We start from the raw sequence: 136,725 nt of genomic DNA, 5'->3' as shown, positions 1-136,725 counted from the left end.
TCATACAAAACACTGTCACAAACACAACCTGGTCTGCAGCGATTTGACCAGAAGCTTTAAACTCATTCAAGGTAACTAAGTTTTGAAGTTGAAGATCAGATTGTACATTATTACAGGCTGCAGGTGCCAAAAACCTAAAAGCTTTCTTTCCTAATTCAGTCCGTACTTTGGGAACAACAAATTGCAAAATGTCCATAGAACGAAGATTATGACTTCCAGTTTTCCTTTTTAAAAGAGAAGACGAGTAAGAAGGAACTAAACCCAGAATGCTTTTATAGATACATTTTTAACTTAGCTTTTAGCTTAATGTGACTTGTGTTCATTAAAAGCTCCTTTTCACATGGTGTTTCTCTTATTTTGTCCACGTCCTGCTGGTTATAAGTTGGGTTGAACACACGTTTATAGAATATATTCATGAGGTAAAAATACTAGTAAAGTACAAGTTGTTTATTTTGATGTGAGTGACGTTGAGAGGAGGGTCTCTGATTGGTTGCGTAACGCTGTGGGTGGAGCCTGGTTTTGCTTTGGGGGTGGGGGGGGGTCATTACAGCAGGATTTTTATTTTTTCCGATGGAGGGGTGGTAGACTACGACATGAAGCAGGTAAACAGACTTTGAGTTACATAAACACACACAGATCCCTGTGTTTCCTATCGTATGTAAGTGTGTGTGTGTGTGTGTGTGTGAGTTTGACCATATTTGGACGCTCTCAGAATAGACGAGACTATAACAGGTGTGGTCTGGAGTGTGTGTTCATGTGTGTGTGTGTGTGTGTGACAGAGTGGGGGGGCTGGATGGCTCAGACGGCTAATTATAACTCAGCAGATGCAATAACGGTGGCAGCCGTCATGTTGTGATAGAAATGTGAGGACAAACACACACTGGACACACACACACACACACACACAGAGACACACACTGGACACACACACAGAGAGAGACACACACTGGACACACACACACAGAGAGAGACACACTGGACACACACACACACACAGAGAGAGACACACACTGGACACACACACACACACAGAGAGAGAGAGACACACTGGGAACACACACACACAGAGAGAGACACACACGTGAAAAACAAGATTAAATGTCTAAACCTCTCTGAGCTTCAGATGTTGTTTTGTATAATGTGGCCAATTGGAAGCATGTAAATGATAAACAGATAAATTGAACATTAGTCAAACACTCTTAGAGATAAAGGTGCTAACCTTTGATAAAGGTTCCCCCTTTCAGAGGGTTCTACCTCAAACCAAACACAAAGGGTTAAACATAGAACCATTTGTGAAAGGTTCCACCTGGAACCCCCTACTGTGAATATAATAATATATCAATCAATCAATCAACATTTGTTTGTATAGCTCTTTACAACAACAAACGGTACCCAAAGTGCTTCACATTAACATCAAGACATAACAGGAATAAAAACACATCATAAAGTCATAAAAAGGTACATAAAAAGCAAAATGTCACAGCGCTACTAGATATTAAAAGCCAATCTAAATAAAAAAGTCTTGAGCTTGGATTTAAAAAGTGCCAGGTCAGTGATGGTGCGTATATCAGGGGGAACTTGTTCCAGAGTTTAGGAGCAGCGATCACCAAACAGCTTATAACTCGACCTTCGGACTTCTAAAAAAAGTTGAACAGATGACGACAAAGCCCCGTTATGCTCACAGAGAGTTAATATCTCGGACAAATAAGGCGGGGCGAGGCCGTTAACGGCTTTAAAAACAAACATCAAGAGCGTCAAATCGATTCTAAAGCCAACTGGAAGCCAATGTAGTGAGTAAAGTACGGTGGTAATGTGTTCACGTCTGGAAGTGTTGGTTAAAAAGCGAGCAGCAGCATTTTGCACAAGTTGCACAAGTATTACCTTTTATTAGGGATGTTAACCAAATCAATTCTTAGTGGACTAACACCTTTGTCGTCTAATTGATTAGTTTAAATCAATTAGTTGATTTAATCGACAGATCTGTGAAACTGAGTTTCTCCGAAAAGAATCACAACGTAAAAGCCCGTTCTCATTCCCACTGCGTCAAATACCGACGCTGTCACGGCCGTCTGCGTTCGATACCAACGCTTAAGGCATCCTTTAGGTATGAAACGCACCATTAATGGGGGGAATCAGGGCTAAAGTGGTGTAGTGTGAACTAACGCATTCGTCAACTAATCCACTAAGAAGGGGCCGCACTACATTTTATATCTCATAGATCATGCTCCACCCTAACCCTGATTGGAGTTGAATAGGTTAGCCTGGGGCCATGGGAACCACATACAGTACAGCAGCCTTGAGACTCAAGAGATTCATCGGGTCCGGGTCTGATGTGGTGCAGTAAAACCCACAATAATCAGGGTTCACAGTCACAGTGTTTGGGGGTGTGGCTGGGAGGATCTTTTAACACCCAAGCTTTCAACAATCCCCATTTTCCTCCTCTTTCTTCCAGAAAGGAAAGTCTTACAAAGAACGCTTGAAAAAAAAAACTTTCTTCAAAAACCTTTCTTCAGAAGCAAATGGTTCTGGGTAGAACCCTGTTGGAACCCATCTTCCTAAGAGTGAAGCTTCCCTCACAGTAGCTGGTGAATCCCAACATCAGATTAGTTTGAACATGTCGGAGCAGAAGCTGGGTGCTTTAAATCAGAGCAGCTGTTGGGAGGCGAGCGGCGAGCGGCGCCGCCGGAGGTTCAGCGGCTTATTATCTTCCTCCGTTTACGATCCGTGTTCCATTAATAACCTGACAGACTGCTGACAGACCGCAGAGATCTGTCACATCAAAACCCACCGGTTTATCACACTGAATCAAACCATTCATCGGAGGATTTATCCGACTGATATTTAGTTAAATACAGACGTTGACCACTGGAAAGTATGTGGCTGGGATTCAGTAGCATCGCATCTGTTTCAGTCAGTACAACCAACACAAGACTGACTAAAGTAAAGACCATATTTAATAACGTTTGACCTGAAATGGTGCCAGTTTACATCCATTTGGAGGAATGACTCTCTATAAATATCCCCTCTGTGTCCATTGACCCTATAGCACTCTGAGGATGGAGACGTCGGTGAAAGCAGCCAAGGTGTTGGCGCCCCCCCAGCCTGATGGAGGCGCTGAGAGCACTACAGGTGAGGTGGCAGCTCCTCCTGCAGCTTCCCCCTCCTCCTCCGACCCCATGGAGGTGTTCAGGAGACGTCTGGAGGACATCATCAGCACCCACGGCTCTGCAGCCGATCTGCTGGACAACCAGGTGAGTCAGGTGACGTCAAACTGACATAAAACACATAAAGACAAATTAATTTCTACAGTAGCTTCTGCTGATAAATGTTAATGTCTGATTGTAAACAAAGTTCCATATTGTTTTGAATATACCAGAGTGTGATGGATGCAGAGATGGAGAAGATGAAGAAGGAGCCTAAAGATGACATCCCGGTTGCCATGGAGACAGGTGAGGCAGGAGTGATGCTGATGTTGTTTGTCCAAAACATTTACAAAAACAATGAATATGACTGTTTGATCTGCTGTCATTATGGTTAAAGGGACATTCATTTGATTCAGTTGTGCATTTCCATAAAGTTGGAGGACATGGGACAAATGTTAAAAAAAAATATATCAAGATATCCTGACTTTTACTCCCTAATCAACCTGTTCTCACTCCCAACTCGTCAATTACAGCGCCCTTCGGCATCAGAAACCAAAGCACTGAGGCACCCTTTAGCAACAGTATGTGACGAACCGGGGCTCTAACTCCAATGTAAACCCACTCGCAGCGTTATTCAACAGTCGGAGCAAGTGATGTAGCATTAATAGAGTGAGAGTCCATTCAGGGTTTGAGGGACGGGAGGCGGACGGGTCAAACAAACACAAGACTTTCAACCAGGAGACCCCTGTTCATGTCCCGTGTGAAACTAAAAGTAACGTTGACTTATTTTGTCACGTGAATCATTAGTCAGTGAAGTTAACGTCAACCATGACCGTTTCCTAACCCTAAGTGGTTCCTTTGAAAACAGAAGTTTATTTTGAAAGGACACTATGCATGTAACGAGCATATTTTGACACGCCGTCCCCGGTCCGCTAGAGGGGTACCCCGTGCGTCGGTCTCCTATGCCGAGGGGCGCTGACCAAGTGGCGGTATTTGACGAGTTGGGAATGGCAATGTGTCCTAATACATCTACATCTTACTTTCCCCATCATGCTACTGGATGTAGTCTTTCATTAATGGTGTTGTGTTATACTAAGAGGTATATCTAATAATGTATCTACCCTCTGTGATACAAAAAGAGGTGGCCATGATAATAATAATAAATAATACATTTCAACTGAGCATGTAGGTATTTTTAGTTATTTGACTTTGAACAAATGAAAATAGTCTCAAAAAAGTTAATAATACACAAACAGATATTTACTAATAAAATAAGAAACACGGGATTCAGAAAAAGTAAAATCTTAAATAGATAAACAGGTAAATAAAGTTAAAAAGATGAACACGAGAATATGTGTCTCTCTACGGTAATTCTGCAGCGTGAACCGTCCGTTAGTCGTCTCATGGACAGACAGCAGAGTTTGAAGAAATTTCGGGGGCAAAATTAGTGAAATTTGTATTTCTGATGTTTGATTTCTCTGTCTATAAGAAAATAAACTTACGACTTCAAAGCATTACTAAAAAGATTATTTCCAAAGTGGTCATCGATGTCCTTCTTGTGTTTGTCTTTGTCTCTCTGCAGAGGTCTGTCTCATCATGAAGAGTCTGAACAAGCTCTCTACTCCAGAGAAGAAACTGGAGGATGTGGTCCGGAAATATGCTGAGCTGGTGAGAAGTGTTTTATATTCGTCTAAAGCTACTCAGACAGAAACCTGCGTCATCTTTCATTCAATTCATATATTAGTTGCCTTTTATAATAATCACATCCCTAACAACACGCTTCTCCCCTTGTGTGTGTTTTCATGCAGGCGACCCAGCGGCGTGGCGACGAGAGGAAGCTGTGTGTGCTGCAGCAGAGGTTGACCGTCCTGCTGGACGAGCGGCAGCAGCTGCAAGAGGAGAGACGCAGCAGCGCCGCCGCTCGCAGCAAACTGGAGACTCTGTGCAGAGAGCTGCAGGGACACTACGACGAACTCAGGGTGTGTAGGGGCAGCCGGCAGCTGCTAACTCTATGTGTTAAGAGTCTTGAAATACTGATACTGGAACAGTAAGGTCAATCCTCAACCCTCTCTGTCCCCCCCTGCAGGAGGAAACGCTGAAGCGCTGCAGGGAGGACGAGGAGAAGAGGACGGAGATCACCAGCCACTTCCAGATGATGCTGACGGAAATCCAGACCCAGATCGAGCAGCACAGCACCCGAAACGACAAGCTGTGCCACGAAAACAGCAACCTGACCGACAGACTGGAGAGTCTCATGAACCAGTGTGAGATGAGGGAGGAGGTGAGGGGTCAAAGGTCAACATGCTTTAGGGTTTCCACTTGCCTTCAGCTGCAGAGAATCCATTTATAAACATTTAGAGGTAGAAGAGATGCTCATTAATGACTTAATAACATTTATAACAGAAGCTCTAATGGGTTTAACACGTTTTAATGAGCCATCAAAATGAAACTAAGAAGATAAAGAAAGTCTCGTTTAGGGCTGTCAAAGTTAACGAGATAATAACATATTAGTGCAAATTTGTTTCTTCAACAAATTAACGCAACTCGTGATTTCTGAGGTTGGCAGTAACATTAGCATACCAAAACGAATGTCTCTTCATGAATCGATATTGATCCCAGTGTCAACTTTTCCTGCTTCAGCCTCCCGACCGCGGTCAGAAGACACAGTGGAGACTCCGTAGTTCTGGTCTCCAGGGCCGGAGTCGATAATGTTACTCTCTCCGGAGTTGACCGCCGTCACTCCACTCAGCTGCAGCATTTATTTCTGCACAAAATGCAACTTCTAATAAACATTCGCTGATATTCTCAGAGCTAAACTAACTCTCTTCTGCTCCACTGCTCTCTCGTTTCGCTGCCGCTCGCTCTCTCTTGCTTCACTACTCACTTCCCACGTGCACACACACTTCCACAACACTAGTTTTCCTCCTCAACGTCGGTCCCATTCCTGTTTTCCAGACGGGCTTCACTAAATATAACATTGTTTTTTTTATGCTTCTGTGGAGTTTGTGTTGGAGTGCTGAGTTGTGGTGGAGGCTGGTCGTTTGTTGGCGTTAGCGGACTCCATTGCTAACCGAACGTTAGCACTGTTAGCCCTGTAAGCGGAGCTGAAAATAAAGACTCTCACAAGTGTGCATGACGTCTGACATCTGTTGGATTTTCCCATAAGAAGCGGCCCACATTCTTCAAATTAAAAGCCGTCTACAGGCTCACAGAGGAAACCCACAACCTGTTCACACATTGGCAATAAAAAATGATTTATACGTGTAAAAAAACTCTTCCTCTCTTCCACTCTTCTTCTCTCTGCAGGGTTTGGAGAAGATCAACAAGCATCGCGACCTGCAGCACAAACTGACTGAAGCCAAACTGCAGCAGAGCAACGCTCAGCTGGCTGAAGCCGAGGAGAAACACAAGAGGGAGAAGGAATATGTGAGTGGATGTTATACCCAGAGATTCATTTTGTGAATAATAAAGATGCACTGGGTCATAAATCTTGACCTTAATGACCTAATAAATTCTAAACTTAAAAAAAGCATACAAATATAATTTTATATATAATCTTCAAATTAAATCCTCCACATTTTACAGATTTTTTACACTTTTATTTAAGTTTTCTTCATTATATTTCATAAATGTGTCTTGTGCTTTATTGTGAGTCTTGTAAGAATTAGCGTTTATTAACATCCATGATTATTTCATCATTGTTAAATGCTATTCTCAGATTGACTGTGTATTGTCTCTGTCGCCGTAGTTGCTTAGGGAGGCTATTGACAAAACAAAGAAATGCTTCGCTATGAAGGAGCAGGAGCTGACCATGAAGAAGAAGGTAAATGAAACGTCATGTTAACGTGTTAATGTTTGTCTCCGTCTGTTCTCTTCTAACCAGTTACTGGTTACGGCTGCTGAGTGGAAACTGCAGACTAAAGCACTCAGAGAACAGGGGACTATGATGCAGTCACAGGTGAATATTTCACTGACAAGACTAACATGCTGACAGCGAGGACAGGTAGCACACACCTGAGACTTACCTGATAGACTGAGGGCTGGAGCCAGAAATTGGGGGTCATGAGGCTCAACGAAGACCCGCTGATCTTTTACAAATGTTTGGAAAGTTCGGGGATTTTTTTGTTACATATTTCATGAATTCATTTAACTGATATTTTCTGTAAATTTTCCAACATGAAGCTCTAAACAAAGTTTCAAAGTTCAATCTAAAGATATACATTTAAAACAACACTGGAATTAACCTTTAAAAAAACTAAAATGTGTACATGTTCAACAGCAAAATGCTGCTTCTGAAGTTGGTAAAAGTTGGTCTAACATCTCTGCAAGTTCATTTACAAACTTTTTACACCCAGAAAGATTGTTTATTTATTGATACCAATTCATGTTTTAGTGATAACTTTGACAGTTAAGTTTTAAAAGCCAGACACATCTCACGTTTTCCTCCTTATACCCCCATATTTAAAGGTTTGAAGGTTGAATTAGTTGATTCTTTCTCTCTTACTTCTCTCTTCTTCTTATTCTCCCAGCCAGATAAAGAAAATTAACTTGAAAGTGTTCTGAATGAGCGGAGAGACGTTGGAGCTGCGGCACAGTTTAACAAACATGTCAGCAGGATGAACTCTATCTCGTATCAGAACTTAATGATGATTAACAAACGATCAAGCTGCATCTTTCCTCTATTTCTTCCTGTGAAGTTTGAAGTGAATATTATGTTGGACTCCCTAATATGTAAATGCTGAAAGCAAAATCGTGAAAGTGTGAATGATTGATGGCCTCCAGCAGAGTGTAAGGCTCATAATTAATGACTGATGCGATTAGTAATCCATCACTTAGAGGCGCAGTCATTATCCAATAACTCATGTTTCCCCCAAGATTCAGAGCAAAAATCATGTTTTGGTTCTTTAAACATACATTTATGTTCCTTTACTGTCTGTTATAAATAATGTTTTTGTCTCTTTGACAGGTCGTTGGTTTTTAACAATGCGATGCAGTGCTGCATCTTATAATTTCATAACAGTAACGTTATAATGAGCCGATGTACGTCTATAGAAAGATCACAGTGAGCTGCATTGATTGTGGTCTTGTTAACTGTCAGTTCAAGTTAAACAGAACTTGAGTAAACAAGATTGATTAACTTGAAGCAGCAAATGTTTAGATACAGACATACGAGGGGTTGATGTTTCGCCAGATTGTGCTTCAGTCTGACTCCCTTTGTGTTTCCGTCTGTCCACAGCTGACCCTCTACGCTCAGAAGTTCGACGAGTTTCAGGAGACGCTCGCCAAAAGCAACGAAATCTACGTCCGTTTCAAGAAGGAGATGGATAATGTAGGTGGTGACCTCTGTGTGATGTAGAGAGCTAAGTGGTGGTTATCAATGAGACCAGTTTGTCCATGTTTCTAGTTCCTGGGGCTCACATTCGTCTGTGATTTTAAAACTCTTCCTTCTTTTCAGATGTCAGAGAAGATGAAGCAAATGGAGAAAGAGTCAGGTCTGTGGAAGACGAGGTTCGAGAGCTGCAACAAGGCTCTGACTGACATGATTGAGGAGGTATGTCGATGCAACCCGATATCATGCCAAAGCGTGTAATAGACCCGCCTGTCCACTAGAGCATAGCGTGTCAGTGTCACGTTTTGTCTTGCCTAGTAGTGAATATTACACGCATGTATGAAGGTGCAGTACCAGCATAATTAGGTTTAAGAAAAGCATCATGGTTGGCCTTAAAATAAGTACGTAAACTAAGTAAAATACGTACGGAAACAACGTAACATAAGTATGGAAAATTGTGACAAACGTCACTAACATAACTTCAAAACAAAACACCTCTCACTTTTTATTCTACGTCACTAGCTCTTAGCGTAGCATAGGTTTTGTTGAGTCTTAATAAAATCCCAGCCAAGTATCCTAAGGAATGATCATAATCTGATTACTCTTTAACATGTTTTTCTATAGTTTTATTCTCATTATATCTCACTTTCTTTGCGCCTCATTTTCTCCAGAGATGCGATAAAAACAAAGAATACGACGTGTTCGTCTTGAAGATCACGAAGCTGGAGAGGTTGTGTAATGCCCTACAGAGAGAGAGGGCAATCCTCTATGTCAAGATCAAGGAAGTCCGCAATGCTAACTCCGACATTGCAACAAAGATCTTCGGGAACGCTCTCCTCGATGATGAAACCCCCCTCCCTGAGAGTGAGGACAAATCTGCCACACTGACCCCTGTGGAGCTCCAGGAGCTCCAGAAGGAGGACCCGGTCTTAACGAAGGACATGTCCCGTCTGAGGGAGGAGCAGGCCAAGCTGCAGGAGATTGCCGCCTCCCTGTTGGCCACAACCGGCGACAATGACGAAGAGGGCAAAGACGATGCGGACCCCGAAGAAGACTTGATGGAAGCTGCGTTTGTCCAGTTCAAAACCAAAACTCAGGTCAAAGAGGAGGCAATTTCTGTCCATGTAGAAGTCAAATCAGAGTCAGCAGAATCAGTTCTCCCTCAGCCAGATAAAGTTGAGGAGGTTCAAACGCCAGCTACACCGGTGGAGAACGCTTCTGAAATGATCCCAACAGACACAAAACCAGAAGTAGTAAAAGTTCAAACTCAAGTCAAGGTGCAATCAGTCAAACCAGATGAGGAGATCCAGCAGCAACCTTCTGAACCGGTGCCGACATCTGAGTCTGAGAAAATCAAGATCAATCCACCAACAGAGCCAAAACCAGAAGCAGCAGAGGCTGAGATCTTGGTCAAGGCCGGTAAGGTCAAACCAGTGGTCCCAGTGGAAGACCTGAAGGTCCCGGCTGAACCAGTGCAGGCACCAGAAGAAGCAGCAACCAAGTCTGAGTCAGCTACACCCTCCAAAAATACACCTAAAACAACCGCCTCCTCCAACGCAGAGTCCTCCAAGAAGCAAACACCGAAGAAAAAGAAGAAGAAGAACGGCAAGAATGCTAGCTAAAGTTTAGGATGAGCAGAAGGTGTCTGTGTGTGTGGTGTTATTCAGGGTATAGTGTGTGAGTGTGTAACTGAAATCATCCTGTGCCTTTGTGCCTTTTGTAAAAGTTTAAGTCTTTAGTTTGTCCCAACTGGTGAAACCGAAGTGTTGTCACTGTCACTTTTCTCAAGATTCAATGTTACCAGATGAGGAAGGACAAATAAACTGACTGTATTTTACAGTTTGAATGTCTAAATGTAACATTTAGTTTGGTCTGGTTCGAGGGAAGGAAACGCTTTACTGAAGTCTAAAATATTAAGTGTTAACAAAAAGGGCCTTAAAGAGTGAATGTTTTTGCCTTATAAAGCAAAATGCCAAAACAAAACCATTGGTTGGTATCTAAGCCAGTAAAATTGCAGTGTGTCTCTTTTAAACTAGAAATCACAGCGACTCTAATAAAGTCATTTTTCGACAATTTTACATTTGTCTTGGTGTCTGGTTTTTATTTTTTTAAACTAGTTGGAAATTTCACATATAACAATAAAATCCAAGATTTTGACGCTTGAACATTGATAATCTTTCTTTTGTGTACAAACAATTTTTACTGCTATACTTGTGAGGAATCTCATTAACTCAATATGATCCTTGGCCTATGTCGTAAGCATGATTTATGCTTCCGCAAGGGTCACGAGTGTCTGCATGGCCCTTTACAGCGGTTCCATGTGGCAATTTTTCTAACTATGCAGACTCGGATGGGCGGCGAAAATAGAGAACCTTTTCAGAGTTTTGAGAATGATGGTTTGCCACGAGGAGACGGTGTATAAAAGATCCGAACATTTCCTCGTCACAATTCCATATCAGCTCATGTATGTGCGCCCATCCTTGCAAAAAGCATGATCGAAATTTTAAGGTGAGCGGCAAACTCTGGACAAAGAAGCACAACAATGTCCGCAACCACCTGCATATGTATTATGTTTTGTGCTGCTCCACAGCGCCGTGCTTGCCACAATAATTGGCATTGCTTGGAGGTCGCTAACCTTTTACAGGTCGACATGGAAACCTGCAAATTGCAACAGGTCCAAGACTGATATGTATATTATCAATTTCTTCCCAACAGTTTCCCAAGCAGTTTCTTAAATTCACTTTAAGGTACAATGCATGAAAATTACAATACAGCACAATAAAAAAGATTAATAAACTATTGCAGCTTCTAAGCTAAATGGCTCACAGACGCCATAAAACATGATCAATGCGCTGCAAGGTTAGTAAGTTTGTTAATCACTGTTTGATGATCCATGATGGTTTTGGGTGGTCCAACAGTTGTTTGAATTGTGTATTTGAGTTGGTGGGTTCGGCTAAACTGCTTTGGCTGATTGTAGCATCATAAACAAAATCAAAACCTCAAACACAAACATTCAGCAAAATAAACAGGCCTTAACAAAAAGTCCAAATCAGTGGAGAAAATAAACAAATTCATCAAATCAAACCAAGATTAAACCAGCCAAAATAACCAAAACATGCACCGTTTGAAGACTGTATCCTCGTGGTGTCTTCCACAGTCCACCAAGCTTCAGCACACCTGCCTTCAATAAGAGCTTCCTGAGATGCGAGGTCAGGTGACGCTGTGCACTGGTTTAGCACCAAAAAACTACCACTAGGTGCTGCCATACTATTTCCATGAGGTAATTGAAAATAAATTATAAACGCTTGCTGGAAATGGCAATAACAAAGACATAAAAAGAGGAGTCAGAAGAGCACACAATCCTACTGAACATGTGAGGAAACACCAGCCTGAACCGACCTCTGACCTGAACCATAAAACCCTGAGTATCAACCCTGAAACAGTCCTCGTGAGGACAGAAAGACATGTCCTCACTTTTCAAGAATGTCCTCGCTTCTGAGGTCTAAGACACGGGTCGGTCATCACATAATAGGTGTACGAGAACACACACACACACACACACAGATTACAGTGTGTGTTAAACCAGAAGGTCGCAAGTTTAATAATCTACTAAGACTCCATTTGGAAATCAAGCGTAATATCAATTCCCTGTTTTGTCAAGATTATACTTCTGATGATGCAGTATAGCAAATCTCCACTAGATAGCGATGTTCTCCTCCACAGGTGAAGGGTTTCACACCTGTCTGTTATTACATTCAGAACGCAGTACAATCTCACAGCCACTAGATGGAAACAGTGTTCCTTATATCACATCTGTATTACATGACAGGAGGTCTCCCACTGATTTTCAAGGCATTTCTGGGTGATTTCAAGGTTTTGGACACACATTTTACAGTCACATTTAATGCTGTCATGCTGCTCCAGAACCATTTCCCTCTTTATCGTTGAGCTCTCACTAACCACAGCACTGTTTGTGCTTCGGATATGAATATTATGTGGTTTCCAAACACACCTACAGCCTCCATATCGTTGGTTTATTACTTGATGTTGTGTTACTTTGTAGATATTGATATTAAGTTTTATTTTTTTTATGAAATCTTGACCGTAGTTGTGACATCTTAAAGTGAAAACAGTCAAAATGTAGAAGTTTATTCATAACCTACTGTAGCTGTTCTAGTGCTTTTGATCGTATCGCATGATCTTCATCAGCGGACGACGACATCTACTGAGTTGTTACGAAAATGCAGATGCTCAAATTTAAATTATTTTCGTCTCGGGGACGACGATCTCCATCTGAAGATCATAATGTATGATATCATCAAAAGCTCCAGAACAGCTACTAAATGGACCTTGAGGTGAGATTGTTTTATCAAAACTGCTGTTTCAGAAGTCAAGAATTAACTCTGAACTTTAACTTTTAAGCCAACGTGGTCCTCGTAATTCTCAGACAAATGAAATAATCAAATAGTCCATATTCTGACATTTAATGCAATATTTTCTATTTAACGCATATTTGATTTAACGCCACTAACTTCTTCAACGCATTAACGCCATCGATCTTTAAGTTTTAAAGCTAAAGTAAAGATACTGGCATCATATAAAACTATAAAACTTAAGGAATCCATCGGTACCAACCATGTCATACTAACTTATCGCAAATGAGGCTAATTAACGCTCCAAAAATATGCAAAATTTTGGCGAGGAAAAACTGGTTTCTGGACAAGTCATTGATTTGTGTTGTTAATTGATTTCCAATAATAAATATGTACATACATTTGCATAAAGCAGCATATTTTTCCACTCCCATGTTGATAAGAGTATTAAATACTTGACAAATCTCCCTTTAAGGTATATTTTGAACAGATAAAAAAATGTGTGATTACTCAAGATTAACTATGGACAATCATGCGATTAATTGTGATTAAATATTTGTATCGATTGACAGCCTTAAATCTGACATTTAATGACAAGTTTTAGTGTCAATAAATGTTCTTTTCAACAGTGATCGTAGGGACATTTTGGGCTAAACACTGATGAATTGCAATGTTTAACATGAAAATGATTATATTAAATAATGAATGAGTTAATGGGTTGTCAAAAAACTAATATAGTAGCAGCATAATTTAGCTTTCCCAGCATCAATCATATATATAAACTTATTATTGCATTTCTAGATGTATCAAATGTTCATTTAGAGCCTCTGGTATGTTTTTATTTCAGACACAAAGCTGCTGATCTGATCCAAAGTGACTTAAAATGAGTTTAATAGTGTGAAAATATTTAATTTTTAACAATAAATGAGTGAAGAGGTCAAAGGTGATTCTAACAAAATATACAGAGATAAGAAGAAAGCATTTCTCTCTCACAGGAGAAAAGGTGTTTTTCAATTCAATATTTTGGGCAAGAAAATGAAAGAGGACTATTACAGCATTCAGGGGAAAAAAGGAGGAAACAGTTGAGAAGAGAAGTACAAAGGGTTTTTTAAATTTCAGATAAGAGCCTGATGGAGAAGGAGGAGAAGGGGACAGAGATATGGGAGAGGGGGATTTGATTCGAGGCAGAAGTGAAGTTTTCTTTTTTTTATTTGAAGAGTTTCGACCTTGTGACAGAAGATAAGAGTTGACTTAATGAGTCTGAGGATCTATGAGCACAGAGACATTATGATTAATATGTTAGAGGTTAGTTAAGTAATAATCTTGTCCTGAAATAAAGTTAATAATCTTGAGATTCTTCTAAATATATATATATATATATGAAGCTGCCGCTGGTGAGTGAAAGGTTTCTACTTAAAGGACATTTGGCACAAAACAAACAAAGTGTTTTTGGCATGAATACTGCCACCATGTGGCCAGTTATAAAGCACTTTTTTCTTTGGTACAAGATTAATCAGTTATATACGCCACAGTCATCTCCACCTGAAGAGATTCCGTCAATTTGAATTTGTTGAGGAAGATATTTTCAACCAAATTTGGTTAAAATACCCCCCAAAAACATCTCTTTTTTGTACGTCATACAAGCAGACAGGATTTTAGAAATACTGAGCTCATCGTTGACAAAACAATCTCACCTCAAGGGTCCAATTAGTAGCTGTTTGACCGCTTTCTATCATATCACATGACAGCCCGTTTGCATGAAAAGGTGATTTGAATGAAATAATAATGCGCAAGTCATTTCGCGTGCAACAAGAACATCTTTCTTCAGCTTGGCGTGTCATTTGTACGGCTTGTAGTCTGTGCTGACTGCAGTGTAAACACATCCACGTATATATGCTACGCTCAGAGCTAGCAACGGAGAATAAAAGACAAGAAAGACTGCTGATGGAGGGAGGGGGAAGTGGATGGGTCCAACAAACACAGGACTTTCAACCAAGGTACGTTAGTGATGTTTGTGACGTGTTTTCCGTACTTTTGTTACGTTGTTTCCATCCGTATTTTACTTAGTTTAAGTACTTATTTACATTAGCCCAACCATGATGTTTTTCCTAAACCTAACTAAGTGGTTTTATTGCCTAAATATAACTGCGGATGTTACCGTAGTTTTGTGGTGTGGTGTACAAATAACACGTGAAAAGCGGCGTAGCCTAAAAAAGTACTTGTGACACGCGAAATGTCTGTGTAATGTCGTGCTATTTAGACGCCTTCCTGTGAGATCAGGTTGCACATGAGCTTCATCAGCAGATGGAGTTTGCCCAGTTGAAGTTGTAGATGATCAAATTGAATTTGTTCTGAACTTTAAATACTTCTTGTCCATGTTTGGTTTAAGTCCTTTACACACTGGGGAGCGTGACGAATAAATGACACGAAAATGCAAAAATACTCGTGAATATTATACATCTAGGGCTTTTGTTGTGAAAGGTAAGAGCGGAAGGAGTGGATCTGGTCTGCGCTGCCTTTGTCAAGATTGAAAGGAGGAATAAAGTTTGCAGTCTTGGTTCAGACTACAGAGCCTCCATGTAGTTGTTTCATATATTTAGGAACAACTCAACCTGTTCCAACGTGATTGGTTTATGTCTTTATTCACCGTGCAAAGCGCAGAAAAAAATCAACCTTGTTACGGAAAAAAGTCGCTTTTTCGCCGCATTTGAATTATTGACGTTTGAATTAATTGCACACAAAAAAATGCTACAAGTGAGTAAAGTCCTAAACAAAAAGATGCATTTTTAAGATTGAACATTAATATGTGTATTTTCTCTATTCATTCGGATGTTATATATTACTTTTTGGTCACTTTTAACAACAACAAAAATGTAATGAATACCGCTAGCCTTATTTTTTTAAATTGTTAAATGTAAACTGAATGTCAGATCCCCAAATTTCCAGTAACAACTACAGAAGACATGAGGTCTGTGCGTTTTATAATAACTCTCTTTTCTTGTCTCCTATTTCACATAAACTGCCAATTTATATCGCACTCATGTAAACTAAAGGTCAACTTTTGCAGCAGAAACAGCTCATTTGAAGAAATAATATTCAGATATGTAGCGGGGGTTTTAGCTTCAAAATCCTGAAGTGTTCAATGAGAAAGTGCAGGTGGTAAAAATTCCTGCCTATCTGCAGGAAACATGCCCGACGCCTGCCAACATGCAGGAGGCTTCAGGAGTTTCTCGCGTGCGGGCGATTAACACTAAGCCGAGCTCCATTTTCACCGTCGTGAGCCTGAAACATGTGTGATGTGAAGAAATTACGCTGACAGACAGAAAAGAGAAGAGAGGGATGTTAATGTTCTAATATGCTGACCTGTCTTTAATCCACTCAGACATCAAAGTCCCCTTCATTAACAAACCCATCCTCCATCCCTGGAAATAAACCAGCTTTACTTAGAGAACATGTGGAACAAAGTATGTGGACAGTTGGACGTGTGAATGTGACATGAATTTGTCCATAAATAAAAGGTGCTGTATGAGCTCCACAATGTCACAAATAATTGAGTTAAACAACAAGAAACAGTTCATTTCTGTGATTATTTACCTTTCAAACGTGTCTGTTTCTGTGCTGAAGAGATTAGATCTAAAGGGAGGCTCTGAACGAGACTACAGTAGTGAATCATGAGTGTAACCGAAGTTCACACGTAAACAGACTTGAGGGTATTTTTCTCTCCGACTGCTCCTTTTGTTCATTAAAATCACTGTATGTGCTGCTGTCTGATGAAATCATCTCCGGGTCGCCCCCCAAACAGCCTTTTAAAGACGTGGAAAATAACCCAAAATATCCTCACTTTACCAAACTGTCCACAACCCAGCGAGCACACGACATATAACCACGTGAATTCATGCGTTTCATCCTTTCATTCTGCTTCATGTATTAGTGGAAGAGAAGAAGCCGTTTCATGTGCTTTACATGAATCGTTCTTACAGCCTCTCTCTCTCAGAGCAGCGCGGCGTGAGAGAGAGAGATTAGCTCATATTCACCTCTGTCAGATTCACGTTTCTGTCTGACAGCTTCTACACTTCAGAGGAAATCTATATCACACCGGGGGAGATGTGTGTGAGAGTCATTTCCTGTTCTTCTATCTTTGTGAGGACCAGAATGAGTGTGAGGACATCATTGGGAGTCCTGTCTCCTGGAAAGTACATTTGTTTTTTATAGAAACATAACTAGAGGCAGGATAATGTTCAGTGGTATATCCGGTGATGAAAACGTGCAACGTTCAGGGTGATTTCAGAAAGCAACACAATCTCACTCCCAACTCGTCAAATACCGACGCTTGGTCAGTGGCCCTACGCTTCAAACTATGGCGCTCTAGGCTCCCGTCTAGCGTCAGTTTTGGACGAGTCAGGGACGGTATATCAGTTTCCGCTCGTTACATGCATAGTGTCTTTTCAAAATAAACTTCCTAAGTAGGTTTACTTCCACAACAAAACTACTTGGTTTAGGAAAAGATCGTGGTTTGGGTTAAAATATCTACGTTTGATAAGTAACTACGTAAGTTACGTAATACAAGTAGGTAAAATAACTCAATGTTGTTTCACACACGCAACCCGGTCTCAAAGGAAGGCGTATAAATACCACGATATTACACGGACATTCTGCGTGTCATGAGTATGCATTTTAGTAGGGCTGACCCAAATGCTTTGAAGCTTCAACCATTGTCATGGTATTCGACCTCCAAATGACTATTCGAATGCTTTGTTTTTTGTTTTACAAGTATGTAATAATAAAGCAGAAATCAGGCAGATAGACAGAAGAACATGTCATCCTGCTGCACCGTGAAGCTTCCAATACCATTGAATATTTCACACTGAAGCTTCGAAGCCCAAAAAATGGTATTCGGGACAACCCTACATTTTATCCTTTTAGCGTGTCATTTGTAAACCGCTTTTTGTATCATTTGTACGCTACGCAACTAAACTCCAGAAAACGTCCGCAGTTCAGGCAACAAAACCACTTAGGGTAAAGGAAAACGTAACGATTGGGTTTAAAATAAGTACGTAAACTAAGTAAAATATGTACGGAAACAACGTAACACAACTACGGAAAACACATCACACACGTCAATAAAAAACGTGTAACAATTGTCACGTGACAAACTAACGTAACTTACAAAACAAAACACCGGTCAACAACGGTCTCCTGGTTAAAAGTTCGGTGTTGCAGTCATTAGAGGATATATGGCGTACAAATGACACACGGAAATCAAAAAAGGTGTACTTATTGCACGCTAAATGCCTTGCGCATTATCGTGGCATTTATACGCCTTTTCATGTGAGCGGGCTGCACATGGGAAACAAGATGGGTTGAATAATAAACATGTCGTGTCAGACTCTTTAAGTGACTTTTGACTTTTTCTGTATCAGTTTCTCCTTAACCTTAACTGAGTGTTGTTATTTCCTAAACAGATTTCCATAATAAACTTTAACCATGCTTTATTTACTGTGAGTTGATATAGTAGGAAAACAAACAGTATACGTTAAAGTTTGTGTTCTGTGTGAACATTTTGCGACTTGCCAGATCTGCAGTTTCGTCAAAGCATAGATCAGACAGCATTACATTTTCATGCTGTTGCAAATGTGTGTCTTATAAACATTATTTGCAGGAAACAGCGTTGGTACAAATGTGTGCTGTTCTGGCTCCTTCATCAAAGTTATGAGGATTCATCCTGAGGGGAACACGAATGTCTGAACTACATTTAATCACAATCTATCCGATGGATGTTGAGATATTTCACTAACATATGTCGTCCTGCTGGTGGCGCTAGAGGAAAAGTCAGAGGATCACCAAAATGATTAGGATTCATCCTCTGGGGAACACGAACGTCTGCACAAAATATCATGATAATCCATCAGAGAGTTGTTGAGATATTGTAATCTGAAGCCAAAGTGGTTTCCATCTGTGGTCCAGGTCCTGGGTCTGTGTGGTCCCCCCTCTATAGTTCAGGTTTATCTGGGTTCTGGTCTACGTTCTCTTCCTGTGTTAGTGAATCGCCCTATCTGCTGTTCTATCATTATTGATGCAGTGTGTAATGGTGTTGGCTCTATTGAGCTCCTCACAGCTCAGTGCACAGTCAATGATGTGTGTCAGGAGGACTGATGGAGACACTTATCTGCTGGATGCTGCTGCCTGTAATGACTCACATACTGTACCTGTATACATGCACAGTGTACAGATGGAGCTTTACTACACAAGCAAATATATGAGCAGCATGCGGGTCATGTAGTCCAGAATCTGTGACTTCGGTATCAGTTTGAAATGATGATGATTTGATCGGACAGCTGGCGGTGGTTGTAATTTCTTCCTGTCAGACCTCCAGTATACAATCTGACGTGCTGCTCAAGTCGTGATCTCTCCCACTCGGCCATTTTCCCACTTTAGCCGTGTCCTATTTCAGGAACCGCCTCCGTCAGAGTCCACGTTTACAGACCGAACGTGTCATTATGAGTTGACGAAGCTGTCAGAAGTGGCTGATTTTAGAGCTATATAGGACATGCATTCGATATATCACTGAATACGTTTACAGTTTTTGTCCTTAATCCGTAAAAGACAAATATTCCTACTAAGCTGTTAACATGGCTAATGAAAATTAATACTCCACTAATATTCTCGTTTGCATGCAGCCGTGCACGCTCTGATTAACCAGCTCGTTCGCTCAAAAAGGTGTATAAATACCACGATAATGCACGAGGCGTTTAGCGTGCAATAAGTACGCCATTCTTGAGTTACGCGTGTTTTGTACACCATGTATCCTGTTCTGACTGCAATGAAAACACAAACTCCAAACCTTCAATCAAACTATAAATCTATTTGTCCCACAAATCATTCTCTAAATCTTGTTCAGTGTTTCCTCCAGACTCCTGAATGTTTGACTTGTACAATCTGAGGCGAGAGTCGAGTCAGCTAAATGACTTCATCTTCACGTTGGAGCTGCTAAACCGTGTGGAATCACCGGCTGTGAAAAGTGCTGCTGCAGCTCGCTGACTGGCTGGGAAACATCACCTGCTGATGCATCTTAACTTTGACTTTAAACGCTCTGCGACAAATCAATACTTCACTACGCTGCACCTACTCATGTAGACATCATTGCACCTGCTAATCCTCACACTAACACTTTCTCAATCAGCCAATGAAGTCATTACTCGCACCAGGGGCTTTTGCTTCATCTGGTTTTCTTTTATTCTCACTGTGGACGGGACGGAGGCTGAATGAAGGAACGAGGAAGGCAAAAGCACAAAAGCATATTGCACCCTGGATGGTCAAACAGAGCAGGCGGAGATGAGCTGGTATAAATACTGTGGAGGTGATTAGGGAACGAGGAACAGGTGAGCAGGTGGATGGAGTCAGGTGACCGATGGGAAAGACTGAGAGCATCTAGTGGAAGGAGGGAAGTCTGAAGGAAGTGAGGAGTGGCACCGATGTTTGAACTTTAAGAGGAGACACCACATGGGAAAAGGGTAAAACATAAAATAACTAATAGATATCACCATGAAACTTCCCTGGTTTCTTACTGACATTAAGACAATTATTTTTTGCATTACAAGTTTTCTTAAAATGTTCTGTTTAAATACGTGAATGGGGCATTATTTAATGGTAACTTTTGGTGAATTTATGAGAAATCTACAGACGCAAACACATCAGTCCAGTCGCACAGCAGTTTGTGAAGTAGTCAAATTTGAATGTATTGATTTCTGTACATAGACCTTCTGTACATCACCTTAAAATATGAATGGTTGTGTTTTCGACAAACCAAACACTGCACCTTTAACTCTTTTTTTTTGGTTTGTTTATTCATCCGTTTTTCGCTGCCGATCCGCTCGTGGCTCTTTTTGTCATCTCGATGCTGTTTCACAGTTTGTGTTCATTTCCTCTTCAGTCTGTCGTTGTCTCAAAGTATTTATGTGCAACTAAACTCTAAACTCCAACGAGCCACTCTGCATTTATTTCACCATTATTCTTCTTCTTTAAGCAACCACAACAAACCGTGCTTCAGGTCCTTTCCTTGTTGCGGCGGGACGTTTGAAGTGAGATATTTCGCTGCTTTACGTCGAGACATTTTCAGCTTCCAGCACTTTTATTCTCTAAAGAAACACGCCGCGTCTCTCAACATCGAATTGTTTCCTTTGAAATGTTACATGAAAAGCCCCAAATTAAAAAAAGAAATCTTTCTGGGATACAACTATCTCACACAAAACACGTTTCTGTGTTTTTTTTTTTTTTTTGTCCTGCCAGTAAATATGTTTGCTCTTATTATAAATGAAATTTGATTGGAATCCAGTTTTTATGAACGCGTAGCAGCCAAAAAAAACTAATCCCAAAAATGAGTTTGGAAGCCTCTGCGGGGAATGAAATCACTGCCTGCTCTGCTGATGTCCTGAATAAAGGCTGTTTCTGTCTGAATCGCAGCCAAATTCAATTCAATTTCACTGAAAAGATAAAAAGCAGGGTGTAAAACATGTCCTCCCTCTCTTCTATTTTACTTCACTACACCTGGCTCTACTCCTCCTCCTCCTCTTCAACCCAACACACCAGTTTCAGTCACGATTTCTCTGCAAACGGCTCCTGATGAGCCGTCAGACATCCCGCAAATTGTGCTATTATCTGCAGGTGTGTGTGTGTGTGTGTGTGTGTGCGTGTGTGCGTGCGTGCGTGCGTGCGTGCGTGCGTGCGTGCGTGCGTGCATGTGTGTGCGTGCTGCAGGCCTACTGAAGGACAGTTTTCAGATGGATTTTCCAGCAACAAAGTGCTGACTGGGCCTCTTAGAGGGACAATTTTCTCTTTAGTCCTCACTCGTCTTCCTCCTCCTCCTCTTCCTCCTCCTCCTCCAGCAGCACCAGACCTCCTTTAAACACCTCCCTGAGGCAGTAGTGCCCCTGAGCAAGGAATAACTCAGGGGTCAGCAACCTTTACTATTAAAAGAGCAATTTTAGGCACAAATAAAAAAAAAAAAAATCTGTCTGGAGCCGCAAAACATTTGATCATTGTGATGAAGGTAACACAGTTTATAGTCTAAGTATATAGTATATCAGTCTAATGCAGTGAGGGCCAAAGAGACAATGTACTACGGAGTATTAGGGCCACATTGAGGGAAAAAACATCTGAGATTTACACAATAAAGTCATAACTTTACGAGAATAAAGTCACAACTTTACGAGAAAAAAGTCAGAATATTACGAGAATAAAGTCATAACTTTACGGGAAAAAAAGTTCTTTTTGTGACAAAAAAGGTCCATTGAGTAGCTGTCCTGGAGCTTTCAATCATATTTTCTCACTCATGTTTCAGAGCATTTCTAGGGACTTCTCGTCCATGTCGGCTTTACTGAAAGTTGGCTGTTTACCAAGAAGTTTAATGACTCAACTTTTTGAGCCAGCATGAACAAGAAGTCCTTATTAAAGGATTATAGGAATTCTTGGCTAGAAAGAGAAAAAGCAAGTTTTCCCAAAATGATGAAAAATTCCTTTAAAAGCTCAGAACAACACAACAAAGTGTAGACGTGTGAATCTTTCACATCTCTACCATCTGCAGTCTGAGGAGAGCAGCACAGCTGTGGGAGTCTGCAGAAACACCTGAACTAAGTTCACACGTCAGACTGCTCGTTAGACAAATCAGGTGGATATCTTCCAAGATGACCACAAAGAAACGCAAAACGACTAAAATAGATGCAAAACCATCGCAAAAAGATGCAAAACAACTACAAGGAGAAGCAAAATGGCTAAAAGAGATGCAAATCCATCATAAAAAAGATGCAGAACAATCACAAAGTGACCACAAGGAGGTGCAAAACGACCTAAAATAGATGTAAAATGACTAAAACCAGATGCAAAGCCAACACAAAGAGATGCAAAACTACTGAAAACAAATGGAAAACAATCACAAAATGACTAACAAGGAGTTGCAAAACAACTTAAGATCAACGCATAACGACCACAAAGAAACGTAAAATGTCTAGAAATAGATGCAAAATGATGACAAAGGGACACCAAATAGTTAAAAGAATGTAACATAACTGAGTTTAGGTATGTTGCTCCTATGTGGCTCTTAATCTGTCCATTTATATCTGACAGATATGTAATAGATTCTGTCAAAAGTTACTTTAGTTTTAGTTTAGTCTTTAGGGGTTAAAAGTTCGTCCATTAATATTTATCATCGTAGTTTTTGTTGATGAACTTAACGGAGCTTTAGAGTGAAAGTTAACCTGCAAAACACTCCAGAAATAAACGCACAATTATAATCTATGTCATCAAAATCTGGTTTTAAGTCAAGACGTTGATAATAATCGGTCGATTCGTCGGCTCGTCCATTTTTTTCTTCTTTTTCTTCTTCTTCATTTTCTTCATCGTCATCCTCGTCGTCCTCATTGTCCTCTTTTTCTTTGTCTTTTTCTTTTACTTCTTCTTCATCTTCTTCGTCTTCTTTTTCGTCTTCTTCTTCGTTCGTCCTTGTCTTCCTAATCGTCCTCGTCGTCCTCTTTTTCTTTGTCTTCTTCTTCATCCTCTTTTTCTCTGTGTTCTTTTTTGTCTTCTCTTCATCTTCTTGACACCTCTGCTAGCACACACACACACGTGTGCGCGCGCGCACGCACACATACACACACATACACACACACACACACACACACATGCTCATACACACAGACATAATGACCCGTATCATAAATATAAGTGAATCCACATGCCTGTATCTGTGCATTGAACCTCGTCACATCATCATCATCATCATCATCATCATCATCATCATCATCATCACCATCACCACCATCATCATCATCATCATCATCGCCATGGAAACGCCTCAGTAAACAGGGCTCCCCCCCCCCACAAACAACACAACAGTAACTATCCCACTGAGAGATTTCTTTATATAAAAAACAAACTGACTTTGCATTGATCATGCAAACTGAAGAGCAGATGGTCCTTTTTCAGTTTCACTTCACCAGACAGACGCTTCTCATCTCCTCAGGAACAATACGGACTCACAACAACAACTTCACGTGCAAATAAAGAATAAAAAACAACCTGGGAATTATTGTTTCTCAGCTGGTAGTCCTCCTCCTCCTCGTTTCACCAAACACCCCGGAGAGAATCATTTAATATCCACCATGCTGCCTCTGTGTGTGTGTGTGTGTGTGTGTGTGTGTGTGTGTTGTTGTACTCACTTCTTCAAAAAGCTGTTTTAAGACTTTGCAGTAAAGTTCAGGTTAGAATTAGGTACATTTGAGCATAAGAACCAATAATAAAGTAAGAAAGTAATTATGAACCTCCTTCTATTCTTGTTTGAAAGCAAAGACATCGACTTAATCTGCCGGCTGATTTAATTAAAAGAGATATTTGGGTTAATTACGGTCAGCAGTCGCCCCTCCGACGGCTGAAGGTAAATCTGTGTGAATGTTGAGCTCATTCAGAGTATCAAAGTGGTTCTGACTCAGGAAAAAATAACTTTAACCAACCAGGACTCACTCCCACCTCGTTAAATAGGCCGATCATTGATTGGTCCAGTGCCCCTCGATGTCGTAAACCGACGTGCTGAGGCACCCTTTAACAACACAAACCGGGCTTTCAATTAACTCCACTGTAAACCCACCCGCGGTGTTACTGGACAGTCGGAGCAAGTGGCGTAGTGTTAATAGCGTGGAGGGAGGGGAGTGGACGGGTCAAACAAACACAAGACTTTCAACCAGTAGACCGATGTTCATGTGCCGCATGAAACAACGTTGATTTATTTGTCACGTAACTTCCGTACTTAAGTCACAGCACTTCCAGTGTTATTTTAACCCAAACCAACATCTTTTCCTAAACTTAACTAAGTAGTTTTTGTCACAGAACGTGGAAAATTGACCCTGGACATTCGTAGGAACACGAAAAATGAGAAATAACTTTTTGTAAGATATCATACGAACCGTCAGTCTTTAGTCACGTGACTCGTCGGTATCGTCAGTGCCTCATTTTGAATGTTTAACTTTTCTCTATATTACTTTGGATGTTTTTATTCTGGGTTAAAATAAGGATTGTTGTTTGGCATTATGTCAACGATGGTCCTCACAACTACAGTACAAATGTGTGTCGACCTCGTTAGCATGATTGCACGGTGAACTCTGAGCTCTGACCTCGTGGTGTCAATACGACCGACTGACCAACAGAAAGCATTTAACCTTTAACCTGTCTGGTGCACATTAGCATGTTAGCATGTTAGCATCCCTGCAGGGTTCACTGTCGCTCCAACGGGACTTTAGATGTGACGAGCATAAACACAACTTGAACTTTATTTTGTAAAACATCTTCATTAAACACATATTTATCATAGTTTTCCTTTTTTCTTAATTTTGCCAAATTATCACAAGATTTAACTCTGAAAAGGCCAAATGTCTTTTAGTTGATGTTACCAGACGTATCTTTAGCGTTAGGAAAGAAAAACAGGAGTTTGGGAAAAATAAGGGCTACATAAAGTTTTGAAATTTTATCGATGACGAGCCACTACATGTTGAATACAAGTTTCTTTGTGAGTGACAGGATAAAACGAAGCCAGACTGAAGCTCAACATGTTTAGAGATACGTCACTGACGGAGATTTCACCATGTTTGTGCATGATATAATATGCTACACTAAAAACTTTACTGAAAACTGCCATCATTCAGAAATAATGCACTTTTTTCTGCACAGCCTGGTAACATTCTGTGAAATGAACATTTACAGAGCTAATTTTGTGAATCAAGTTGCAAATTGAGTGTTTAGAACGAGTGGCAACGTGTCTTTGATTAACTCGGTTTCACAGACTGCGCACTTTAGCGTTTGCACGTGTCATTTGTACGCCATGCAAACATGAACAGTTAGGTTCAGGCAAGAAATCCACTAAGTTAAGATAAGGGGAAACGTCACGGTTGGGCTTAAAATACGTACGGAAACAACTACGGAAAACACGTCACTAACATAATTTAAGAAACAAAACACCGGTCTCCTGGTTAAAAGGCCGGCGTTTGTTTGACTTTCTCTCTTTTCATACTACGTCACTAACTCTTACTGTAGCATTTATACGTGGATGCGTTTACATTGCAGTCAGTAGAGGATACATGCCGTACAAATGACACGCGGAAATCAAGAAAGGCGTACTTATTGCATTTATACGCCTCTTCGTGCGAACGGGCTGCCTTGATATATTCATGTCTTATTCTAAGATTAGCTTTATTTTGGTCAACAATAACATTAAAACTTCTTGCAGAAAGAGAGAAAATGAGTCAAACTTTAGACACATTCTACGTTCAGCTAAAAGAAAAACCAGCAAATTATTGGAATTAATTAATTGGAAGTTTACCAATTGAACAATCCATTTTCTCTACAATTGGTTGTTTCCAGGAAACATTGAATGGAATTGTTATGAAGTTGTGGACGTGTAAAATGAAGCTAAATCCTAACTCTCTCTGATTTAGGTGTTGTTTTGGTGGACTGAACGAATGCTGTGGCCGATGTGAACTAATCTGGCTCTTATGTATTTCTTTTACTCAGGAAATGAGTGTCTACAATACGCAGAGAAAACTGCAGAGAAAACTGCAGAATGATTTCATGTCAGCTGACTCCAAAGAAATTAAAAATAAATAAATATTTCAAATACATTCGTGCACTTTTGGCATCTTGACTGGAAAACCTGGACAATTCCAGTTAAACATCAACATAAGTCCGGCGTCACGCTTTAACAACGATACTTTAGTGAAACCATGAGAGGAAGCGGATGAACCAGGCGGCTCCAGACAGCCCACTCCCTGTTCGCTGCAGCTGGAGGCGACATCAGGTCTTTTGTAGCGTTAAATGAAGTTTGGGCGACTGTGAGGAGCAAAATCAATATCGATCAATATCACCGCTTGACAGCTTTTTCTCTCCACACAATTCAAGACGTCGGTAGCTTTTTTTCTGTGTGTCGGACAGAGACGATATCTGAAGAGGATACGAAAGATAAATGTTTCCAGTTTGGAGTTAAAGGCTGAAGCTCGGATACGGCAGGATCTACGAGGCTGGAGAGAAGCTCAGCTACATGAAAAACCTCAGCAAGAGTTCCACTACTGTATGTCAGAGTAGGAGACTTTATCGTATAAACATGCTGCTTATTGTAGTTTTTGTTAAATGCCTGATTGAGGTCTACAACTGGAACAAAGCTACTTCTTTAGATTTAGCATCAACGGTCTCAGTCTGTTGCAGAAAATCTCACAACTTCAGAATGTTTTAATTAAATCTGGTGGAACGTTCAGGCCTCTTTGGTGAAAATCAAGATAATTTTTAAAGTATTTCCTGACCGTTCTTAACACATTCAGTATTATTTCATGAACTAATTTTATATTTAAAGGAGTATTTTGGATGCAGATCCAAAAAGTTCAACGTTGATGTATCTCGTTTAGAGCTGCGACAATTAGAAGATTAATAGATTAGTCGATCTGCGACTGTTTTTATTTAATCATTGGAATATATATATATTTTTTTAAATGCTTATCTCCGTTTAATGTGATAACAACCTGAATATTTATGGACTTTTTGTTGCACAAAACATAATATTTAACAACACATTCTCACTCCCAACTTGTCAAATACCGCCGCTTGGTCAGTGTCCCTCGGTATCAGAGACCGACCCCCTCTTGTGTTACTTTTGGACGGACTGGGGACGGCGTGTCAATATACGTTCGTTACGTGCATAGTGTCCTTTCAAAATAAACTTTTCACAGGAAGTTAGGTTTAGGCAACACAACCACTTAGTTAGGGGTTAGGAAACGGTCGTGGTTGTGGACGATATTGACGAGTCACGTGACAAAATAAGTTACTTTTAGTTTCACACGGGACATGGACACCTCTCCTGGTCTCCTGGTTGAAAGTCTTGTGTCTTGGTTTGGAACCTCTAGAACCAAAGATATGACAACCTGATATCACGGCACAGCGTGTGATAGACCCGCCCGTCCACCGGAGGACGGCGTGTCAGGGTCACGTTTTGCCTCGCAGAGACGTGAATATTACATGCCTGTATTAACGAGCGGAACCAGCAGGAGGCAACAAAGCCACGGACTTAGGATCAGGAAAGAAAACCACTTAGTTAGGTTAAGGGAAAACGTCATGTTTGGGTTTAAAATAAGTACGTAAACTTAGTAAAATACGTACGGAAACAACGTTACATGAGTACGGAAAAAACACGTGACAGACGTCACTACAAAACAAAAAACTGGTCTCAAACACAGGTCTCCCACGCTTTCTCTGGGTGGACATGCGGGTCTATTCCACGCTCTGCTGTGAGGCTGGGCTGGATGTGACGTGCTTTCTGTGCTCGCAGTTGTATTATTGAAGTTTAATGGGACAGAGACATGCTAGCTGTTTCCCTCTGCTTCCAGTCTTTATGCTAAGCTAGGCTAGTTTGATAAGAAGTGGCACCAGCACGGTGTTCGGAAGGAAATAAGAACGATACGGCGAGCAGACGGATGACCGACAGTGTGACAGTGGACCTGCAGGGGGACAAACGAGACTCAGAGTGTGAACATATCTGTGTGACCAGTGCATGTTTTTGATATGTGCATTAAAGGTTTTGAATCAACACCCTCCAGCCAATCAGAAACAAGAATTCACCAGGTGTTCACATAACAGAATGTTCAGGTGTCTGCTGCCAGGTGTTTGCTGCTCCCTGATTGGATGTTTGCAGACTTTTTCTAACCAGACCCGCTTTGTGTTTGGACAGCTGGCGATGGACGCAAACAGACTCATGCTACACAGCGGCTAGCCGGGTCCCCGCCGCCCGCCGGACGCCGGACGCCGGACGCCACAGAGCTCAGGGAGACGAGAGGCAGAATTTATCTCTGACAGGCAGCTTTCTCCCAAAACTCTTCCTCCACGTTTCTCCACCAGGAACCTCTTTTTTATTCTCGTCATAAAACAAAGTAAAACGACTTCCTGCTTCTAACAGAGAGTCTTTGCACTCAAAGCTTTGTGTGATGAAATTAAACTTCTAGCAGAGAAAGCGCCGGCTTTCATCGAGGTATCGCAGCAACAGCAGCAAACGTGTTTCCAACAAGCATTAGTTCAGCACTGCTAACGCTAATAAAAGACGTTCCCGGTGGACACAGAGTCTCTTTTTCTTCTTCTGTGGTTTCTGCAGCATTTTTTTGATCCTCTGTTTTCTGTTCTAGAGTCTGTCCAGGTCCCCGTCCCGCCCTCATGGACTCTGCTGCTCCATGTTATCAATCAAAGGCTCTTTCTTCATAAACTGCAGATGTCTGATGGAGCGCCACACCCCGACGTAGCTGTCACTAGCCGACTGCCCGGGGGCGGCGTTCTCCCTGTTGAGGTGCTCCCTCTGCATCTCCAGCGCCTCCTGTTCCGTCATGACGCGGGAGTTCGCTCCTCCGTCTCCTTGTGCGCCGTCTCCTGTCCACACCTCCCCGTTGGCCAATCCAGCTGGTGCTACCTCCTCCTTCCTGTCACTGCTCAACATTCCCTCTATCTGTCCCGGATCAGATAGATCCAGAGCGCCGGCGGCGGGCCCGTCGCCGTTCAGAGACGGCTTCTCTGCGTGCGGCTCGCCGGGCGACGTTCCGTCCTTCCCGGCCTCCTCCAGGTCCTCGTACATGCTCTTCCTCTTCGTCTCAAAGTACTTGACCACGCAGTAGATGATGGAGCCGACGGTGTTGACCACCACGCCGCCGATGAACAGGCGGGTCGGCGCGACATTGCTGAACGCCAGCATGCCGACGGTGATGGTGGCGATGCTCTTGACCACGCCGACGAAGCTGGTGGTGACGGCGGAGTTGATGTAGGTGCAGTGCAGCGTGGTGAAGTTCATGGCGCAGCCGATGAAGATGCAGCAGAGGAAGATCACCGTGATGTGGGGGTCCTTCCAGCCGTCGTACGACCACATGTGGATGGTGTCCATGGAGATGAGGGAGCACACGAGGAGCACCTGAGAGACAAAGACACAAAGACACAAAGAGACAAAGTTAGTGAGAAAGGTTGAGACAAAACACTCTCAACTCGTCAAATATCGGCGCTTGGTCAGTTCCCCCTCAGCATCGGAGACGCACAGGCTATCCCCTCTAGCGTTACTTTTGGACGGACCGGGGACGGCGTGTCAATATACGCTCGTTACATGCATAGTGTCCTTTCAAAATAAACTTCTGTTCTCACAGGAGGTCAGGTTTAGAATAAGTATTTTAAAGGAAATAAAAGAGACAGAAGAAAGAGAAGTAAATGAAGCAAAGACAAACTGCTCAGTGGGAATCAAACCCGGACCTCCGTCCCAGCGTTAATGCCTTGCTCGACGGGACTTACTTACCGGCGAGGCCATGATGGCGATGGCGTACTGCGCTGTGAGCGGTCCGTACTCGCTGTCGTGACTGGTTTTCTGGATCAGGACCAGGTAGGAGGCGTGGATGATGACCGCCAACACGCCGGTGACGTAACCGAAGGGATCGCCAGTGAGGTCGCCAGCACCTGGGCAGGAAGTCAAGAGTGTTTTATATAATATTCATGATTTATATTGATATTACTTAGATTTCCTTTAAAAACAGAAAACAAACAGCCGTCTCTGGTGTCAAATTCAAACCCATCGTCCTCCGAACTTCTGCACGAGTCATTTCATGAGGTGTTAATGAGGCGATTTGAAGCCACTATTTATTGCCAAGAATTTTTTTTTTAAAAACAGTATTTGCTTAGATCTGAGCTAAATACATGGAAACATCATCTCACTTTAATTAATCCACGAATGACATCTGGAAGATGCAAAAATAAGAAATGATTCACGGGAGAAAAAGGCGATTATCACAAAGATTAAACCCCGAATGATGAATCAGTCCATTAGATTCGTATTTCTGCACATTTCACACTTGATGTTTTAGACCCCCCTCCTGCGGAGATGGAATCAGGAAATGAATTATCTGTAGGTTTTTTGTGTTTATGACTTCGGCATCATTAACAGTAATGGAAGATGAAATGGTTACTGCTGGGAAAAGATGATTAAAAGCATCTTTACAGGACCAGAAATTAATGTTAATGCTTAAACAGCTCTACGTATGAAGAAAAGCTGCAAAACACAAAATGCTGTTCGGGATCAGACTCTGTATTTACTTTATCTTGTGAAAGTTAAAGAGATAGCGACGTTAAGAAGGAGAGGAGGGATGGAGGAAGTAAAGGAGTTATCGGAGGGAGAGGAAGAGTAACGATAGAGGAGAGGAAGAGATGCAAGTGAAGCTCTGATTAGCTTTAGATGGATGGATAGAGAGGGAGAAAAGAAGAAGTCAATTTAACTTTGGAAATGAAAAGAAAGACATTCCCTCCAGGAATATCTAATCTAGCACATCACCACAAAAATAAATACAAATTCAATCTCTTGCAAGATCAAACTCTTCTTCTTTTTCTTCCATGAAAAATGGTGAAATTGGAGGAACGATTGTTCATTTCACCGCTGCAGCTTTCCACATTAAAACTAAAGAAGTTAAAGTTGGAGAGAAGTGAACTCATCTACCCAAAAAAAATGCTGCAACAACTTATGAGACGTAATAGAGCATGGGGATGACCATCATATACTTCTATCATAATGTTCTAAACACTTTTATAATTATTTTAATTGATTCATTAATTTGTACTTTTTATAAACAGTACTGAGCAGCATCTCAAATTAATCCTCATGTTCCCAGCTTTCAGATGATGTACACCACTTCTATGTGACATCTACTGCTGACCTGCTATCTTCCCCTAAAGACCCCCTGGACTCCCCTAAAGACCCCCTGGACCCCCTAAAGACCCCCTGGGCCCCTCCCACCGACCGCTCTAGATAAGAGGGCTGAGTGTTAAAGGGTTAAAGGGTATATTTACCAGCCAGTGCGGCTCCACTGGTGGTGATTATCACGGCGATCACCACGCCAATGGACGGCACGCCGTTCCTCAGCACGCACACGCCGATGCTGAGCGTGAAGAGCGGCAGGCAGCGTTTGAACACGACGTACATGGGCAGGCTGAGGCCGCGCAGAGACCACAGAGTGAGAGTGGACTGCAGCGTGGAGAGGATGCACACCGGACCAAACTCCTGCACACACACAGACAGAGAGAGAGAGAGAGAGAGAGAGAGACATTGTGTTGGCTTACATTCACTTCATGGAGACCTGAACCACAATAATTACATATCAGCCCATCACATATCATAACCATAACCCTAATCCACACTTACCCCAAAACAAAGATGTAATGATTCACCTTGTGGGGACCAGCTTTCTGAGAAGTCCCCATGATGTGGCTTTGTGTTAACTGGTCAAAACAAAACCATCTCTGTCTCCGTCCAGAAGAGCTGTTTCAGAATTAATCTCCATCCATGCTACCACGCCTGAAAACGCACATGACATGACCACTGGGCATGCCCGTGTCGGTTTAATCAGGAAGCTGGACACAGGAATGGATGTAAAGCGCTCCAATAATAGCTTCCCTCCTGCTAGCAGAGACAACAAGGTCACCCACGCTTGTAACTGGTTCTCCATGTTGAAATGAACCGCTGGTGGTCGAGGCTGATGGCGTTTGTTTTCTTCTGGAAAAGGTTCACATGAAGACAAATCAGGGAAGGACACGTCATGACCGATATAAGACTCAATCTAGAAGTGAACGTGGGCGTCTGCATCATCGTTTTCAAAAGGTCTCCGTTTCTGTCCGTCCAGACTAAAACGCTACCCCGGAGTTTTCAAACTAAAATGTGGTCAGCAGCGTTTTTCAAACGTCTCCGTTTTAGGGGCTTGAAAACGCCGGAGTAGTGTGGACGTAGACATAGCGAAAGGTATGTGTTTGAAAACAAAAAAGTCCAGAATCCGGTCCACTGAGGAGGTCCTAACCCTCTTGGAAAACCAGGACTCTCACGTCAGAATGCTGTTCATAGATTTCAGTGATCACTACCATCATACCACCAGCTGATAGAGAAGCTGAGCACACTGGGCTCAACACACCTCTCCGCCACTGGACTCTCTCACCTTTCTGACCGCAGTCAGTCATGTTCGGTGGTAGCAGAACCTCGAGCACCACCACACCGAGCAACGGCTCTCCACAGTCAGGCTGTTCTTGTTCACAGTTCGTAGCTATAACTATGAAAAGTGATGCTATGTAATTCATATATATCCCACAAAATCAACTTGTCTGTAATCCACGTAATCGTGAACCAGGAAGTATGAAGAGCAACAAATAGCGGGTAGGGAGGAAGTCGGGGAGGATGGCTCCAAAAACACCGGACTGTCGCCCAGGAGACCGGTGTCCGTGTCCCGTGTGAAACCAGAAGTCAGCGTTGATTTATTCGTCACATAACTTATGTACTTAAGTTACGCCACTTCTGAAGTTATCTCAACTCAAACCACCATCTTTTACTAAACCTAACCAAGTTGTTTCCTGTGAAGACGGAAGTTTATTTTGAAAAGACTGTATGCATTTAACAAGCTGAAATTGACACGTGTTGCTGGACATCGGGAAGGAAAAAATGTTATCAGAACGTCTCTAGTGCTCAGTCCACTTCTGTTCACCCTGCTGACTCCATGACTGCACTGCCAGATCCAGATCCAACCACAGCTGGGTCTCGTCACGACTAATGACGAAACGCACCATAGAGAGGAGGTGGAGAACCTGGCTAAGCTCTCCTTAAACGTGGGGAAGACCAAGGAGATGGTCACTAACTTCAGGAGATGCTGCAGTGAGGCCGCTGACCATCAGGGGCTCCACCGTCCAGAGAGTCAGCAGCACCAAGATCCTGAAAACCTGACCTGCTCCACCAACACCACAGCTCTTTCAACAAGAAGACAAAGAAGGCAAACACTCCCCCACAAATCACGAGCTCATTCTACAGAGGCATCGTTGAGAGCATCAAACTGCATCACAGACTGCAGGTCCCTAAAACTGCAGAAAGGATCATGGGTGTCTCTCTTCATCTACCGAGTACGGTGTGTCCAAGAGGCTTCTAACATAGCAGCTGACGCCTCCCACCATCTCCTGACATCTGGAAGGAGGTTCCAGAGCACCCGGGCCAGGTCTGCAACATCATCTTCCTCCAAACCATCAGGACTCTGAACACCCACAGAGTCCTTGACTCCTTTTAATGGTGTGTCTCCTCTGTTGTTGTTGTTGTTGTTGTTGTTGTTGTTGTTGTTGGGAAAACGATATTTCACTTCCATATATATAACGAGCGTGTACTGGTCGTCAATAAAGAACCTTGAACCTTTTTTGGTCGTAGTGATTTTGATAAACAGTCCTGCCAATAAAGTTAATGAACGGTGTCAGTCAGCTACTCAGCCAATCTGTCAGCCGGTCAGTTATACAGTCAGTCAGTCAATCAATCAATCAATCAATCAATCAATCAATCAATCAATCAACTGGAAAATACCAGCAGGCACTTTGACCAATATTGGGAGGAACATTAAATTGTAGTGATGCCATGACATGCTTATGAATAATGAAGGTTGTGCTTTAGTTTGTGAATCAATAAAATATAGTCTCCTAATTTTACAGCTGGAGGTTCAAGCCAGAAAGACGTGACTGTAATCCACTATAACTATTATTATTTTTCTATTTTACAAAATAAATACAAAGCTGTGGATGTTATGTAGCTCGTTTAGACATTTTAGCCAACTTTAAGTAATATTTAAGATAAGATAAGATAAGATGAACCTTTATTAATCCCTGGCAGATAGTGCATGTTAAAAGGTAGATAGTGCATGTTTAAAGGTAGATAGTGCATGTTAAAAGGTAGATAGTGCATGTTTAAAGGCAGTTAGTGCATGTTTAAAGGCAGATAGTGCATGTTAAAAGGTAGATAGTGCATGTTTAAAGGCAGTTAGTGCATGTTTAAAGGCAGATAGTGCATGTTTAAAGGCAGTTAGTGCATGTTTAAAGGTAGATAGTGCATGTTAAAAGGTAGATAGTGCATGTTTAAAGGTAGATAGTGCATGTTTAAATGTAGATAGTGCATGTTTAAAGGCAGATAGTGCATGTTAAAAGGTAGATAGTGCATGTTTAAAGGTAGTGCATGTTTAAAGGCAGATAGTGCATGTTTAAAGGCAGTTAGTGCATGTTTAAAGGCAGTTAGTGCATGTTTAAAGGCAGATAGTGCATGTTTAAAGGCAGTTAGTGCATGTTTAAAGGCAGTTAGTGCATGTTTAAAGGCAGATAGTGCATGTTAAAAGGCAGATAGTGCATGTTTAAATGTAGATAGTGCATGTTTAAAGGTAGATAGTGCATGTTAAAAGGTAGATAGTGTATGTTTAAAGGTAGATAGTGCATGTTTAAAGGCAGTTAGTGCATGTTTAAAGGCAGTTAGTGCATGTTTAAAGGCAGTTAGTGCATGTTTAAAGGCAGTTAGTGCATGTTTAAAGGCAGTTAGTGCATGTTTAAAGGCAGATAGTGCATGTTTAAGTTCTTAAAGTCCTAATAGTTTAAGTTTAATTAAATTAATTGAAGTGTTGTTTTTGCTTTGTTAGGTCTATAATGTATAATTAGCCTTCTTGTACACTTCTGAATAACAACCTACCTGAGACATAAGAAGTTGCAGTATATGTTACACAGTGTAAACTACCCCCCTGGAGGTCTGTGTGTGTGGATGAGCAGATGGATGTGTTGTTACCTTGGAGAGCTGCAGGCTGAACGGAGGCACCGTGACCTTCCCAAGCCTCCGGAGCACCTCCAGAGTCAGAGCTGCTGTGCTGCTGGTCAGCAGCTGGATGAGCGTCAGGAAGCTGAAGTGATAATTGCTGATGAGGAACTTCAGCAGGATGTTCAGCGAGCCGGAGAAAACACCGTGCGCAACGGCCACTCCGATGCCCAGGAACCGGCTCTTAAACACCTCCATGGCGGCTTAATGCTGCTGCTGCTGCTGCTGCTGCTCGCTTTACAGAGAGTCATACAGCAGATGGGCGGTAAGTGATGGTTCCTGTTCCAGCACAGCTCAGCACAGCTCAGCCCGGGTTGGAGAGGTTCAGAGGATGAGAGGAGGAGGAGGATGGAGAGTTTGGCTTTTACGCACAGCCGCGACGCACTGCTGCTAAACTCAATCAGGAGCTTTCAGTAAAGAAAGATTTAAAGTCTCTTTTAGTTGTTTAAACTGCAGCTCCTTTTTTTCTCAGTTACAGTAAAAAAAATATTCAAAAACTCTTCCACTAACTCATTATCACCAACTTCATCTGCCACTTTTTCTGTGCGCTTCTGTTCCAAAAAAGACAAAGAGAGGCGCAAAGGAAGAGGAAGAAGAGGAGGAGGAGGAGGAGAAGTGGGTCCCAGCAGAACCAGCACCAGCAGCACCACCAGCTGCAGCAGAACCAGCAGTAGAGTACAGTAGAAGCAGCAGCAGATGTACAGCAGGTAGAGTAGAGTACAGTAGAGGAGAGCTCGTCCTCTGAGAGCTGAGAGGAGTGAAATATGACATTTTGCCGCAGAGCCTCTTGGCCAGAGTACCAGAGAGAGAGAGAGAGAGAGAGAGAGAGAGAGAGAGAAAGAGAGAGAGAGAGAGAGACAGAGAGAGAGAGAGAGAGAGAGAGAGAGACAAGAGAGAAGAGAGAGAGAGAGACAGAGAGAGCTTCCACAGAAACCTACATAAATGCATTTTCCATAGAAATGAATAGAACAAAACACAAGAGGAAAAATAAATCAAATTTGTGTAACTTGTAGTCTCATTGACTTTCATTCATTCATTCAACCTTTATTTATACAGACTGGTCCAATGAAAGCAGGTCTCTCTTTTGCATGGACATCCTGTGTTCACAGTACAGTACACACTGAACAGCACACAGATACACAAATAAAAGAATAAAAGAATAGTATTGAGAAAAGGTAAAGAAAAAAAAAGAGTGGGGGCATCAAACATCAAACTAAATAAACTGTGAACACACAGATAGATATGAAATAAAAACAGGTCTGTTTTTCAAGAGACATTCAGAGTTATAACAACCAGCGAGACCAACAAGAACAACCAACCTGTTCTCATTCCCAGGGCGTCAGATAGCGACGCACAAGGCATCATTTAGCATCTGTGTGAGACGCACCGGCTCTCCAACACATTCTCATCCCAACTCGTCGCCTTGACGTCACTTTATTTTTGGCATCAAAACCACTATATTTAGGTTTAAAGGGACTGTATGTAGGTTTTTACACATATTAACGTTTTTTAGGTTGTAAACCTACAAAATTAGACCTTCCGCAACTTTCTGGGTTTCCTCTATCAGCCTGTAGACTGCTTTTAATGTGAAGAATGTGGACCATTTTTTTCCGGGAAAATCCAACAGCTGTGGCGTCATGCGCGCTCGCTAGTGCCTTTTGTGACGACCCCTCCACTCAACGAGAGGTCCCGGGTTCAGATCCCGGACGAGCCCCCATTTGTTACATCCCGGCTCTTAGGCTGCAAGAACAATGGGAGTGGAGACGAGGTAAATGCAAAAATTAACAAAGTTTATTTACAAAAACAGTAATTAACGAATAAATGTAAAGATCAGTATCAGTAGTCAGTGGTGTAAGAGTGCATGGATGCGTGTGTGTGTGTGTGGGTGCATGTAGCAAAAGAAGAAGAACAGCCACGCCGCGATGTCCACACGAATGGAGTGATGTGGGTGAATGGAGAGAGAGCGAGATCTGAATGGCGAAGAGGGTTAATAGTCAGCGGATAATATGGATGGGTCTAAAATCACCAGACTTTCTCCCAGGAGACCGCTCTCATATTGTACATTTTTCGCACTGAATAGAATAATAAAACCCGTCAGACTCAGTGTGCATATAGTGTTCAATAATCAAAGTATTGGACACGTTGTTGACCTGATGGCGGCGCTAGATGAGAAGTCAAGAGGATCACCAAACTTCACAAAGACCACGAATGTCTGTCGAGTCATTTCACTCAAAACCATGAATACCAACACATGATGAAGCCGGAGGAGAAGCCAGTAGAACTCATCCTCTGGGGACCGAGAACGTCCGGACAATGTTTAGCACAAAACTACGGTACGAGAACAAAATGCTTTACAACTACATTTACTCTTCTTCTGCCTTTACCTCAGCGTGAACCCTCCATCTCTCTCCTCAGTACAATTTAGTTCACTTCAAATCTGCTTTATTGGCGTGACGGATAAAAGATTTATAAGATGAAATAAATCAGAAAATTAGCAGATGAAGATTAAATTATCAAGAGATTCTGTTAAGGCGCATTAGCATGTAGAAGCAGCTTAGAACATTAAGTACAAGTGAAACCGGTGCACATCAACACACAGGACACGAGCAGGAAAAGAGACATGTTGAGAGAATTAATTGGATTTTTTTAATATCGGTTATTTTCAATGAATCAAACGCTCTATAAAATGCCAATAAAAATGTCTGACAGGGATTTTCTTGGACCTAAGATGACTTCATGTTTTGTTCGTCCAACAGTTCAAAACTCAAAATTTTTTTCTGTTTTTATTTCATGTCACGGACACTGAGTTATGTTCTACATTTGATAAAATAACCTTTGACATGCAAAAAAAAAAAACAATAAAAAAAGATTTGTAAATCTCTCAGAACACTTTTGCCCAATGGTGCCAAAACTATTCTGCCTACTGAAGCTTTAAGTTAGTCAAAATGCTTTCACCTCCATTGCATCGATGTATGGTGAAACAATTAGGCAAATTCCTAGTCTTAATAAAGTTAAAAAAAATCAAAAATCTTAAGAAATAGTGAGCGTTGATTAAGATAAATATGAAGGGAGGGAATTCACTTCCAGGACACACTAAAGATGGCTCGGGTGAAAAATGCAGAAGAAAGAGAGGACGGCAGCTCATGTAGCTTCTCATTAAGGTGAAGTGGTTGCACCTGTCCTCCCTTCCTCAGGTGTGATGATCACGTGATGTTGAATGAGCTCCAGGTGACAATAAATAAGATACTGGGACTCTAATGCACAAACAGGAACAGGAGACAAACTGTTGACACAAAGTGTGAATAAAGCTGCAGCACATAATGATGATTTTATAATGAAAATCATGGATGAAAACACCTGCAGCTTTTTTCCCTGTAGAGAAAGATGTTTGGATGTTTGCCACCACGGTGGAGAATCTTTTTCTTTCTCCTCTTCCTGCTTATCAGAAACAGAGACATCACCATCACTCATAACAGGCGTGGAAATGACTTGGACAATATTTTAATTGAAATATTTCATCAGAAAAATCAGCTTCCAGGCCACGAGGGAGGAAGATCCGCCCTTATCGAGCACGGACCATTAGCTTCCAATTAACACGCGGAGACAGAGGAGGACGGAGACGCTTTCAAACGCTGAGAGGAGATTAAGACGAGGCCGAGGATTTAGACTGCCACCGTTCTCGCTCTCTCTCTCTCTCTCTGCATGCATCCATTATTCCACAAACTATATAGCTAATATAGATTAGGCTGAGTAATTTCACCTAAAACACAGAATGGAACAGACCTGACTCCATTCTCATATGGATTTACAAATTAATATGTAGCACACAATCACAGTGAATGACTGAGAAGACGTATTAAGTCAAATTCCTGCAAATGTGCAATTAAAATTGACATATTTCAACATGTTTCTTTTAGTTGACCAGCTGTCATCTCTCAGGTCAGGGTTTTTTTTTTGTCTATTTTTTTCATGGTAATTTGAATATATTTGAAAATAACAACATTTTATGAATTAAAAAAAACAATATATATATATATATATAAATGTATATATATATAACTTTTTTTGGCAGAAACTAGGGTAGAAATTACAAAGAAAATTGGTTACTATTCCCTGTTAATTGTTTAATCACATGCAAATTAAATATATAATTGTATAACATATATATATATATAATTTGCATGTGATTATAAAATTAAATATATGAACAATTCAATATATATATTATTATATTATATATTTAATTGTTTAATCACATGCTAATTAAATATATAATATTATAACATATATATATAATTTGCATATGATTAAACAATTAAATATATGAACAATTCAATATATATATTATTATATTATATATTTAATTGTTTAATCCCATGTCAATTCAATATATAATATTATAACAATATATATATTGTTATATATATTGTTATATATATATTTTGCATGTGTATAAACAATTAAATATATAATATAATAATATATATATTTAATTGTTAATTACAGTTAAATCTTCTGTGTAATAAAATGACTAAATGTTTTACAGGTTTGAAGGAACGTATTTCATAATTCTGAGATAGAAATGAAAAAGAAAAAAAAGTCATAATTATGCAATACAGAAGGCATAATGTAGAAGAATGTGATGCACTTCCATAACCTGAAATAAATCTCAAAATGTAAATGAAATGCTTCTTGCATACTAAAACAGACACATGTCTTCTCCTTTAACTGTTAACCTTTTTCAAAATGATGAAAATATGTAAATTTCACATCTATCTAGGTTTGTCTCATAATCCTTCGCTGGTAGAGAAATGTTTAATCTGCACGAAACATCATAATGTGAATTCATTTCTTTAAATCTGCAGCAGCTTGAATGGAAATCCTTTTAATTCCATGAATCTCCAGAGAGACGGTCACGATTCAGCCCTCTGGACGGAGCTCAGAGTCCCACCGGAGGGATGCATCCTCTCATTTTAGGATCTTTGACAGACTGAAGGTCCTCTGTGACGTTTTCAACAGTCAGGTTATAATAAAAGAATAAACTGGTCAACGTTTTGCAGCTCAGCCGGTTTGTTTGCTGCAGAATCATTTAAAGTCTGAGAGAGTGAAGGAGGAGGAGGAGGAGGAGGAGGAGGAGAAGAGGAAGAGGGGGGGAGGAAAAACAGGAGGAAACAAGAAGATGGATATAAAGAGGATGGGAGAGAAGAAAAGAACAGAAAGGAAAGGAACAATAAAGGAAAAGGAGAGGAGAGGAGATAAAGGGAGGGGAAGGACAGGAATGGAAAGAAAAAAGAAAGCAGGAGAAGAAAGGGAAGAAGGGAAAGGATGGGAAGAAAAGGAAATTGAAGCAATCAAAAAGAGGGAAATACATGAAAGGAAAGTGAAGGTAGAGGAAAGGACAGGACAGGAAATGGAAGGAAAGGGGTGGGACGAAAAGGAAAGGAAGGGAAAAGGAAAGAACCAAGAGGACCAAAGAAATAAAGGAGATGAGAAGATGTAAAAGGAAAAGATAAAAGAAATGGAGGTGAAGATAAAGAGGACAGAACAAGGGAAGAAAAGGAAAAGAGGGCAGAAGAAAAGAGTGAAGAAAGATGAGAGGACATGAACATAAGATCGTGACAGAAAGACTTGAGGAACGAAACGAGTGGAGGAGGAAGAGGAAGAGGAGGAAGAGAAGGAGGAAGAGGATGAAGAGGAAGAGGAGGAAGAGGAGGAGGAAAAGGGGGCGGAAGAGGAGGAGGAGCGGCGTGGAGAATGTGTCTTCACAGTGTTTTTGTTCTCAACAAGAGCTCAGCTGGGTTTCCCTGCACAGAGAGGAACCCTTCACGCATCATCACCACCAGGAGAGCTGTGATTGGCTGCAGGGCAGAGAGGAACGCTTCACGCATCATCACTACGAGAGCTGTGATTGGCTGCAGCGAGGACGAGTGGGGGAGCTCCTTATGACACACACCACCACCAACATCATCATCATCATGGGCTCATATATATATATATATATATATATAAATATATATAAATATATATATATATATAAAATCAGAGAGCTTAAAGAATATTTTTATAATTTCATGATTTATAGTTCTTCTGGAGACATGGTCAAAATGAGTAGGTAAAACTAAAGTATTTTTAACGTGTATTATTCTGTTTTGTTCTAAATATTTGACACATTTTAAAGAAAATATGAGGAAGAAATTCATGTGGATAGAAATGTTGCTGCGTAACAGGAAAGACCGAAGCAGCATGTTTACTGCGACTGGAAAGTGACGCCGAGGCGTCTGACAAAGCGTCAGTATGTGACGAGGTAGGATGGAGAACGTGTCGGGTCGTCGGGTCGTCGGGTGGCGAGTCTCACCAGAGTTCGCTCAGGAAATATTTGTTGCGATTAATATTTAAAAACATCTTTTAAAAATCCTCCAACATCTGAATGAAGATGTTCCTTTAGTGAGAGGACTGTGTGACTCGGAGGCTGATGAGATGAATACGCAGTCAGAGCGTTTCTCTTGATGATATCAACATCTTTATTGAAGGCACCGCTCATACATGATCATCATATCTACACTGATGACATTTCAGTGGTGAAATTAGTCACAGTTGACATTTTTTTTTTTATCCAGTTAAACAGAAACTCAGCGAGATAACAGAAGAAGAAGAAGATAATGACACGGAGATTATGGATCAGTCACTGAAAACATCCTGATTTACATAATTCATTCACAGAGAAGTCAACACAACTTGTTCATTAAGACTCAATTAAACATTATGAATCGATTCAGTATGGCAATTAAATGAAAGTGTGTGTGTGTGTGTGTGTATTTATCACTTTGTGGGGGCACGTAGCCGTTATGGTAAAGTTGTTTACCACTTTGGATTCAACATGTGAGGATGCAGCTCGTATCCACGCAGACCCTCCAACGTTTTCTACTTTCTCGTTTCGGCTCGCTGAGGTTTGTTTTGGTTGACGGATACAGAACGGATATGACGAAATATGACTTTTGACTTAAAACTACGCAACTTCACATCATTTGGGACCATTAGGTTATTTAAATAATGAATTTATTATTTACAGATATCACAGCCTTCATCTGAGCACCAACTCTTCTGGAAGTGTTTCCCCTGTAAAATCATATTCTGTAGTGTTTCATTCACGATGACGAACAGTTCACTAACTATTTTATAAAAAGGACGCCAACATTGTATTGTTAAATTACAACACCCTCGTTCTCACTCTCCTCCCCCGTGCCGTGAGTCGGCTCGTCCACAGAAAAAAAAACAAAAAAACTAAACCAACAAACAATAGAAATAGGAACAGTTGCATCGGTCCAAAAGGTATGTCGGCCCACCGGGAAAGTGCCCGGTATACCAGATGGCCAGTCCAGCCCTGCCACGATGTGAACATTTAATGTTATCAATCAATCACTCAGCTGATCTCCTGCTGAGCTGACTCAGACAGATTGTCCTGTCATATTCTCCCTGAAACATAATTTTAATTAAATATTATGTTTTAGCGGGAATGGTGCTTATTCCTGAACCCATGGCAGTAAAATTGTTTAAAGTTCATTGTGGATGTGAACGACTCTTTAAAGACTCTTAAGTGACTCACAGTGAAGAAAAGTAAAGAAAAGACAGGCTGTGGTTTTACTTTGATGCCGGCACTGTGAGAGTCACTTTTCAGTCAAATTAACGAGGCAAAAACGTGTGTGTGTGTGTGTGTGTGTGTGTGTTTGTACAACTACCTTTGTGAGGACCAGTTTGAGTTTTAGACGTTCAGTGTGAGGACGTTTTTGTAAAGTGAGGTTGTTTTGGTCCTCACTTGTTTGAGGGTTCAGACTTGGTTTTATGGTTAGTTGTGGGCATTTAGTGGTGATGGTTAAGGTTAGGGTAAGGGGCTAGGGAAGGCATTATGTCAATGAGTGTCCTCACAACGATACAAGTACAGTGCTGTGTGTGTGTTCTACGATGCTGTATTGTGTGTTCCAGCAGACAGACAGGCAGGTGTGTAGATCTTCACCGTCTCATCCCAGGAACAGTCCACCACCTGCAGACAACACAACACAACACACACCTGTTAGAGACAGTTAGTGGGCAGCAGGTCCAGAATGGGATTCAAACCTGCAACCACAGATTCTATAACATATATATGAACCAACAAACATATTATTATATAGACTTAAAAATGGTACAATTAATGTATAAAGTAAAAAATCAGATGCTTCCAGACTGTATCCAAAAAGTTGTTTTAAATTACAGCGAGTCAGTTTACAAAAATAAAGATTAGAATAAATACAAAACAAATTCAAAGGAAGTAAAAATGTGTAATACTGTTAATACATTTTAAAAAATATATTTAAAAATAAGATGATTAACCAATATGACACTGAGGTATGAATGCTAGTGTTTATGAATTTTTGTTTGGGACTTTTGGGGTATATATATAATATACACATATTTTATTCTGTTTCTTTCTTTCATTTTCAGTGTTTCAATTTAATGAGAAGTGTACAAAATAATTAATGTAAAAAGGGTAGGAGTAATAAGTCTACACCTTTTCTGTCAGTATAAACTTGCTTTGGTTTGTCACTACTTCAAAATTGACTTATTGTTTTTATATGTGTATTTGAGTTATATATACAACGCCGTATTAGGGCTATTGTTGGTAAAACAATTAAAAAAAAAAAATTACATAGCCGGGCTAGGAGATTAATATTCAGGGAAAAAACTCTTTACAGAAATTAAAGTAAAAGAATATAATAAAATAAAACACACAAATTTGTGAGATTATAAAATAATTTATGAGAAAAAAACTTGGAAAAATAGTGGAGCGCAAAACTATGATAATAAATTGTTTAAATCATAAATTTATTACTTAAATCTTGGAGTTTTTCTCAGAATATTACTATTTTACCGGTTCCGTAATATATATATATATATTTTACCTACGATGGCCCTAATACACCGTCATATATTTAAGTTGAAAACGACCAAAAAAGACAAAAAAAATAATTAAATAAAAAAAGAGATAAGAAGTAAGAACACACCAGAATCAGGTGAAAAGCTGCTTTATGACCACATAGACTGAATGCTCTCGTCTGTAGGAGGAAAAAGAGTGCACGGACATAAACGCACACTGTTCCTCTGCAGACCACAGTGTGGTCTTGATTTCTAAGTGCAACAACACTCTAATAAGCCAAACTCCTCTGAGCTCTCTCTCTCTCGTGTGTCTCGGTGCTGCAGGTGAAGTGTGGACACTCAGGAGGAGGACGGACGGCTGAGAGACGAGACGCTCGGCTCCCCCCGTCTCCTCTGGCACACACTTACATCAAAGTGTTCCACTCAAATTACCCTCCATTATCAGTTCTGGGACAAAGAGAGACATTTAGAGAGATGGCTGACTAGCCGCTGGTCTCCTCTCTAAACACTAAGAATCTGTCTTCTGTCCTTCTCTTTCCTCTTTTAGTTTCTTCATTCCTCCCTTTCCAGGAGTGGACACAAAAGCAAAAGACATGATGGTTTCTTGCAAGAGAGTTTCTAATCAGACAGACGCCCCTCTTTTTAGTGTAATTCATCCTCTTGCTTTCATCATTCATCAAGACTGAAACGCGTTGGTGGGTGTTATCCATGTCTTAATAAAGGATTTATAATTCACAATCAGAGTGTCTCGGATGTTTCTTAATGTTATTTGGTGCATATTTTTATTTTATTGTATTTCTGCATTTTTTATATTCTTTTATTTATTTATTTATTTTTGCAGCACTTGCGTCATCCAGCGGTCCAATCTTTACACCGCGGACTGTTATGTTTCCAGTTTCCATCAGAGAACATTCAGTCCATATGATCCTAAAGCTTTTCTCTCAATTCTGATGTTCTTTCCCTCTAATTGCAGAACATAATGGTTCCCCACCACAACCATTAGTACTCGCACAGGAGAAGACGGGGGCTTTGCATGCATGTTCACAAATCATTAAAGTTTTGGCTCAGGTTCAATCTCTGTCTTTACATGCATGTATCCTTCCAACACACAAATAACATGTCAGAGAGAGTGGACGAGTATAAAAATGAAACAGAAACTTTGTTCTGAATCAACGCGTTTGCACGAAAAGGCGCATAAATACCACGATAATGCGCAAGGCGTTTAGCGTTCAATAAGTACGACTTTCTTGATTTCCGCGTGTCATTTGTACGCCATGTATCCTGTACTGACTGCAATCTAAACGCATCCACGTATAAATGCTACGGTGAGAGTTAGTGACGTAGTATAAAAAGAGAGAAAGACCACTGATGGTGGGCGGGTCCAACAAACACAGGACTTTTAAACAGAAGACTGTTGTTGACTGGTGTTTTGTTTTGTAAGTTACGTCATATGTTTTTTATTGACGTTTGTGACGTGTTTTCCGTTGTAGTTTCTGTACGTGTTTTACTTAGTTTATGCACTTATTTTAAGCCCAACCAATGATGTTTTCCCTTACCATACCTAAGTGTTTTTCTTGCCTGAACCTAACTGCGGACGTTTACGTGGCGTACAAATGACACGCGAAAACACTAAAATGTGTACTCATGACACAAGAAATGGCTGTGCAATGTCGTGGTATTTATACGCCTTCCTGTTAGACCCGGTTGTCTGAATAGTGGCGGTTACTACTACATTCAAAACAATACAGATACACCTCTCAGCCAGGGTTAACAAAAATTGTGACTAAATATATTCGTCATATTCAACCTGTTTTTCCGTGACGAAGACGAGACGTTGATGAGACGAAACTGATCAGAATATCTAAAGGTTTTGGACGGGCAGTTGGTCAAAACAAGCAATTTGAAAACATCTCTGTGGGCTTTGGAAAATTGTGACATTTTTCACAATTTTTTCCTGCATTTTATAAACAAAACAATTATTGATTTATCGAAAATATACTTTACAGATTAATTGGTAATGAAAGTAATTGTTCAGGTTGTTCTCATACACCGTTCGTAGCTACCTACAAAAAATGATGCACTTTAACTTGTATATATCCCTAAAAATTAATTTGTATGTAATCCACGTAATTGTGAACCAGGAAATATAAAAGCGACAAACACCAGACTTTCGCCCATGAGAGCACTGTTTGTTCCCCATGTGAAACAAGAAGCCTACCTTTATTTATTCATCACATAACTTCTGTACTTAAGTAACGCCACTTCAGTTGTAGTTTTTAACCCAAACTACGATCTTTTCCTAAACCTAACTAAGTAGTTTTGTTGCCTAAACCTAACCAAGTTGTTCCCTGTGAAGACAGAAGTTTATTTTGAAAAGACTGTATGCATGTAACAAGAGGAAATTGACACGTGTTGCTGGACATTTGTAGGAAAACGCACAAAATATGAGGAACATTGCATAAGATATCATACGAACCATTTTACGAGGATACGTTGAATTGTTAGTTGCAGCGTTATTCACAAAGCAACACAACTACAAACAAATAATAATATAAGCAAAGACCCCCCCACCTCCCTCTGCTCACTCTATAATCAAGTGTGACGTGGTTATCATCTGAATGACATGCCTCTGTTGGGACGTGGCTATCATCTGAATGACACACTACCTCTCTGTCATCTGTCCTGGCTGCAGAACACACAGCTCAAATAATGAGCTCCCAGCTTTCAAAGTAAAACACTGGTTCCACTTCACTTTCACCCATAAAGCCACTTCATTATTCATATAATTATAATTGTTATCTTATATTGTTACAGGTGTTAGAACTGGCTTTGTGTTTAGTTAAACAATGGAGGGGAAGCTGCAGCCTGCTGGATGAGGAAGTGGGATTATAAATACATGATTGCTTGAGATATCTTGGTCTTTACTGTCATTCTGCTGCATTTTGGGTGTGAAGGTAGTAAAAGCGTGCAGGCAGCGCAGCCAATAGGAAATACTGCAAGTAGTCAGCTCAGTCAGAGGAAATGTATTAACATGTCAGCAGGGTTCGTGCTATAATTAATTATAATTCATCACTGTGACAGACGGGGGTTGTTAAAGGTCTGTCAAAGTTTATTTTACCTGCCATATTTGCTTCTGGGTATAATACAGACCTGTATAACTGTGAGCTGTGACACAATGGTTGTGCTCTACAAAAATGTTGTGCATAAAATGTATGACTGATTGTCTGAAGATTTCTTTCAGAGGGCTTTACGACAGTCGACAGCCTCCACCCTGTCGCCTAGAAATTCAGTTTTAGAATCAGAAAGAAGCGCCACCAGGATTATGTTTTTCGTGAATGAAATATGGAAACATTTGTCACTTTATTAACAGAAAAGGTTTTGCTTATCCTGAACAGAATTTCAGTTGGTTGGTCTGCCTCAATGTAAGAGGTCATGAGAGTCTACAGCCTTTCTGACGGGGTCTGTGAGGCTGTAAGCCAAGATGGTGACCGCCAAAAACAAAGATGGAGAAGGCCAAATACCAAGACGACAACGGCCAAAAACCAATATAGCGACAGCCAAAAACCAAGATAGCGACGGCCAAAAACCAAGATAGCGACAGGCAAAAACCAAGATGGCGACGGCCAAAAACCAAGATAGCGACAGGCAAAAACCAAGACGGCGACGGCCAAATACCAAGATGGCGACGGCCAAAAACCAAGATAGCGATGGCGAAAAACCAAGATGGCGACAGCCAAAAACCAAGATGGCGATGGCCAAAAACCAAGATGGTGACAGCCAAAAACCAAGATGATGACGGCCAAAAACCAAGATGGTGACAGCCAAATACCAAGATGGCGACGGCCAAAAACCAAGATAGCGATGGCGAAAAACCAAGATGGCGACGGCCAAAAACCAAGATGGTGACAGCCAAAAACCAAGATGATGACGGCCAAAAACCAAGATGGCGATGGCCAAAAACCAAGATGGCGCCGGCCAAAAACCAAGATGATGACGGCCAAAAACCAAGACGGCGACGGCCAAATACTAATATGGCAACGGCCAAAAACCAAGATAGCGACGGCCAAAAACCAAGATGGCGAAGGCCAAAAACCAAGATGGAGACAACCAAACTTTAGGCTTCAAAACAGCAGTCCACAAACCAATGGGTGCGCGTCATATCAAGCCATTGACCAAGTGACAAGTTGGGAGTGAGAACGTTTTGTCTTCGCCGGAGTCACACAACGGCAAGCTTTGAAAGTTTGAAAAGGTCAAACTGCAGCAGCATCGTCGGAGAACAGAAGAATCTGTGCTTCATGTGGGTGGCGACCGGGATGAAGACATGCAGATTGTCGGCTCTCTGTAGCATATGGATGGCCATGCTTTGCATCATGTGTTTGGTCTGTACACATTTTATCATCACAGCATCACCCTCCCTCCGAACCATCAGGTTTCCCTTCTGTTCCTGATCGGATCTCTGAATCAGTGACTCAACGAGCTGAACGGCCTCTCATGAGCATGAGTAAGCAGAGTGGTCGTGCAGTGAGTCAGCCGTCGAGGAGAGGAATGCCCTTCTTTAATTAACTTTAACAGCCGGCCGTAATGGAAAGGCACACACACCGGCCAAGACTGCAGCAAAGCACAAAGAAAGAGAGAGGGAGAGAGAGAGAGAGAGAGATGATGAGATGTGTAATGAGGAGAGGAGGAGCGGTAGAAAGGAGGAGGAATACAAGGAAGACTAGAGGGAGTATAAAAGCAAAGTTCAAAGTCTGACTCATATTTTTTTTTATTAAATTAAAATAATGAGAAAAAAGATGATGAATGAAAGAAACAATAATTAAAACGCTAATAAGCTCGTGGCAGTTACAGTTATGTACTCTCAGGGGGAAAGGCACACAGTGGTCATACAGTACAATACACTTGTTATCACTGTTGAGTTGTCATGGTAACGGTGCACTTTGAGTGACAGCTCCGTGACACGTCCGCTGTGAAGAAGAAGTCGTCATCTGCTCAGGTTAGCAGCCGAAACAACCCTATCTATCTGCTCTCTCTTCAAAGCCACCAGACTCCATTGCTGGTCTACCGCTGCATCGACCAGTTAGTTTGTGTTATTGTGTGACTTAGGTGAATCCAAGGTGATGACCACAAAACTGTTGTCAGACCAAAAGTCCAAAACGCAAAGATGTTCAGTTTACAATAAAATAAGAAACAAGAGGTCACATTTGAGGAGTTGGAATAAGAGGATATTTTGTATTTTTGTGTGAAAACAATAATCAAATTATCAAAATCATTGGAAGGGAAGTCAGAAAGTACCGTGAGATGAACTAACACATTGTTGGTTTTGGTCTTTTCATGGGGTTTGTTAACAATAAGAACAATATAGAATAAGACCAGATGCTAAACTATTTGTATTCTAAAACTTTTCAACCTAAATACTTCAGACCTGTTTCAAAGGCAAATTGCATTTGGACTCAACTTGACAGCATTTATAGCCGACATTTAAAGTAATGATCTTAAAAGCTTTCAGAAAATGAAGCTAATTATTTTGCGGACCCCTGAAAGAGTGCCACGGACCCCACTTTGAGAATCACAGCTGTATACAGCTATTGTAGTCGTACTGTACCACAGATAGCATCATGTATCACCAGTAATGTAACTGGGGCAGATTTTCTTTACAAAATGACCAACCTACAGACCTGCAAAAGGTTGTCATCCTGCATTCCTGTATGATCTATCACCTCATCATATCTCACACACACACAAAGTGAGTGTGGGGTTTGGCCTGCAGCGCCGTAAGGAAAGGTGATCCATCAGACAGCGTGTGGTTACGTCTGGATAAAACCAGAGACCACACCAGTGAGGGAGAGAAAGAAAAGAGTCAGTGATTAGAAGAAGAGAGAGGTGATCAGTTAGCGCTGATATCAGAGGAAGAAATTAAAACACCGGATCACACAAGAGTGTGAAGGAACAAAAGAGAAAACAGCGAGAGGTGGTGAGAGGAGAGACAACACAAGTAGAAGAGGAGTTTGATATCTCACAGAGCGACGGATAACGTGGCGTCGTTGAGCTTCCAGCAGATTAGCCTGATGTCAGGATTACTAGACCAGGCAGCCATGTTTATGCAAATGATTTGTGACTTCATTGCGAGTTCTTTCAACAAAATGCAAATGCAGCACAACATTTCCCCAAAAGTCTTTCACTGCATCTGAGCTTAGTGCAGCTGCAGGGATTCACATTTTGTAATATTTTGAATCTTTATGTTGCCACTCACACATATAGCGGTGAATGGAGGACTCTTAAAGCTTGGTTTATGGTTGCCGTAGTGAAGCCGGCGCGAGGTTCGCGCGCCAGAAAATCACGTCATCACGGTTTTCGTGTAGTGCGTTTGGTTGTGCACTTCTGAATTTTTGTAACTACGTGCCCTCTGCACGCGCTGCGCTTTTCATTTCAACATGACGCCTTCGAGGGAAGACTGGCCGAGCAGGTTGGTCTGTACAGACATCTCTACAACTGTTCATTGAGAGACCACAGGGACAGTCACATGACCACAAGGAAAGTCACATCACATTAAACTCTTGGAAAGAAATAGGCAACACACAGGAGAAAGAAGAGGCTTTTTGCTGCAGGCTGTGAAAGAAAATAAGAGATCGTTTTGTAAAAGCTGTAATAAAGGAGTACCCGTAGTTTTACTGTAGTTTTACCGTAGTTTTACTGTAGTTTTACTGTAGTTTTGTTATGTAACTTCTGTACTTTACTAATGCCAGTTAAGTAACAAGCGTAGTTATTTTAGGTAACCACGATGTTTTCCTAAGCCTTTTGTTGTTAAGTACTTTTGTTGCCTAAACCTAACTACCAGTAAGTAGTTTTGTTGCATGTGTCAACCTAAAAACTAAGTAAACCTACATAGGAAGTTTATTTTGAAAAGTCACTATGCATATAATGATTGGAAACTGACACGCCGTCTCTGACACGTCCAAAATTGACGCTAGAGGGGAACCTAGAACATCATAGTTTGAAGCGAAGGGCCACTGACCTAGCAGCGGTATCTGACGAGTTTTGAGTGAAAACGTGTCAGTGTATAATACTTGTAGATGATATTAAAGGCAGGGTTGATGATGTTCTCCAGTCTCCACTATCTGTTATATTGGTTGAAATGGTCTTTACACCCCGACAGCGATCCATTACTGATGAGCTCTGAAAAAGGACCGTTAAAGACGCGTCATCTGTAGCTGCTGTAATCCTGCAAACTCGTCTACCAATCACTGCCTCGCGGTCCGCTTGGAAAGAACCAATCAGATGCCTTCCTGCCTCCCTGCTCGTACTCTACCCTTGGCGTGCACCAGCCTGAACTCAAAGCGCGTTGCCGCCGCACATTTCCTGGAGAATGGAAGAGAAAACTCAGCCCTGCAGCAGCACTGCCGCGGTTACTTGTCATGAGGTAGCGTTGTTGAGTTGAGGTCCTCTCTCCGCTCTGTGTCTCTCAAATGATGCTAGCTTTCCAACATCGTCTACCCAACCTTTAACAGTAGAAACTAACCAGGTTTGATGCTTTCTGTTTGTTGAGTAACTCTCCCGGTCTCGATCGAGGTTTGATCAGTCTTAAAAAAGGCAAAACTATTTCCAAAAGTATCAAAACAACATGACTTTAAACTCAGTTTCACATTACATTTTTAATACGCTTTTGGCATCACTAAGGTTGTAAGGCTGATGCTTCGTTCATGAATCATAATAATGAAATGGCTTTCAAAAAACTTGAAACAAGTTTTTAGAGAGTTTTCTTTATCTATTGGGGCTATTTAGTTCTAACGTTGAGAGAGGAGATGGTTAGAGCGCACTGTGCCCTGATATGGTCCATTTAACCTGACAAATGTCTGAGGGCTGAAAATCTGTTTCTAAATACTCTGGGTTTAGGTAAGAAGACGCTGCGTGGCAGTCAGTTTCTCCTCGTTAACACCTGTTTATACGAGAAACAAAAGGTGTGCAGGAGCTTTAACATGAGGATGAAAAGACACAAAAGACACAAAAGACACAAATCGAACGACATGTAACCACCCACATGGAGACACGGCGTCTCCAGTCGGTGGTCTCCATGGAGAACAAAGAGCTGACTCAGCCAATCACAATGATGAGGACGCAACAGTAGATCACAGCTGTCACACACACACACACACACACACACACGAACTGTACATGGACTAACTGAACCGTGACTTTACAAAAATCAGCACCAGATGTGATCATTAATATTTTAAGTCTCTATTCACGTGTTTGCTCATATGTTGATAACTGATGACGAGAATCCATCTACAAACAAAGAACTTTCATTTCAATTGAGAACATTTTTGCCGCAAAAAACTTGTACATTAATAATAAATGTAATAGTGCACCAGCTACAGAAACCAGCGCACACTGGCATTTTATAAAGATAGTGTTCCATTTGCACTAGAAATCATACTTATATTTACATCTATATTTGCAGTAATGTCATATTTTTATATCTAGCGTGTGTCAAACAGCTTAAATCTCCCTATAAATTAATTCATTCATTCATAAATTCATAAATAAATAAATAAATAAATAAATAAATAAATAAATAAATAAATAAATAAATATAGTTCAGGTCTTATTTATCTGTTGTTAAACAGTTCAGTTAGGTTCAGTGCAATTAATTAGGTGCAAGTAATTACTAACAACCAGGCTGAAGAGAGATACTGTAGATTTATTTAGTTACTACTCCAGAATACTTAAAGATAATGACAAAATTAAGATTAACACTGAATCACTTGACACTAATAAAACAGAAAAGGGGGATAAACACACAAAGAAACCTTCTGGACCAGAATAATAAATCATTTATTGAAGCGTTTTCTGCAAGCAGAGGAACGAGCAGCGTGTTTTATCTACGAGTCGACATGCTTAAATAAATATCAACAGTCCAGAGCTTTCTGTGGAGAGGGGAAATCCCATTTTACATTTTCTATTCTCTTCTACTGCTAGCACCTCACTGCATTAAACTGCTGTACAAGAGATTTTAAATTTGGACATAATTTATATACTTTGAAAGACAATAATATGCCATTAAATAGTATGTGTTTTAGACCACTACGCAATAGGGACACCATGTATTTTTGTTAATTTTAATTTAATGGTTAACATTTTATAATAACCACCATTTATAAATGGAAAATTGATAGTTAATTAAACTAAGTTAATAATTATTATTTTTATATTTAGTTGCAACTTTATAATAGCCATCCAAATAATGTTTATAGACGGTTTACAAACCAATTATTAACCATTAACAAAGTGTTACAAATATCTACCTATGCAATGTTTATGGATCTTTTTACAGATAATTTCTTAAAGGTTTACATATCATTTGGTAATTATTAACAAATATAGTATAAAATGTTGTAATGTGTGCAACAATTATACAATATAGCATTACTAATAATTAGTAAACATTATTAATTAACGTTTCATTGTTTGATAACAGTTAAATAACTATTAACTAAAGTTCAATTTACCATTCATAAATGAAGGTTACCAATAAATCCACTACAATAAAATGACAATTTACATTACTAATAACCCTGAATTGTTATATTCTTCTTATTATATACTGTCTTTTTATCATCCTAATATTACTTGAGCATTTGTTATGTTATTAGATTACATTTTTAAACCCTACAGAAGGTCTTTTCACTACTTTGTGAAAAGATGTGAGTCATGAGAAGAGATGACGCCTGTCAGAAACCCTGAACGTAGAGAGGAGATCTGGACTGTGAGGTCAGTGGAAGTGTCTTCAACACCGCCACAGCTGTTTGTGTGTTATTCTACAGGCCGCTTCTCTGTAATGACATGCCTGATAAGAACATAACCAACAATACAGCTCATTACTGCTGTTGCCTCTTCCCACACACCCACGTGCACACACACACACACACACACACACACACACACATTGACAACACGGACAATACAGCTCATTACAGCATCTCTGTTATAAATGCAAAACACACACGCAGCCCGAACACGGTGTGACTGTTTACCGTGACGTTGTGGGTTTAACCCCCCTCCGGCCTGTGAGGCGTTATCACGTACGCACTTCCACCTCGTCATCAACTATGCCCTGGAAAAGACCTCACTCGGATTTTCCAGCGAGCTATTATTGGTTCCATGTGAAAGCTCCTGATAAAAAGGTGCACGTTGAGGACATAATAGCGTAAAGGAAAAGCAGAAAAGTTCATGTGAAGGACATTCTGGTTCTGTTCTATATTCTTGTCAACAAATCTCATGAAAAGACCAAATCCAAATAATGTGTTAGTCCGTGTCTCAACACTTTCTGACTTCCTGTCAGTGGCTCTCAGCTCCAAGCCCATTGGTTCCTACTGAAGACGTAAATCTAAAGAACGTATACTGATAAGACGTGAAAGCCAATTCCATTGCAACATCAGCGCCCAGCAGCCATTTTGGACTGAACGCGACTACCAGACGCCAGTAAAGAGCCTGCAAAGTGCAAAAGTTAAACAAAATTAGCATAAAGTGAGCGATGGACATAAATGGAAGTTAAAAAAATCCAGCACACACATTTTGAGATCAATCTCAAACTTTTTCATGTCAAACATCCAAACTGGTCCAACAGACCACAGAGCATGGATGTCCCGTGTGTCTGATGCACGTTCATTATGGCGAGGAACATAACTCTGGATTCAGCTGTTAGTTCATTTTACTACTTTTAGGACATCATGATTTAAATGAGGGATATTTAAAGGGACTGTTTGTAACTTTTTAAGCGTATAAATGTACCGGGTCGGGACACATGCACACTCGCGTGTGTCCGGAGCCTCTCCTCCTCTGCCTGCCTTCACACAGTCAGCGCGCGCGTTCTCGCTCCACCTCTAGACGTGAACGCTCACTCCACACTGCAGAAGAGTTAGTTTAGCTCTGAGAATATCTAGTGAATGTACAGTGGACGTTTGTGCAGAAATAACTGCTGCAGCTCCTCCAGACCAACAGAGGTTTCCCGTGTCTTGTGAAGTGACGGGGCTCCGCAGAGAGAAATGTTATCGTCTCCCTCCTGCGCCCACAGGGAGACACCAGGTGCCGGTGTCACGGTTCACGTTACTCGCTGCGGAGCCCCGGAGGGTGAGGCAGGAAAAGCCAACACTAGGATCAGATCTAAGCCATGTTCATGAAGAGACCTTCGTCTGGTCAGCTAACATTACTGCCAAGCAGCTGAAATATAGAGTGATATTGTGCTTTTAGCTGACGTGTGTCGCCTCACTGTTTTAAGCGATGCTCGTTCATGTCTATTTAGAGCGAGCACAAGCCTGACGTTAACTTTCGTTGACTTAACGGCCACAGGTGTCGCTGTTAAGCAGCAATTCTGAAAGTTACAAAAAGTCCCTTTAAGTGTTCCTACTGGGAAATTGATTTAACTAAAAAGAATGATCCTCTGATTTACAGACTTACTTGAGATAGCTAAGCAAAATCCACTCAAGTAGAACCAACAGATGGTGATTTCTGTAGATTCGTCAGTCGGTCCATCGCATACTTGTGTCCAGAGACAACGAGTCCAATTACCATCAAATCTGCTGTTGATATTCACAGAGCCCAGAGACTCAAAACCTTTCCTGCAGCACCACCATCAAGTCTCTTTGACCGAGACTTCAAAAACAAATGGTCAATAAGTTTACTCAGGATATTCACAAAAGGATGAATCCTAATGTTTTTTCATGTTAATGTTAATTTGGTTGTTTGTTACATTAAAAAGGTTTTGGTTTGGCAGTCGGCTCACATCTCGGGTGTCGGAGTCTACGTTACTGAAATGAATCCGACGTCCACCCTGAAGGTAAGAAATCAATCTCAAAGCTAATGGTACGATTTGGAGAACGGTGAGCAGAGAGGTGTGTACGCACCGTTTGTAGTTAATGGGCTAAAACATGCAAAGCCATTCTTGTTCTATTAGGGTACGCTGTGCTCAGATGATAATACATGATATTAAAAAGGCTAGAGGCATTTTAAAAGGCTGTTTTGAAGTTTAGTTAACAAAGCTAAGCTTTACTTGAACCACTTCTGAGTACAAGAGTTTCAAAATGACGCAGTAACGTAACGTCGCATCAGTCTGCAAACAACCGTAGCTGATTTCAACACTCATTTCCCAATCACGACGTCCACCCCGGTATGGTGTCACTATTTCCCACGCACGTATCCAGTGGCTTAGAGCTGAACTTTGCTGGATGTCATTTTCACCATTTTTTTATTCTCTAGGTCTACCGTCCGTCCAAATTAGCCGAAAAACTGAATTAGACACGAGTGGCCTTTTCAATTCACTGCTTCTTTACCCCGACGCACTGGAGCACCCACTCCCTGACAGCCCCGTGTTACTGAGTGTTACTGAGTGTTACTGAGTGGGGGTTAACCTCGGCCTGCTCTTGTGCAGACACATTGATGGATGGCCACCCATTTATCCAGAACTACAGCAAACTCTCACAAACCGGATGTGGACACTGTGATTCGATAATTACACCGCACACTCGAACTGCATGACCCAAATTGTTAATTCTATTTAATTCTATTAAGGGTATAAAATCAGAATATGATGGAGAAGTACTCAGTTTAATTCTCTAGAACTTTAAGATAAAGTGAATAACAAAATCAGATGCTATTTCATTTTCTGTTACCTTAAATTGTGTGACTCTCCACCATTGTTAAATGCCGTTAATACCTCTTACAGATAAGAAAAGAACTGAGGGATTTTCAAAAATGTCTCTCTAAACCAGCCATCGCCATCCTCACATTGTCCGTGGCTTATCCCCGTCTGGGTCACAGTAGCAGCCGTCTGAAACACAACCTCCCACGTTTCTTTTTCTCTGACATGTTTAGTGAAGCGTAATCTCCGTGGGCAGCAAATCTCCGTCTGTCTACATTATGAATAAGGACGTGTGCGATTGTGACTAGTCGATTGCTACCCCTCGCTAGTCGGCACCAGCAATACTAGTCGGTTAAGCTTATTGATTGATTAATGTACACATTAAATCAACACTACCAGGTTGTGAGGTGTGTGTGTTACCTGGTTGGGGATATGCAGGTTGAAGTCTAGTCCACAGACAAACTCTGAGTGATGTTCCACCGTGTCCAGAAGAGGCTGATTCCCACTGAAGTCCCAGAACCTGCACACACACAAACACACAGATATTTGACTTTCATTTAACTAACAGCAAAACAAAACGATTTAACAAACAGGGAAAAGTAAAGAGCTGTAATACATGAAAGCAAATTACACTTTGAGCAGGAAATGTTTCATAGTTTGAAGTTTCTGAAAAGGATTTAATAAACAAACCGACCACATCAAAACCTGATTAAAACATTATAAAAATGAGAACTGAACTGTGAAACTGCAGAGGAAGTTTTACTGTTTCTCTACCAGCAGCGAAGACTAAGAACAGAAACGCTGGTCAGTCTTTCTACAATGTTTTGTCCAGAGCGAGATATCTCTATGACTATTGGACTGCTGGGGCTTCTGGGACGGATATTTCATGGTGGATAGTTTCTGGTAGCAGACCGTAGACTGTATATAAGAAGTGGACGTATCACCGTGATGGTTTCTGGACTGACATTTTCAAGCCTTGATTTCAGCGTTTTGTCCGTCGCCATCTAGGTTTTTGGTCGTCGCCATTTTGGTTTTTGGCCGTCGCCATTTTGGTTTTTGGCCGTCGCCATCTTGGTTTTTGGCCGTCGCCATTTTGGTTTTTGGCCGTCGCCATCTTGGTTTTTGGTCGTCGCCATCTTGGTTTTTGGCCGTCGCCATCTTGGTTTTTGGTCGTCGCCATCTTGGTTTCTGGCCCTAAACATTTTCGTTTTTGGCCGTTGCCATCTTGGTTTTTGGCCGATCTTAGTTTTTGGCCGCCGCCATCTTCTTTTTTTGCAACCAGAAGCGACACGAAGTATCTTGAAAACTTATGTCCGGATTTCTATTAAAGTGATGTTTCTTCTCGGTCCACAGAGGATCAAGCTTATTGATTTTGGTGAACGTTTAGCCTTTCGTCTAACATCACAGGTTATTCAAAAGATGAATCCTAAAGGGTTTTTTATATTGACCCTCCTGACCTTTCATCTGACTCCATAATTAGGCCAAGTTTTCCACTCATACTCAAGAAATGTGGAAAAAAATGATGAGCAGTATAAATGTACTGAGCTCTGCTCCACAGAAGATAACAGGTACTTTTTGGGGGACACTATTCTTAAATCAAAACTGCCATACTACAAGCAAATTTACATAAACAACATCTCATAATCTAAGACACAGACTGAACTGAAACATTCTGGAGCACATTCATGCTGCCAAGAGGAAGAACCATCATATGTGTTAGGCCCAAAGCCTCCTCTCACTTAATGTAGAGAAACATAGAAATACCAGATGTGTGTGGCGGTCTGACAGCTGGCTGTGGGGGAGGAAGCATACACCTGATCATACCTATCTTCTACAAAAATAAACCCTTCAAATTACAAATCATATCATAGAGTTAAGCATGAGTGGGATTTAATAGAGAGAAAAGACGGGAGGAAGGTGAGTAAGAGATATGCAGAGAGAGAGAGGAGGGGTTTAAGAGGTATAAAGAGGAATGGATATAAAAAGCAATCTAGAGAGTGAGATTAAGAAAAATAAAGATGAATAAGAAGTAAAAGAGAAAGGAGAGCCAGTAAAACACCAGACGTCAGGCAGCGGCGGCCAATCAGACTAATTGAAAGACTGTGTCTCTTCCTGGTCTTGACAGAGTGGTGTGTGTGTGTGTGTGTGTGTGTGTGTGTGTGTGTGTGTGTGTGTGCGCCAAAGCCCTGACGCAGCAAACACTCCCTCCAGACTCATCCACTTTGCAAATGTAATTAAATCATTCTCAGAGGGAACACTGCAGCTCCCATTGGCCTCCATTAGGCCCATATTAATACTGGACACACACACACACACACACACACACACACACACACACACACACACACACACACACACACACACACACACGCACACGCAATGAGCGATGGGTGTCTGGGGAGAGTCAGGTATTAAGAGATATTATATATTGAGTGAGTTGTTAGTGTAAATCTCTGCTCACCCTCACGTTCCCTGAGTGGACATGTAGGTGTGTGTGTGTGTGTGTGTGTGTGTGTGTGTGCGTGTGTGTGTGTGTGTGTGTTTGACAACACTGCAGTACAGACCGGTTTAGGTTCTTTCCTAATGAGCAGAGCGTTTCTGGCACCGATATAACTCGCAATAAACAAACTTTCTCTCAGGAAAGTTAACGAGAAGTTGGCCAATCAGAAGCTGCTTTAGAGCGGAGAGGTTTCAGGCTTCAGTGCGGCAGAAACTGCAGCAGCACTTTGACATGATTAGACTTCATTTATCCCCGCGGGGAAGTCAGGTTGATGCAAAGCAGAAAAGAAAAAGAGAAGTAACATGATTCAGTGGCGGGTAAACAGCCTTCTCTCTGACCAAAGAGACAGACACACCAACCCAACATCAAAGAACTAGCGGCGATGAAGGCCGACTGTTGCGTCGCCTCACGTCTCCTTTGTCTTGGTCAACAAGTTGCACCTGAACACACCACAAAGACTACCCCCCCCCCCCCCTCAAATTCCACACTTAGAAAGGTGGTTTCAGACGTTGTTAGATGATGAAACAAGCACTTTGTTTTCAGTATACTGAGGTCTTAAGCTGATGAAAGTTGGGCCTAGTGTGACAATGTAGAGTCCTGTAATGTCCTAGAACAGCCACTGAACATTTAGGCATCAACACGGCCTTTCCTCTGGTGCTACCCTCCAGACATTACATGTTTTTGCTCTACTGGAACAGACCTAAAAAGAGAAAAGTTTTACCCTTTTTTTTTTTTACAAATAATTGTGTTTCCTTTTGAGTGTAATGAGCATTAAAACCTCACAGAGATGCTGGTGTGTTTGTGACTAACGTGTAAAGCCCCTGACACACCGAGCTGACGGTCGGCCGTCGGACAGTTTGGGGCCATCAGTGAGCGTCCATCGGTCTAGTTTTTGCGTTGTGTCTCGCACCGTTGCTTCTTGTCTGCTCGTGTCTGAGGTTTTTCGTCAGTGAGAGAAATCACTCTGATTGGCTGTTCAGTTTAAGCCAATCGCTGCACGAGAAGAGAAACGGACATGAGGAAAGCCAACATGTAAAGTCAAGAGGAAAAACACAGAAGGCTCTTTTCATGTTTCATCTTCATCTCATCTGATCGTTCCAACACACGGATATTTTCACGGCGACATGAACATCTGTAATGAAGCTAACAACAGCTTGTATATCCGCCGTCCTCGGTCTTCCTGTTTGTCTTTTTGAATGATGAACACAGACTACCGCCGCCTGCTGGTGTGGAGAGTTATTTCCTCTGACGGAGGCGCAGAACGTACGTGCTAACTGACCGTCAGCTGTCGTCTTTGCTGTGTGTTCAAATGCAACTTTTTGGTCAAGACAAAGGCGACGTGAGGCGACGCTACAGTCGGCCTTCATCGCCGCTAGTTCTTTGATGTTGACTTGGTGTGTCTGGACTCTTAGGTCTTAGTCTTTGCGATGTGTTCAAGTGCAACTCTTTGGCCAAGACGTGAGGCAACTCAATGGTCGGCCTTCATCGCCGCTAGTTCTTTGGTGTATCCGGGCCATAAAAATGTTGCTGCTTGAAGAAAACGAAGAAAAAAAAAGACCCCATTGTAACCATGGAAACGTATATTTACTATGTAATTCTAAATATTTAAGAACCACAGGGAACGGGGGTTCATGCGCTCACTCATTCACAAATATATGCGAGACGTTAAAGTCCAACACATTCATCACCCAGAGTAATGCGGAGCAATATGTCAGCGTCGTAATAAAGTGCAGTGGCAATAAAAGGAAATCTCCAGTGAACTGAATGCATTTCTGTCACAGCAGCTCCCATCCATTCAGAGCATTAAGAGCAGCAGTAATAATCCCGCTAGCTAAGAGCCACTATAGCTTTGATTGGCTTCATAAAATGAGCGACGGCGATGATTTACTGTCGGCTGTGGTGAGTCGGCTTTTTAGATAGGAAACAATGCAGCAGCAGTAGAATTAGAAGAAGAAGTCGCAGAACTTAAAGCACTTGATCAGGACGTCACTGTGGCATCAGCGTTTATATGAACTGTGCAGAAGAGAACGCAGCGTCTGTTTTAGGACTCAGTTTTTACAAAAGCAAGTGTCAGCTAGTGATTCAGATTATAGGTTTAGATGACGTCCATGCGTGTGTGTGTGTGTGTGTGTGTGTGTGAGACCAGATGACTGTCCCGGTTAGACAAATACACCGTGTTATTTGTATAAATGAGGCTTGCGCTGTCTTTTGTCCGCAGTTTCCAGGGTAGGTAATTATTTAGCTTCTATTGTATTTCATTGTGTGGAACCGTCCATTCACCTGTCAGCTGTGTGTGTGTGCGTCTCACTATTACTACGAACGTCATTATGTCACAGTGGACGGAGGGAGAAAAGAGAGGGAGGGGACGCGAGGACAAAACTGAAAAAGAGAAGTGACAGAAGACAACAGAAAGAAAGACAGAGAGTGATCCGATTCCTCCCATGAGCTCATGTCACCGATGCTTTTAATTCAAACAGGAAATTAACGCTCACACAAACACACAGACTGCTGCGAGGAGTAGAGGACACGTTATCTAAAGCAAACATGAGACGTCAAACCTGCTGCTAAAAAAGGAAAACACCTCATGAGTCTCAGTTTCATTCTAAATAAGAGCAGTGTGTCCAGAGAGCAATAATAACCACATTGAAATAGGACAAGTGTACTAAAAGTGCTAGATATCGGAATGTATCATTTATGGACATTATTTTTCCAGAGCGGTCAAGGCTGGAAATCACAAGGAAGAATACTACCATCCAGTAGTTGTTGAGATATTTCAGTCTATGGTGGTCCAACTGACATCCCACGAGCTATGCCCCTATAGCATCGCTGAAAATGTTAGCAGGTTTTTATTAGTGGAATACGTAAATGAAGGGGTGAAATGCAAAGGGAAAATCATACATAAAAAAATAAATAAATATAAAATAAATAAATGCATGAATATATAAATAAATTAAAGTCAATAAATCAATAAAAAATAAATAAATTGTTTTAAAATTAATAAAAATAAATGCATGAATAAATAAATAAATTAAAATCAATAAATCAATAAAAAATAAATAAATTGTTTTAAAATTAATAAAAATAAATGCATGAATATATAAATACATTTAAATCAATAAATCAATAAAAAATAAATAAATTGTTTTAAAATTAATAAAAATAAATACATAAATAAATAAAAGGGAAAATCAAACCAAAAAGTACATAAATAAGATAATTAATACAAAGATAAGCAAATAAAGTAGCAAACTAAAACAAAAATATAAATTCATGTCATATTTGATCAATAAATTAATGGCTATATTTACTTTTAATATTATTTTTGTTTCATTTAATGACATTTATTTATTTTAGATTTTGTCAGGTTCCATCCTCCATACATTATAACATCAAACAGCAGAAAGGGTTGAGGAACATGGATGAATCAAATAGTAGAGTACAGAACTGAATCAGAAGAACTGATGGCATCTGAGCATTCAGAACGCTGCACTCCAAACTGAGACTGTCAAGACTACGACTGGATAAACAAAGAGGAGAGGAGGAGGTGGGCGGCGAGCGGATATGAGGTATATGAGAAAGGATTAATAGAACTCTGTGTGTACATGTGGCTGGCTATAGAAGAGTGTGTGCTCAGATGTATTTGCATGTGTGCATTCATGTCTTGTTCTTTGTGTGTGTGCAGGTGGATTAGTTCAGTATTTGTGCGTGTTACAGCACACAGGAAGGCCGACAGAAGCAGGTGTGTGTGAGTTTACACAGCGGAAGGTGCAACGAGCTGAATACACCGACAGGTGGACGAGGGGGCGCTCAGATTTAAGATTTAATACACCTTCACATGATGGACGGCTTCATTTCAACAGGTCTTAGTGGAGCAATTCAAGAGCTGTTATATAATATAGGAGAAAGTCTATACATAGAATGTTATGTAGCTAGGTAGGTATTATGTATTTATTACATAGAAGAAGTGTGTTTTCATAATGTTGAACAGGACAGGAAATCCTATTAGTGATTAAAATAGATAATCACACATTTATTATCTGTTCAACATGTATCTTAAAGGGAGATTTGTCAAGTATTTAATCCTCTTATCAACATGGGAGTGGACAAATATGCTGCTTTATGCAAATGTATTTATATATTTCTTATTGTAAATCAATTAACAACACAAATCAATGACAGATATTGATCCAGAAACCCTCACAGGTACTGCATTTAGCATAAAACAATATGCTCCAATCATAACATGGCAAACTGCAGCCCAACAGGCAACAACAGCTGTCAGTGTGTCAGTGTGCTGACTTGACTATGACTTGCCCCAAACTGCATGTGATGATCATAAAGTGGGCATGTCTGTAAAGGACATAATTGATTGATGACTCCCTTACTTTTAAACCACATGTGCTGTACCTTGTAAAAAAAATCTGAGGCTAAAACTGAGTTTTTATTTTCGAAACAAGTTTTGTTTTTCTTTTAAAACGTCTTGTTTCTACAACATTTTTACCGGTTTTAGATTATAGAGATGTTTCGTACATGCACCCTTCTGCTCAGTGCCTTCATATGGTTGATGTAGCTCACCATGCATCCTTGAGGTTCATTTCAGGTTGTAAAGCTCTGACTCACCGCTGTGAGTTGTACTCTCGGGTGGGATGGCCTGCACTGGCAACCCGTAGGCTTGCCCATTGGTACATCTTTATAAATATATTTTATATATATATATATATAAGGTGAATCTGCGTCTGCTCCCACACTACTTCAGTGTTTTTATTACGCAGAAAAACTGTGGACAGTATTCACTGCGTTCACAGAACTTATTTGTGCTCTCTGTCTCAAAAGCTCGGACAAAAATTGAGGGAAAGTGTGTTTGCATATTCTGCACCCTCAGCCTGGAATTTGCTCCAAAAGTACCTGAAAATCAAGGAGCTCTTATCATTAAACATGTTTAAATCTAAAATGAAGGCTTTAGAAGCAGACTCTATGGCATGCCAATGTTTTTAGCTTCCGTTGTTGTACAGCTGACTCACAGAAAAGTTCCTTTTTGTCCCCCATTTGTCTTTAGATAGTTCTCTTTTAATGCAAATGTTAGTGCTTTTAGTGTTTGTGTCTCTGTCTGAAACTTTATGTTCATGCTGCTGACTGTCTTGGCCAGGTCTCCCTTGGAAAAGAGGTTCTTAATCTCAATGGGACTAACCTGGTTAGGGGAGACTCGTGGGTACCCATAGAACCCATTTTCATTCACATATCTGGAGGTCAGAGGTCAAGGGACCCCTTTTCAAAATGGCTTTGAAAAGGTTTTTCCTCGCCAAAATTTAGCGCATGTTTGGGGCGTTATTTAACCTCCTTCACGACAAGCTAGTATGACATGGTTGGTACCGATGGATTCATTAGGTTTTCTAGTTTCATATGATACCAGTATCTTCACTCTAGCTTTAAAACTGAGCCCGCTACAACCTAAAAACCGCAAGTCGCGTTAATGCGTTAAAGAAATTAGTGGCGTTCAAACCGATTTGCATTATTATCGCGTTAACTTTGAAAGCCAGTTATCATAATCAATAAAAGTTAAGCAGTGCAGCTGATCAACAGACAAAGAAGAGACTAACGATGTAAAGAGTCTCCTTGATAATGAGGTGATTAGAGCCTCATGCACTCAGTCATGATCGATGCTGAGAGGACACACACGCACACACACACACGCACACGAAGAACAGGTGATAATTAGCTTGATCGCCTTTGTGTTTAGATTGTTTAACAGAAAACAAACCCACGTGACACACTCACACACACACACACACACACACACACACACACACAACAACGTGCAGGACCATGGGTAGCCCCGGCTCCGTCCCGTTCACAGTGTTTTACTGAGATAACATCAGATGAAGTAAACCCACTGACACCGTGCTATCACGGCGGTAATGAATGGATTAAGGATTATCTCAGAGAACGGACAGAAGCCTGAGTTAATAAAGGAGAACACCAGCGAGTGCAAGATTAAATTAAAGATGTACGATGAATGCTTAAAAAAAAAAAGGTTCCTCTATCTGCACCGACACAATCTGGTGAGTTTCTGAGGAAACGAGCTGAGGATGTTTCAGGTTTCACTTCATTACGTCTGTCTTTTTAAGAGAGCTCTTGAGAATAATATGTGTCTCTTTAGCAGCTAAATGCTCCACCGTGTTCCCCAGCTAGTCTCTAACGGTGTCCGTCTGCTGTTTGCTGCTGAGCAGGAAGTGTATTCAGCGGCTTTATCAGAGCTTGTTTGATGGAAACAGCTGGAAACACTGAAACTGAACCAGACAGAATCAGAACTATAGCTCCGGGACTTTTAATCCCAGGAACTAGGGATGCTCATTTTGAAAAATGTTCTTAACCGATAACCGACCCTGGTTAACCGATTATTAACCGTTAACAGACAAGATTTGTGCCTCCCATGCAGCGGTGCGCCAGCTACAGGAGGACAACAGATATTGGTTGACGGGAGTCCCCAGTTCACCGTCCGGGAGCGTTAACTTGTGCAGTGTAGTGTCGCGGACATGCAGCCACTTTCCCAGTAAAAGTCTCCACCGCACATTTAGTTTAGTTTAGCAGGTTGTCAGCTGTGTGTCTGCCCGGCGGAACTTTAGCGAGTGTCCAACAAACAGTGTGTGTGTTTGTGCTACGTTAGCAGCTCTAGCATTGCCGGAGGCTTCGTGCTCGCCGCCGCCGCACACGTAGTCTGCGTAACTTTAGCGAGTTTCCAACAGACCGTGTGTGTGTGTTGGCGGTGAGTGTGAGGTTGTTGGTGGCGTTCTAGCTGTGAACGTAGGTGTAGCAGTGTGTGTATAGTTTATTTGTCGGTGAATAAATGCTACGAAACTACAACTCCTCCGCTCAAGCGAGCCAGAGACCAGAGACAACTTCCTGTATCCTGCAACTAGTCTGGCTCAAAATCTCACATGACTGACTGGTTGGTCTCAAGATGCAGATTTTTTTTAAACGGCGGTCCTGTAGTGATGCACGGGTCAGGTTTTTTTTTATCACCCAACCCGTTAAGAGAGCCAATCCGCACCGCCCTGACCTGCAAATATATGCGTCAATCAATTTTCAAGGACTGAAGTCTGAGTCAAGGACAGAGATGATAAGCGTACTGTGCAACGTAATCTCGTAAATACGTGAAATGACCACGCCCTCTTGATAGGGCATCACATGACAGAGACAGAGAGAGAGAGGAAGAGATGGTGGAAGGTGGGCTATTGCACGCAAAGTTTCTGTAAGTTATTAATAACTTGTGCATTACTACCGTCCTGTGAATCGCGAGTACTCAACCAACCCTTAAAGTTCCTGAACTTTCAGAAAGTACCACCTGACCAGGGACATTTTGGGGGTTAAAATAATGTCCCTGGAACTTAATTTAGACACTGGTCCCTGTAGTCGAAATGCAATGCGTTCTTCTAAAACAGTTGACACACCGTAAGGTTCGATTTGGCCCGACACATGTTTGTAGCGAAAATACAAAATAAATATGAATTTAAAAAATATATAATATAAATCATTTAAAAAAAATTATGAGGTAAAATCACTCCTTAAATATGTAACTATTAATTATTTTCATATACTGAGAACGGCGGGCGGAATGACGCAGGAAGTTAGCTTCGTGCAAGTCAGGTAACAAAAATCAAGGAGAGGCAGTGACGGTTGCACACGAACAAAAGGCATTTCAATGGAAACTTGGGATCCTAGTGCAATTTTGCATGTTAACAATACCGTTAAGTCCGTTTTGGCTCCCCAAAGGAAATATTTGGGCATCTCTCCTCCAAAGGTTCCTAGTTAAGGGGCTAAAACTCTCCTTAGATCTGCAGAGTTCATGATAATTCTCTGTGATTTAATGCCTATCCACATTAGAGATTTAAAGTCAGGATATCTCGACCTCTGCTGCTTTGATTTTGACCGTTGTTTAACTTAATACGACTCATGTGAGTAACATTACGTAGCAGAGGAAGGAGTGGCCTAACGGGGGCATCAGTGACTTGAGGTTTAATCATCCAGACCCTCACCTGAAGATCAGACTGCTCTGTAACAGACAGGCAACAGGTGTGAATGAGTCAGTGAGAGGCAGCGTGTTGTAAAATAGCGTTTTGTATTCAGCAAACCTCCCTCGCTACAAAATTGAATTGTCATGAATTATTTCTATGCATTAGTTTTATGCTCAGCAATCGTATTTTATTTTGTTTTGCAGCCTCGGGGCTTCTTCCTGGAAATCACAAATAAATGTTCTTTGGTACTTTTGGATTTGTTTCTGAGGATTATTACTGCGGACGCTGTTTTCTTACCTTACAAAGACGACCTTAACCCCCAGTGTGTGTGTGTGTGTGTGTGTGTGTGTGTGTGTGTGGGCAGCCTATAATGAAATCAGTACTCAGCATTGAGTATTTGAGCCAATGAAAGCTCGGATCGATAAAACACAAGTTTTGGTAGAGAGCCAGCTCTCACCACATTTATCTTTCAGCCTTCCTTCTTTCTCTTTGGCACTTAAACTGCCTCCCTCCTCTCTCTCTCTCTCTCTCTCTCTCTCTCTCTCTCTCTCTCTCTCTCTCTCTTTCTCTCACTCTCTCTCCATCATTTAAGATATCCAACACCTGACATTTATTTCAGCATCACTCCTCTTTTAACTTGCCCCCGATCATCCTTCCATCTTTTGTTTCTAATCTCGTCAGCGACAACAGAAGTTAAACTGTGTCATTTCAGCCCGGTTTCATTCCCAGAGCGTCAAATACCGACGCTTTGTCACGTCGCTCGGCGTCTGATACCGACGCACACAACACATTCTCGCTCCCATCTCGTCAAATACCGTCGATTGGTAGGTGCCCCTCGGCATCGGAGACTTAAAGACAATTTAAAGAAAAATGCAAATTCCCAATTAGGATAAGACTCCCAGAAGCCCTGACTAAATCCTTGTCATCCTGATTAATTGTATTATTGATTGATCTGTCAAGAACGCCCATAAAATAGAGAAAAATGCTCATTACATTTTCCCAGAGCTAGCGGTGACGTCTTTAAATTGCTTATTTTGCCCGACGAGCCAAAGACGCAAAGATCTTCAATTTACAATGATGAAAAAACAGACAAGCACGACTCAAAAGAACTCCAAATAGATTACATTTTGTGACTATTTCACGGACTGCTGTGAGACTGTTTTGGACAGACATACAGACAGGTTTTATAGAACAGAACAGACTTTAAGTTAAATTTAAAACCCTGCAGAAACTCCCACTGAAACGCAGAGAGAGAGAGAGAGAGAGAGAGAGAGAGAGAGAGAGAGAGAGAGAAAGGGTGAGATTATGAAGTAGCATATTCTAATAAAACACACAGAGGCAGTCTTGCTTGATATTACAGATTTTATTAACTCTGCAGCTCACCTTGTCTCCATCGTTCTCCCCCTCTCTTTCTCTCTCTCCATCTCACACACCAGTTAACTTAATCACACATTATCACAGTGTCCTTACTCATTACTACTTCTAGGATGACACCATTCATCCACTATGGATGGTAATTGAAAGAAAAGGAAGGTAAGCAGAAACACGACTCCGTGCTGGAGACCACATCCTCCTCCGCCGCTGCTGCTGCTGCTGCAGACTTTTAACCTCTAAAAGTTGGTTTCAAATAGTCAAATGTTTCTATTATATCCAGGTAACAACCTCCGGGTCTGAGAGGTGAAGCCAATGAAGTGTTTTAAACCTTCATTCTCTCTAACAGCCAGCAGGGGGCGACTCCTCGGCCAAAAACCAAGATGGTGACGGCCAAAAACCAAGATTGCGTTGGGCAAAAACCAAGATTGCGACTCAAGGCTTTAAACCCGTAGTCCACAAATTTAATCTAACTTTGAAAAAATAAAATGTTGACTTTATGTTCACTGAGATGATTAAACAACTCAAGCAACTTCACAACAATGCTAAAGGTTTATATTTATAAAGGTTTTTATATTGCACAGAAATGAATGAAAACCAACGGATGCCTGGAACAGAAGACAAAACGCATAGCCGATGCTCAGCTGTGATGTTAAGGATACTTGATTTATATTAAAAGCACTGGTAAATGGTAAAATGGTAAATGGACTTGGACTTATAAAGCGCTTTTCTAGTCTTCCGACCACTCAAAGCTCTTTACACTACATGTCAGTATTCACCCATTCACACACACATTCATACACTGATGGCAGAGGCTACTAAAGTGCCAACTTTGCCCATCAGGATCTAATCTAAATACTCATTCACACATCGATGGCTATGCCTTCGGGAGCAATTTGGGGTTAAGTGTCTTGCTCAAGGACACACGACATATGACCCGGAGCAGCCGGGTATCGAACCACCAACCTCCCGATTGGTGGACAACCTGCTCTACCCTCTGAGCCACATTGATGTGTGAATAAATATACAGTAGTGTGAAAATTTCCAACTCAGCCGCTCTGTTTGCGTTTCCTCTCTAATGTTTACTATAAATTACTTTGTGCAAACGCATTCACTTAAACCTGTAAAACCTCCTTCATTTCCACGCGTCGTTAATGCTAAATAAGTTCCACGCACACTTCAGACCGGTGTTTCACAATAAAACACAACTGCAAAGAAGCCGATGACAACTTCACTTAAAGAACTGTAAGTTCACACAGCGCTTCATGATCAGGACAAAGACATAGAAAGAGATATTAAGAGATAGAAAGAGACTCAGAAAACTACACAAGTACTAAAGGTGTATCTTACCTGACAGTGAAGTCGTACGAGCAGGACGCCACCACCGTCTTACTGAACGGAGAAAACTGCAGAAAGAGGAATAAAAAAAATATTATCTTTAATAAAATGCTAAAATAATGTTCTTTATCTGTTACATTATTTCACATTTCTGTATTTCCAATACGAAATGAAGGTCATTTGTTTGTGTTCTTATTCATGAATGTTGTGGTGGAGAGATAAAAATACTCCATTACAAATCTACTTGAGTAAAATTCACTAGTATTATTAGCTAAATGTACGTAAAGTTAAAAGTAAAAGTACTAGTACTTTCGGTTTGCACCAAACATCAACAGATGAATGAAAAAAAGAAAAATGAATCATAGAAAATAAAGGTTTCCCCTCACAAATCCAGGGAAGTCCCAGTTATAGATCTTTCTAGTGAGTCTTTCATATTTCTGTTGGTTTAAGTTTCTCTGAAGAAGAATGAAGCGAGAAGCTCTTTCAAAGTACAAATGAGAAAGCAGACCACCTGCAGCGCTGTTGACAGTTTGTTCTGCTGAATGTTTTGCATCCTGCTGAGTAACGTTTCATGTTGTACTGAAGTCTGTTTTCGGGGCTGCAGCTGGAGGCCGTCCCTCATCTTGTAAAAGGAAACTGTGAATGTTAAAATATGTGAAATTCTTTCAATCAAAGTGAAAAACGCCTTCAGGCGGGACGAGCCGGAGTGTTCTGCTCAGCAGTTAGAGGATCGTAGCGACACAGAGAGGCTGAGAAGAGTCCACGGAGAGTAATTTCACCGGCTGCCGGCTAAAGCGCTCCTAAATTAATTTATTCGTTCATTTGTTCCACCTCTCCGCTTCCGACGGTTTCACCTCTCTTATCGGGCAGATTCAAACACCTTTCTCTCTCCGCTGCCGTCCCTCTCCTTCTCTTTCCTCTCAGTTAAACGTACAGATGCTTTATTGGTATCATCAGCAAGAAGTCATTTGTTACCAAAGCAAAAGAGCAGCTGTGATGATGTAGAACAACATCATCTGGGAGCACTTTCCTCTTAATGCGTATGTCTAACAGAAGAAAAGTAGAGTTCAACACCGACTGTCTCCAGTACTTTCCTCTGATATAGAGAAGGGTCCAGCTGCAGAGCTGCAGGCTCAGGCCCACCTCCACCGTCGGACGCTTTACGGTCCCGAGCTTGAAGACGGAAATGACGTCTGAAATTGTTAACGCCAGAGACGATCATCAGGATACGATAGAATGTGTTCATTAGTTTGAATACAAAACCTTTAGTTCCGCAAACAAAACTTTAAGTTTCGCAAACAAAACTTTTGGATTCGCAAACAAAACTTTTAGTTTCGCAAACAAAACCTTTAGTTCCGCAAACAAAACCTTTGGATTCGCAAACAAAACGTTTGGATTCATAAACAAAACTTTTAGTTTCGCAAACAAAACCTTTAGTTTCGAAAACAAAACTTTTATTTTCGAAAAAAAAACTTTTAGTTTCGCAAACAAAACTTTTGGATTGCAGGTAAATGCAGTACCTGTGAGGGTTTCTGGATAATATCTGTCATTGTTTTGTGTTGTTAGTTGATTTCCAACAATACATATATACATACGTTTGCATAAAGCAGCATATTTGTCCACTCCCATGTTGATAAGAGTATTAAATACTTGACAAATCTCCTTTTAAGGTACATTTTGAACAGATAAAAAACGTGCGATTAAATTGCGATTAGTCGTGATTAACTACTGTGATCCATTAACAGCCCTAGTTCTGATAATATTTTCATCACCAGCTTCAGCAGCAGTCTAAACCACTCTATTTGGAAATGAAACGTCAGCAATCATACCTCATTGCAACAGGAAAACTGTGCACTTACAATAACGGTAAGTACAGCAGGTGAACGTTGTGATAATGATGACAAAGCTACTAAAATAAGATCCAAAATGTATTTTAAAATTCACTTTTAACAGTTGTACGGTACAGTAAGTGTCTCCGTCTGTCAGTTTATTTTCATCTCTTTTCTCTTCTTCTTCTGCTAATCGTGATCAATCACTTCACTTCCTGTCTGCTTCCTCCAGTGAAATCGATACGAGCAGACGGATTTGCAAACATTGACAAAACACAAACACAGTTTTTAGAGTCTCGATCGATTAGTGACACCTGTCACCTAGAAAACACCAGCTTGAGCAAGACAGCTGCTTGATTGGGTGAACTCAGGTGAGTGTGTGTGTGTATGCGTGTGTGTGTGTGTGTGTGTGTGTGTGTGTGTGTGTATTCATGACGTCAGTGTGTGTGTGTGTGAAGTGACATGTGTCTAAACCGAGTAAGTGGTATGTGTTTGGGAACTCCTCTGCAGCTGTCTTTGTGTGTGTGTGTGTGTGTGTGTGTGTGTGTGTGTGTGTGTGCGCGTGTGCATGTGTGTGTGTGTGTGTGGTCTTATTAGGTCCATTTAAGTGGGTGTTTTGATGCTGTCAGACCCTGGACTGTGTCTCTGCCACCACACACACATTTTGCTTTTGATTCTGAGGCGTGATTTGTGCTCGACTCATCTGCAAAGGGCCGGGAGCGTCCACACGGCCAAAGTGACGTCACACCTTCGTGGGAGATTCGTGTGACAGGTTTTGCCTCTCCATGCACACCTACCGATTAAATACTATCACAATACTTGGGTGCCGATTCGATATGTGTTGCAATTTTTAAGTATTGTGATTCGATATTACAATTTATTGCGATTTTTCTGATTTAACTTTTTTAACACTAGATCATAGGGGGAAAAGTTGAAACATACACTTCTAGGGACTTTTACTTTGTAAAATATCTAAATTAATCCATTAAAGTGTTTGATTTTCAGCATGTATGTAGTCAGAGATGTCCTGAAGTCAAATATATCAGTTATTGTCAGGAGTTATTGATTATCCAGCAACCCAAAAATCAAAGAATAAAGACATTTCCCTCACAGATTAGTGGTGTTTTCTTTTTAATTTGTAAGGGACATGTAATGTTTTATACTTCTGGTGAATATAATCCAATCAATCTTATTTCTGTATTTAGTATATACAGTTCCCTTTTTTGAACACCTTATTTTGAAAACCGGACGTAGTCCCAAGTGTCTACTTCCTGTAACTTCTCCAAGGTGGTCTCTAGCTCTCCCGTCAGCTCCGTTCTCTTTATCCATCCATGGTCAGCTCCATCGGGGCCGTTTCAATGCAGTGAACAGAAATGTCAGTATCTGGGTGCTCTACAGTCGTAGCGTCGGCTACACGTATAACGTTAACGTTATATCACCGTGCATGTGTGTGTGTGTGTGTGTGTGTGTGTGTGTGTGTACCTTGACTCTGCGGATGGCGTAGGTGTGTCCCAGCAGTTGATTGACAGGCTGTCGGACGTTCCTCAGGTCCCACACACACACACTGCAGTCCACTGACCCGGTGGCCACGATATTCTGCAGACAGACAACAATTACAACATTATCATAAAAACTCATAAAAACTCACAAAGTACTACATTTATAAATGCATTTTCAACTAAAATAAATGTGGCTACTTTAATGGAGAATGAAGCTTATTAAATACATCGATGGTGGACTGAACCTGATCAGCTTCATTTCAAACTACACTGCATGTGGCATCTTTAACTAGAACAAACCTGTTATATAGAAATGTATTTCGATTACACGCACCTTGGATAGATGTGTTAATACTTAAGGATGGTCCATCCAGTTCTTACATAAACTACATTTGTCATAGATAAGAATTCGGGCTGTCAAAGTTAACGTGATAATAACGCGTTAACACAAATTTCTTTAATTTCTTTAACGCATTAACGCAACAATTTTTAGGTCTTAGCGGGCTCAGTTTTAAAGCTAGAGTGAAGATACTGGTATCATATGAAACTAGAAAACCTGAAGAATCCATCGGTACCAACCATGTCATACTAGCTTGTGGCCAAGCAGCATATTTGCCCACTCCCATGTTGATAAGAGTATTCAATATTTGACAGATCTCCCTTTAAGGTACATTTTGAACTGATAAAAAAAGTGTGATTAATCGCGATTAAACATTTTAATCGATTGACAGCCCTAATAAAAACCACAGTAAAGCCAGAGGTGCAGCACGAGGTGGGCGGTTACCTGGTCATATTTGCACCAATCACAGCTGAGGATCTCAGCCTTGTGCGCCGGGATGGCCAATCGACACGCGGCGCTTTTCACATCCCAAACTCTGAGTGTCCCGTCGCCTGAAAGCAGACAGAGAGAGAGAGAGAGATACAGAAAGAGGTTTACCCAGCATGCCCGTTAAAACCACAGCCCATACTGGGGACCACTGAGCAGCTGGACTGCCCTGCTCACTGGCACTTTGGTCATATACAGTATATATATATGTAAATATAACTAGAGACAGAAAGAAAGAAAGAAAGAAAGAAAGACAGAAGAGGTTAATAGAGGGGAACACGGCTGCAAGTGTTGAGTTCCTTCAGGTTTTATTTGACTGTGTGTGATTCCCAGTATAACTTATTCTCTTGTGAACACTCATTTCAGGGACCACTTCATTGTGGCATCAACCCAACAGTGTGTGTGTGTGTGTGTGTGTGTGTGTGTGTGTTCCTGGGCAGAGGTTGAGGGTCTGCCAACACACTGCGACAATCATAAAGCAGAACCTTTACACTCTGTTCTCCTCCCTCCTCCTCCTCTTCCTCCTCTCTCCTCCTCTTCCTCCTCCTCTCCGTCATTAATTTCACAGCCAGCAGGTTCTGAGAGGTTTTATTCAAACTCTGCAGTCTTTATGCCAACGTCACAGTGACGGCCTCAGTCTGCCGTCAAAACTGGGCAGTTTGAAGCTGAAGACGCCAACGAGAGGCAGTTCTAAAACGTTTAACGTTAACCTCTAGATAATCTATGTTTGCTTATCATTAGGTTATGTTTTCACCGGCGTTTGTTTGTTGGTTTGTTTGTCTGTCGGCAGGATTGCTCCAAAAGTTTGTGATGGATTTGAATGAAATTGTTTGGAGGGGTGGGATGTGGCACAATGAACAATCCATTAGATTTTAGTGGCGATCCGGATCATGAGCTGAATTCAGGAATTTTTTTACGGATTCCGATCAGCCTGAGCATTAAGACCACAGGGTAGAACACATGCGCAGGGTAAAAGAGTGACGCGTGTGTGTGCGGGAGCTGCTGGCCGTCCGCGGTGAGAAAGAACAAAGCGGTAGATGACGGGATGAGAGACAACGTAGTGTAACGTTATACAGACATAACAAGGCTGCTGAATGAGAGAGGCATCCGCCGACACGTTACACAGAAACACACCGTGTTAATAACAAGCCAACCGCCTCGCGGTATCTGTTTCTAAAGTCACACGTTGGCGGAGGTCTGCGCTCTCCGAGTGCCATTCTAGTTTTATTTGAGTTTTGCCTCTTTTGATTTTGATTATTGTAAAGTCGATATTCTTTGTTGACTGTGTGCTGGAACAACATTGATTAATTTTGATTAACCGCACGAGCCTGAATCACCAAACAAGTCACCACAACCGTGATTAAAGAAAATAACATGTTGTAAATGTCTATATAAATGATATCTACGAGGTGTCTAAAGTAGAGGTGGGAGAATGTATTTAAACCTTAATAGGATTATGTGACTCTGAAACAACGCTAACTAAAAGTCCCCTCACGGTGAACACCGGAGGGAAACTGGTGGGAATATTTTGAGTTTGAATTAGCAGCTCCGAACAAATCCCGACTATTTGTTGCTGCAGGGAAGAGATTAAAGAGCGCACCGAGGGAGCTTCCTGCTGGCATCACCTGATGTTTACTGACCACCAGATTAATCCTGCTTCCTCTCTTTCCTCCTCATCCTCTCCGCTCCCTCTTTAATCCCAACAGATGGATGGAAAAACCCAACACACCCTCCTCTCAGCATCCTCCCGCTCTTTATCGATTCCTTCATTTTAACCCTTCCTCCTCTGATTTATCCTCTTCCTCGCTCACACACTCCCCCTCTCAGCCGTGTGAGGAAGCTCCACTGGCATCATCACGTCACTTCAAGTGGAAAACGTGCCAACTAGACAGAGTGTAGGTGTGTGTAGAGGTGTGTGTGTGTGCGTGTGTGTGCGTGTGTGTGTGTGTGTGTGCGTTCTGCAGCACATTAGAGGCTGACTTCTGTAAAAGGGTCTCGCTCTATTACACCTGCTATCTCTGCTGTATCAGCAAGTTCAGCTAACACACACACACACACACACACACACACTCCCACATGCAGTAAGCTTCTTACTGATGCGAGACAACTTTAAAATCCTGCAGATGTACAACACACACACACACACACACACACACACACACAAACCTGATGCCAGTGAATTGATGCTGAGAGATGTGAAGAGGGAAACACTACAGAGCTCTTTACTGTTAACGGGAATTCATCTGTTTATGTATTTAGGAAAAAACAGGAATCAGAAATCAGATTTAAAAACATACAGTTTGAACATATAATCTGTAGATTAAAAGTTTCTTTGCTGTTTGTTTGTTTTATTACACTGAGGGGTTCAAAGTCAATCAATTAAAATAGTAAATCGCGATTAGGGATGTCACGATACCAGAAATCTAGTAGTCGTGTGTACCCATAGAACCCATTTACATTCACATATCTGGAGGTCAGAGGTCAAGGGACCCCTTTGAAAATGGACATGACAGTTTTTCCTCGCCAAAATTTAGCGTAACTTTAGAGCGTTATTTAACCTCCTTCATGACAAGCTAGTATGACATGGTTGGTACCGATGGATTCATCAGGTTTTATAGTTTCATATGATGCCAGTATCAGACTTTTCTTCTGCCTTTCTTTTGGACATTCATTTTTCAGACCTTTTTTTTTTTTTACATTTTTCAGACTTTTTTCAGACTTTATTTCTTCCGGTATTTTTTTGACATTTTTCAGACTTTTTTTCTTCCGACATTTTTTTTTACTTTTTTCAGACTTTTTTTCTTCCGACATTTTTTTTTACATTTTTCAGACTTTTTTTCTTCCGACATTTTTTTTTACTTTTTTCAGACTTTTTTTCTTCCGACATTTTTTTTTACTTTTTTCAGACTTTTTTTCTTCCGACATTTTTTTTTACATTTTTCAGACTTTTTTTCTTCCGACATTTTTTTTTACATTTTTCAGACTTTTCTTCTTCCGACATTTTTTTTTTACTTTTTTCAGACTTTTTTTCTTCCGACATTTTTTTTTACATTTTTCAGACTTTTTTTCTTCCGACATTTTTTTTTACTTTTTTCAGACTTTTTTTCTTCCGACATTTTTTTTTTTACATTTTTCAGACTTTTTTTCTTCCGACATTTTTTTGGACTTTTTTCAGACTTTATTTCTTCCGGCATTTTTTTGACATTTTTCAGACTTTTTTTCTTCCGACATTTTTTTTCATTTTTTCAGACTTTTTTTCTTCCGACATTTTTTTTTACTTTTTCAGACTTTTTTTCTTCCGACATTTTTTTCTACATTTTTCAGACTTTTTTTCTTCTGACATTTTTTTTTACTTTTTTCAGACTTTTTTTCTTCCGACATTTTTTTCTACATTTTTCAGACTTTTTTTCTTCTGACATTTTTTTGGACTTAGTCACCTTTTCAACAACCGGCTAAAATGCGTCTCAAACAATGAACCAAGACTTCACATTTGGAAGAAGTCAGGTTCCATAAAAAGGTCCTTGGAAAAGTTCCTGAGGTCAAAAAGAGCCATTTCATTTCTGTTTTAAATGCCAACTTCCTGTTGCTGATGGCTTCTCTTCCAGCTAATCCCCCCCTCGCTGGAGGCGGAGGCATTTCTCTCACCCGCCACGCATTTCAAAACATCTTTCTCGTCTCACTAAATGTTGAGAGAGGAGAGGCTGAATGTGATCGCAGCGAGCGTGTGGGAGACTGAAGCAAAAAAAAAGGGTTCAAAATGAAAAGCCGGAGAGAGCTGCTGCATTCACGCAGATTTACATGATTGTTTTCATTAACGGATGAGGCGGAGATCACCCACCTCCACAGTTTATCTATAATACGACTTGGCACAGTGGCACACAGGGCTGGAAACACACACACACACACACACAGCTGGATGGTGTCCTCCACCGAGGCGAGCTGGCAGAGCAGCCGTGTGGAGAAACACAAGCAAACCAGAGGAATTACATGCAGACTAAAGACGTCATGCCGCTTTTATTCTGAGATAACTTTTCACTGCAGCTCTGCATTAAATTCTGTCAACAGCGACAGAAAACAGAAGTGAAAGAGGACGAATGGTGGATGCTACGGGTAAAAGGGGTTTCACACACGTGGAGCCAGATCCAAAATCAGTAGCTCAGTACATGGGGACTTGGCTCGGGAACTGGTAGCTGGAGAGGTGCCAGTTCACCTCCCGGGCGCTACCGCAGTCCTACATTACTGTTTGTGCATGTGTGTGTTTTGCATTATAATAACAGAGTGGAATAAAAAGAGAGAGCGAGCAGGCATTTTACCAGTACCCGGTATCGGGTCCGATACCACTTTACAGCAGCGCGACGTTAACCCTTGTCAACATCTTTCGGATCCTCACGCTCCACCTCGCCGACGGTGCGGGTGAGACAGGCTCCCACCTCACGCCGTCCCTCAATTTCATTTCGCCACAGGGTTTTGCTTGCACCCTCTGACTCGCGCGTGCGTTAGACTCCTTGGTCCGTGCATCAAGACGGGTCGGGTGGGTTGCCGACATCGCCACAGACTTCTGGCACCTTTTACATGGGCCGCGGCACGACACGGTTGGGGCAAGGGACCCTTTTGAAAATGGCCATGACAGTTTTTCCTCGCCAGAATTTAGCCCGACTTTGGAGCGTTATTTAACCTCCTTCCCAACATGGTAGCATGACATGGTTGACATGGTTGGTACCGATGGATTCCTCAGGTGTTGTAGTTTTTAGTTTCAGAGAACCTCCTAGAGCCTCTGAAAGACAGTAGAGTCCGTCTCAGAGGGTTAATCAAACTCTGGTATGGATGCAAGTCTTTAACAACGAAGCATCTTTTGTTCACTAAGTGTTGAACATTTGTTGTTCGTTCTGTTGCAGACTCCAACGAGGTTGTATGATTTTATTTGAGCTGTTGTTTACTGAAGCAGATCGGATGTGTTGCAGAGCTGAGAGCAACTCTGGCACCACAAATGACACTGGAGGAGGTCTGGAGGGCAGATTGAAGCTTAACAAACACACGACTCCTCTCTCCTCTCCTGCTGATGCTGGAGGTCTTGTGTGGCGTTGAAGCAAAGAAGAAGAAGAGAGGGATGAGAGGAGAGAGAGAGAGAGAGAGAGAGAGAGAGAGAGAGGAAGAGGAGGAGGAACATGAGAAGATGTGAGGAGAGGCAGCGAGGAGCATGGGAAATCCTGATAAGCTTATCGGAATGAGACGCCATCTGCCCCCCCCCTCGTATCTCCGTCTTTCTCTCCATCACTCGATTTCTCTTCAAAGGCGGCGGCGGCGGCGGCGGCAGTAGCCTCCTCGTGCTAACTGCAAAACGCCACCAGAGGGGGAAGCCTCCACGGGGAGATAAGGCAGCAATTCTCCACCGTGCGCTAATGCTAGCTAGCGCTGTTTGACAACTCATTATCATCCATCCATCCATCCGTAACAGCCACCAGAAGAACTAACAACTGCTTTTGTCGTGTTTTATTTTCAGCAACAGTCTTATTTTATACAACTTTATTTTATATATAATGTATATATTAATCTAAATGTATGATCTGAGTGATGTAATCTACTGGATGTTCACAGCTGGAGGTCTCCCTGCAGGTACGACGACAAATCTCATGTTGGAGCTTTTAATATTTAGAGTTTACAAACTGTTTAACAAGCAGCCAATTACAAGTGACATGTTATGTAAACTTAAATAAGTCAATGTATGCAAAGGACTGTCTGCATTAATGCATCTTTTTCATTTATTTTAAACGTGATTCATTAAAAAGAAGAGCGATCATGACTGAGTGTTGTACAGCAGGAGCAATTTATCAAATAAATAAAAACAAAAAGCTTCAATCTGAATCCTGCAGGATCTGAAAGTTCAGCAATCACAGGTCAAAGAGACCAAAACTGCATCGCGGCCAGCTTCTGTCTTACAAGCTTCAGGGAACACTTAGATTTATTTCTAACCTTTAAGTTTTCTGCAGCTCCGCCTGGCTTCACTCCTTCTATCAGTTCATTCAGTAACACCACCCACACAGCCGACATCACAGGGAAACTGGCAATTTTCAAGAAGTGAAAGGTCGATTTCCTTTCCAGATCAGCTGGTCGGTGGTCACTAAGCAACACCACCGGGACCCACTTCAGTCCCCGGACCATGAGCCTGGGAGCTACACCGTTACACCCTCTAACCCAGCTGTCAGACACACATCTGGATGTCCATCTTCAACATCCAACATTCCTTATTCGGTCTGACATTGTGTTCATGTTGGTCATCTCCTGGTTTCAGAGAAGTTGGAGTGAGGGAGTAACGTGTTCAGTCAAGACAAACTACGGTAGAGGCTGTTAGGAGCATTTAACCTTTTTCACAACGATGGAAGAAACGTTCCGATTTAAGGGTTATTTCTTTAAAGCTACGACGAGGAGCTTTAATAGTGTGTTGATTTTGGCCCTGTGGACAAAAGCGGAAGTGTTTTTCCGAGCACCAGAGTCCCTTTAGGAAACCTCTCACTTTACTGCAGCAAAATGAACCGATACCGAGTCAGTCCCTAGTCAGAAGGAAATGTTTAAATAACCATTTGTATGTGTGACGTGACAATGTGGAAAGACTTGAAACAACGCAAACTGCTTTAAATCAACAGACAGAGCTATCCTCACCTTGTCTCTAAAGCAAGTATCAACTTGTAAAGCTCAGTGATGAAACAAAGACAAATGGTGAAGGATAAATAATGAGTAGACTGAAACCTCTCTCACCTCAGTAAAACCTTCTCTCTGTTCACTACGGAGAGTAAACACAGTCAACATGTGTTATCACAGCTCTCTCTCTCTCTCTCTCTATCTCCATCTATTGATCGTTGCTTGTGTTCTCATTACAGCTGGGTTGAGGCCTGCAGCAGAGCACTCTGATGTGAGACAGGAGCCCTCGATCAACAGCAGGCCTGCAGAGAGACGCTCCTTCCTCTTCCTCCTCCTCGTGTGTGTTACCGCTGGGAAACCTCACACAGCGTTAGCATGTGTGCGTGACAAAGAGTGTATCCTCCTCCTCCTCCTCCTCCTCCTCCTCTCGGCTTATCCGTCATTTTGTCTCTCTCTTTTTTTGCTCTCTCTGTCTTATCCGTTGATGCCTTGCGCAAGGGCACTATGACTGATTCACTGAGGATGTGAGGTCAGCTGTATTAATGGATGACACTGTAAATAATGTGATATCTACCAGCAGCCCTGGAGATGAAGAGATGAAGGTGTTGCACGACCATTAACAGGAAAATAAAAGAAAAAGAGGAGAGAAATCTCAACAGCTGTTAGACAGACATAAAATTGTAAGCAGACATTAACGACCTCCAGATGATGAATCCGACTGACTTTTACGATTACTAATCGCAAATTAATTGCACGTTTTTTTTATCCGTTCAAAATGTACCTTAACCCTCTGAGACCAGGCCGCGATCCCGACTGGCATTACTGTCTTTCAGAGAATCTACTAAGTTCAGTTTTAGAGCGAGAGTGAAGCTACAGATATCATATGGAACTAGAAAACCAGGTCATGCTACCATGTCGGGAAGGAGGTTAAATAACGCTCAAAAGTTGGACTAAATTTTGGCGAGGAAAAACTGGCATGGCCATTTTCAAAGAGGTTCCTTGACCTACAACCTCAAGATATGTAGATTATGTCAACCTATACTCAAATGGTGTATCTGAATATTTCTGCATACTGGGGTCCCTAAACAGTCCTGAATTACATAGATTGGGTCTCACTGTAAAGCTGAGACTCTTGTGGATCCAATGAGCCCAACTGTATTCATGTGTGATGATGTTAGTCCCCATAGGAGACATTTCATTGACCTCACTGTATAAAATGACCTGTGGTGACCTCTAGGATAATCACAGCCTCATGAAACTTTACAGCCACAAACTAGAGACCTAGAGCATTCAGAGGATGGATGGATCAGACTAGAGACCTAGAGCATTCAGAGGATGGATGGATCAAACTAGAGACCTAGAGCATTCAGAGGATGGATGGATCAAACTAGAGACCTAGAGCATTCAGAGGATGGATGGATCAGACTAGAGACCTAGAGCATTCAGAGGATGGATGGATCAGACTAGAGACCTAGAGCATTCAGAGGATGGATGGATCAAACTAGAGACCTAGAGCATTCAGAGGATGGATGGATCAAACTAGAGACCTAGAGCATTCAGAGGATGGATGGATCAGACTAGAGACCTAGAGCATTCAGAGGATGGATGGCTTTCCTAGCTAGATTGACAATAAGGGGGTTCTGAGCAGTTTACACAACAGAAGTGCTCGCCATTTAAACGCCTGAAAAATGCAATTCCTGCAGAAATCTCCAAATGTCAAAAGTTTTTGATTCCAAATCACAGCATGTCTTTTTCTATAGTGTTCCTCAAGGTCTTGGTGTCTTAATGTGGTATTTTGGAGGGATTATTGATCATTTTTTATCAATTCTCGAGTAGTAAAAAAATGGTTAAATTTTGCACCAAATCTGTGTAATAAATGGTATCAACCCCAAAAATTGCTGCAACAACTTATGAGACATAATAGAGCATGGGGATGACCATCATATACTTCTATCATAATGTTCTAAATCTCAAATTAATCTCCAGGTTCTCAGCTTTCAGATGATGTACACCACTTCTATGTGACATCTACTGTTGACCTGCTATCTCCCCCTAAAGATGGTGCCTCAGAAGCACCGAAACAGACGAGTTACAGTTCATGTTGTTTCTAAAGCTTCCCCCGAGGCTAAGAGGTAACATACACACACACACACACACACACACACACAACAACAAAAACGTGACTCTGTGTTTGGGTGTGTGTGTGGCGGTGAACCTTTGTCTCTGATCGACGCCTGCTATCAATTATTTAACCAGACACTACCTGCTATCACTGAACAAACACAAACACACATATTATGATTAACTGTGAGTGTGTGTGTGTGTGTGTGTGTGTGTGTGTGCGTGCGTGCGTGCGTGCGTGCGTGCGTGCGTGCGTGCGTGCGTGCGTGCGTGTGTGTGCGTGCGTGCGTGTGTGTATGTGTGTGTGCGTGTGTGTGTGTGTATGTGTGTGTGTGTTTGTGTGTGTCATTTTGCTGTTGGGCACTTTACTCTCTGGCAAAACACACTCACACAGATACTGAATATACACAGCCGAGGCTCAGTCTCACATAAAGCTGGACAATAATTATATTATTATTAATAATCAAATAGAAGTATCCTCATACAACGGTTCATATGTCCAGCGTCAATTTACGCTCCAATCTTTTCAAAATAAACTTCCGTCTTCACAGGAAACAGCTTAGTTTGGATTAAGAAACAAAACCACTTGGGTAGCCCCGGGCCACACAGGGAACGTGAGCAGCGTGTGGCGTGTTGTAGAACATGCAGTGACTTGGAGAGCTCCATGAATGAATATAGTACGGGGTTTTAATTTTGGATCATTACTATTATTTACAAATGAGCACATGTTTCTTAACCTTTCTCTGCCTAAAATAAATATAAATTACATTTATAATGAAAAAAAATTGGTCATTATGAAAGGCAAATTCTATGTAGAAAGAAAGGGCTGACAGCAGCAGAAACGCCACACGCGTGAGATACGCAGCAGTTCAAGAAGGCAGCAGTCACGTACCGGCCCAGTCTGGCCCGAGCATTAGGGTTAGGAATGGGTCGTGGTTAAGTAATACCAAACCGGAAGTGGTGTAACTTAAGTGCGGAACTTCCGTGACAAAAACTACTCAAAAATAACAACAAGCAAGTGGGCGTGTCGATGACATTTCTATCATGCGGCTGGCGCTAAACTTGAAGAAAAGAAACATCCAAGGGTGAAGAAAATGGATCATTTACACGAAGACGCTAATGAAAATGTTTCAAATGATTCAGGAACTTCTGTCGGTAAGGACCAACGTTGAATCTCAGTTGTCGATGACCAAATTATGAACCTTCTACGTGACCGCGGTGTAATCGTGTCATGTCCTGCACGCTCTACCCAGGCGCCAACCTTCATCTAAACGGAGTATTTCCAGCAGGTGAGAATGTGCCTGACTTCGGACAACGTCCGGACCTGATTCTCTGGACGCTGTCTGGAGTTCATATGAGAAAACAGCTTCGATGTGCTCTGAGTTTTTAGTTGTTTTTGAGCCACTGATTCTAGCAGCGTCCCATCACCCCATGTTTCACGAAACTAAACTGCAGTGAGTCTACATCTGACCCCTTTACATCCTGATAGCAATACAATCTGACTGAACCTTTAGGGAAGAGAAAAGTAAAAAATAAGAGCAGAAAACAGCAGTAAAGAAACAAACAGAAAGTAGAACAACAGCAAGATGAACGACTGAACTGGACTCAACTTAATTGCTCTGGATTGAAGCCGGTTGCAGAAACAGATAAACACAGACAGTAATTTGTTCTTCTTCTGTTGTATCTCTGCTGCTGCTGCAGGTCAAACAGAGCGGAGCTGCTGACCTTCACCTCCAGCTACTCCTGCTGCTCCTCCTCTCACTTCCAGCTCATTTTCAGACTCACTCTTCAGACACAAGTTTGTTTCCCGAGTAGTTCGGGAGGTGTAATCATCATCACTGCCAGTTTGAGTTCTCACACAAGAACTCCTCTGAAGCTCGGACTGATTGTGTGTTAGCTTAGTTTGTTTTTAATGTTTATTTTGTTGTTATTTTATTTTAGTCAACTTTTTTTGGCATACTGAATTATTATTTAAAATGTATACGGAGCATCTTTGGCTCAAACATATCTTTCAGGATAAAAGTTATATATTTTTTCTGGTTTCAGTTTGAACCTTTAGCTGTGGTAAATAAAATGATTGGCCTCAGTATCAGCAGATAATAAATATTAAAGGACATACCTAGTTGTATTGTATATACCTGATAAAGATCGTTTCAACATCTGAGTTGCCCGTGACGTGACAGGGTTTTATTCTTTTAGCGCAGCAGCAGCGTCCGGGGGTGAGCTGTCGGCAGGTTGATGCATCAGATGAGATGTGGACACGGAGGTAAGCAGCTGTTAACTGCTGTAACATGGACAGTCAGTCCACAGTAATGGTTTCATGATGGAGGTGCAGTGCTCGGTAAATCATTTAGCTGCAGCTCCAGAGCTCCACTGGAGGATTTATCTGATCGGATGGGCTCCGCGTCGACCGGTCTGAAACTCGACAAACAACACTTGACCTCTCCATTCTGTAATTAAATTTAAAAACTAATCTTTATTTACATCTTTAGTGTCCTGATGCACCACCTGTGTATTCACACTTTTGTATTCTTTCAGTATATTTTAATTTAATATATAACAAATTAGAAATCAAACTCCAACAATATCCAAATCCCTTTTTTTTGGTACTATTTTCTGCCCTTTAAATACGAAGAGATTGATCTTTATTTGCTGTCCTACTTGAAAACTACTTGAAATATAACTGAACAATTGAATATGATTATTGCTTTGGTTTGTCAAGAAGAAAATACGGCACAGTATGAAATAAAAGTTTCATTACCCTTCATAACTAATAACAAGTCTGCCGATATATATTATATGTTAAGATTTGTTATCATTTTACATTCACCCCCCTTGGGGATGGTTTATTTTACATATTATAGTACAGATTCCACGCTAAATAAACTTTAATGTTGATGCACAAGTATTTATCTCTGTATATCTTCTGCAACATTTTTGATTATTCATTTTTTAACCACAAAGACGAAGATGTATATTTTCTAAATGTGTTGTGAAACAAAGCATGGAATGAGGAAAAGCCCTGAAAATGACGACAAACAGCAGTCGGTCATAACTTTTGGTGACAAATACCTCATAATGCTTCAAAATATTGTATTAATTACACATTCATTTGGCTTTAAAATTGACTGGATGTGTATTTGTTGGATGCATTATCAACAACATTTCAATCTTTTTTCACATTTTCAAGTTGTTACTCTTATTTTCAAACCGTTGAAGTTGCAATCACATAAACAGCTGCAGCACGGCTGCAGTAACACAGATGTTCATGTGGGTTAAAACAGGTTTTAAACGTGCCGAGTCTTTCAGGATGAACATGAAACCTTAAAGGTCACGTTGTTGAACCCCCTGAGCAACAGGAGCTTAACGTCTCCCTGGTTATAAAATAAAATCTCATCAGAGATTTCCGCTCTCGCTCTCGCAAACCAATTAACCCAAAACTCATTAGTCAACTTGTTTAAGAGCGCTCCACGAACTGATACTGAACTGAAGACAGCTGCCGCACATTTGACTGCAGCCGGTCTACAATCTGAACAGAGAGCTGACGAAACGCACCATCCATCAGCAGCGCAGCTCCACCCCTCTGATAAAGTTAGCGTACGCTCCCACACAAACGGATAAGATAATCCCCGCTCTCCCTCTGGGCCCAAACTGATTGACTTAATTGTCTTCTGAATGAAGCTAATTTCTAAAACTCACTTCCTCGATAGAGCGAGAGGAGAAGCTGCATCGCAACCACCAGCAGGCCTCCTGCACATCTTATTACTGATGCCAGGTACACGAGAATCAAGGACCTGATTCCCCCCCACCGACAACGGTCAGCAGAGCCCCGATTGTTTCATGGTTCTAAACATGATCTTTCCAGATGTTCCTGTGGTGTGAGGTGTGTTGAGAGTGTTTTTTTACATCCCCCGATCTCAAATCGTAAATATTAAACATGTTCAATATTTACGATGGGATATCCTGTTGTGTGTTGGGAACCCCGAGGACAGATGATGACGCAGTCACGTGGGAAAGAACGACAGCCAATAGAAAACCAAGCTGACTGGAGCAGGAATGACAACCACCGCCATCATGGCGGCCACGGCTAATGCATGAGCTAATGCTAAACACAAAAGTTGCGTACAAAATTTCATACTAACATGCTATTTAGTACGCTAAAACAGTATGTTGTGTAATGGTATCATCTTATTCAGTGTTTGGTTGTACTTAGCTCCACCCTTTTGGTTGCAAAAACCAAGACGGAAAAAGCCAAAAACCAAGACGGAAAAAGCCAAAAACCAAGACGGAAAAAGCCAGAAACCAGGATGGTGACGGCAAAAATACCGAACTCGATGTGCGTAATCCGACCCGATGACAAGCATTTCGAATAACTGTATAGAAATAGACAATCCTCTGTTTCATTGTTGAAAGTTCCTCACAGTAACTTCAAGTTTAATACATCGATGCCCGCTGAAATCCATCATTCCCTGTGTGGATTTGAAGATGGAATTTATTCTCTATGCAAAATGAAGAAGCTGGGAGCTTCAGATCACCGACAGTTCCTGTGTGTGTTATCTCTCCCAGCTAAACGTCCTCTTTCAACTACAAATACAGTCAATTACAGAAACAAGACTTCATCACTTCCTTTGTCACTTTGAATCCAAACATTTAAGAAGTCACTAAGAGAAGCTGAACGGCCTGAAGCAAACTGAGAGATCCCAACAGCACGATGTGAAAATGAGACGCAGCAGAGCACCGGCACAATAACACAGCTACAGCGCCACCTTGTGACCACATTACATCACTGTACCAACTCAGACTCATCAAACTGGCCTGATGAGAATCATTAATAGTGCTGATCAGGCTCCATGTTTTAGTGCATCTGATAATAATGCTGTGATGGAATTTAATCTGACTGTATTCTAACCATTTCAACAATTAAATAATACACATTAAATCATACATTTGTCAAAGGTTTAGTTCTTGTGTGTTCATTTGGCTAACACTTCATTTTACAGGACCACAAATTTCATGTTTATTAGGTGATAATTAGCAAATAACCTATTTGAAATTTCTGTTGAATTACTGCCAAATTACTCTAATATTTACCTAACAAATTATAGAAAATTACTTTGTTTGACTGTCTTGACGTGGGCTTTTATTCTTATTATTTCATGTCTATTATAAATATTATTTAATAATTATATTCCGCTATTTCCCAATAAACAGTAATATATAGCTGGTAATTTATTTAATACATTTCCAGGATTTTATTATTATATATATATATATATATATATATATATATATAATAATAATATAATTCCTGGAAAAAGAAAAATCCTCCTTTCTTTCCATTGTTTCCATCCAAATCCCTACAGCCCCCGTCGTGTTGTGTGTGTGCTCACCTGAGGCCGAAGCAAAGCATCCTGGGATGTGAGGCGACCAAACGGTGCTGTAGATGACCCCTTCATGACCCCTGAGCGTGCTCAGCGATTGGCTGAGGGCGGGGTCCCACTGGAGGGACGACAAAAATACGCAGGAATAAAAAAACACGGCGCCGTCAGAAGAGAGGAGAGAAACAGGACGGAAAACAAAACTCACCACTTTAGCGGTTTGATCCCACGATCCAGAGACGATGAGGTTCTCTCCTCTGGTTTGACTCCAGTCTACAGCGTACACCTTCACACACACACACACACACACACACACATTCAGCATCCTTACAGACACCATATAGTTTTATCCTCTAGTCGATGAGTGTTTGTATGAGCCTCGGTACCTCTTGTGTGTGTTCTTTGGCCACTCTCAGCGGAGCGTTGTGATTGGCCGTGTCCCACAGCTGCAGGCTGCCGTCCCCGCCGCCGGCGACCATGACGTGCTCGTTGGCTTCGCTCCACGCTACGTCGAACAGACCGTCACCCCACTCCCAGCTGACATAAACACACAATACCTGTGTTATTACAGTGGTTTTCAAAGTGGGGGCCTCAGCAAATTGGAGGGAAGATGAGGGAAAATAGCACATCTTTTATCTGTTCTAAATGTACCTTAAAGGGAGATTTGTCAAGTATTTAATCCTCTTATCAACATGGGAGTGGACAAATATGCTGCCCTATGCAAATGTATGTATATATTTATTATTATATAATAATTAACAACACAAATCAACAACAGATATTGATCCAGAAACCCTCACAGGTACTGCATTTAGCATAAAACAATATGCTCAAATCATAACATGGCAAACTGCAGCCCAACAGGCAACAACAGCTGTCAGTGTGTCAGTGTGCTGACTTGACTATGACTTGCCCCAAACTGCATGTGATTATCATAAAGTGGGCATGTCTGTAAAGGGGAGACTCGTGGGTACCCATAGAACCCATTTACATTCACACATCTGGAGGTCAGAGGTCAAAGGGACCCCTTTGAAAATGGACATGACAGTTTTTCCTCGCCAAAATTTGGCAGAACGTCATAGCGTTATTGTGCCTCCTTCATGACAAGCTAGTATGACATGGTTACATAGATAGGTTTTCTAGTTTCATATGATACCAGTATCTTCACTCAAGCTTTAAAACTGAGCCCGCTACAACCTAAAAATCACAAGTTGCGTTAATGCGTTTAAAATATTAGTGGCGTTAAAACAAATATGCTTCATTATCACGTTAACTTTGACAGCTCTAGACGACACAAATGACATTAAAGCTCCGAGGTCAGAGAGAGAAGAAATTAAGGAAAAACAACAGAAAGAAAGAAACTTTTACCTTCTCACTACAGCGACCCCCGTCTCCGTCTCATCCAGGACCAGCAGGGTGCCGCCACCTACAAATACACACTAAGACATTAGAACTCACAGATACGGGCGACGAACGACAGGAACAAAACAACATGAGGTGTTTTAGTGAGGTGCTGAAAAAAATCCATATTAGTGAGGTCCAATATAATCCATCCACCTGGCAGGTGTGTCTTATCAAGATGCTGATGAGCATGATTGTTACACAGGTGTGCCGTGGGCTGGTCACTCTAAAATGTGCAGCTTTATCTTAAAAAAAGGATTTTGTAAGATATCACACAACCCGTTGTATGAGGATATACGTTGGCATATGAAGCATTATAACTGCACCATACTAACCAGCTATGCCATAGTACTGGGAGGCAGCGCAGGCCACTCTGTTGGGGACGAACGGAGACACTTCCACAGCGTAGCCATGACGGGCCGCACAGCGAAACACCTTCATCATCAGCAGCAGCAGCAGCAGCAGCAGCAGCTACCTGCAGCCCAACTGGGCCACCTGCTGGAAACAGAAACCAGAGTATTAACTCTTTTCTTCAACTGACAGACTGTGGAGTTAAATTCAACAAAACAAAGTGTGTCCGAAGATAATAATATCATATAGATGAATCTCTGGTTGTACTTATATTTCTATACATGTAGGTGGTCCATATTCCCCCCTAAATTCTCGTAATATTACGACTTTTTTTTTTGTAAAGTTATGACTTTATTCTGGTAAAATTATGACTTTATTCTCTTAATATTATGGCTTTATTCTCTTAATATTATGGCTTTATTCTCTTAATATTATGGCTTTATTCTCTTAACATTACGACTTTATTCTCTTAATATTATGGCTTTATTCTCTTAATATTATGGCTTTATTCTCTTAATATTATGGCTTTATTCTCTTAATATTATGGCTTTATTCTTGTTATATTACAACTTATTTTCTCATTATATTACGACTTTTTTCTCATAAAGTTATGACTTTATTCTCGTAATATTACAACATCTTTTCTCATAAAGATGACTTTATTCAGGTAAAATTACGATTTTTTTTCTCGTAAAGTTATGACTTTATTCTCGTAACATTACGACTTTATTGTCGTAACATTACAACTTTTTTCTCATAAAGTTATGACTTTATTCTCGTAATATTACAACATCTTTTCTCATAAAGATGACTTTATTCAGGTAAAATTACGATTTTTTTTCTCGTAAAGTTATGACTTTATTCTCGTAAAATTATGACTTTATTCTCTTAATATTATGGCTTTATTCTCTTAATATTATGGCTTTATTCTTGTTATATTACAACTTATTTTCTCATTATATTACGACTTTTTTCTCATAAAGTTATGACTTTATTCTCGTAATATTACAACATCTTTTCTCATAAAGACGACTTTATTCAGGTAAAATTACGACTTTTTTTCTCGCAATATTATGACTTTATTCTCGTAACATTACGACTTTATTCTAGTAAAGTTATGACTTTATTCTCGTAATATTACAACTGTTTTTCTCGTAATATTCTGACTTTATTCTATAAATCTCAGATGTTTTTTCCCTCAATGTGGCCCTAATACTCCGTAGTACATTGTCTCTTTGGCCCTCACTGCATTAGACTTATATACTATATACTTAGACTATAAACTGTGTTACCTTCATCACAATGCTCACATGTTTCGTGGCTCCAGACAGATTCTATATGTATAGCTCTTTTGATAGTGCAGGTTGAGCCAGCTGCTCCAGGGTGTTTTGAAGGTTGCACATGTTCTACATAATGAATACTTTTAGTACTTAAAGTTTATTTTGATGCACTTGAAGAACTTGTAACAGAGTATTTTTGACACTGTGGTAGTATCCTACTAGTACTTCCTCCAGCATTGTTTCTATATGATAATCTAATGTCTCTTTAGTGATCTGTATCTCCTATGGCAGATCTAACAGTAAACATAGCTATATGATAATCTAATGTCTCTTTAGTGATCTGTATCTCCTATGGCAGATCTAACAGTAAACATAGCTATATGATAATCTAATGTCTCTTTAGTGATCTGTATCTCCTATGGCAGATCTAACAGTAAACATAGCTATATGATAATCTAATGTCTCTTTAGTGATCTGTATCTCCTATGGCAGATCTAACAGTAAACATAGCTATATGATAATCTAATGTCTCTTTAGTGATCTGTATCTCCTATGGCAGATCTAACAGTAAACATATAAGGTAGAAAATGACCAAATAACCAGTTTTACATTAAAAACTGACACAAACAGCCGTCAATGAGTCGTCGCAGCACTCACAGATGAGATAGAACCACTTTCAGACTTAAAACAAACGGAAACCGGTTCATAAATCGTTAAAAAGAAGCGGTTTCTCTTTCCAGCAGCTCTTCTGTTCTCTGACAGCTTCACTACAACCACTTCCGTGTTTTGATCAGCTGACCCCGACGACCCGGATGTAAGCTGTAGTAGATGTAGTACCCTTGATGCGTCGGCAGGTGGCGGTGTTTCCACCTGAATAAATACAGAACCAGCACTGATCCATCTCAGGTAACATTCATTATGGGATTATTTATTTAGTAAATATGCCTCATAGAGAAAATAAATATGTATTTTTTTTTAATAATATACTTAAAATATATATTATATATATATATATATATATATAATATATATTTTACGGTATAAAAATAACATAAAAATAAAATAAATTATATAAAAAGATGAATACAAATGTAATAATAATAATAATAATAATAATAATAAAGTATTATTTTATTTTTTATTCATCTTTATATATAATTTATTTTTATGTTATTTTTATACTGTAAAATATAATAATAATAATAATAATAATAATAATAATAATAATAATAGTAATAATAATAATATAAATAATTATAATAATAATGATAACAATAAAGTATTATAATATTTGAATTCATCTTTATATATAATTTATTTTTGTTATTTTTATACTGTAAAATATAATAATAATAATAATAAAAATAAAAATAATGATGATAATAATATAAATAATAATAATAATAATAACAATAATAATAATAATAATAATAATAATAAAGTATTATTATATTTTTATTCATCTTTGTATATAATTAATTTTTATGTTATTTTTATTCATATTATTATTATTTTCTAGTAATGATCTGAATGTGCAAAGCAACTAGTTACTAAAGCTGTCAAATAAATCTAGTGGAGTAAGAAGTACAACATTTGCTTTCAAAATGGAACGGAGCAAAAGTATAAAGTAAAATAAAATGTAAATTAATAAAATAATTGCACTTCAGTAGAGTACTACAGTAAATGTACTTATTACACCACTGAGTAAAAGCGGTAATACCACAATGTAAAACACTCTGTTGCAAGTAAAGGTCCTCATATTTGCACCAGAATATACTTGAAGTACCAAAAGTAAAAGTACTCATTTTGCAGAATGAAGCATCTCTACTTTCACTGTCCTACACTTTCAGTTACATTAGCAAATGCTCCAACACTACTACATACTCTATATCACTAAATAGTATTAATGTAATGAATGACAGATGGTCCGATTGATTTGCAGCAACAAATATAACATGTTTTTCTTTTATTTTATTTATTGAAGTTTCTCATAAACAGATGGAGAGGAGATGAAAACAGGAAGATTTCTGTTTTTTTTTGTTTTTTTAGGTGAATCTACTCGTCATCCGCCAAGCAGAAGTCATCTTGTCTTTATCTCTTGATCAGGACTGTTGCACAAATTCTGGTTCTTTTGTGCCAAGTCACAGGGGGAAGGTTTGCGGTGAAAGATGTCGTCATTATATTATTTGTTTGTCCGACTAGTCAAAAACATAACACAAAGAAATGCACCAGCTCCTGTAAAGTGATGAAATCTGATGATGTCCTTAATGTCTTCTTCAATTCAAGTTTTTACTCACAACAGTCTCTGTTTCTCAATGAGGTAATGATGAATTATGTAATCCTCTTTTTAACTTAACTCACACTGAGATAACTCCTTACCCCTTTCTCTAATCTTCCTCCTTTCCTACTTTTTGAATGACACGTTCAAATAAGGGGTATGATAATAATAATAAACTTTATTTCTATAGCGCCGTTCAAAACCAGAGTTACAAGGTGCTTCACAAAATAAGATTTAAAAGAACATCATATGAGTATGCAATAAGAACAGGGAGTATAAGAAGCGGTGAAACATGGAGAGATAGAACAAAATGTAAAAGAACATTAAAAACAACAGCGACGTAGACTGGTCCGATGCATAGCCTACTGGAGATTTTTTCCAAATCAGTACGACATCCGGGTATTTTTGGCATACCGTAGATTTAGCTTTTGTTCGCATAGTACATACTGCATTTTGGCCAAATCAGTACGTACTATTAGTATAGTATGCGGTTTCGAATACAGCCAGTGTGTGTAAATAACATCAGCTGACAGGAAGTAAACATGGACCCTAGCTGTTGCCTAGCAACGCAATTCCGTTGCAATTCCGTTGAAATGCGCTAAAACGGAGCGTTTCAGACAGAGGATGAATTCAGGTATATTCAGGCAGACAGTATGAGGAAAATAAAGTTGTTTTTTTAACATTACAGCATGTAAACATGTTCTAGTAGAAACACAAAATACAAGTATGAACCTAAAAATGAGCACGATATGGGACCTTTAAAATATATATTACGCCTAGCAAAGTGAAATCTAACTTACAGTTAAATCAAAGAATTAATGACGTTACAGAGACGTTGGCCGCCATCTCCATCTTGGTATTTTGTCCGTCTCCATCTTGGTATTTTGGTTGTCTCAATCTTGGTATTTTGGTTGTCACCATCTTGGTATTTGACCGTCTCCATCTTGGCTTTTGTCCGTCTCCATCTTGGTATTTTGTCCGTCTCCATCTTGGCTTTTGTCCGTCTCCATCTTGGTATTTGACCGTCTCCATCTTGGCTTTTGTCCGTCTCCATCTTGGTTTTTGTCCGTCTTCATCTTGGCTTTTGTCCGTCTCCATCTTGGTATTTGACCGTCTCCATCTTGGTATTTTGTCCGTCTCCATCTTGGTTTTTGTCCGTCTCCATCTTGGCTTTTGTCCGTCTCCATCTTGGTATTTGGCCGTCTTCATCTTGTTTGTTTTTTTTTATTTACGTCATCACTTCCTGAGAGCCTCCTCGCCGATTAGAGAAGTGTAACCATGGTAACCCGTACCAGTTTCATGTCTGAATTAATCTAAAATATATATTACGCCTAGCAAAGTGAAATCTTATACTCAAAGTTAAATTGAAGCATAATTGATGTCACAGAGCTGTCCGTCAACGTCTGTTCTGCACGTTGTCATCACTGCCGCATTGCATTGTGGGATATTTATGCCGCCGTAGTGTCCAGTGTTGCATATTGTAATATTTCACTGGAAATAGTATGTATATTGGTTTCATACTAAGGTTTCGGACGTACTAAAATATCTCACATACTGTTTTAACATACTGAATAGCATAGTAGTGTGGAATTTTGGACGCAACCCAACTTCTGGGGACTGGAGGTAAAATGAGGAGTTTTGTTTTAAAACAAAATTTTGAAGTGAGCCATGTTGGTCTTTAAAAAGCTGACTTTTCAGAATGAAATGGAACACTTGTGTGTTCTCAGACAGAATATAATTAAATAATCAATGAAACATTTAGAGTGTAGAAAACATTCTGCTCTTTGTGGCTGATGCGTGACAAGTGTGGCTCAATCACATGGAACCAACTGTTTAACAAATGTCTTCTGCAGCATCACTGTGACTTGTTAACTCCTATTTTACCGATAACACTAATCTTTATAAAACTTCCTCATACTGAGAAAACAGAAGAAGAAATCTTAGTGTCACGGTGGTAAAGTCACGGTGCCACGTCGAAGCAACGATCTCACACTCCTCTATAAAAATGTTCCTTCCTTCTGACTGCACTCACTGCAGCAACAACTCACCTCCTAACGCAGCAACAACTCACCTCCTAACGCAGCAACAACTCGCCTCCTAACGCAGAAACAACTCGCCTCCTAACGCAGAAACAACTCGCCTCCTAACGCAGAAACAACTCGCCTCCTAACGCAGAAACAACTCGCCTCCTAACGCAGAAACAACACGCCTCCTAACGCAGCAACAACTCGCCTCCTAACTCAGAAGAAGAAGAAGACGGCTTCAGAGGCTCCATCGAACATCTTTCTCCTCCAAAAGAGGTAAAGGAAAACCAAAATATTTCTGTTAAATGTATGGTAAATAAATCATTTTTATATGAGATATGTCAACGAATATTTTAATGCAAATATTGTTGCATAAAGAATGGCAAACAATATAATGGCGCCGTCAAATGGGGGTCGTGTTTACCATGTTTACCAGTCCATATGACCTCACGACCTCTTAAGTGGAACGTTTCTGAAAGTTCACGACTTGTGACGTGTTTGTTGACGTTGTCAGAAATGGCGAAGGTCATGGAAGTTCATTTTTTGGTGTATAATAAGTTAATAGTACATTGTTTTTCTTGGTAATTTCATAATATGTCTGAGGAAAATGTTGATATTCATTTGCATTTCCTGCATTATGTTACCCGCTTGCTTGCTTGCTAAATTGTTAGCCTCTGTGGCTTCTAGACGCCGGCAGTAACGTTAACGTTGCCGTTGCTTAGCGGCGGCGTTCTTCACGACTTAACCACTTGAACGCCGAGCATATCATGTACACGACTTCTCACGTTGTAAACACAAGCTCACGAGTTTCATTTGAAGGCACCATCATAATTAAAAAAACACACTAAGCATCTGTGTACATATATGTTATATTATCATATTGTAATAGTTTTGAATTTTCAATTAGTTTTTATTTCATTTTAGTTAGTTTCCAGAGTGTGTTTGCTAGTTTTAGTCTAGTTTTTGTCAGTATGTAGCTACATATACATACAAGATACACGACCGGAGAGCTGTGTAAGAATGGCCATAATGATATTTAATAAAATGGTTTTAAAGTGAAAGTCTTACTTGTATAAAACCACAGTTTTAACAGCATTTGAGTGACTTCAACATGTTTATTTTTAAAGTGAACATCCCAGAAATCCCCATTCTTATTCCATAACAAGTGCTATAAAGTGTGATATTCTTAAATTGAAGTGTGCATGCTGTTTTTTTTTGTGTGCAGATGGCCGGTCTGTGTTGGATGGTGGTGGCGGTGGCCTTCAGCCTGTCTATTGGAAACAGTGTGGCTGAGATTCCGGATTGGCTGACACAAACTGTGCAAACAATCAAGAACAGGTGAGTCAGTTAGATTCCAGTACTAAAAAGCTCAGCATTCCTCGTCTTCACAATTAAAGGTTATTAGTGGTAACATTTTAATCCATCCATCCATCCATCCATTTTCAACCGCTTATCCGGGATCGGGTCGCGGGGGCAACAGCTCCAGCAGGGGACCCCAAACTTCCCTTTCCCGGGCCACATTAACCAGCTCTGACTGGGGGATCCCGAGGCGTTCCCAGGCCAGAGTAGAGATATAATCTCTCCACCTAGTCCTGGGTCTTCCCCGTGGTCTCCTCCCAGCTGGTCGTGCCTGGAACACCTCCCAAGGGAGGCGCCCAGGAGGCATCCGTGCTAGATGCCCGAACCACCTCAACTGGCTCCTTTCGACGCAAAGGAGCAAGGACTCTACTCCGAGTCCCTCACGGATGACTGAGCTTCTTACCCTATCTCTAAGGGAGACGCCAGCCACCCTGCTGAGGAAACCCATTTCGGCCGCTTGCACCCGCGACCTCGTTCTTTCGGTCATGACCCAACCCTCATGACCATAGGTGAGAGTAGGAACGAAGATTGAACGGTAGATCGAGAGCTTTGCCTTCCGGCTCAGCTCTCTTTTCGTCACAACGGTGCGGTAAAGCGAATGCAATACCGCCCCTGCTGCTCCGATTCTCCGACCAATCTCACGTTCCATCGTCCCCTCACTCGCGAACAAGACCCCGAGATACTTAAACTCCTTCACTTGGGGTAAGGACTCATTCAATACCCGGAGTAGGCAATCCATCGGTTTCCTGCTGAGAACCATGGCCTCAGATTTAGAGGTGCTGATTCTCATCCCGACTGTGTCACACTCGGCTGCGAACCGATCCAGTGAGTGCTGGAGGTCGCAGACCGATGATGCCAACAGGACCACATCATCTGCAAAAAGCAGCGATGTGATCCTCAGCACACCGAACTGCAAACCCTCCTCCCCCCGACTACGCCTCGATATCCTGTCCATGAATATCACGAACAGGATTGGTGACAAAGCGCAGCCCTGGCGGAGGCCAACCCCCACCGGAAACGAGTCCGACTTACTGCCGAGGATCCGAACACAGCTCTCGCTTTGGGCGTACAGGGATTGGATGGCCCTGAGAAGTGCCCCCCTCACCCCATACTCCCGCAGCACCCCCCACAGTATCTCCCGGGGGACCCGGTCATATGCCTTCTCCAAGTCCACAAAGCACATGTAGACTGGATGGGCATACTCCCAGGCCCCCTCCAGGATCCTTGCGAGAGTGAAGAGCTGGTCCGTTGTTCCACGGCCAGGACGGAATCCGCATTGTTCCTCTTCGATCTGAGGTTCGACTATCGGCCGAACCCTCCTTTCCAGCACCTTGGAGTAGACTTTACCAGGGAGGCTGAGCAGTGTGATACCCCTGTAATTGGCACACACTCTCTGGTCCCCCTTTTTTTTGTGTGCAGATGGCCTCTTTTTGAAAAGGGGGACCACCACCCCGGTCTGCCACTCCTTAGGCACTGTCACCGACTTCCACGCGGTGTTGAAGAGACGTGTCATCCAAGACAGCCCCTCCCCACCCAGAGCCTTCAGCATTTCTGGGCGGATCTCATCAATCCCCGGGGCTTTGCCACTGTGGAGTTGTTTGACTACCTCAGTGACTTCCACCAGGGTAATTGATGATGGTCCCCCATCAGCTTCCAGCTCTGCCTCTACCATAGAGGGCGTATTGGTCGGATTCAGAAGTTCCTCAAAGTGCTCCTTCCACCGCCCGATTACCTCCTCAGTTGAGGTCAACAGTGTCCCATCCTTACTGTACACAGCTTGGATGGTTCCCCGTTTCCCCCTCCTGAGGTGCCGGATGGTTTTCCAGAAGCACTTTGGTGCCGACCGAAAGTCCTTCTCCATGGCTGCTCCGAACTCCTCCCACACCCGCTGCTTTGCCTCCGTCACGGCAGTGGCTGCTGCTCTTCGGGCCCGTCGGTACCCTGCAACTGCCTCCGGAGACCTCCGAGATAACATATCCCGGAAGGCCTCCTTCTTCAGTCGGACGGCTTCCCTGACCACCGGTGTCCACCACGGTGTTCGAGGGTTACCGCCCCTTGAGGCACCTAAGACCTTAAAACCACAGCTCACCGCCGCAGCTTCAGCAACATTGCAACTTTGAACATCGCCCACTCGGGTTCAATGCCCCCAACCTCCACAGGGATGCCAGAAAAGCTCCGCCGGAGGTGTGAGTTGAAGATCTCTCGGACAGTGGCCTCCTCCACCCTCTGACCCAACTCACCACCAGATGGTGATCAGTTGACAGCTCCGCCCCTCTCTTCACCCGAGTGTCCAAAACATGCGGCCTCACATTTTAATTTAGATGAATATTCAAAAAAAACAAAAAAAACATCTACAGAGCTTTTAGAAAGGTGCTGAATAAAAGTATGGCTTTTCCTAAATATATATATATATATATATATATATTATGATGGTGAATTAATCATTTTAAAAAATTTGGCGTGTTCAAATGTTTTGTTTATCTCAGTGGAAGTTTATCTGATGTCTGGTTCCCACTTCTAACGAGGCTTGTGAGCCAAACGACATTGGTATCACATGGTATCTTTGGGTCGTCAGTTAATGTGGAAAAAAAACAGATAAATGGCTGAGATTGACGGTAAGAGCCTGGCAACGACTTGTTGTGAAGTAAATGCTATGTAACGGGGAAGGGAGAATGTGACATCTAGTGGCTGAATGTTATCAATGTTATCAATAGCACCTTTAACACAGAAATTTGCTGTAATAGTAATTACAATAATTGGGATATTGAGCCAAATGTTTTGCTGTACAGTACAAAGGCAGTCTACAAGTATGACCCTTATGTATGCGTTCAGTATTTTCTAGGGCAATCGATTAAAATATTTAGTCACAATTAATCGCATGAATTTCCATAGTTAATCACGATTCTCTTTCCAAAATGTACCTTAAAGGGAGATTTGTCAAGTATTTAATACTCTTGTCAACATGGGAGTGGACAAATATGCTGCTTTATGCAAATGTATGTATATATTTATAATTGGAAATCAATTAACAACACAAAACAATGACAGATATTGTCCAGAAACCCTCACAGGTACTGCATTTAGCATAACAAATATGTGATTATCATAAAGTGGTCATGTCTGTAAAGGGGAGACTCGTGGGTACCCATAGAACCCATTTTTATTCACATATCTGGAGGTCAGAGGTCAAGGGTCCCCTTTGGAAATGACCATGACAGTTTTTCCTCATCGAAATTTAGCACGTGTCTGAAGCGTTATTTAACCTCCACGATAAGCTAATAAGACATGGTTGGTACCGATGGATTCTTTAGGTTTTAGGTTTTCTAGCTTTAAAACTGAGCCCGCTACAACCTAAAAAATCGCAAGTTGCGTTAATGTGTTAAAGAAATTAGTGGCGTTAACTCGTTATTATTGTGTTTACTAAGTATTTTCTTAGTTTTGATGGAGAGATGTGTTGCCTAAACAGAATGAAAATCACCTTCAGCAAGTTCAGTAGGATTATCTTCACACATTAGTTTGCATGCCGTAACCTTGTTTTGGCCAACAATAGTCACATAATGTGAGTTAGTAGTGATGTTCTTTTGCCCTTTCTTCCCATCAGTTGTTATTGTCATGTCCCAACCCGACATCATTGGCCTTTATCAGACTCAATAGTTGCTAGCATGGCTAAAGGGAGGATGGTAAGGGCAGTCTAAGCAATGAAATATCTCCACAACTATTAGATGGATTACGATGACATTCACAACAGACATTCGTGGTATCCAGAGGATGAACCCTAATGACTTTGGTGATCCTGTGACTTTTCATCTAGCGCCACCATCAGGGCAAAATTTTAATGTCTTCAATACTTTGTTTTATGACCAAATACCTGCAGAACTGGTGCTAATTAGCAAATCTTACCACGCTAACACACAACTGTTACTATGAGCCTGTTAGCATGTTGGTGTTTGCATTTTCTGAATCTCTTAAAATCAACCCCATCCATCTATTTATTCTTCTACTCCATCTCCATCCAAACCTTGTATCTATACTCTGACCCCAGGTAACACTTGTGTGTGTCTGTTTCCATTGTCAGGTACTTCATACCCAACATGCAGTTCAGTTTGGCTGCAAACATCCCAGTGGACCAGAACCAGCTTGAGAATGCCTTCAATGCAGACGATCCTGCCCTTGTGAAAACAAAGCTTGAAAGTGATGAAGTGTACGAAGGTACCAATGTGGTTGTAGCAAAACCTAAACATATGATCGGGTATGATGATCATGCAGAGAACATTGTACTGGACAAAATAGGTCCTTTAGTTGCCGGAAGTGAGGGTAATAGGCTGATCTTCTATTCTTACTTTTCTCCATGTGCTGATAAGTGTGCAAGCAAGACCCATCCCTACAGAATCTTAAAGAAACTTAAAAAAGTCTTTGATGCCTATTGGGAAGATTCTGCTTTTGTGTTTACCAGAGTATATGACATGAATGGTGACATTCCTGAGGGCAATATTAAAGAGAGCCTTACAAATCTTGGAAGATCTGTTCGTCAAAACAACATATTCCGTTGCTACACGCCATACAAAAGTGTATTCACATGCATCAGCTGCTTCATCGATGGAAATCTTGCAGAGGCGTGTTTTAAAAACTAGGCATTTAAATGTGTCTAAGCCTCAACAAGGGGCGTAGGGGAGTAGAAGTGATTGAGGTCCAATTGATGGAGATCCGAACACAAACACAACTGGGTAAATTGTGTTTTTAAAAAGATTATATATGCTTAACAACACGCTTTCTCCTTTTAACTAAGCTTATTGCACCGACACAAACTCTGTATTTACAGTACTGATGTCATTGTACTCTGTATCTCTGTAAAGCATTGTTATGTTTGTTTTTTTTCCCCCCACATTAAAGCTTGGCTCAGCATCGACTCTGGTCATTTTCTATTCTGTGTGTCAATAATTAGCATGTATGTCTGTCTGACAGATTTTGATGATTGAATGGATCGTTTTGCATGTGACGGCTCAAACAATGAAGAGATGTTTAGTAGTTGTGAAGAGGACGAGAACTTCACTGAGAATCAACTCGTCAGTTTTAATCAGCGAGACATGTGCAAGTGGTTATTGTACTTACTCTTCTGTACATGTGCCAAAGCGCGTGCAATTTGCTTGAATGAATGAGAAATTAAAACCTGTTGTGAACAACAAACTAATTGTTCAGAGGTTTAAAGTTATTGTTTTGAAAAAAACATATTTCTCATTCAAAAATTGAGCCAAAGCGAATGAGAAAAACTGTGAAACACTGATATGGTTGCACATATGAAGAAATCCTAAATACTATAAATGCATTTTGCTCAATGAATTGCTAAAATAACCATTTAAGAATTTTGAACCACAATATCAAATGCAAGAAAAGGTCTTGCAGAGTATTGTTACTTTTATATCATAGGTTAATAAAAAATGCTTTTGTAATAAATCAAAATACATTGTGTCAATGTGGAGGAATACACTTCTTAGTTTAACTGTTTTCATTTGTGAAGTTAAACACAGCAACCAGCTGGGGGAGTACAGGGGGTCTTTACGGGAAGATATCAGGTCAGCAGTAAATGTCACATAGAAGTGTGGAAGCTGGGAACCTGAAAACTAATTTGAGATGCAGCTCAGCACTGTTTGTCAATTTGCTCTAGTCATGAATCAGAATAAAACATTAATTAACTAATTAATCAAACTATATTGTGAAAGTGTAAAACAGCTTAGAACATTATGATAGAAGTTACACAGATTTGGTGCTAAATGTAACCATTTTTAAACCAAGATCTCGAGGAACACCATAGAAAAAGCAAAACTGAATGCCATATAGGTACTTTTAGTGTAAATAAGGTGCCAGAGTGCATAAAAAAGCATCAAAATAGACTAACAGATTTTGTTTATTAAATCTCCCGGACCCCCGGATGTGCTTAAATCCCCCAAAATGCTTGTATTTACTAATTAATTTATGATTAACTAAATAAGTAATTAATAATTTACTTAACCAAAATGCAGTTGCAGCTATTAAATACATAATGTATCTGATTTATCTGTCATATAGGCCTAGTGTCAATCCTTTTGCCAAGTTCATTTAGTTAATAAATTAAGTTAATAAGTCAAAGAATTTCAAAATAAAGATGAATTATGGGCTTTTAAATGTTTATTCATTTCATTGTTGCCTGTATTAATGTTTGTTTATAAGCTAGACCCTGGCTTCCTGTCATTTTGCATTGTGACATCACATTGCGTTGTCATGGAAATCACATTGCGTTGCCATGGAAATCACATTGCGTTGCCATGGAACTCACATCATGTCATGGGAATGGAAATGGCTTTGATCTGATTTTGTGATGTCACAATTTTGTGATGTCACCATTAAAGGCGTTGATCTGATGTTGTGATGTCATCATTCCTTTCATCTCTAATTCTGGAGTCCAGCTTCAGAGCCAGCCAGAGACAGTTCTTGACAGTTACTTCACAAGTCCAGTCAAGTGGATTTGCCACAGAGACTCAGAGAAGCAGTCTTTTACAGATAACGACAGCTAGAGAGACACAGATAAGTCTCTCATTCTCTCTCAGTCTGCTACAGAGAACTACATTCAGTCTTCTACGCACAACAAGTCTACAACAGAGTGCAATAGACAGAAGACACAATCCAAGAAACGGGGTAACGGTAGTTGGCGGTGTTTTGGCCTAACCAGCATCCCATTGAAATACCAATAAGGGCCAACAAGCACCTCCTCAAAATCAGGGTCAACCGGCACCTCTGCCAAATTTACATCAAGGCAAACCAGCCCCTGAGAAAAATATGCATCGGGCTAAACTGGCACCTCTGCGAAGTTTGCATCAGGGCAAACCGGCCCCTCTGCCAAATTTGCATGAGGGCGAACTGGCACCTCTGCCAAGTTTGCATCAGGGCAAACCGGGCCCTCTGCCAAGTTTGCATGAGGGCAAACTGGCACCTCTGCCAAGTTTGCATCAGGGCAAACTGGCACCTCTGCCACCTGTGCATCAGGGCAAACTGGCACCTCTACCAAGTTTGCATCAGGACAAACTGGCACCTCTGCCAACTGTGCATCAGGACAAACTGGCACCTCTGCCACCTGTGCATCAGGTTAAACTGACACCTCTGCCAACTGTGCATCAGGACAAACTGGCACCTCTGCCAACTATGCATCAGGACAAACTGGCACCTCTGCCACCTGTGCATCAGGGCAAACTGGCACCTCTGCCACCTGTGCATCAGGGCAAACTGGCACCTCTGCCACCTGTGCATCAGGGCAAACTGGCACCTCTACCAAGTGTGCATCAGGGCAAACCGGCACCTCTGCCAAGTTTGCATCAGGTCAAACCGGCACCTCTGCCACCTGTGCATCAGGACAAACTGGCACCTCTGCCAACTGTGCATCAGGACAAACTGGCACCTCTGCCACCTGTGCATCAGGACAAACTGGCACCTCTGCCACCTGTGCATCAGGGCAAACTGGCACCTCTGCCACCTGTGCATCAGGGCAAACTGGCACCTCTACCAAGTTTGCATCAGGGCAAACCGGCACCTCTGCCAAGTTTGCATCAGGGCAAACCGGCACCTCTGCCACCTGTGCATCAGAGCAAACTGGCACCTCTGCCACCTGTGCATCAGGGCAAACTCGCACCTCTACCAAGTTTGCATCAGGGCAAACCAGCACCTCTACCAACTGTGCATCAGGACAAACTGGCACCTCTACCAACTGTGCATCAGGGCAAACTGGCACCTCGGCCACCTTCAAATCAGGGCAGACCGGCACCTCTACCAACTGTGCATCAGGAAAAACTGGCGCCTCTGCCAAGTTTGCATCAGGGCAAACCAGCACTCTCTGAAAAACTCAAAGAGACCACTAGCCAGCTGCAGCTCAAAGGAGGTGAACTCCTAGACAGCGAGACTGCTTTGAAGAACAGATCTGCAAAGGACCTGACCGAAAAAGAACAAGCCCAGAAGACACTGCAGCTGGAACTCCAGAAAAAGGTGGACCAGGTGAAAGATGAGCTCCACCGCAGGGACAATGAAGTAGAGGGTCTCTCTCAAAAAATCAAAGAAACCAGCCAGCTGCAGCTCAAAGGAGATGAACTCCTAGACAGCGAGACAGTCTGGCAGGAAAAATTCAAAGCTTTGAAGGACAGATCTGCAAAGAAGCTGGCCAAAAAAGAACAAGCCTGGAAGACACTGCAGCTGGAACTCCAGAAAAAGGTGGACCAGGTGCAGGATGAGCTCCACCGCAGGGACAATGAAATAGAGGGTCTCTCTCAAAAACTCAAAGAGACCAGCCAGCTGCAGCTCAAAGGAGGTGAACTCCTAGACAGCGAGACAGTCTGGCAGGAGAAATTCAAAGCTTTGGAGGACAGATCTGCAAAGGACTTGGCCGAAAAAGAACAAGCCTGGAAGACACTGCAGCTGGAACTCCAGAAAACGGTGGACCAGGTGCAGGATGAGCTCCACCGCAGAGGTGATAGAATAGAGGGTCTCTCTCAAAAACTCAGAGAGACCACTAGCCAGCTGCAGCTCAAAGGAGGTGAACTCCTAGACAGCGAGACAGTCTGGCAGGACAAATTTAAAGCTTTGGAGGACAGATCTGCAAAGGACCTGGCCAAAAAAGAACAAGCCCAGAAGACACTGCAGCTGGAACTCCAGAAAAAGGTGGACCAGGTGCAAGATGAGCTCCACCGCAGAGATGATGAAATAGAGGGTCTCTCTCAAAAGCTCAAAGAGACCACTAGCCAGCTGTCGCTCAAAGGAGGTGAACTCCTAGACAGCAAGACAGTCTGGCAGGAAAAATTCAAAGCTTTGGAGGACAGATCTGCAAAGGACCTGGCCGAAAAAGAACAAGCCCAGAAGACACTGCAGCTGGAACTCCAGAAAAAGGTGGACCAGGTGAAAGATGAGCTCCACCGCAGGGACAATGAAGTAGAGGGTCTCTCTCAAAAAATCAAAGAAACCAGCCAGCTGCAGCTCAAAGGAGATGAACTCCTAGACAGCGAGACAGTCTGGCAGGAAAAATTCAAAGCTTTGAAGGACAGATCTGCAAAGAAGCTGGCCAAAAAAGAACAAGCCTGGAAGACACTGCAGCTGGAACTCCAGAAAAAGGTGGACCAGGTGCAGGATGAGCTCCACCGCAGGGACAATGAAGTAGAGGGTCTCTCTCAAAAACTCAAAGAGACCACTAGCCAGCTGCAGCTCAAAGGAGGTGAACTCCTAGACAGCGAGACAGTCTGGCAGGAAAAATTCAAAGCTTTGAAGGACAGATCTGCAAAGAAGCTGGCCAAAAAAGAACAAGCCTGGAAGACACTGCAGCTGGAACTCCAGAAAAAGGTGGACCAGGTGCAGGATGAGCTCAGTAAGACAGTCTGCAAGAATGCCCAGACGCTGGCCAATAATCAACAGCTGGAGAAACAATTACAAAAGGTGCAAGAGGAGAATAAGGACCTGGCCGAAAAAGTCCAACGGATGCACACAAGAGTGAGACAGATGGAGGTTGACCTGGCCAACAAACAACATCGCTGGGAGACCAAAATCAAACAGTTGGAGAAGGACAACGAGGACTTGGAGGAGCTCTGTCTGAATCTGAACAAGAAGAGGGGTTTCTTTTCCCGCAAGAGGGACACCGAGGACAGACAGGAAGAGTTACAGAAGTTGAAAAGCAAAATGCATGACAAGAAGATGAAAAAGAAAGAGAAGGAGAAAGCTCAGATGAAACCAACAGATGAGAAGGTGGAGATCAACCTTGAGGAGCAGACGGAGAAGAGGATGAAGTCTTTCTTGAGCCGTCAGTGTGACGGCGAGAATCAGGTAGAGGAGGCTGCTGGTTGTTCAGCTCAGGCTCCTCCTCCCTTCTCCTCTCCTACCTCCCTCCAACCCCACCTCCCTCCTTCATCCACATCACCAGATGACTTCATCATTTACCATCCCCCTCCACATTCCCTCCTTCCTGCGTGGTTGATCCCGGTGCTCAGGTTCCCTTTCACAAAATCCACTTCATCATCAAGAAAATCCACTTCATCATCAAGCGAATCCACTTCATCATCAAGCAAATCCACTTCATCATCAAGCAAATCCACTTCATCATCAAGCGAATCCACTTCATCATTAAGCGAATCCACTTCATCATCAAGCGAATCCACTTCATCATCAAGGAAATACAAAAAGTGACTTTTCTGTAAGGGGTTTCTCCTGAATGCTCAGGCTTCCCTTCCACAAAATCCACTTCATCATCAAGGTTTCTCCTGAATGCTCAGGAAGGCTTCCCTTACAATCAAAATAAATTAATCAAAAATAAATAAATTTAAAAATCAAATAAACAATCAAATAAAAGTTCAATGTGTCTGTCAGTATAAATACATTATTTTATGATATTATGGTGGCTATAGAATCACTGGTATCTGTTTATGATTTAACACTGAAGCTGATCAATAAAATGATCAATGTCACGTAATAAAAGATGTTCCAAATGGTATTTTAGGCGCCAGTGAACAACAAGAGCTGGTTCTGTCTCCGGTGCTTGCTGTTGTTTCCCTTTTCCCTGGTGTTTTTTTGGTTGAGTTGCTGAGTGATTAGAGGGTTATTCAGTTCACCTGTTGGGCAGGGTGTGGGGACTGGCTCTTAAATGATAGTTGAGAGCAGCTTGGTGCATTCCCCTCTTGGCCAATCAGGGTGTAACGACGCCCTTTCTGTAGGGCTTAAAAGAGGAGGGAAACTGCACACCCAGTGTCATTCTGATCTCTCCTTCACTCAATGCAACATGTGTTATCAGCTTTACCAGAAACTCTGGTCTGTTTTGGGCCCTTTTGGGATTCTGTGATCTTTGTGTTTTGTTTGTTGAGAGTGTTGACTCTCCTAGTTGGGGAAATAAGTTAAGTGCCAACCAATTGGGTTACCTGCACTGGGACGTTTAGGTACTATTTGTGCAACGATCTGGCTTGCCTTACAATAGCCTAACGCCTGCAGGCTGTATTTTTGTATTCTATTCATTTGTTGATTTTCAATGAAACCCTTTATACCCATTTCTTTTAGTGTATTTTATTTGGGAAAACTTTAAAGGAGGGTAAAAGGAAAAACACAAACCAATATTTCAGTTTCCTTAATTGTTTGTTATTATAGAGGCATTTGTTCATTATTATTATTAAGAAGGCATTTTATTTTATATTATTATGTGGATGGGAACTGTTTTTCAGTCTTCTGACTGAACAACTAAAGTCTGGGGAACTCAGTACCGCCACATGTTTATGATTTAACACTGAAGCTGATCAATAAAATGATCAATGTCACGTAATAAAAGATGTTCCAAATGGTATTTTAGGCGCCAGTGAACAACAAGAGCTGGTTCTGTAATAAACAATGATATTCTGCAGTAAAAAACATGTGACCTTCATTATTTCTAATATTACCATTATTTACCAGTAATGTCATTTAATTGTTAACAGTCATTTTTGTTTAATAAAGTATACTACTTTTTCATAAGGGTATGAACTATAGTACAAGTGAATAGGTATACTGTTAGGTTCTGAAAATACATTTTATATGCTTTAACTTATTAGCCAATGATTTATGTTTTACATAAAGCTCCTTTTGCTATTTAACTTGATGTTTTCTGATAATAAAAAATAAATAAATAATGAAAATGTTTTTTTCTTGCATTCCTCCACGGTGAACGCTGAATATTAAATAAATAATATTACCAAACTGAATTGATATTAATTAAATATATAGTAAATATCAGCACCACTTCTTTCCTTGTTGTCCGTTGTAACAGTGGAGTCTATAGTGTCAATACCTACCTACCTACTCTGCAATCAAAACCTCACAATCCTTTTTTCAAAAACGGCATTTTTGCAAGAAAGCGATTGCAGCACTTGAATATAACTCTTTCAAAAGCAGCGACACTTGTGTCTTTAGCACTTTGAATAACTTGTTTAATTGTTCTCATACAGGCTTCTGTACAGCACAGATCTACTCACGTTTCAATGAACACAAAAATATAAAAGCCTTTAAAAAAAAAACTAGATCAGCAGGAGCCGGTTGATATTTCACTTTTACCAAAGAACAACTCGCACACAGTGAACCCAGACGTGACGTAGATAAAAACACACCTACTTAAAGTTATGCTTGGATTTTTAATGTGTTTATAATCTTTACAACAATCACATTTCTGATCAACGTGCTGAATACCTGACGTGTTCTTTTCCTACATATAGAAGCAGGGCTGCACAATTCATCGAATATCAATCGCGATTTTGGCTTCCCACAATTAAATGAACACGATTGACTAACAGCTGAACTAACAGCCAGCCACCGGGGGGGAGGGGGGTGATCCAGATGTTTTCGGCTTTACTTTTGGGGAGCTGTCACGCCGCTGCATGTGCACCCTACAACGGCAGCCTGTTAAAAACTCCCCTAAATGTGGCTGCAGTCCAGAGTAGAAGAGTGATATACTGTTTTGATATTACTTGTTTTGCCCGTCAAAATGAACTCAGGTGAATATTTGAAGTCTTATTTTGATGCAACGATTTGTACATTAGCAGGATTGTAGCACAACACGGACGTGAAAGCAGTCGGTTTATTTTAATGTGAAATATTTTGTCCCTAAAAATTAGGGATGCACCACAGACCGAGTACAAGTACTTACATTTGGGTACTCGCCAATACCGAGTATCGATACGAGTACTTCTCTGTGCAAAAAGACCCTCGTTAACAGCCAGCTGGAGGGTGTGAGCGACACACGGCAGGCTGGGGAGTCCCGCATACGAGGCGGTGCGCCACGAACTGGCTCTAGGTCGGCTTGGAAAGGTTCGGGGCGAAGGTGCTTCCCGGGGCCGTGGCCAAAGTGTCACCGGGGCGGACTGTCCTCAGTGCGGAGCTCGGCCAACGTAAAAGGTGCCAGGGATCTGCGGCGATGTCGGCAACCCACCCGACCCGTCTTGAAACACGGACCAAGGAGTCTAACGCACGTGCGAGTCAGAGGGTGCAAGCAAAACCCTGTGGCGCAATGAAAGTGAGGGCCGGTGCGCGCCGCCTGAGGCGGGATCCCGGCCCCGCGGGGTCGGGCGCACCACCGGCCCGTCTCGCCTGCACCGTCGGGGAGGTGGATCGTGAGCGCGTGCGATAGGACCTTAAAGATGGTGACGAGAGGTTAACGTCACGCTGCCGTAACGTTGTATCGGAGCCGTCTTGCGAGTATGAGTACATGAGCATAGTATCGGCCCCGATACTGGTATCTGTGCATCCCTACTAAAAATCAATGAATATTCGTGATGAAATAGCCTCATCGTGATCTCAATATTGATCAAAATTGTGATGATCATTTTGGTCGTAATCGTGCAGCCGTACGTATGAGGAAGATTAACGCCACACTTTGATTAATAATTCATATATTCAAAATATAAATCGCCACAAGATGATTTTTTATTTAAAAACAGCACAAAAATATGAGAAAGGAGAAGTTACAGTATCATATAAATGGAGAGAGATAATGAACTCCTCTGTAAAGTGAATAAACTGATTGTTAAAGTCCACAAATGTGTGATCCACACAGTATTTATAAAAATGTAAAATAGTTTGGGATCACTGAAAACTCGTGGCACCGAACTCGGCCTCGTGTAGAAACTGCTGGATCTTGGTTCGGACCCACGACTGTTTCTCTGCAGGGAGTCTCCTCATGGCCGGAGCCAAGCTCAGTAAAAACAGCGTGACATCGTCTCTCTGGTCCAGATCCCGGTCTCTCTGAGCCTCCCTGGCCTCCATCCTCCTCAGGCACTCCTCCAGCAGACCGTCGCCGCTCTTCCTCTTGGCCCGGGTCGGCCTGGTAGACGCAGCGCCGCACTCCTCCTCGCCATCGGTTTGGTCCAACAGCTCCGCCACCTCAGCTTCCTGCTCTTCGGTCTTCAAGTGGTTCAGCCTGGAGGCGGCGCAGGACGGCAGCGGGCCGCGCTGCGTCTGAAGGTGATGGAGGTCGGGCTGTAGGACCGCCGCCGCCAGCGAGGACTGAGCGAGAGGCGTCAGCTGGTCTGAGGGCTGCGAGGAAGATTGTGACGAAGCTAAGGACGCGGCTAGAGACGTCACCGACTGCATCATCACCTCAAACAGTTCCTTCATGTTGTCGTGTTGTTGTACTTGTACGCAGTCGTCCGAGGTCACCTCCATCTTTGCTTCTTTCAATCGGACGGCGTCTCTGCTGGCAGAAGACGGACGCTTCCTCTGGACGAACTCTGAGGATGATGATGATGTTGTTGTCGTGGCGTCTACTACGGAGATGTCTACAAAGACAAATAAAACAATCACATTCAACTTTCATCCCACAGCTGTGATGTGTTTTTAGGGATTTGAGTTGAACATTTTATTTGTAATAAAACTGTGAAGTCACTGGGATTCATCAGCAAACTAAGAAGTTTCAGAAATGTTTCTTGTTTATTAACCTTATATTATTCCGTGATTTATCCCTCATCATTGTTGAGCATCTTCTTTAAATCTTAATTACTAGACAGGTTAATCCTCTTCACATGGCCAGTACTCCCTCAGATATCGTGGTGTACAAATATGGAACACCAAAACGCATCTTATCAAGACCTCGTTATCCTTAGAATATCAAAACGTTTAATTCATGATGTCTAATTATCTTTTGATATGTTTAGATATATTTACTTTTTCTCTGTACTGTTTTTTTTTATGTATTTCATTGTTTTTATTGGATTGTTTTCCACTGTTTGGTTAGTTGTTCTGCTCATTTTGTGTGCTTCTTGTTGTTGTTCAACTTTAATAATAAAAGCCTGTGGGCTTCTTGACCTCTCCTGACACTTTTCTTATTTTTTTATTGACTGGATTTTGTGCAGTTTTATGTGTGTGCGTTGATTTGAGTATCACCAGTTGCTTAATTTTCCCTGGATAGGATTTCTTTGTTTCCCTGGCACAGCGCGGGAATAAATAAACTAGAAGGGCACTGGGAGAGCGCAGACCTCCACCAAGGCCAAATGGCCTACAGTATGTCACAATGTTAACAAAATAATTTATGTATGTGCCCAAAATGTATTGAGGCGCCAGGGGTCTGCGGCGATGTCAGGCACACACCCGACCCGTCTTGAAACACGGACCAAGGAGTCGAACGCACGCTTGAGTCAGAAGGTGCAAGCAAAACCCTTTGGCGCAATGAAAGTGAGGGCCGGCGCGGCTGAACCCTAATGACTTTGGTGATCCTCTGACTTTTCATCTAGCGCCACCATCAGGGCAAACTTTTAATGTGTTCAATACTTTGGTTTATGACCAAAATACCTGCAGAACTGGTGCTAATTAGTAAATCTTACCACGCTAACACACAACTGTTACTATGAGCCTGTTAGCATGTTGGTGTTAGCATTTTCTGAATCTCTTAACCCTTGTGTGGTGTTCATGTTTTTGTTACTCAGCCAATGTCCGCCGGTCTGTTGGACCCACCCCATTATTGGGTTTTTAAATCAATACAGCCATAACAATTTATGTAAAAATACTTAACAGATGTTTACTTTATCCCAATTACAAGCAATATAGACAGGTTCATATTTGCCATTTACTTCTGTAGGATATTATTTATGAACAAAAGTGCTATTTGTTTTTTGTGATAAAATGTAATAAAAAATAAAAATTAATTATAATAAAGATATGGGTGGAAAAAAACATTTATCTTGAACAAATGTAAATGAAACAATGTTTTTATTGATGTTTATTTCTTTGAACTTCATTAGAAATTCATGTCAGTCTACACAACACGAACCCCATTGAACACATAGCCTATTCATGCCAGCTTATACAACACATGAGGGGCAGAGTTTTACTGTGTGTGTGTTGCATCTTTTGACATCCATATTTCTCCACTTGCTGGCTGCTGATGGGCTCGTTTTTGAGCTGCCTGATGGACAGTCTCATCCTCGTCTTCATACTCATTGTCAGACTCTGAATTGACAGAAATGTGATCCTAATATTCTGAAAACTCTTCCTCTTCATCTTCATCTTCCAAAAGTTCTCTCTCTTCTAAAATCATTTTCTAAAATCAGTGTTTTTGCCATCTTGATCGATTGCGATAAGGAGCCACACAGCCAATTTGCAGCTTGGATATAGTGCGAGACAATATAGACTAGTTCTCGCAAGACAGAGGGTAACATGTGCGAGAATGTGGGAGCGGACAGGTGTCGGTGCTTGAAATGTAACAACCTCATGCGGGAACAGCAGGAGCAGAAAGACAAAACTCACACACACACACACACACACACACACACACACTTACAGCAGGCCCAGGTCAGAGGATGACCGAGTGTAGGTACTGTACACAGCACCTACACTTTCAGACGCAATAGTTGCTAGCATGGCTAAAGGGAGGATGTAAGGGCAGTCGAAGCAATGAAATATCTCCACAACCATTAGATGGATTGCGATGACATCCACAACAGACATTCGTGGTATCCAGAGGATGAACCCTAATGACTTTGGTGATCCTCTGACTTTTCATCTAGCGCCACCGTTAGGGCAAACTTTTAATGTGTTCAATACTTTGGTTCATGACCAAATACCTGCAGAACTGGTGCTAATTAGCAAATCTTACCACGCTAACACACAACTGTTACTATGAGCCTGTTAGCATGTTGGTGTTTGCATTTTCTGAATCTCTTAAAATCAACCCCATTCATCTATTTATTCTTCTACTCCATCTCCATCCAAACCTTGTATCTATACTCTGACCCAAGATAACACTTTGTGTGTGTCTGTTTCCATTGTCAGGTACTTCATACCCAACATGCAGTTCAGTTTGGCTGCAAACATCCCAGTGGACCAGAACCAGCTTGAGAATGCCTTCAATGCAGACGATCCTGCCCTTGTGAAAACAAAGCTTGAAAGTGATGAAGTGTACGAAGGTACCAATGTGGTTGTAGCAAAACCTAAACATATGATCGGGTATGATGATCATGCAGAGAACATTGTACTGGACAAAATAGGTCCTTTAGTTGCCGGAAGTGAGGGTAATAGGCTGATCTTCTATTCTTACTTTTCTCCATGTGCTGATAAGTGTGCAAGCAAGACCCATCCCTACAGAATCTTAAGGAAACTTAAAAAAGTCTTTGATGCCTATTGGGAAGATTCTGCTTTTGTGTTTACCAGAGTATATGACATGAATGGTGACATTACTGAGGGCAATATTAAAGAGAGCCTTACAAATCTTGGAAAATCTGTTGGTCAAAACAACATATTCCGTTGCTACACGCCATACAAAAGTGTATTCACATGCATCAGCTGCTTCATCGATGGAAATCTTGCAGAGGCGTGTTTTAAAAACTAGGCATTTAAATGTGTCTAAGCCTCAACAAGGGGCGTAGGGGAGTAGAAGTGATTGAGGTCCAATTGATGGAGATCCGAACACAAACACAACTGGGTAAATTGTGTTTTTAAAAAGATTATATATGCTTAACAACACGCTTTCTCCTTTTAACTAAGCTTATTGCACCGACACAAACTCTGTATTTACAGTACTGATGTCATTGTACTCTGTATCTCTGTAAAGCATTGTTATGTTTGTTTTTTTTCCCCCCACATTAAAGCTTGGCTCAGCATCGACTCTGGTCATTTTCTATTCTGTGTGTCAATAATTAGCATGTATGTCTGTCTGACAGATTTTGATGATTGAATGGATCGTTTTGCATGTGACGGCTCAAACAATGAAGAGATGTTTAGTAGTTGTGAAGAGGACGAGAACTTCACTGAGAATCAACTCGTCAGTTTTAATCAGCGAGACATGTGCAAGTGGTTATTGTACTTACTCTTCTGTACATGTGCCAAAGCGCGTGCAATTTGCTTGAATGAATGAGAAATTAAAACCTGTTGTGAACAACAAACTAATTGTTCAGAGGTTTAAAGTTATTGTTTTGAAAAAAACATATTTCTCATTCAAAAATTGAGCCAAAGCGAATGAGAAAAACTGTGAAACACTGATATGGTTGCACATATGAAGAAATCCTAAATACTATAAATGCATTTTGCTCAATGAATTGCTAAAATAACCATTTAAGAATTTTGAACCACAATATCAAATGCAAGAAAAGGTCTTGCAGAGTATTGTTACTTTTATATCATAGGTTAATAAAAAATGCTTTTGTAATAAATCAAAATACATTGTGTCAATGTGGAGGAATACACTTCTTAGTTTAACTGTTTTCATTTGTGAAGTTAAACACAGCAACCAGCTGGGGGAGTACAGGGGGTCTTTACGGGAAGATATCAGGTCAGCAGTAAATGTCACATAGAAGTGTGGAAGCTGGGAACCTGAAAACTAATTTGAGATGCAGCTCAGCACTGTTTGTCAATTTGCTCTAGTCATGAATCAGAATAAAACATTAATTAACTAATTAATCAAACTATATTGTGAAAGTGTAAAACAGCTTAGAACATTATGATAGAAGTTACACAGATTTGGTGCTAAATGTAACCATTTTTAAACCAAGATCTCGAGGAACACCATAGAAAAAGCAAAACTGAATGCCATATAGGTACTTTTAGTGTAAATAAGGTGCCAGAGTGCATAAAAAAGCATCAAAATAGACTAACAGATTTTGTTTATTAAATCTCCCGGACCCCCGGATGTGCTTAAATCCCCCAAAATGCTTGTATTTACTAATTAATTTATGATTAACTAAATAAGTAATTAATAATTTACTTAACCAAAATGCAGTTGCAGCTATTAAATACATAATGTATCTGATTTATCTGTCATATAGGCCTAGTGTCAATCCTTTTGCCAAGTTCATTTAGTTAATAAATTAAGTTAATAAGTCAAAGAATTTCAAAATAAAGATGAATTATGGGCTTTTAAATGTTTATTCATTTCATTGTTGCCTGTATTAATGTTTGTTTATAAGCTAGACCCTGGCTTCCTGTCATTTTGCATTGTGACATCACATTGCGTTGTCATGGAAATCACATTGCGTTGCCATGGAAATCACATTGCGTTGCCATGGAACTCACATCATGTCATGGGAATGGAAATGGCTTTGATCTGATTTTGTGATGTCACAATTTTGTGATGTCACCATTAAAGGCGTTGATCTGATGTTGTGATGTCATCATTCCTTTCATCTCTAATTCTGGAGTCCAGCTTCAGAGCCAGCCAGAGACAGTTCTTGACAGTTACTTCACAAGTCCAGTCAAGTGGATTTGCCACAGAGACTCAGAGCAGCAGTCTTTTACAGATAACGACAGCTAGAGAGACACAGATAAGTCTCTCATTCTCTCTCAGTTTGCTACAGAGAACTACATTCAGTCTTCTACGCACAACAAGTCTACAACAGAGTGCAATAGACAGAAGACACAATCCAAGAAACGGGGTAACGGTAGTTGGCGGTGTTTTGGCCTAACCAGCATCCCATTGAAATACCAATAAGGGCCAACAAGCACCTCCTCAAAATCAGGGTCAACCGGCACCTCTGCCAAATTTACATCAAGGCAAACCAGCCCCTGAGAAAAATATGCATCGGGCTAAACTGGCACCTCTGCGAAGTTTGCATCAGGGCAAACCGGCCCCTCTGCCAAATTTGCATGAGGGCGAACTGGCACCTCTGCCAAGTTTGCATCAGGGCAAACCGGGCCCTCTGCCAAGTTTGCATGAGGGCAAACTGGCACCTCTGCCAAGTTTGCATCAGGGCAAACTGGCACCTCTGCCACCTGTGCATCAGGGCAAACTGGCACCTCTACCAAGTTTGCATCAGGACAAACTGGCACCTCTGCCAACTGTGCATCAGGACAAACTGGCACCTCTGCCACCTGTGCATCAGGTTAAACTGGCACCTCTGCCAACTGTGCATCAGGACAAACTGGCACCTCTGCCAACTATGCATCAGGACAAACTGGCACCTCTGCCACCTGTGCATCAGGGCAAACTGGCACCTCTGCCACCTGTGCATCAGGGCAAACTGGCACCTCTGCCACCTGTGCATCAGGGCAAACTGGCACCTCTACCAAGTTTGCATCAGGGCAAACCGGCACCTCTGCCAAGTTTGCATCAGGGCAAACCGGCACCTCTGCCACCTGTGCATCAGGACAAACTGGCACCTCTGCCAACTGTGCATCAGGACAAACTGGCACCTCTGCCACCTGTGCATCAGGACAAACTGGCACCTCTGCCACCTGTGCATCAGGGCAAACTGGCACCTCTGCCACCTGTGCATCAGGGCAAACTGGCACCTCTACCAAGTTTGCATCAGGGCAAACCGGCACCTCTGCCAAGTTTGCATCAGGGCAAACCGGCACCTCTGCCACCTGTGCATCAGAGCAAACTGGCACCTCTGCCACCTGTGCATCAGGGCAAACTCGCACCTCTACCAAGTTTGCATCAGGGCAAACCAGCACCTCTACCAACTGTGCATCAGGACAAACTGGCACCTCTACCAACTGTGCATCAGGGCAAACTGGCACCTCGGCCACCTTCAAATCAGGGCAGACCGGCACCTCTACCAACTGTGCATCAGGAAAAACTGGCGCCTCTGCCAAGTTTGCATCAGGGCAAACCAGCACTCTCTGAAAAACTCAAAGAGACCACTAGCCAGCTGCAGCTCAAAGGAGGTGAACTCCTAGACAGCGAGACTGCTTTGAAGAACAGATCTGCAAAGGACCTGACCGAAAAAGAACAAGCCCAGAAGACACTGCAGCTGGAACTCCAGAAAAAGGTGGACCAGGTGAAAGATGAGCTCCACCGCAGGGACAATGAAGTAGAGGGTCTCTCTCAAAAAATCAAAGAAACCAGCCAGCTGCAGCTCAAAGGAGATGAACTCCTAGACAGCGAGACAGTCTGGCAGGAAAAATTCAAAGCTTTGAAGGACAGATCTGCAAAGAAGCTGGCCAAAAAAGAACAAGCCTGGAAGACACTGCAGCTGGAACTCCAGAAAAAGGTGGACCAGGTGCAGGATGAGCTCCACCGCAGGGACAATGAAATAGAGGGTCTCTCTCAAAAACTCAAAGAGACCAGCCAGCTGCAGCTCAAAGGAGGTGAACTCCTAGACAGCGAGACAGTCTGGCAGGAGAAATTCAAAGCTTTGGAGGACAGATCTGCAAAGGACTTGGCCGAAAAAGAACAAGCCTGGAAGACACTGCAGCTGGAACTCCAGAAAACGGTGGACCAGGTGCAGGATGAGCTCCACCGCAGAGGTGATAGAATAGAGGGTCTCTCTCAAAAACTCAGAGAGACCACTAGCCAGCTGCAGCTCAAAGGAGGTGAACTCCTAGACAGCGAGACAGTCTGGCAGGACAAATTTAAAGCTTTGGAGGACAGATCTGCAAAGGACCTGGCCAAAAAAGAACAAGCCCAGAAGACACTGCAGCTGGAACTCCAGAAAAAGGTGGACCAGGTGCAAGATGAGCTCCACCGCAGAGATGATGAAATAGAGGGTCTCTCTCAAAAGCTCAAAGAGACCACTAGCCAGCTGTCGCTCAAAGGAGGTGAACTCCTAGACAGCAAGACAGTCTGGCAGGAAAAATTCAAAGCTTTGGAGGACAGATCTGCAAAGGACCTGGCCGAAAAAGAACAAGCCCAGAAGACACTGCAGCTGGAACTCCAGAAAAAGGTGGACCAGGTGAAAGATGAGCTCCACCGCAGGGACAATGAAGTAGAGGGTCTCTCTCAAAAAATCAAAGAGACCAGCCAGCTGCAGCTCAAAGGAGGTGAACTCCTAGACAGCGAGACAGTCTGGCAGGAAAAATTCAAAGCTTTGAAGGACAGATCTGCAAAGAAGCTGGCCAAAAAAGAACAAGCCTGGAAGACACTGCAGCTGGAACTCCAGAAAAAGGTGGACCAGGTGCAGGATGAGCTCCACCGCAGGGACAATGAAGTAGAGGGTCTCTCTCAAAAACTCAAAGAGACCACTAGCCAGCTGCAGCTCAAAGGAGGTGAACTCCTAGACAGCGAGACAGTCTGGCAGGAAAAATTCAAAGCTTTGAAGGACAGATCTGCAAAGAAGCTGGCCAAAAAAGAACAAGCCTGGAAGACACTGCAGCTGGAACTCCAGAAAAAGGTGGACCAGGTGCAGGATGAGCTCAGTAAGACAGTCTGCAAGAATGCCCAGACGCTGGCCAATAATCAACAGCTGGAGAAACAATTACAAAAGGTGCAAGAGGAGAATAAGGACCTGGCCGAAAAAGTCCAACGGATGCACACAAGAGTGAGACAGATGGAGGTTGACCTGGCCAACAAACAACATCGCTGGGAGACCAAAATCAAACAGTTGGAGAAGGACAACGAGGACTTGGAGGAGCTCTGTCTGAATCTGAACAAGAAGAGGGGTTTCTTTTCCCGCAAGAGGGACACCGAGGACAGACAGGAAGAGTTACAGAAGTTGAAAAGCAAAATGCATGACAAGAAGATGAAAAAGAAAGAGAAGGAGAAAGCTCAGATGAAACCAACAGATGAGAAGGTGGAGATCAACCTTGAGGAGCAGACGGAGAAGAGGATGAAGTCTTTCTTGAGCCGTCAGTGTGACGGCGAGAATCAGGTAGAGGAGGCTGCTGGTTGTTCAGCTCAGGCTCCTCCTCCCTTCTCCTCTCCTACCTCCCTCCAACCCCACCTCCCTCCTTCATCCACATCACCAGATGACTTCATCATTTACCATCCCCCTCCACATTCCCTCCTTCCTGCGTGGTTGATCCCGGTGCTCAGGTTCCCTTTCACAAAATCCACTTCATCATCAAGAAAATCCACTTCATCATCAAGCGAATCCACTTCATCATCAAGCAAATCCACTTCATCATCAAGCAAATCCACTTCATCATCAAGCGAATCCACTTCATCATTAAGCGAATCCACTTCATCATCAAGCGAATCCACTTCATCATCAAGGAAATACAAAAAGTGACTTTTCTGTAAGGGGTTTCTCCTGAATGCTCAGGCTTCCCTTCCACAAAATCCACTTCATCATCAAGGTTTCTCCTGAATGCTCAGGAAGGCTTCCCTTACAATCAAAATAAATTAATCAAAAATAAATAAATTTAAAAATCAAATAAACAATCGAATAAAAGTTCAATGTGTCTGTCAGTATAAATATATTATTTTATGATATTATGGTGGCTATAGAATCACTGGTATCTGTTTATGATTTAACACTGAAGCTGATCAATAAAATGATCAATGTCACGTAATAAAAGATGTTCCAAATGGTATTTTAGGCGCCAGTGAACAACAAGAGCTGGTTCTGTCTCCGGTGCTTGCTGTTGTTTCCCTTTTCCCTGGTGTTTTTTTGGTTGAGTTGCTGAGTGATTAGAGGGTTATTCAGTTCACCTGTTGCGCAGGGTGTGGGGACTGGCTCTTAAATGATAGTTGAGAGCAGCTTGGTGCATTCCCCTCTTGGCCAATCAGGGTGTAACGACGCCCTTTCTGTAGGGCTTAAAAGAGGAGGGAAACTGCACACCCAGTGTCATTCTGATCTCTCCTTCACTCAATGCAACATGTGTTATCAGCTTTATCAGAAACTCTGGTCTGTTTTGGGCCCTTTTGGGATTCTGTGATCTTTGTGTTTTGTTTGTTGAGAGTGTTGACTCCTAGTTGGGGAAATAAGTTAAGTGCCAACCAATTGGGTTACCTGCACTGGGACGTTTAGGTACTATTTGTGCAACGATCTGGCTTGCCTTACAATAGCCTAACGCCTGCAGGCTGTATTTTTGTATTCTATTCATTTGTTGATTTTCAATGAAACCCTTTATACCCATTTCTTTTAGTGTATTTTATTTGGGAAAACTTTAAAGGAGGGTAAAAGGAAAAACACAAACCAATATTTCAGTTTCCTTAATTGTTTGTTATTATAGAGGCATTTGTTCATTATTATTATTAAGAAGGCATTTTATTTTATATTATTATGTGGATGGGAACTGTTTTTCAGTCTTCTGACTGAACAACTAAAGTCTGGGGAACTCAGTACCGCCACATGTTTATGATTTAACACTGAAGCTGATCAATAAAATGATCAATGTCACGTAATAAAAGATGTTCCAAATGGTATTTTAGGCGCCAGTGAACAACAAGAGCTGGTTCTGTAATAAACAATGATATTCTGCAGTAAAAAACATGTGACCTTCATTATTTCTAATATTACCATTATTTACCGGTAATGTCATTTAATTGTTAACAGTCATTTTTGTTTAATAAAGTATACTACTTTTTCATAAGGGTATGAACTATAGTACAAGTGAATAGGTATACTGTTAGGTTCTGAAAATACATTTTATATGCTTTAACTTATTAGCCAATGATTTATGTTTTACATAAAGCTCCTTTTGCTATTTAACTTGATGTTTTCTGATAATAAAAAATAAATAAATAATGAAAATGTTTTTTTCTTGCATTCCTCCACGGTGAACGCTGAATATTAAATAAATAATATTACCAAACTGAATTGATATTAATTAAATATATAGTAAATATCAGCACTACTTCTTTCCTTGTTGTCCGTTGTAACAGTGGAGTCTACAGTGTCAATACCTACCTACCTACTCTGCAATCAAAACCTCACAATCCTTTTTTCAAAACGGCATTTTTGCAAGAAAGCGATTGCAGCATTTGAATATAACTCTTTCAAAAGCAGCGACACTTGTGTCTTTAGCACTTTGAATAACTTTTTGAATTGTTCTCATACAGGCTTCTGTACAGCACAGATCTACTCACGTTTCAATGAACACAAAAATATAAAAGCCTTTAAAAAAAAAACTAGATCAGCAGGAGCCGGTTGATATTTCACTTTTACCAAAGAACAACTCGCACACAGTGAACCCAGACGTGACGTAGATAAAAACACACCTACTTAAAGTTATGCTTGGATTTTTAATGTGTTTATAATCTTTACAACAATCACATTTCTGATCAATGTGCTGAATACCTGACGTGTTCTTTTCCTACATATAGAAGCAGGGCTGCACAATTCATCGAACATCAATCGCGATTTTGGCTTCCCACAATTAAATGAACACGATTGACTAACAGCTGAACTAACAGCCAGCCACCGGGGAGGGGGGGGGTGAATATTTTAAGTCTTATTTTGATGCAACGATTTGTACATTAGTAGGATTGTAGCACAACACGGACGTGAAAGTAGTCGGTTTATTTTAATGTGAAATATTTTGTCGGGGATGCACCACAGACCGAGTACAAGTACTTACATTTGGGTACTCGCCAATACCGAGTATCGATACGAGTACTTCTCTGTGCAAAAAGACCCTCGTTAACAGCCAGCTGGAGGGTGTGAGCGACACACGGCAGGCTGGGGAGTCCCGCATACGAGGCGGTGCGCCACGAACCGGCTCTAGGTCGGCTTGGAAAGGTTCGGGGCGAAGGTGCTTCCCGGGGCCGTGGCCAAAGTGTCACCGGGGCGGACTGTCCTCAGTGCGGAGCTCGGCCAACGTAAAAGGTGCCAGGGATCTGCGGCGATGTCGGCAACCCACCCGACCCGTCTTGAAACACGGACCAAGGAGTCTAACGCACGTGCGAGTCAGAGGGTGCAAGCAAAACCCTGTGGCGCAATGAAAGTGAGGGCCGGTGCGCGCCGCCTGAGGCGGGATCCCGGCCCCGCGGGGTCGGGCGCACCACCGGCCCGTCTCGCCTGCACCGTCGGGGAGGTGGATCGTGAGCGCGTGCGATAGGACCTTAAAGATGGTGACGAGAGGTTAACGTCACGCTGCCGTAACGTTGTATCGGAGCCGTCTTGCGAGTATGAGTACATGAGCATAGTATCGGCCCCGATACTGGTATCTGTGCATCCCTACTAAAAATCAATGAATATTCGTGATGAAATAGCCTCATCGTGATCTCAATATTGATCAAAATTGTGATGATCATTTTGGTCGTAATCGTGCAGCCGTACGTATGAGGAAGATTAACGCCACACTTTGATTAATAATTCATATATTCAAAATATAAATCGCCACAAGATGATTTTTTATTTAAAAACAGCACAAAAATATGAGAAAGGAGAAGTTACAGTATCATATAAATGGAGAGAGATAATGAACTCCTCTGTAAAGTGAATAAACTGATTGTTAAAGTCCACAAATGTGTGATCCACACAGTATTTATAAAAATGTAAAATAGTTTGGGATCACTGAAAACTCGTGGCACCGAACTCGGCCTCGTGTAGAAACTGCTGGATCTTGGTTCGGACCCACGACTGTTTCTCTGCAGGGAGTCTCCTCATGGCCGGAGCCAAGCTCAGTAAAAACAGCGTGACATCGTCTCTCTGGTCCAGATCCCGGTCTCTCTGAGCCTCCCTGGCCTCCATCCTCCTCAGGCACTCCTCCAGCAGACCGTCGCCGCTCTTCCTCTTGGCCCGGGTCGGCCTGGTAGACGCAGCGCCGCACTCCTCCTCGCCATCGGTTTGGTCCAACAGCTCCGCCACCTCAGCTTCCTGCTCTTCGGTCTTCAAGTGGTTCAGCCTGGAGGCGGCGCAGGACGGCAGCGGGCCGCGCTGCGTCTGAAGGTGATGGAGGTCGGGCTGTAGGACCGCCGCCGCCAGCGAGGACTGAGCGAGAGGCGTCAGCTGGTCTGAGGGCTGCGAGGAAGATTGTGACGAAGCTAAGGACGCGGCTAGAGACGTCACCGACTGCATCATCACCTCAAACAGTTCCTTCATGTTGTCGTGTTGTTGTACTTGTACGCAGTCGTCCGAGGTCACCTCCATCTTTGCTTCTTTCAATCGGACGGCGTCTCTGCTGGCAGAAGACGGACGCTTCCTCTGGACGAACTCTGAGGATGATGATGATGTTGTTGTCGTGGCGTCTACTACGGAGATGTCTACAAAGACAAATAAAACAATCACATTCAACTTTCATCCCACAGCTGTGATGTGTTTTTAGGGATTTGAGTTGAACATTTTATTTGTAATAAAACTGTGAAGTCACTGGGATTCATCAGCAAACTAAGAAGTTTCAGAAATGTTTCTTGTTTATTAACCTTATATTATTCCGTGATTTATCCCTCATCATTGTTGAGCATCTTCTTTAAATCTTAATTACTAGACAGGTTAATCCTCTTCACATGGCCAGTACTCCCTCAGATATCGTGGTGTACAAATATGGAACACCAAAACGCATCTTATCAAGACCTCGTTATCCTTAGAATATCAAAACGTTTAATTCATGATGTCTAATTATCTTTTGATATGTTTAGATATATTTACTTTTTCTCTGTACTGTTTTTTTTTATGTATTTCATTGTTTTTATTGGATTGTTTTCCACTGTTTGGTTAGTTGTTCTGCTCATTTTGTGTGCTTCTTGTTGTTGTTCAACTTTAATAATAAAAGCCTGTGGGCTTCTTGACCTCTCCTGACACTTTTCTTATTTTTTTATTGACTGGATTTTGTGCAGTTTTATGTGTGTGCGTTGATTTGAGTATCACCAGTTGCTTATTTTTCCCTGGATAGGATTTCTTTGTTTCCCTGGCACAGCGCAGGAATAAATAAACTAGAAGGGCACTAGGAGAGCGCAGACCTCCGCCAAGGCCAAATGGCCTACAGTATGTCACAATGTTAAGAAAATAATTTGTGTATGTGCCCAAAATGTAATGAGTTCTTCACTGGTGCATGAAACACCCTTCCACCAAGTTTCATGAAAATCATGTTAGTAGTTTTTACGTAATCCTGCCGACAAGCAAACAAACCGAACCGAAAACATGACCTCCGTGGTGGAGGTAACAACAACAACAACAACAACAACAACAACAACAAAACATCGGCTATCGGCCAAATGGTTATTTTAAAATTCATAATCGGTGCATCCCTAAAAATGATTCTGAGCTGCAGCCCTAGTAAAACATTCCCAAGGATCACACCGTCTCTGCAGCCTTACATCTATTCTGGGTAAATTAATTCCAGACATCCTTCTGTACGAACCGTAATTCTCGTCGTCGCAGTCGTCGTCGTCGTCGCTCCGCGTGTCGGTGGTCGTGCTGCAGCCCATTTCAGACGCGTGGTGCTGAGAGGGCTGCGGGTCCAGAGCCCAGCCGTTGGTGCCGGCGGCTCTGGCGTCTATGAACGGGTTTAAAAACGACAGGATGGCCGAGTACCTCCACGGCCTGTAGTTAAAGAGCCCGATGCCGCTCTCGCGCCTCTCTTTCTCCCGCTGCCTCTCCCTCCGGTGTTGGTCCCTCAGCGTCTTCCACTTCCTTCTGCATTCAGACTCTAATGAACACAGCGAGAAGAACAGATGTTGACGTTACTACAAATTCAACTTCAGATTTATTTTTTTCATCCAAAGCCTGAAATCTCCTCTCCCAGAAAACAAAGAAGAGAGGTTTGGAATCAGGTTAAAAGGTTAAAATATAGATTTGGAAAGAAAGAAAAAAGAAATACAAACAGCATAAATCTGACATCCATATAGTGGTCAAATGTTTCACAGTGTGCCTTTAATCTGCTGCTGAAAATAACCCCAAACAAAGGCATAGTTAGCCAGTGGCGGACTGTAACTAAGTACATTTATTCAAGTACAAATTTGAGGTACTTGTACTTCTACGAAGTCAAAGAGTTTATTGTCATGTGTGCAGTTAAAACAAGTTTCCCTGTACAATGAAATACCTGATACAGGAAGAAAGGACACTATGTATAATATACAATAAACATATGAAAAATAGATTAAACTACCCAACAGTATATAAAATAGTTCAAATCAGCTCTATGTTGACCAACAACAGCAGTAAAAAGCTAATTATACAACTAGTAAAACACTCACAGGGGTCATTTCAGAGCATTATGAGTACTTTTACTTTTTATAGTGGGCTATAACTATATTTTGCTGATAATACGTAATTAATAGTAGTAATAGTAAAGTATATATATATATATATATAAATAAAAAACTAATAATCATAATTTAGTGGTACAGAGACCAAGAATTTGAATTTTTTTTCTATAATTTAAAAATATATTAAATAAATAATAATAATATTTAATAATGAAAATAATAATAATTAAAGAAAACATCATTTATCCAACAGTTGTATTTACTTTTTTCAGTCTTTATTGAAAAAACTTTCAAATATACATTAACGTTGTGGACTTTTCCTCAACATAATGGTGCAGAGAAACAAGAATAATAATTTAAATAAATAATAAAAATAATAATTTAAATAAATAATAATAATAATAATAATAATAATTTAAATAAATATAATTGGAACAAATACACTTAAATAATATAAAACTATAATAAAAAAAGACTTACAATTTATTTAACAATTGTATTTACTTTTTTCATTCTTTATTGAAAAAACATTAAAATATACAAATAATATACAATTATGATCATAAAAAACGTATTTAACAGTTAAATTTACTTTTTTATATATATATATATATATATATATATATATATATATATGGTATAAGTATATTTTGCTGATAATACTTGTAGCCTATTTAATTAATAGTAGGAATAGTAAAGTATATATATAAATACAAAAATAATAATCATAATATAATGGTACAGAGACCAAGAATTTGAATTTAATTTTTTTTTAATAATTTTAAAAATATATAAATTATATAATAATAATAATAATAATATTTAATAAATATAATAATTTTAAAAAAACACAATTTATTCAACAGTTCTTATTTTTACTTTTTAATAGTGGGCTATAAGTATATTTTGCTGATAATACTTATAGCCTATTTAATTAATAGTAGTAAAGTGGCCAGCTGTTTTATTAAATTACTGAGACTTCATTAAAGGAAACTATTACTATATTACTTTATTACTATATATTACTATAATATAACTAATATTTATGTGCGAGGTGTTTACATCTTCAGTAGGAACCAATGTGTTTGGAGCTGAGAGCAGCAGACAGTCGGACGGTATTAAGAGACGGACTCTCTATTGTTTTGATCTTTTCCAGAAGAGATTTGATTAAAATATAAAAACTAAAGTGTTTTATTGAGTTTCACTTCACAGCCGTCAAACCTCCGCGTGGTGCGGGTGAGTCGGTGGAACTACCGGAGCCGTTAACGTTAATAATATCATAATAAAGAGGGAAGACTTACCGGGGACACCGACCAGGTCCGCGACGCGTCGCCAGGAGTCGGCTCTCATGTTCAGGTCTCTGTAGCTCAGGCAGCTCGTGTCGTAGAGGCTCGGGAAGCCCGACACGGCCAGGATCAGCTTGTGCTCCATGTTTAGTTTGTGACTCCTGAAGCTGGAGCTGGAGCTGGAGCTGGAGCTGGAGCTGCCTGGTGGAGCTCAGAGGAGCAGCGAGAGGAGGAGGAGGAGGAAACAACACGTCGTGTTTCCGTTTCCGGCGACAAGCTTCTGTTGTCTCAATCTTTATTAAAAAAATATTCAACATTCATTAATAATTAAAAAATATACATAAAATAAATAATAATAATAATAATAATAATAATAATAATAATAATAATAATAATAATAATATTTTTAAAAAACATATAATTTATTCAACAGTTGTATTTACTTTTTTCAATCTTTATTAAGAAAACATTCAAATATAGAAACTTTTCAGACATGAATTAGAATTTAAATAAAGCAAATTAAAAATTAAAACAAAATTAAAATAATAATAATAATAATATTTTTTTTATATTTTGTTCATTTAAATTCTAATTCTAATTATTCAAATAAAAATGATAATAATAATAATAATAATAATAATAATAATAAATCTAATTGGGGAAAAATAAACTTAAATAATATACAACTATAATAATTTAAAAAAACATAGAATTTAATTTACTGTTGTATTTTATAGTTTTCGATCTTTATTGAGAAAATATTCAAATATGTCCTCAACATAATTGTACAGAGAAACAAGAATTTGAATTTGAACTAAAAAAATTATTATTATTATTATTATTTAAATAAATATAATTGGGACAAATAAATTCAAACAATTACATTTTTTTTTACTTTTTTTCAGTCTTTATTGAAAAAACATTCAAATACACGTTAATATTGCAGACTCGTTCTCAACATAATGGTACAGAGAAACAAGAATATTAATTTAAATAAATAATATTTAAATAAATATAATTGGGATAAATAAACTTAACATTAAACTATAATAAGAAGACATACTGTTTATTTAACAGTTTTAACATCTTTATTGAAAAAAAACATTAAAATATTCTTTAATAACTTGTTTTTCAACATAATGGTACAGAGAAACAAGAATATGAATTTAAATGAATATATATATATATTTTTATTATTATTGTTGTTGTTATTATTATTATTAGTAATAATAATAATAATAATAATAATTTAAATACATATAATTGGGTTAAATTCATTTAAATAATAAAAAAACTATAACAGTAAATAAAAACATACAATTTATTTAACAGCTGTATAAGCTGTAAAATAAGCATATAAATAACATCAACACACAACTTTCCACATGTCCTTCACCAAAGCTAGTACTGCAGACAGTATCCTGCTGCAGGAACATCTGTAACCTGCTGTGAGCAGAAACCTGGATCAACAGTGATGGCTGCAGGTTTCACAAAATGCCTCCAGGAGGCGACACTGCTCCAAAAAACACTATTATTATTTCAGTTTTGTGCTGTTATGGTCCATATTCCTGAATTCATTGTTCAGTTACACACAGCAAACCTGAGGATAGATAGTAAAGCAAGGACAGATTATTTATGTCGAACATCTCAGCAACCAAGCGCTTTGCATAAAACATTAACAGCATTGAGACAAAGAGCAAAAGAAACACAATATAAAAGGTCAGAAAAGTCTTTGTATGAGTCCACTCCAGCATATAAAAACTACATATTTCACAGAGAGTGGGAGGAATGGGGGTTAACACTAGACTTTTTATTTATTGATTTATTTATTTTGGATTGTAAAAACCTCCAAATGTTTCTTGTCTCTCTTTCGAGGTGGCTGCTGCAGCAGAACGTTTCCCAGCTGGCTGTTTGTCCTGTTTCATCTTCATCATAAAAGGCTTGACCCTGAAATGTAGTTTCCTTTTTTTTCGCCGAAACTCCCTAAAAGTTTAAAAGCTTTGAGGAAACTGAATAAATGAGTGAAACTGAATTATGAGAATCTCACTCTCACTCTCACTGACTCATTTTTATTCACAGGATCACTGAAATACACGCAGCGAGTCGGGGAAGTCCCTGTCAGTTTCCCAGACGGTTTACCAGCCTAAATAAAGCAGCAGGGGGGTCAAAGGTCACCAGGTCTAAAAATAGAGCCTCCAGAGGTCAGAGAAGTGAACTGGGCCGCAGCAGGAAATCCTAAAAAACACACAAACCACCGACTGGATGTGTCGGGTTTACGACGTCAGAAAATCTAACTAATCGATCATCACCATGATTATTGACATGAAAACAATTATTTGTTTTTAGTACAAGTTTGAATATGCAAATGAGGCATTATCTTATCAGTGTGCTAATTTTCATACATTTCCAGAGCAGAAATGTGAACGCTGGATAAAGCCAGGTTCATCCAGGTGACATACTGACAGAGGGAAGTTTGGATATCTCTATTCATCACCCCATAAATCAGACGTTACAGACGTCTCTTTATCAGTGTAAGTCTATGGGAAAAAGTCTTTTTGGGCCCGATGGCATCACGTGACGGACACAGACGTTGTAGTACCGACGTTTGGCCACTCCGGTGCTCTTCCTCGGGGCCTCGGAGGGAACCAGGGCGATGCTAACTTCCTGGTTGGTTGGCCTACAGAAATACGTCATCCCTGAAAGCAACTCTGTAAGGACTTTATTGTAACTGACATCATTAAAACTAAACGCTGTGTGCAGCGCAACGCCTCGATGTTAATCTGTCATTATGTGAAACAGCGAATAAAAGAGGGGAGATCGTATCGGATCACTTTTCTGTCTCTCTTTCTCCCTCCATCCCTCGTTTCCTCTCTTTCTCTCATTCTCTTGTTATGCAACAGTGTGCCGATCAGCAGACGGCGGCAGTGTGTGTGTGTGAGGGTGTGTGTGTGTGTGTGTGTGTCTGACAGTGAGTGCCCCGGGGTGTTGGCAGCGTCTTGGGAACGGGGTGATCAGGACGTGGGAGCAGACGTATGCACACACACACACACACACACGCACACACACACACACACACACACACACACACACAGTCCCAGACAAGGCTGAGAAATGGGTCACTGTTGGCCAGAAGAGATGCAATTACACACACACACACACACACACACACACAGACACAGTCTCACACACACAGTCTTTCTGAATTGCAGAAAAAAACCTGGAGAGTTACTGTAGAAAAGTTGATCGATACCACTCTCATGTCTAAATATGACGTATCACAAAGACTGGAAACAGCTAGCCTGGTTTCTGCCCAAAGGTATCAACGTTTATCACCTCTAAAGTTCACTAATTATACTTGATGCAGCCTCGTATTATATATTATATATATTTAAACGGACTGACGTGCGAGTAATATTCTCATCTAGAAAGCAAATAAGCGTATCTCCAAACATGTCAAAATATTAATTGAATACTTGGTACCAGGTCTGACCCAGAGCATTAAGAATAATTATAAAGAAATAAACAATCTTCATATCTTTATATAAGGTCATACAGAAGTATCAGTAGTACATTGAGACATAACCAGTTAGAAGTTCCCCACAGTAACTTTAAATAATAAAACATGTTTGGATCTTCGTCAGGTCAAAAACATGGAAGCCTGAAGAACATTTTTGGCAAACGTGCCAATTAAGCTCTGGAGGACGGAACCTGCTAAAATAGAAAATACATGAATAAATAAATAAATGACTTGATAAATGAATAAATATATAAATAAATGTAGCAAAAATAATATTAAAAATTAAGAAACTAAGTCATTAATTAATTGACAAAATGTGACATAAATTTATATTTCTGTTTTAAATTGCTTATTTATTTATCGATCTTTGTAGTAATTCCCTTATTTATTTACTCCTCTGTTTAATTTTCCACTTTATCAATGTATTTATTTGTTTTTATTTTTAAATGAATGTATTTATTTATGTTTGTTTTTTTTAACTTTTTTATTTTTAAATGAATGTATGCATTTATGCATTTATTTTTACATTTATTTATTTCTATTTTAAAATGTAAGTATATATTTATGTATTTATTTTTTTTATTTATTTCTGCATGATTTTCCCTTTACGTCACCCCTTATTTATTTCCTCAAACGTAATTATTTCTGTGTTCTTTTTTTTTTTACATTTCTTTATGCATTACTGCCTCATTATGTTGTTGGCATGTTAATGAGAGATGAACGTACACATACTTTATACTCTCGATGTGTGTGCACCTGTTCAGTGTTACACACAGGTTGACATGTCCGCTGTAAACTATCACCTGTCACATTCTCAGCGTTCCAGACGTTCAGTCCTCTTAATCTTTATGTGACGCTCATGTACACACCTAACTGTGTGTGTGTGTGTGTGTGTGTGTGTGTGTCACACGTGTATCATGTGCTCCTGGTTGAATGAATGCTTGCAGGCCTGTGTGTGTGTGTGTGTGTGTGTGTGTGTCGCGGCTTGTCTTTCATGTCCATTTTAATGTCTTTAATTCTGAGGGCTACATTACGTAACAGGATCTCTCTCACACACACACACACACACACACACACACACACAGACAGTGAAGCCGATATGAGACCAGTTTTAGTTTTAGCCTGAAGCTAATTTGCTAGAAAATCAAAGGGAGTTCTGTCCACTCAGTCTGTCTGATCTCTATCTGGAGAAACAGTTCCTGCACTTTCTCCCAACTCGAGCAAACGTGGCGTCTCACTGGCACCACGTCAACCTTCACACGGTGTTGTTGTTGTTGTTTTAACATAGATTGCAGAATAAGGTTATATATATAAGGTGATTCTGGGTCTGCTCCCACAATTCTTCAGTGTCTTTATTACGCAGAAAACCTGTGGACAGTATTCACTGCGTTCACAGGACTTCTTTCTGCTCTCTGTCCCAAAAGCTCGGACAAAAATTGGGGAAAGGGCGTTTGCATATTCTGCACCTTCAGCCTGGAATTTGCTCCAAAAGTACCTGAAAATCAAGGAGCTGGTCTCATTAAACATGTTTACCTCTAAAATGAAGGCTTCAGAAGCAGACTCTATGGCATGCCAATGTTTTTAGCTTCCCTTGTTGTACAGCTGACTCCCAGAAAAGTTCCTTTTTGTCCCCCATTTGTCTTTAGATAGTTCTCTTTTAATGCAAATGTTAGTGCTTTTAGTGTTTGGCAACTGTATTTTATCTCTATTTGTGTCTCTGTCTGCAACTTTGTGTTCTTGCTGCTGACCGTCTTTCCCTTGGAAAAGAGGTTCTTAATCTCAACGGGACTAACCTGGTTAAATAAAGGTTAAATAAAAAATAATTTGTATTATTACAAACTCATGCCGTGCACTGATTTAAATTGATCAAATCCATTTATTATTATTTTAAATTCTAGTGGAGATCCCACTGAAGTTTCCCAAAATATGTCAGAATGAATTTAGAGGAAGGAAATGTGGAATATTTTCATTAAATGGACACTTGGAATCTTGGATGTAGACATGATACAGCTTCAATGGAGAGCTGCAACAAGCCGATACAGAACCTTAAGGTCCCGACACACCAAGCCGACGGTCGGCCGTCGTACAGTTTGGCGTCGTCAGTGAGCGTCCATCAGTCTAGTTTGTGCAGTGTGTCTCGCACCGTCGGCTCTAGTCTGCCTGTGTCGGAGGTTTTTCTGACGATTCAGCATGTTGAATCGGCGGCGGAGCGCATCGGTGAGAGAACTCACTCTGATCGGCTATTCAGCTTAAACCAATCAGTGCACGAGAAGAGAAACAGAAGTGAGGAAAGCGAGCCAACGAGTAAAGTCAAGAGGAAAAACACAGAAGGCTCTTCTCATGTTTCATCTTTATCTCATCTGATCATTCCAGATATTTTCACAGCGACATGAACTTCTGGAATGAAGCTAAGTGGTGAGTGAGAGAATGGTCGACAGACGCCGCTTTGTTTCATGTACGTATCATAACAACGGCTCGTATAGCCGTCGTCCTCGGTCTTCCTGTTTCTCTTTTTGAATGATGAATACTGACTACCGCCGCCTGCTGGTGTGGAGAGTTATTTCCTCTCACGCAGGCGCAGAACGTACGTACTAACTGACCGCCGGCTGTCGTCTTTGCGGTGTTCAAATGACGAAAAAAAAGACGTGAGGTGACGCTACACTCGGCCTTTATCGCCGCTAGTTCTTTGATGTCGACTTGGTGTGTCTGGACCTTTATAACTACTTCAGAGAGGTGAGAGTTGACTGGAGGGGTTAAATATGAATACATCAACATGACTGTGATACTTTGCTTTAAGAACCATGTTGTCACAAGAATCCTGACTGTCACGGTGTAGTACGGTGGACCCAAACTCAGGACACTGTAGTCCGGCCTATATGTGTATAAACCAGCCAGTATATAAACTGGTCAGACATGAATCCAGGCGGTCGGAGTATTTAAAGCTGTTCGGGACTCTGAGTCTGAGAATCTGACTTCAGGGACTGAAACCAAACAATCGCTGTCGTGCCGCTCGTTGCCTGAGTCAACAAACACACACACTCTAACACACACACACTCCGGCCGCCGTGCACTACTTCCTCGCTTTCTGCTTCTCCAACATCCTAACGCTGCTCTCTTTCTTCTTCTTCTTCTCTCTTTGATTAATTACCAATAAATCAGCGTTTTCTTTCTCCGACTCCTTCACTCTCTTCCTCCTTTTCTCCCACTTCCCTCCTTCTTCTGTGGAGTTTCTGGTAATCCTCCTCCTCTCTCATTGTTCTGGATATAAACTGGAGGATTGCTCATTTACTGGCGCTGGACTTGTTTTTTCTCCTCATTTTTATTTATCCAGGACGGGAACGCCCCGCTGTATACTACATTCACACCTGGAAGCCTCCCAGCGTAAACACAAAACTCTCTAAGCCCTCCTTGTATTTTGACATTTCTATGATATTCCATATTTATTTGGAGTTATTTCCTGACTAAGTTGATTAGCCACACTGTCTGACAAAAAAACGTCGACAAATAACTTCATTTTATGGAATACGACGTATGACTATAGGCCGGTGCTGGTGGACGGTGAACCTCCAAATCGTCCCGAAACTGCATTTCATACGGCGGACACTCTGCAACACGTCTACCCGTCCTCTGGTGCGCTGTGGCCGGCGAGCGGCGGTGAGGCTCCTCGGTGCAGCAGCAGCCAGACGGCCGCCTCACCAGGAGGAGACGGTGAAGAAGAGAGAGAGTTGTGTGTTTGCATTTCTGTGTCTGAATGTGCATTCATTGAGGTATTGTGTGTGCACCGGCATTTGTGTTGGTGTTGTGCACATTTGTGCGTGTGTGTGTGTGTGTGTGTGTGATGGGTAGTGACAGGCGTAGGCTCCGCCACAATAAGAGCCTGTGTAGCTGCAGCAGGGGGCAGGAAGCACGGAAAGGGGCAGAACGAGGGCAGAGAGGGGCACGAAGTCGGGTCAAACACCCTGGGAGAGCCGGCCTGGGAAAACCACGGGAACAGAGCGGAGGGGGGGGGGGCCGGGTATGAGTCAATGTGGATATCTTTCCCACCTTCCCACGAACACCTGAACACACCATCAACCCTCTTTCAACTGTTTTGACTATTCATCACACGTTTCAAGTGTTTGCAGTCACATTTTTGTGTTTCAAAATGTGCTTCCACGCAAAAATGTGTTTGAGAAAAGCTTGTGAAACTGTGTCCCCTAAAACACAAGATGATTACTCACTTGTTGTCGCTGGGTGAGCAGCTCAGTAAAACAAAGGTCAGGTCATTTAACGAGCAGTCAATGAAAAACAGCCTGTTTCCAGCTCTGTGACGATGCGTTATCCAGCTTATCCAAGAGGCTTTTTAAAGAGTTTATTCAGCTTCAGAAGGACGAGGAGGATTTTCACTTCATCCTTCGGTTCATCACAAACATTCAACACACCTGGTTTTACCTGGACAGCGACCTTATGCTATACAGACGAATGGTGCATAAACTCGTAAAAAAAAGTTTGGAAATGAGTGTTTGGTGGATTATTTCTCTGTTGTTACAATGCTAATTGTCATTGTATTTGACATCGTTGGAAAGCCTGTTTATTTACCTTCACAATGATGTCCAACTTGTTAGGATCATGCATTTGTGGGATGAGCAGCACAGCTGATTATGTGGGGAGCGCCCAAGACAAAATTGCCAAAATGCTCTGCCAATGGTAAACAGTGTATTCTCCTGTTGGTATTGACTCTTGCTATGAGTTGTTTGGTGGATTGGATGATTGAACTCTCTATCAGTAACAAGGAACAAACAAGACATATTGACTATTTTACACTTTATTCATTTAATACACCGTCAGGAGCCTCTTCTTTAGTAACTTTTTAGTACAAAGTGAAAGTTTGAACTTGCATAACTGAATGTGTTGCAGCTGGTTTTATATTTATCTTTTTTGCTAAGAACTTGTCCAGAGTTTCAGCACTTCATTTCCCTCAGATCAAAGTCCTCTTTATCTCTCTTGTTTTGACCTACGTAAGTGTCGTGCCTCCCTCTTGTAGCAGGCAGACTGCGGTGAGATGCATCACGCTGATAATTCTTTATCAAAGTCTTTCTGGGATATTGTGCAAGATGCATGAAGAAACCAAACGAGTGAACAGACGGTGCTGATCTCTCAGACTTGTGGTCACAGTTTTCGTGTTGAATCGGGGAGATAATCTTGGGTAAGCCTCCTCCAGGCAGCTCGTAGAGATCAGGTCTGAAGGCGACTATCAGGATGTGTGATCTCAGATGACCGGTCCCACTGGTAAACTTGCACTCAACAATGACCGCCTCTCAGCAGCACCAAAGAATAACACTCTTTCACTGCAGAAACACACAATTATCCTTTTCTCTCTTCATCCTCTTTCCTCTCTCCGTCTGCCTTCCTTCCTTTCATCGGTCAAGATGTTAATTCACTTAAAGCACGACAAAGAAATCCCCTTCATTCTCCTCACGAGTGTCAAACACCATCAAAGCTCTTCTCGTGCTCCGTATTTATAGAAGTGATGGGAAATAAAGAGACGGGACTGTATTCTGCTTGTGCTTAGCTTGAAAGGCACTTTCAATGGTGATGATCCGAGCCAAAAACGAATCACTTGCTCCTAGTTTCTACTCATCGATCGCATTTAAATCTGTTTTAAATATTCAAACGATTGAAAAGACCCTTCTGAAACGTTCTTCTGTCTTTCAGGTCGACAGGATCAAACATAGACTCTTCTGTTTGTAAGTAGGACGAGGAGATCAGCAGCGGTGACGTTAAAGATCAAACCTTCAAAGACATTAGTTGTTCTTCCTCAAAAGTAAAGGCAAAGTAGAGACGTGTCTTTGTTGAGCTGCTCCGCACACATCTACCTTCCAGGAACTGCTAAGACTCGTTAAAGGTTTTTATGGTAGAAATCGTCTTCGAT

At 41.2% G+C, this 136,725-nt stretch overlaps 6 protein-coding genes and 1 long non-coding RNA gene across 12 annotated transcripts in view; 4 read left to right on the top strand and 3 right to left on the bottom strand.

The window, feature by feature from the left end:
* The window catches only part of txlnba (taxilin beta a), an 11,694-nt gene extending 1,144 nt beyond the window's left edge, over window positions 1-10,550 (top strand). The window contains exons 2-11 of one of the 2 annotated variants that reach the window (XM_037750463.1): window positions 3,047-3,251; window positions 3,377-3,449; window positions 4,726-4,811; window positions 4,952-5,122; window positions 5,230-5,424; window positions 6,450-6,569; window positions 7,027-7,101; window positions 8,380-8,472; window positions 8,599-8,694; window positions 9,144-10,550. In XM_037750463.1, the coding sequence (XP_037606391.1) occupies window positions 3,057-3,251; window positions 3,377-3,449; window positions 4,726-4,811; window positions 4,952-5,122; window positions 5,230-5,424; window positions 6,450-6,569; window positions 7,027-7,101; window positions 8,380-8,472; window positions 8,599-8,694; window positions 9,144-10,094 (2,055 nt within the window). In that variant the 5' untranslated portion in view covers window positions 3,047-3,056 and the 3' untranslated portion in view covers window positions 10,095-10,550. Of the gene's footprint in view, window positions 1-3,046; window positions 3,252-3,376; window positions 3,450-4,725; window positions 4,812-4,951; window positions 5,123-5,229; window positions 5,425-6,449; window positions 6,570-6,891; window positions 6,967-7,026; window positions 7,102-8,379; window positions 8,473-8,598; window positions 8,695-9,143 lie in introns of both variants that reach the window. The other variant, XM_037750462.1, reaches the window with a different exon arrangement.
* Window positions 10,551-19,672: 9,122 nt separating this feature from the next.
* On the top strand, window positions 19,673-28,982 carry LOC119476875. The gene is made up of 2 exons (XR_005204121.1): window positions 19,673-20,356; window positions 28,597-28,982. It is a non-coding gene; the product is annotated as an uncharacterized LOC119476875 (long non-coding RNA).
* Window positions 28,983-29,064: 82 nt separating this feature from the next.
* Window positions 29,065-35,996, bottom strand: LOC119476863 (solute carrier family 35 member D3). Its single transcript, XM_037750464.1, has 4 exons — window positions 35,491-35,996; window positions 31,725-31,935; window positions 30,187-30,344; window positions 29,065-29,814 (listed from the first exon to the last, which is right to left on the bottom strand). The coding sequence occupies exons 1-4, from the start codon at window positions 35,713-35,715 to the stop codon at window positions 29,071-29,073; spliced, it is 1,338 nt and encodes a 445-aa protein (XP_037606392.1). The 5' UTR covers window positions 35,716-35,996; the 3' UTR covers window positions 29,065-29,070.
* A 6,018-nt stretch (window positions 35,997-42,014) lies between these two features.
* pex7 (peroxisomal biogenesis factor 7) lies at window positions 42,015-92,385 on the bottom strand. 5 transcript variants are annotated; one of them, XM_037750474.1, is made up of 12 exons: window positions 92,261-92,378; window positions 91,616-91,729; window positions 90,308-90,470; window positions 89,940-89,997; window positions 88,958-89,108; window positions 88,780-88,857; window positions 88,584-88,692; window positions 74,395-74,501; window positions 73,594-73,707; window positions 70,295-70,350; window positions 57,482-57,581; window positions 42,015-43,555 (listed from the first exon to the last, which is right to left on the bottom strand). In XM_037750474.1, the coding sequence occupies exons 3-12, from the start codon at window positions 90,414-90,416 to the stop codon at window positions 43,472-43,474; spliced, it is 966 nt and encodes a 321-aa protein (XP_037606402.1). In that variant the 5' UTR covers window positions 90,417-90,470; window positions 91,616-91,729; window positions 92,261-92,378; the 3' UTR covers window positions 42,015-43,471. The 5 variants fall into 5 exon arrangements, with proteins under 5 accessions (XP_037606402.1, XP_037606399.1, XP_037606400.1 ...); XM_037750471.1 differs by lacking the exon at window positions 91,616-91,729 and having other exon boundaries at window positions 92,261-92,385; XM_037750472.1 differs by lacking the exon at window positions 91,616-91,729 and having other exon boundaries at window positions 90,308-90,467; window positions 92,261-92,385.
* Window positions 92,386-95,832: 3,447 nt separating this feature from the next.
* LOC119476870 lies at window positions 95,833-102,137 on the top strand. Its single transcript, XM_037750477.1, has 3 exons — window positions 95,833-96,181; window positions 97,131-97,243; window positions 101,340-102,137. Exons 2-3 carry the CDS (start codon window positions 97,131-97,133, stop codon window positions 101,893-101,895), a joined length of 669 nt encoding a protein of 222 aa, XP_037606405.1. The 5' UTR covers window positions 95,833-96,181; the 3' UTR covers window positions 101,896-102,137.
* Window positions 102,138-103,708: 1,571 nt separating this feature from the next.
* On the top strand, window positions 103,709-120,292 carry LOC119477386 (putative leucine-rich repeat-containing protein DDB_G0290503). Its single transcript, XM_037751462.1, has 5 exons — window positions 103,709-104,380; window positions 104,480-105,167; window positions 105,369-106,612; window positions 117,970-119,987; window positions 120,135-120,292. The coding sequence occupies exons 1-5, from the start codon at window positions 104,075-104,077 to the stop codon at window positions 120,145-120,147; spliced, it is 4,269 nt and encodes a 1,422-aa protein (XP_037607390.1). The 5' UTR covers window positions 103,709-104,074; the 3' UTR covers window positions 120,148-120,292.
* Window positions 120,293-123,194: 2,902 nt separating this feature from the next.
* On the bottom strand, window positions 123,195-127,560 carry LOC119476865. The gene is made up of 3 exons (XM_037750466.1): window positions 127,313-127,560; window positions 125,165-125,452; window positions 123,195-124,067 (listed from the first exon to the last, which is right to left on the bottom strand). Exons 1-3 carry the CDS (start codon window positions 127,440-127,442, stop codon window positions 123,376-123,378), a joined length of 1,110 nt encoding a protein of 369 aa, XP_037606394.1. The 5' UTR covers window positions 127,443-127,560; the 3' UTR covers window positions 123,195-123,375.
* Window positions 127,561-136,725: the final 9,165 nt, after the last annotated feature.

Source organism: Sebastes umbrosus, chromosome 18 (genome assembly GCF_015220745.1).
Source record: "Sebastes umbrosus isolate fSebUmb1 chromosome 18, fSebUmb1.pri, whole genome shotgun sequence".
NCBI classification, from domain to species: Eukaryota; Metazoa; Chordata; class Actinopteri; order Perciformes; family Sebastidae; genus Sebastes; species Sebastes umbrosus.
Note: the sequence above shows the minus strand (reverse complement) of the source record. Positions and strands in the feature narration are given on the sequence as shown.

Bases quoted from the DNA above. Each gene is read 5' to 3' on its own strand.
- LOC119476863 (XM_037750464.1), bottom strand. From the start codon at position 35,715: ATGGAGGTGTTTAAGAGCCGGTTCCTGGGCATCGGAGTGGCCGTTGCG. The intron at 30,345-31,724 runs GTAAATATACCC...CTTCCTGCCCAG, and splicing joins CAGTGGAGCCGCACTGGCTG to GTGCTGGCGACCTCACTGGC. The intron at 29,815-30,186 runs GTAAGTAAGTCC...TTTGTCTCTCAG, and splicing joins TCGCCATCATGGCCTCGCCG to GTGCTCCTCGTGTGCTCCCT.
- pex7 (XM_037750471.1), bottom strand. From the start codon at position 90,416: ATGATGAAGGTGTTTCGCTGTGCGGCCCGTCATGGCTACGCTGTGGAA. The intron at 74,502-88,583 runs GTGAGCACACAC...GTCTGCTTTCAG, and splicing joins ATGCTTTGCTTCGGCCTCAG to GCGACGGGACACTCAGAGTT. The intron at 70,351-73,593 runs GTACACACACAC...CTCTTTCTGCAG, and splicing joins ACGCCATCCGCAGAGTCAAG to TTTTCTCCGTTCAGTAAGAC.
- LOC119476870 (XM_037750477.1), top strand. From the start codon at position 97,131: ATGGCCGGTCTGTGTTGGATGGTGGTGGCGGTGGCCTTCAGCCTGTCT. The intron at 97,244-101,339 runs GTGAGTCAGTTA...TTCCATTGTCAG, and splicing joins GTGCAAACAATCAAGAACAG to GTACTTCATACCCAACATGC.
- LOC119477386 (XM_037751462.1), top strand. From the start codon at position 104,075: ATGCATCGGGCTAAACTGGCACCTCTGCGAAGTTTGCATCAGGGCAAA. The intron at 104,381-104,479 runs GTTAAACTGACA...CCTGTGCATCAG, and splicing joins CTCTGCCACCTGTGCATCAG to GGCAAACTGGCACCTCTGCC. The intron at 106,613-117,969 runs GTGGACCAGGTG...CTCCAGAAAAAG, and splicing joins AGCTGGAACTCCAGAAAAAG to GTGGACCAGGTGAAAGATGA.
- LOC119476865 (XM_037750466.1), bottom strand. From the start codon at position 127,442: ATGGAGCACAAGCTGATCCTGGCCGTGTCGGGCTTCCCGAGCCTCTAC. The intron at 125,453-127,312 runs GTAAGTCTTCCC...TGTGTTCATTAG, and splicing joins GGACCTGGTCGGTGTCCCCG to AGTCTGAATGCAGAAGGAAG. The intron at 124,068-125,164 runs GTTCGTACAGAA...TTGTCTTTGTAG, and splicing joins CTGCGACGACGAGAATTACG to ACATCTCCGTAGTAGACGCC.